Source organism: Canis aureus, chromosome 38 (assembly GCF_053574225.1).
Source record: "Canis aureus isolate CA01 chromosome 38, VMU_Caureus_v.1.0, whole genome shotgun sequence".
Classification (NCBI taxonomy): domain Eukaryota; kingdom Metazoa; phylum Chordata; class Mammalia; order Carnivora; family Canidae; genus Canis; species Canis aureus.
Window position 1 is genome coordinate 16,731,086 of NC_135648.1, and position 144,179 is coordinate 16,875,264.

General features: G+C 34.5%; 1 long non-coding RNA gene and 1 pseudogene across 1 annotated transcript; one reads left to right on the plus strand and one right to left on the minus strand.

The window, feature by feature from the left end:
• Positions 1–12,282: 12,282 nt before the first annotated feature.
• Positions 12,283–77,622, minus strand: LOC144307220 (uncharacterized). The gene is made up of 3 exons (XR_013374152.1): positions 77,521–77,622; positions 12,704–12,758; positions 12,283–12,359 (listed from the first exon to the last, which is right to left on the minus strand). It is a non-coding gene; the product is annotated as an uncharacterized LOC144307220 (long non-coding RNA).
• LOC144307114 (cytochrome b-like) lies at positions 38,563–40,638 on the plus strand (annotated as a pseudogene).
• Positions 77,623–144,179: the final 66,557 nt, after the last annotated feature.

The window sequence follows — 144,179 nt, forward strand, 5'->3', positions numbered from 1 at the left end:
TGGAATTTTCACTTTTTAGAAGTAGAATTTCAGTGAACTTGTCTCATGAAATTTTATTTAGCTATATTTCTCCCATAATATTATGATAATAGCCCAATATAATAGTATTTCAATCTGTTTGTTCTTTGATACTGCAAAATATTCTGATTTATCTGAATTTAGGAGTAACATTAATCATTATGCACTTCTGAGATGTAATGCTGGCAGAAGCTTGAGATAATGTATATTTGTTCCAATTTGCATGTAGTAGTAAATGAGACAGGTTCTAGGAACTGTAAGCGTGATGCTAAATGCCAACATTATTTGAGAAATCATTGTTAATCAGATTATTTATAGGTATTTAGGGGGGAAAAGTCATAGTCAAAAGTTATTGTTAGGAACTATTAGCTAAAGACAAATAAGAAAAATTCATTTCATGTTTTGATATGGTTGGAATAATCAGATGAATTTAGTATTTGAAAGATGATAGATGGTAGTACAGGGAATTAAATATTAGAATTATTGTATTTTTATTTAGCAAGTGTAAAATATTTCTTTTAAATATCGAGAGAAATAGGAACTCAATTACAATTATAATCATAGAGGCTATCATTTACCGAGCTCATTTCTATTCCAGAGACTGTTTTAGTTCTTTTAAAATCATCTAATCCTAACAACATTCCTAGAATATAAAGTGTTGTTACTCATTCTTATTTTAAGGACAAGAAACTGGGGTTGAATCAGAGACTATCCTGCTAAAGGTCATTTAGCTGTCAAATGAAGGAGCCTGGTTTAAAACCCAAAAGGTCTGAAAGCCAGGAGCTGTACTAACTGGTAAGCTGTTGGGCTAGAGAAAGACTGAACTGAGAAGCCACTTACATATCTTTGAGAGACCAGGGAGAAGTGGAGGAAAGATCATATTTTTTCATTCCAGAAATCACTACAAAATAAATACATAAAAAGAACAAAAAGAACAAATTTGAAGATATAAATTATTTTTTATCTGATTGTGAATAGAATAGAGATCCATCCAATAATGAAATGAGATTCCTTACAGAGTAGTGAACTCCTTTTCCTTGGATTTATTCAAAAGGATATTCTTGACCATAAGAAATATTGTGTACAAACTCTCCCTGCAAGGAGGATCACTCATTTTTCTCTTTAAGAAAAAAAAATGCACAAATTAGGACCTATTTTTTTTAATTACTGATGCTAAGATAATAATTTCATTTTGATATTTTTTCCCCAAGAGGTAATAATACTCATCAAACTTAAATGTAAAGACATGTCCACATATTAAGTAGAAAAGGCCGGGATCCCTGGGTGGCGCAGTGGTTGGGCACCTGCCTTTGGCCCAGGGCACGATCCTGGAGACCCGGGATCGAATCCCACGACGGGCTGTCGGTGCATGGAGCCTGCTTCTCCCTCTGCCTGTGTCTCTGCCTCTCTCTCTCTCTCTCTGTGACTATCATAAATAAATAAAAATTAAAAAAAAAAAAAAGGCCAAGTTTACTCTTGATTACTTGAAGAATTCTAAGCAAGAAATAGCAACATTTTTTTCTTTCCTTTACATCTTTTAACTTTAAAAATAGTTGTAGTTATTCTAAGGACATTGATTTTAAGTCATTTATCACTGAATGTTATATATATATGCCACAGTTCATCTCTAGTTTTATTATGAAATATTAGTAGGTGGATAAATGATATAACCCAGAAGAGATAAAAGGATACAGAGACGACAAATTAATGTATCACAAAAAAATTATTCTGAATCATTTTCCTTTCACTTGGCATAATTTCTGGCTCAAAGACTAATATGTAAATACATGTCTCTATGAATATAATACCATTTGATAAGCTGGAACTGTTTTATTTCTCAATCTCACTAGAGAATTCCATTGTTGATATGATTTTATCTATTGCTATACACTAATATATTATTTTATCTCACTGTTTCCCAAAGGTAGTACTTTAAAATGTATGTTTCTTCTAGGTTTGACTCCTAAATATATCCGCTTTACACACTTTCTGCTTTCCATTGACTACAGGGTGATTTTGTTAAGTGCCGTCATTATCTTTCAAGAGGGCAAATACTGATTCTTCTTTGAATTAGAGACTAGCTTTCAAGCGTGTCCTTCAAATTTCACATGCAGTGAAATTCTCTATGTAGGTCCTAATGCTATAAACAAGACAACAAACCAGTTAAATTGTTACCATGCAGAATTGTTGAAAATGTTGGAAATAATTTTACTGACCCAAAGCAAATTCTCATAACTGATAATTAAGTGCATGTAATGTTTAGCATGATTAGGTAGGCAAACATGCATATAAGTTCATCTGCTAATATTTTTAGTCTACTTTTTATTCTAGCAAAGCCAATTTTTTTTCTCATAAATATATTAAACTTAGGTGTGTGTTTCCTGGCAACAGTAAACTACAACTACAGGGAAATATAAACATAATGTTTTTTTTTAAACATCTGTTTGTTTCTATCTTTCTTAAATCTATTCCTGTAGATTTTTTATTTTTCAGTTCCATTAAAGATCTATCCCCTTTTTTTAGGTAATATATAAATCTCCTATAATTTATTAAAGCATATCTTAGACTGTTTCACAGTCACTCTGGATGTTAGCAAAAAATATAGATTTCTGGTATCAACCCACATCTGTTTAATCCCATATCTATATCCAGGGTAGGAGCCCCACAACCTACACTCTGAACAAGCATTTCAACTAATCTTCTTACATTCTAAAATTCCAAGCCCATAGGTGCAATGTTTTTAAAAACTCATTCCGGTGTTGCATACACACACTATGAAATGGAAATTCTAGCTAATTTTTCATCTCATCACATTTTACTTTTCACAAAATGAGTATCATCCAAGAAATATGTATCTTCCCCCATGAAAATGGGTATAATTTTAAGCAGTTATAATGGTCATTTGCTACTCTGGCTTCTCCCTTGAAAATTTCTGTGCCACACTCAGTTTAAAAATAATTCTTTTTTTTTAAGATTATATTTATTTATTCATGACAGACACAAAGAGAGAGAGGCAGAGACACAGGCAGAGGGAGAAGCAGGCTCCATGCAGGGAGCCCAACGTGGGACTCGATCCCAGGTCTCCAGGATCACGCCCTGGGCTAAAGACAGTGCTAAACAGCTGAGCCACCCGGGCTGCCATAAAAATAATTTCTAAAATATCTCTTTCTGCTGAAGAGGAATTAAAATCTCCTTAATAGGGTTGGCAATTTTTTTAAAATAAAGAATAAAAGAAAACATTTATTGTTTATCAATCTTTATTAATACTTGTCATTTGTTATAATAGTTGCATAAAACTTTGTTGTAATCCAAAAAAGTCCAAAAACAAATATAAAAAAAATGGCACCTGTACTTTATTTGATCTCAGTAGTATATATCTGAAACCTTCTCTTCTCTATTTACCCAGCATTAAAAATGCATACTGTTGACTTGTTAATTAACTGACAATAATTTAAAACTGTATGTTGTACAACATAAGCCAGATACAATGCATTGATTGTGTCATTTTCCTATAATTGATGAATATTGCATTTACGTGGGTATTATATACAGATATATACACACATTACATATCTACATGTGTATATAAACACATATATATCTCTATATACTATATATATACACATACACATAAAAAGAGAAAGACAAATGCAAACATAGTCATTTTAACTAATATGGAAAAACAGCATATGAAAGTTATTTTAGTAACAGAAAAAGGTTTCAAAGAATCACAACATAAATGAAAGCACCAATCTGTTTCAAACCTAAAACATGAGTCTAACTTTTTATCATTATTTTTTTTGTAAATTTTTATTACATACCTGAGTAAGGCATTTCATCTCAGTTATTTACAAACTTTCTTATCCGTATTCATCAAATGTCCAAACTGTATTTCTTTTTTTATTTTTTAAGATTTTATTTACTTATTCATGAAAGACACAGAGAGAGAGAGAAAGAAGCAGAGACGTAGGCAGAGGGAGAAGCAGGCCCCATGCAGGGAGTCCGCGGTGGGTCTCGATCCTGTGTCTCCAGGATCAGGCCTTGGGTCGAGGGCAGCGCTAAACCGCTGAGCCACCAGGGCTGCCCCCAAAGTGTATTTCATTTTTTTAAAACTTTTATTTATTTATTTATTTATGATAGGCACACAGTGAGAGAGAGAGAGAGAGAGGCAGAGACACAGGCAGAGGGAGAAGCAGGCTCCATGCTCCGGGAGCCTGACGTGGGATTCGATCCCGGGTCTCCAGGACCGCGCCCTGGGCCAAAGGCAGGCGCCAAACCGCTGCGCCACCCAGGGATCCCCCAAAGTGTATTTCAATTGGAAAGAATAGATCTTGATTAGATAGAGTGAAGTATAAAATGTGCACATAGAAATTATAGAAAACATATTGACCTTTCATTCAAGGCCCTACAAGAGTACACAGAAAAATTTGTATATGTTAGCTAATTCCATGTTACCTCAATGCCTCTCTCCCAACCTTTATTATCCTAATAACTTTAATTTGTGTTGTATCATAAAGAATTTGACCTTTGTCCTGGGTTCTTGGGAAGGAAACTAAATAGGAGGAATTTCACAATGAATAGGAATGTTTTGTTATTCAGAAGCCTTGGATCACAGTGAGTTTATGCTATTCAAATGCCCCAGGATGAGGGCTGGCCACAAAAAAAGACTAACCATGTGATTAAAAATTGGGTCCTGGGCAGCCCTGGTGGCTCAGTGGTTTAGCGTCTACCTTCACCCCAGACCTGAACCTGGAGTCCTGGGATTGAGTTCCATGTCGGGCTCCCTGCATGGAGCCTGCTTCTCCCTCTGCCTGTGTCTCTGCCTCTCTCTCTCTCTCTCTCTCTCAAGAATAAATAAATAAAATCTTAAAAAAAAAAAAAAGAATTGGGTCTTTACCAGCCCAGCCTCCATGAACAGGATTGAGCTTAACTACTTGGTCTTTGATTCACTCATACATGCCAACATAATGAAAATCCAGTAAACTCTGGACACTAAAGCTCCCTGGAGCCTCCTGGCTGGCAAATACATGAATGAACCATAAGAGTGATGTGTCTGATTCCACAGAAGGGTATAGAAGCTCTGTATGTGAAGCCCTCTCAGATCTTGCCTTATATATACCTTTCATTCGTCTGGTCCTGATCAGTATCCTTTCTAATAAAACTGTAACCATTAGTGTAATGTTCTCCTGAGTTCTGAGCCTTTCTAGTTAACTATGAAACCAGAGGAAGCTATGGAAATGCTAGTATTTATAACCAGTTGATCAGAAGTGCAGGTGGCCCAGAGACTCCAAAGTGAAGTTTTGGCATCTGTAGTGTGGCCAGTCTCATTGGAGACAGTGTCTTTGAATTTCTGGGGTCTATACTAATTCCTGGTGGATAGTCTCAGAATTGTGTTACAATGCACTACTTAGTGTCAAAATAGTATGTTTCTCTTAAATAATTCCTCACCTCTTAAAGGAAACAAATCATTGTAGGCAGGCATACCATTGGTCTCCATGTATTTCTTCTAGCTCCATACAGATACAGATGCTCACCAATGCTTACTTACAGAGAAGGGGCTGTAGAGTCTTAGATTCAGATGTGAGAACCAGTGTCCAGTCAATAAGTTTGAAACTTGTAGAGAAAAATGATTTGATCTTATGAAAAGCAAAAATTGTGCTATTGCCTAATCTAGGATTAGATAGAAAACAAATGCAAAAGGCACATAGATCACAATTGCTACTTCTCTCTCATCCATGACATAACACACAATGAGATCCGAGGATAAAGTGAAAACAAAAGGTTCCTTGAACATGTGATCTATAAAAGAATGACCCAAATATGTTCCTCATTAGCCATTTTGTTGGGGAAAAATTACACTATAAGCAAATGAAGAAAACATTCAAGTCATTTTCAATTGTATAAGTTTACACACAACCTTAGTGATAAGAAATACATATTACAATATCCCATAATCCTGTGAATTAAAGTTTATTTAATATACAGTGTAGGCTCCCTAACTTGAAGAATAACAGTTGATGTATATTATCAATTGAAGAACTGCCATCCTTGAAAGAATATTTAATTTATGGAGAGTCCAAATGTCCATTGACTGATGAATGGATAAAGGCAATGTGGTATATGTGTACAATGGAATATTACTCAACCATCCAAAAGAATGAAATCCGGCCATTTGCAATGGCATGGATAGAGTTAGGGAATATTATGCCAAGTGAAGTCAGTCAAGGAAGGACAAATACCACATGATTTCACTCATATGTGGAATTTAAGAAACAAAACAGATGAACATATGGTAAGGGGAAAAAAAGAAGGAGACAAACTATAAGAGACTCATAACTATAGAGAACAAACTGAGGGTTGCTGAAGGGGAGATAGTCAGGGGATGAGCTTAATGAGTGATGGGCATTAAGGAGGGCACTTGTGATGAGCACTGGGTATTATATGTATATATATATATATACGTATATATGTATATATGTGTATATTATGTATATATAATGTATATCCACTTTCACTTCCACTATATATATATATATATATATATATATATATATATATATATATAATCACAATTGCTACTTCTCTCTCATCCATGGCATCACACACAATGACATATATATATGTCTGTATTGATAATATGAAGCATATATATAAAATATATATAAGCACATTCATCTAAGAAGTATTATATTCCCTCTTTAAAAATCACACTATTATATCTGGTTTAAACTATCCAAAATGGGAAAATATTTGCTGCTTTGTTGTGTTTGGCTGCCTACAAAAGGCTAATTCTTCTTTACTCACTTTGCTAACTCACTAGCGTATTTCTGTGTGGAATACTAGTGTATTTACCATCTCAAGACCTGAATACTTTACACCTAAAGGAATAATAATTGTATGTGTGCCGTTGAACTACTTGAGGGCAATGAACTACTCTTCCCTCTTGGTAAGGTGAAACCTTTATCAAAATCCTGTTAATATCATCAATATTAGAAGACAAAAGGTAAAAAAAAATATTGTCGTAACACTATAAGCAACAATGGTTTCTAAAAAAGGAATCTGAATACTGAAATTGGTTGTTTTAAAAACATGCTTGCTATCCAAGATAAGTACAATATGAACTTAATACTAAATGTATAATCATAACCTAATGTATTATTTAAAATGATTGCAAGAAAATGGAGATTTTGAACTTGGATTTTCGGTCTTTATTCCTACCTGGTAATTATTACTTATCATAATGTGTAGATGTGCTCTCTCTTATTAGACTGTAAGCTCCTCTAAAATAGACATGCATCGGGATCCCTGGGTGGCGCAGTGGTTTGGCGCCTGCCTTTGGCCCAGGGCGTGATCCTGGAGACCCGGGATCGAATCCCACGTCGGGCTCCCGGTGCATGGAGCCTGCTTCTCCCTCTGCCTGCGTCTCTGCCTCTCTCTCTCTCCTCTCGCATTCTCATAAATAAATAAAATCTTTAAAAAATAAAAAAAATAAAAAATAAAAATAAAATAGACATGCATCTTACACTTTTTTTTTAAAGAGAGAGAGAATGTGTGGGGTGGGGGGAGGGCAGAAGGAGAGGGAGAGAATCTTAACAGACTCCATGCTGAGCACAGAATCTGATGTGGCCTCGATCTCATTACCTGACATTATGACCTGAGCTGAGAGAAAGAGTTGGAGGCTTAACCAACTGAACCACCCAGATAACCTTACATCTTATATGATCTTTGTAAATAACATTGTATATTGTATTTTGCCATTTAAATGTTTTAAAATTTCCCCATATTTTGAGGCGAAAACTCTCTCCCATGAACACACATCCTCTTCCACACTTAATTTCTTCCTTATTGCTAAATGCCTGGAGTTTCAAGGTATAGTTCAAAGGTCTCTGTTATCCTGTATATCATCATCCCTCAGACTATTGGCTTTAAATAATATCTACATATAATGTCTATATTCAGGTAAGTTCCAGTTCCAGCAGTGACCTCTTCAGTCAAATTCAATCTTATGAAGCCAATTGTTTACTTGATACCTTTTATAAGTTATCCATTAGGGATTCCAACTAAAACCTATCCTCCTTATACAGAGTGAGGGGGAAAAATAGAATTTCTTAAATCTATATTATTCACTCACACATTTTAATAGCTTCACTTCTTTTCCAATTAAACTTTCACATGTAATTACATATTTGTTTCAATTAATATTAAGTACAAGTTGAGATTAAAAGGAATCATACTCTATCTAGAGCCAAATCCACAATTTATGTATGCCAAATTTATCTATGAAAACACACCAAAATATAGCAGCTGGAATAACATACTTACTCTTTGTGACATAGTCACCACAGATTACAAATAGAAAAAGAATTTTGAACAGAATAATTCAAGTATAACTTCCTGGTATTTCACAAATATTTTATCCCAATTTCATTTTTAAAATTCAATATCGAATTACAAAAATAACATGTAATTTAATTATTTTAAAAACTTATAAAATAAAATAGGCATATGTTACATACCAGAGTATGGAAAATTTATATTAACTCTGCTGTTATATTAGCTAATTTTTTGTGGAAGCTAATTTTTGTGGAAATATCTATATAATGATTATATATACAAATATGATATGTGTTTTATCCATTCAACAACTGATCAAAATTAAACTTTTTTCTAACAGTACCCAACATCAAATCTCAGCTTGGCTACTTATCATGACTCTCAGTCATGAGCTACTAGACAAGTAACTTAGTCTTCCATAATTTACTCTTCTTTAAAATGAGGATGATCATGGTATTAACTTAAGGAAATTATATGAATAAAAATAGATAAAAATATAAAGCTCTCATAAGAGTGCTTGACCACAAAGTGCAATGTAGAAAAGAGAAGACAGGGTCAGGAGAATATTATAATAACCTAGTCAAGAAAAACTGGTGGCTTGCATGAGGAAGGTACAGTGTTGTTGAGAAATGTGCAGATTTTGGATGTATTATATCTGGATGTATTATAATATACATTCCATCACAGGGATGAGAAGTGTGAAAGAAGACTCAAAGATGACTTTTGGTGTGACCAACTAAAAGACTATATTTGCTATTAAATGGGATAAGAAGTGGTTTTGGAATATTAATTTCAAGATGCTAATTAAAATATCTAGGTGGAGTATGAAGAGACAATTGGACTATAAATATTTGGGATCATCAATATACTAAATGATATTTAAAGCAATGAAACTGGATGAGATCACAAAGAGAGAATAATCTACAGAATAAATTCAAAGACTAAATTTTAGCATTCTAATATTAAAATATTAGTAGATAGGGTGGCCCGGGTGGCTCAGCGGTTTAGCGCCACCTTCAGCCCAGGGCCTGATCCTGGAGACCCAGGATCGAGTCCCACGTCGGGCTCCCTGCATGGAGCCTGCTTCTCCCTCTGCCTGTGTCTCTGCCTCTAGAGAGCTCTGTCTCTCATGAATAAATAAATAAAATCTTAAAAAAATATATTAGTAGATAAAGAGATATCAACATAAAGAAAATAAGATGGAACAGCCAATGAAATAGAAAGAATGCCAGAATGTATGTCCTGTAGGCCAAGTAAAGAAAGTGTTTCCAGGAAGACAGTATATTAAGTTTGCCAAGGTGGATGAGGACTGAACACTGACTCTTTGTTCAATATACCTACTTAATAATAATGCCTTGTGTTGGGCAGCCCCAGTGGCCCAGCAGATTGGAGCTGCCTTTGGCCTGGGGTGTGATCCTGGAGACCTGGGATTGAGTCCCAGGTCAGACTCCCTGCATGGGGCCTGGTTCTCTTGCTCTCCCTCTGCCTCTCTCTCTCTCTCTGTCTGTCATGAATAAATAAATAAAATCTTAAATAATAATAATAATAATACCTTGTGTCAAAACATGAATAATGTTAGCAATTCTTGAGTGTTTTGATTCTTCATATTTCAATTTTCTCTTTCTTCCCACCCACAGTCTTGCTAGAGAAAAGAAAAAGCAATAATCATTGTTCTGACTTTGTATCAGTAATTCTTTAGGACCTAAAGATGCAGTTTGCATTGCAGAGTAAGTGTGTGTAAATGGGACTTTAATTTCATAAGAATGTATTATTTTAATTAAATAAATCAATATTTTATTATTTTATAAATTGCATCCCAGTATTCATTGTTAAAAGTTAAATTTGTCACATTCTTCAGTTCCCTTTATGACATCCCAATGTTTCCAGTGCTTTATAATTATATTTGGCTTGAAGCCTAAAGTTACTCAGCCCAATGATGCAATTTGTCATTTTTATGTGTAAGTTCCAAATGATTTCAATGTATTTCATGCATGTAAAAAATGCAGGACATGTCCCTGAAGATTGTGAGAACACAGTTTTGAATTACACGGTGAATTTTTATTCCTGAAATATTGACTTTTCTACTCAGGAAATAATATTGAATACCCTGTGGATACAATATGTAAAATGAATACCCAAGTAGAGCTAAGGATTTCTGAATTAGAGCTAACTGCTTTATTCACCAAGAGGCAATCACCAGAGTGACCTGGACTCTTTGTTCTCAGGATACATTCATCACCATGCCTGGTGCTCTTGTATAATACAGTAAGCAGCTTAAACTGTTACCTTAATCAACAAGCCTTTAATCAATTACTGATTCATTGATGAACTTTTTATGAAATATATGCTGTTTACATTGAGATATGTGCTGTAGAGGATATGAAAGAAAATTTCCTTTTATTTTTTTTATTTTTTATTTTTTTTAGAAAATTTCCTTTTATTCCTTGTTCCCAAGACCCCTACTTTCAGAAACATGGCTAAGGCATTAAAAAATTAAAAGAGAACAAAGCAATAAATATCTTTAGTTCTAAATTATGCTTACAAGCTATAGGACCCCGGCAAAGGGAAAGATGACTTCCCTTTGTGTGTGATTTAGTATGTACTTAAGCTTTCAGATTTTCTTCTTTGTGGGCATGGAAAATCCATTTTCAGAAGAATGATGATGAACACTTCATGTAACAGTGTTTAAGCTCTGTCTCTCAGTAAGTATTTGCTAGAAAATAATTCTATGACTTTGAGAGGATTGGCTAGCCAGAGAGAAGGGAAATGACCTGGTAATCAAAGCAGGCAAAAGAATTACCAAAGGAACAAAAGTGTAAATGTGCACAGCCTATTCAGAGCAAATACAATAACGATCTTGCTTAGAACAGAATGGAGATTCTATAGTAAAAATTAAAAAAAAAAAAGAGTCTCACTTGCAGATTCCTCTGATAATATATTAAACCAGAATTACTTTCAGGAGATGAAGATTTTTACATTGACAATTTCTACTATATTATTCTCCTCAAATATCTATGTAGTTTTCTTTAATTGTCAACAAATAGCTATGTAAATACAGAGATAAATAATTTGAGAAAGGATATGACATAATTGTTAAAACTACTCTGCTAATCAAGACACAGGCAATAGATAATTAACATTCTGCTAAACAAATTGTTTCAGCTGATCTGATTAGGAAAAAAATGCATTGCTCCTACTATTTAATCTCTCTCTCTCTCTCTCTTTTCTTAAGCCCTATGGCTTTCTTGCTCTGTTTTCAACTTTTTTTTTTCTTCTTGAATATTATCAGCCATAGTAAGAATAGTCCAGGGTAAAAGGTATGATGAATCTGGGCTACCTACCACAAAGCCTATAGGAGAGAAACATTAGAAATTGAGAAAGGCCATGTAAGTGAAGGGTTTGGTGGTGTCACTGAGTCAAATACAGACTGGGGCAATTTATTTAGTAGCAGTGGCTAGTTTTGTTTATTTTTTGGTGTTGAATTTTTGTTTTTAAGTAAGCTCCATGCCCAGCATGGAGCCCAATGCAGGGCTTGAACCCACCACCCTGAGATCAAGACTTGAGCTGAGATAGAGTCAGATACTTAACTGACTGAGCCACCCAGGCACCCATAGGCTGGCTTTGTAAAAGATTGTTCAAAGAAAATGGAGAACTTAGAATTGAACTAAAAATAATAATGTGGGCAACAGATGAATCTGTGCTGCGTTCTGGGAGATCTCTGATTTATGGTGGAACTCAATTCCAGTGAATGGATATCTGACAAGTAGAATTGAGTAAGGGAACTAACTAGCAAGAATGGGTCACAGCATCAGAATTCTAGTCTAAGAAGCTGAGATTGGAGAGTCTGAGATAAAAACCAAGATAGGAGAAGTAGAGAATGGGATTAGAGAAGCTTGCAAATTAAGCAGTTTAGGAATTTGTTACATTTACCTTTGATGCACAAATATGAGGCTACTTTTAAATTGAAGAATTTCAACAGTTGTGAAGCAAGGGATGACCTCTGCAATCTAAAAGCATAGAAAAAAAAAAAAAAAGCACAGAAAATTTAGGTTGTAGCTCCAAGAAAATAGGGGAACATATCCATATCGGTATAATTGTTTTCAGATATAAGTAGAATGACAACAAAAGCCATTGAGAATTTTTGAAAGCCTAAATGAAGAAGTAAAACAATGAACAAATAATGGTCCTGATCTTTGAGGCTAGGATAGTTAACATTACTCCAACTTCCACCAGATGATGGGACTGATCCTACTCTAGTTCTTAAGCCAAGCAATGAAGATGGCAGTACATTTTTCATAGACTCAGCAAAACATAAGACCCAAACAGATAGTAAACACTTGTTATTTCTTACTTTAGCAGTCTGTGGTAACTGAGACCATCTGTGTCAATGTGACTTAAAGTTTTGCCTGGAAAAGATAAGACCATAAAACAACAAATTACTGTTTGCTTTGGGAAATGCCTTAAGTGCAATTTATTGAAGACAAGAATCTTTTCACCTAAGCAACCATGCCTTTTCAGATAACAGTTTACTTGCTTCAACACCATTTCCTTATGTGTCCACCAATCCCAAATGGCAATATTATGAATTTTACTCAATCCCAAATGAGTGTCCACCTTGGAGGATCATCTTAAAAGGATCTACCTTGAAGGCTGACTTTGACAGCCTTTTTTATTTTCCCAAAGTTTAAATTCAAGTTAGTTCACATATAGTGTAATAATAGTTTTGGGGGTAGAATTCAGTGATTCATCAGTTGCATATAGCACTCAGTGCTCTTTAGATGAAGTGCCCTCCTAAATACCAATCCCAATTACATCATCTCCTCACCCACTTCCCCTTCAGCAACTCTCTGTTTGTGCCTTAGTTAATTTATGGTTTGCCTCCTTCTCTATCTTTATCTTATTTTGTTTTCCTTCCTTTGCCTGTGTTCATCTGTTTTGTTTCTTAAATCCCACAGAGCAGTGAAATCATATGGTATTTGTCTTTCTCTGACTAAATGATTTCATTTAGTATATTGCATTCTAGTTCCAACCATGTCATTGCAAATGGCAATATTTCATTTCTTTTTTATGGCTGAGTAATATTTCACTGTGTGTGTGTGTGTGTGTGTGTGTGTGTGGTATGTATCAGGTACACATCTTCTTTATGATCAGTTAGTGGACATTTGAGCTCTTTAAATGTTTCAGCTATTGTAGATAGTGCTGCCATAAACACTGGGTGCATATGCCTCTTTGAACCACTATTTTTGTATCCTTTGGATACCTACCTACTACTGCAATTGCTGGATTGTAGGGTAGTTCTATTTTTAAACTTTTGAGGAAACTCCAAACTGTTTTCCAGAGTGGCTGCACCAGTTTGCATTCCCATCAACAGTGTAAGAGGGATGCCCCTTCTCTGCATCCTTGCCAATATCTGTTGTTTCCTGAGATATTAATTTTAGCCGTTCCTACAGATGTGAAGGGATAGCTTACTGTGGTTTTAGTTTGTATTTCCCTGATGATGGGTGATATTGAGCATCGTTTCATGTGTCTGTTAGCCATTTATACGTCTTCTTTGGAAAAATATCTATTCATGTCTGACAACCTTTTCTGAACCTTTTTCCCTTTCAAATCATCCCTAAATTCACCCATTTTACAGTGAGTTTAAACTAGTTTTATCTTTGTATTTTAAAATGGGTTGTTTCATTATTGTACACCTGAAGTTAATATTGTACTATATGTTAACTGGAATTTAAATAAAAAGTATAAACAAACTAATGAATAGGTTGGCTAATGCTGGTTTGGTAAATTCATCACCTTTCTTAAATTCAGTACCTTTCAACTCTTTCTTCTTGGCTACATTGATGGTTCTGGTTCCTGGCACTAAAGTTTGTTATGTTATTTATAACAAGAGAAGACATACTGGTGTTAGCACAGAGTGAGTACCTTACACTCAGAAATATATAACACTATGTGCTGAACAAACTTCTGTAATTATATATAAAGTTAAGAGGTCTCTTAAACAAGAAAGATTATACAGTATTATAAAGGGTTGAAAGGTAAATGTGGATTTTAATGTAGGAAAGATCAAATTCAAAATGATGTACTACATTCATTATAAATAGAAGTTAAGCAACTAAACTATTATTAGTTATTATGAATAATTCACCAACTAAAGCATCATCAATACTAGCAAGAACTAAATTTGAGAATTTAATTAATGTTTAACAAACCAGAACTATTCTCCCTTATAGAACATGATAAATGACAAGGATATAAAGCACAATGTTTTTAGCATTTTTTATGTGTGAGGAGGGGTTGTTTTTTTTATCAAATAATATTATTATTAAAAGTCAGATTCTTAAGGTGACTTTTTGGAGCCTCTTATTCAATGCATTATTTGGAAAATTCAGATAAGCAAACCAAATTCTTATATTCTACTATACAAATACTGTTTCTGGAACATTATGTATATCAGAGCATCCATCTTTCATTCCCTCAAACTCTTCCAAAATATTGAAAAAGAAGAAAAAGCTCCAAACTTATTTTGAGGTCAGCATTACCAAAATCAGATAAAAACAATATAGAAAAACTAAAGGCCAGGGATGCCTGAGTGGCTTAGTGGTTGAGCATCTGCTTTTGGCTCAGGGCATGATCCCAAAGTTCCTGGATCGAGTTCTGCATCAGGCTCCTTGCATGGAGCCTGCTTCTCCTCCGTCTGCCTATGTCTCTGCCTCTCTCTCTGTCTCTCATGAATAAATAAATAAAATCTTAAAAAAAAAGAAAAAAGAAAAACTAAAGGCCAATATAGCTAATGATAACAGATGCAAAAATTCTCAACAAAATATGAGTAAACTGAATTCAACACTACATTTAAAAAAATCATACACCATGGAATATAAAGGTGATTCAATATATACAAATTAAGAAATGTGATATGCCACATTAAATAAAGATTAAAAATCATATTATCTCAGTAGGTGCAAAAAAAGCATAAGACAAAATTCAAAATCTTTCATGTTAAAAACTTTCAACAAATTCAGTATAAAAGACAAGACATAAAAAAAAAAATAAAAAAAAATAAAAGACAAGACATAATCCCTAACATAATAAAGGCCATATATTACAAGCTCACAGTAATATTATATTCAATAGTGAAAGTTGAAAATTTTTCCTTTATGATCAGGAAGACAAAGATGCCCATTCTCACCATTCCTATTCAAAGTGGAAATCCTAGCTAGAGCATCATGCAAGAAAAAGAAATAGTGGCATGGAAGAAGTAAAGCTGTCTCTGTTGCAGATGATATGATCTTATGTATAGAAAATCCTAGTATTCACCAGATACTATTAGAACTAATCAATCGAGTAATGTCACAAATACAAAACCAACATATAGAAATCAATTATGTTTCTACACGTGAACAAGAAATACCTGAAAAAGAAATAAAGAATACAGAGGCACATGGGTGCTTTAAGCATCTGCCTTTGGCTCAAGTCATGATCCCAGGGTCCTGGGATCAAGCCCAGCATCAGGCTCCCTTGCTCAGTGAGGAATCTGCTTCTCCTTTTCCCTCTACCCTTCCTCCCCTAAGTTGTGCACTCTCTCTCTCTCAAATAAATAAATAAAATCTTTTTAAAAAAGAAATAAAGAAATACCATTCATAATAGTTACAAAATGATAAAATGATAAAATTCTTAGGAATAAATTTAACTATGAAGGCAAAAAAAATGTGCCGAAAATTTTGATATTGATAAATTGAAAAAAAAAAACACAAATGGAAAGATATTCCATGTTCATGGAAGAATTAACATTGTTAAAATGTCTAAACTACCTTAAGCAATCTATAGACTTAATACACTGCCTATAAAAATTCCAGTAGCATTTTCACAGAAATAGAAAAACAATCCTAAATTCATACATACAGAACAAAAACATCTGAATAGCCAAAGCAACATCTAGAAAACAAAACAAAACAAAACAAAACAAAACTGAGGGCGTTGCATTTCCTTATTTCAATTACATTACAAAGCGATAGTCATCAAAACAATATGGTACTGGAATAAACAGATACAGACCAATAAAATAGAATCAAGAGCCTAGAAATAAGCTCTCACATTTGCAGTCAACTCATATTTGAGAAAAGATCCAAGAATAATCAATGTGGAAGAATAGTCCTTCATTGAATGGTGATGGGAACAGTGAATAATCTCTTTCAGAAGAATGAATTTGTACCTCTATATTATACAACTCACAAAATGAACTGAAAATAGATTAAAAACAGACGCATATGACTTGCAACTGTAAAACACCTAGAAACAAATAGAGGGAAAAACTCCTTGACCCTGGCCTTGGCAATGATTTTTCTTTTAGGGGGTGGGGTAGGATATGACATAAAAAGCCCAGCAATGAAAGCAAAATTTAGTAAGTGAGAGTACATCTCTGCACAGGAAAGTAAGTGATTAACAAAATGAAAAGGCAACCTTGGAATAAAAGAAATTATTTGCAAGCCAACTAACTACCTGCTAAGGAGATAATACCCAAAATATTCTAAAAAAAAAAAAAAAACTCATACAACTCAGTAAGAAAACAAAACACACTATGATTAAACATGAACAAACCATCTTGAACAGGTATTTTTTCAAAGCAGGTTTACAAATGGCCAACTATCACATGCAAATGTTCTCAACATCACTAATTGCCAGAGAAGTACAAATCAAAACCACAATAAACTATTACCTCACACATGTTAGGATGACTATTATTAAAAAGATATGTAAAATAAAAAAATAAAAATAAAAAAGATATGTAATTACAAGCATCAATGAGGATGTGAAGGAAATCCTGCTGGTGGGGATATACATTGGCACAACTATCATGGAAAGCAACATGAAGGCTCCTCAAAAATTAAATACAAAATTACCATTTGATCAATAATTATACATATATATCCAAAGAAAATGAAATCAGGATCTCAATGTACTCCCATGTCCATTTCAGCATTATTTATAATAATGAAGATATGAAAACAACCTAAGTACCCTTACAATAACAAATGAAACTTCGCATTATGCTGAAAAAAATAAGTCAGAGCAAAACAAATAGAAAAAAATAATAACAAATGGTATCACTCACATGTGGAATCTAAAAATGCTGAACTCCTAGAAACAGAATGTAGAATGGTGATTGCCAGAATCTGGGAAGTGAGAAAAATGGGAGATGTTGGCCAATGGGTACAAATTTCCAGGTATAAAATTAATAACTTCTGTAGATCTAATATACAATATGGTGAATATAGTCAATAATACTGTATTATATACCTGATAGCTTCTAAAAGTGTAGATCTTAAATGTTTTCACCAAAAAAAAAAAAAAAAGGTTATTATATGAGGGGATGTACTAGAGGTGGTAACTAACCATACTGTGGTAATACTTTTCAATATATATATGAAATCATCACATTGTACATATTAGACTTAAACAATATTGTATGTCAATTATATCTCAATAAACTTGGAAAAAAACATTTCTAAATGTAGAAAGGTTTTACATTCTCATGGGTAGGGTTATATAATACGAGTTAGGCAAGGAAATATGAGGGAAGTGACAGTTGATCCCAGGTAGAAGCTTTACGAGACAACAAATGGTTTACTACATATTGTTATTTGATTTTGATTCTTCTATCATGACAGTTTATGTCCAAGTAGAGACTCCAGAGGTATCTGGGCAGCTCATTTGGTTAGGCATCTGCCTTCAGTTTACGTTCCTGGGATTGAGCCCTGTATCAGGCTCCCCACTCACAGGGAGTCTACTTCTCCCTCTCCTTCTGCCCCTCCCCCTGCTCATGCTTGCTCTCTCCACTCATCGCTCTCAAATAAATAAATACAATCTTAAGAAAAAGAGAAAGATTCCATCACTCAGGATACTTAAGTGAATCATGAGAGCACATATTCCTTCAGAATCTACAACGGTCATCTAGCATAAGTAAAAGCTAAACATTTGTATTTCATGCTACTCTAATTTCAAGTTTGCCTTGGAATCTTATTGTTAAAGTCTAGTTACACTCCATGGTATTCTTTTATTTTAAGATTTTATTTATTTATTCATAAGAGACAGAGAGAGGCAGAAACATAGGTAGAGGGAGAAGCAGGCTCCATGCAGGGAGCCCCATGCAGGAGTCAATTGCAGTATCCTGGGATCGTCCCTGAGTCGAAGGCAGACTCAACCACTGAGCCACCCAGGCATCCTGCATGGTATTTAGTTCTTAATATAAGTTCTTAATATAATCAGTATTTTCTGCCTATTCTTATCAGCATGTCAGTTTTTGTTTTTGTTTTATTTTTTTCACTGTTATCATTTAAAACTATGCTGTCATATGGTCATCATTAGTGAACCTAAAATTTAGCAATTCACAATACCAGTTAATTGTAAAATAACACCAATAATAATTAAAATTTTCATACAGATACTTTATGTCTATACAGTAAGGGTTAACTCAGCAACACTGTTGTCCCACTTTTGTGCATTCCAGAAAAAAGACTGGCTTTTGACTATCTCTTGAAAGAAAACCTCTGAGATGTTGGTTAAATGTTTTTGTATGTCTGAGACCTTGCACTACGTTTTATCAGTGTGACCAGATTATAGTAACCGTGTGATTTATGGTAAACAACCATATTTATGCCTGAGGTCCTGGGCTATGCTATACTAATTTGACTTCTGGGGGTCTAGAGATTAAGTAGCTATCATAGTCATGCAATACATGCTCACAGAATAAACTCCCCCCCCCCCAAAAAAAAATCTCTTGACCTATGCTTGGGTAACATTCCCTGGCTAGCAGACTTTGGAACTTGTTGACACTATCATTGCTGGGAGAATTAAGTTCACCACTAAAGGATTCTACTAGGAAGGGATGTTTGGAAAATCATACATGATTTCTCCAGGACTTCACCTTATACATCTTTCCCCTTTGCTAATTTTAATCTATCCTTCCACTAAAATAAATTATAATTATAAAATATAACAGCTTTTCTGAGTTCTGTGGTTTCTTCTAGTAAATTTTGCAGCCAGAGGGTGGTCTTAGGAAACACCTGACACAGTACAAAAGTTGAGATATCTTATAAGATTATTTACTAAATTTGTTTACAAAAATTGAAAATCATGACACTAAAAGCAAAGGCAAAAACAAAAACAAACATGTGAGACATATCAAACTGAAAAGTTCTGCACAGCAAAGAAAACCCTCAACAAAATGAAAAGGCAACTTGCAGAATGAAAAACTATTTATAAATCATGTATCTGTTGAAGAACATCTAAAATATAAAAATAATTTATATAATGCAATAACCAAAAAAATCAATTAAAATGAGATCTGAATAGACATTATTCTAAACAAGCTATGCAGATATACAAAAATTATATGAAAAGATGTTCAACATCACCAAACACCACGGAAATGTAAATTAAAACTATAATGACATATCATTTCACAACTTTAGAATGGCTGTTAACAAAAAGGCAAGAGATGGGTTTTGGTGAGGATATGTACAAAAGGGAACAACTGTGCCCTGTTGGTAGGAATGTAAACCAGTATAGCCGCTGTGGAAAACAATGTCGTTTCCTCAAAAAATTAAAATGAGAACCACCATATGATCCAGCAATTGCACGTCTAGGTATCTATCAAAAGTAAACACAAATACTACCTTGAAAAGATATTGGTACCTTCATGTTCATTGCAGCATTATTTACAAATAGCCAAACACGGAAATAACCGTGTTATTTCCATCCATGGAAGACTAAATAAAGAAAAAGTGGTGTGTTTGTGTATGTGTGTGTATATATATGAATTTTATATATAATCCACATATTTATATATATAATTGATATATATATGATGAAATATTCAGCTATTAAAAAGGAAATTATGCCATTTCTGACAATATGGATGGACTTATGCTAAGTGAAATAAGTCAGAAGAAACAAAATATGATCTCACTTAAGTTGAATCTTAAAAAAAAAATTCTTAAAGATAACAAATTGCTGATTGCCAGAGGCAGGGAATAGGGGATGGAAAAATAGATGAAAGTGGTCAAAAAGGATACATTTACAGTTATAAAATAAAGAAGTCCTGGAATGCAATGTACAAGATAATGACTATAATTAATAACATTGTATTATATATTTGACTGTTGCCAAGACAGTGAATCTTAGAAGTTCTCATCACACACAAACACACAGAATGATAACTATGTATAATGACAATGTTAATTAGGTTTATTGTGATCATTATTGCTAAATACACAAATATTGAATCATTATGTTGTGCATGTGAAACTAATACAATGTTACATGGCAATTATATCTCAAAAAATCATCTAAAAACTAATAAAATACAACTCTATCCCTCCCCCCCAAAAAAAAAGACTAACCACAGCAAACAATGAAGAAAATGTAGAGCAACTAAAACTCTCATATACTGCTTTCGAGTATATAAAGTGATAAACCATATTGGGAAAATAAGAGTTTCTTGTAAAGGTAAACATATATCTACCCTCTGAACCAACGATTCTACTCCTAGGTCTTCACCCCAAATCAGTAACAACATAAGTCCACATCAATACTTGCACAAGTATGTTTCTAGCAGTTGTAGTCATGGTAATCAAAACTTGAAGAACCTAAAAGTTCATCAATAAAACAATGTTTGAACAAAGCACATTTATTCCCATATGGAAATAAATAAGTGAAAAAAATGTATACAGTCAATATGAATTGGAGAAAAAGAGGCCAGGCACAAAAGAACAGAGAATATATGATCTAAGTTTAAGAAGTTCAAGAACATGCAGAATAATCTATGATATAAATCTAAATAGGGAAGGAAGGAAGAAAGGAAGGAAGGAAGGAAGGAAGGAAGGAAGGAAGGAAGGAAGGAAGGGAGAAAGAAAGAAAAAGAAAGAAAAGAAAGAAAGAAAGAAAGAAAGAAAGAAAGAAAGAAAGAAAGAAAGAAAGAAGAAAGAAGGAAGGAAGGAAGGAAGGAAGGAAGGAAGGAAGGAAGGAAGGAAGGAAAGAAAGAAAGAAAGAAAGAAAGAAAGAAAATCTAAATAGTTATTTTATGTGTTATGGGAATGAAATGGAAAAAAAAGATGTGAGGAGCTTTCTAGAGTATGGAAATATTCTATGCCTTGGTTAGGATGTTTGTCACATGAAAGAATTTCTGTCCAAACTTATTATCTTGTATAATTTTGATCCATAACTTTCATTATATATAAATTTTACTTTGTTTAAAAATGGGTATTATCTGAATTTTCTTTGCATTAGAACTACAAGAACCCTTTTTGCTATTTCTTTAATTTTTTTCTTCCTTTCTTTTATTTTTTTTTTTAATTTTTATTTATTTATGATAGTCACAGAGAGAGAAAGAGAGAGAGGCAGAGACATAGGCAGAGGGAGAAGCAGGCTCCATGCACCGGGAGCCTGCTTCTCCCTCTGCCTATGTCTCTGCCTCTCTCTCTCTCACTGTGTGCCTATCATAAATAAATAAATAAAATTAAAAAAAAATAAAAGAAGGTTGATCTTGTTTTCTTTGCAGACTTCTTTCAGGAGCCTCACTGCAGTGACATCTGAATGAATAAGTTGACAATGTCAAACACTATGTTCGTTTTTCCTTTCCATGCAATTTGTTTCAACATCGATGGGTAATATAATTCTATCAAATAAGATGCTAAATTATTTGAACATTTCCTGGGGAAAAGTTATCTTATTCTTAATGCACATATGGTTTCATCTTCTTGTTTTAATTGTCATGTTTGTTTGAACTGGTACATGTTTTGTGACCATTGCTAATGCCAGCCTAAAAACAACCTCACAAAAAAAGACAAAGATGGGAAAATTTGGTCCTCTCTGATGGCATTGGTTCAGTGACTTTTTGGGTGTATATAAAAGCTCCATATTACTAAAGCTACTTGAACCTGTGCCCTTTTTTAACTTGTAGCTGAAAATGTTCTAGTGATATATCAATTTAGAAATTTTCCTTATCTGTTTAGAAAGCAATAGAACTGGATTGTTTTTCCAGTTCTCAATGGAAAATGGAGCACAACAGACGAGCAGATGAACAAAATTCTATCAGCAGCAATTCATTAAATAATAAATATATAGATTAATCATGTAGTCAGTGTTACTACTCAATTGCCTTGACCATCATAAACTTACTTAATAGCCTAGGACAAACATTTTTTTTTGTTCCTGTATGCCCCAGTATGACAAAAAATGATAATATGTTGCAGTATAATCATTAGTGATTTAAGACACAAGAGAAAAAAGACTCTAAGTACCACAATCATCTTTAAGATACACAGCATAACATGCAATATTAAATTAGTACATTTACTCTGAGTAAGCAAATATGTAATTCCAAGTAATGTATTATTTACTAGAACTAAATTCATTTTCAAATTTTATTTCCAACATTAATGATTAAAAAATGAATGTTATTACTTAGTATTGCCTTTAGCTTGACTTTACAGAACAACTTTCGTATTGCAAAATATGTATCGAAAGTCTAAGAATATTAAAAGAAATTTTATCACAGTTTTTCTTAATAATATACTAATTTAATCATTTGGAAGAATTTAGCTTTCTAGAAAGAACTCTCAATTGTTCTGAAACCAAAACTATTCTGTCCTTAGGAAGAGAACTGATTGGAAAGTTACAAAATATACACAGTAGATTTAAACAATGAATACAGAGTAGACAGTTTCACTTTGATTTCTTCTAGTCAATTTCACTTTTAGTTCTCATGCAAAACTTCACTTTTAGCTCTCATGAGGTGCTAACAGAATATTTAAACACTAAAGAGAACCACTTTCAATTGTTTAAGATCGTAATATGATTTACATTAATTCTGTATTCTAAAGACTCTTAAGATACATATTCAAGAACCATACTTTGTACATTGCTTCTTTAAACTTGCAAACAGTACCTTAATGGATTATAAGAAGTGTTATTTGGTAGGGATGAAGGTACTCTGTTTGAATGGAATTTTTTATTTAGGCTTACCACATATTTCCAGTGAGTAAAGACACTGAATCTTAAATCACGAACACCGGATTATTAGGGCTGAGCAAGTTAACTCAGCCAATTGGCCCTTCTGAAAATAATTCCATTACTGAAGTCCATAAATTTTCAATTAATTTCCTTTTCATTACCTTTCCTTTCAATCTCATACACCCTTGGCTTTACATGTTCAGAACAATTCTCAAAAATAAACAAACAAAAAAAGGCACAAGAAGAGTTTCCTTTGTTGTTTATGAGAGTCCATAGTTCTCTTTCTCTGAGATGTTTGTTTCCTTTAATAGGGATTCCACTGAACAATAGAGTCTATTGTTGGTATCCTGAAAATTGTACCTTCCTATATTTATTTATTACCATGATTTCTTATAAAATATTTTTCTACGTTTCCTTAAAACACTGATAATTTTTCTTTGAGGAGGGACAGAGAGAGAGAGAGAGAGAAGAAACATAAAATGATATAAATCCATTTTTCACATACTACAGTTTAACTAATGTAACCTACACTATATAGCTGGACTACTTCATATTTAACATGAGGCTTTTACAGTACATTAAATAGTCCAATGCCATGGGAGTTTCATACATCAATAGACACTCTTTTGATAGTATATAATATTCAAACACTGACACTATAATATTAGCAGTACTGCTCTACTCCACATTATGACATGAACAGTATGAATAACTGAAATAGCATATCACAGCTATACTGTTAGGATTGCACAAAGGAAGCCACCATCACCTTAAGAAAACTTCTATTTTAAATCTGGGAGTTAATCATGCATCACTTTAGTGATTTGCTTTATATGTAGAATGTATCCTAAATCCTGATGATACTCTGTGATAATTATTAGAAAATAATAAAGAATCTAGCATGCAAGAATGAATCAAAACATTCTGAAACAAAAAGTAGCTTCGAATAGGATATTGCCCATAATATTCAGTAAGAATGCTTGTATTTCAGAATAAAATTGCTTCAACTAGATAATCAACAAATCAGTTTCTTTACAACTTTGTCAGATCACAGCATGCTTCCAAATTTAAGGAGAAGGAGTATAGACACCTCTAAAGGCAGGTCAAGTTTACAAAACATCAAACATTTTGCAGTTATAGAAGATACCCTTTTGTAGTTCCACATAATTTGTGTTTAGGTCAAAGTCTTCTGTTTCATAAATGTTTCTAGCAGTTTGATGAGAAATGAATGTTGTTAAATATCTAACAATAACGCTCACATTTACCTGATATCATTTGAACTACGTTGGCCATACAACAAGAATGAGGTGTTTTAAAAGTAAATACTATATAGAATTTTTTATATTTTATTTATTTATTCATGAGCAACACATAGAGACAGGTAGAGACACAAGCAGAGGGAGAAGCAGGCTCCCTGTGGGGAGCCTGATGTGGGATTCGATCCCAAGATCGTGCCCTGAGCCAAAGGCAGACAATCAACCACTGAGCCACCCAGGTGTCCCTTCTATATAATAATTTCTAATAGTAGTTATTTTCAAAGCAATTATATTTTCAAAACATATAGATATGGTAAGAAATTCTTTTCTTAATTATTAAATTTACTGTATCTATAACCCAGGCCACCTAAATAGCAAGATTTCATCCAGAAAATAATTCATCGAAAATTAACTGGATATTATCATTTACTAAGTAGATTACAGTTCTATGACTGAAATAAATTGCCAATTGGCTTTGTAGTATAGTCATTCTAACTTGACATACAGGCAAGGCAGCCATAGCAAAACCCAACATGGTTTAGTCATCCTCCTTGATCATAACTCCAGAAATTTGGTGACCCATAAAAATAAAAAGCATGCTGACCTTATAAACACATATATATCCTAGGCCTTGCACAGTGCCTGTAACATAGTAAATGCAATAAATTACTTGTTTAAGATGGCAAAGATTCCTCTAATCTTCATTTTGGCCATGAGTGAAACAAAGAAACAGCCTTTTATCCAGGAAGATCAAGAATCTCAGTAATCTCTCACAATTAACTCTCCCGTGTCTGTTGAGGCTAGGATTTGGTTTTCAAGATTTTAGTTAAAACACATGTTTTATTTCTAAAAACTCTGGTATGAATGCATAGTGTGATGCTGACTAAAACTTTTCTTTCATTATCACCTGATAACACTACTGAGAGCGAGAGAGAGAGACTTACTCTCAGAACACACCAACCACAGGAAAAGAATGGAGAAAATTAGTATTAATTGCATGCTTACTAATCATTAGCCACTTTTAATTTTTTTTATTTTTTATTTTATTTTATTTTATTTTTAGCCACTTTTTTTTTTTTTTTTTTTTTTAGCAAAGCAACTAATTTAACAAGCACATGTGCATTGTTTACAAGGTGTCAGGCTTTAGTCGGTACAATTTTCCACATACTATTTTATCTAGGTCTCAACAATCATCTTTTGAGATGAATATTACTAGCATCCTTTTGAATAAAATAGATACTCAAGATAAATAATTTTTTAAGACTCAGATATATTAAGAAATGAGAATTTAAAACAAGTATACCTAACTTATTAGGAGTTATTGCTTGTTCTCAAAACCCAAGCTTTCCCATGTATTCTGCGGTGTCATTGAAGGAATCCATCAACTAATCGCTCAAGGCATTCTCTGTGGCAGTGGTCTCATACCAGTGTGAGCAATTGCTACCCTGTGTGACCTCACTCCATTTAGTTTTATTTCAACAGTAATCGATGATAGCAATAAAAAGGTAATAAAATATGGATCTTTGCCCTAAGGTCTAGTATTTAGACATTATATCCATATAATTGGAAACAGAATTACATTTTGTTTAAGAAACAAAATGAGAGTTTTGTGTGTCTTTTTAAAGAGGATACAAATGGCAATACCTAATATACCATATTAAAAGTGCAATAATAATAATAATAATAATAATAATAAATACTTTTTTTCTTTTTGAGATCACAATTTTCAGGAAAGATGTAAAGCCTTCATAATATTGTCCTTACTCCATAAAATAATATTCCTATCAAATACGATAACCTCCAATTTTGTAAAAGAGGGAAGTGAAAATCAGGGATGTTAACTTGCACTAAGACATAGAGTCACAAAAAAAAAAAAAAAAAAAAGACATAGAGTCACATAGCTGAGATTACAACACTATAGATTTAATAAGCATACATTTGTATCTGTTATATTGCACATGATAAAAGATACTTATAGGACGGGAAGAAGTTGATTTCTTTCACAGCAATTGAAGTCTTTAGGTTAGTGCGATCCATAGGACTACATCAGTGGAATTTGCAAAGTGGCTTTGCTATTTAAAGGTATTATGACCCAAATGCCTTTGAAATGATTGGATAACTTTTTTAAAAGCCATACAACATTGATTTTTCAGCTATGTCTGTAGTCAATGCACCAAAATCCCAAAGAAAGGAGAAAGAAAGTTTTGTCTGGACTCTATGCCTTAAGAATTGTAGATTCACTGGGTTTCTCTACACACAGTATTATGATTGGGGCAATCTCACAAACACAATTTTTCTTATTTAGAAAAATAAATAAGAATAGTGCCATAGTTCATTTTTAATAAGGCAACATAAAATAAGACAGGTATTTTCATTTAACTATAGAATACATAAAATTACTTTTTATATATGGTTCTAAATTGATTTTGAAATAATTCTCATTTGTATCAATTAAAATGTTTACTTTAAATATTTCTTTAAAGAGCAAATAGTAACTGAATCTTCTTTCAAGATCCAGGAATGATATATTTTTTTCTTCCCCAGGAATCAACACAAGCCATTTCCTCTGAATAAATCTGTGAACCTCTTATAGAAAAACATGCTGAAGAAAAAACTTGAACTTCTAATCAGGCAAGATGTCCTTGAATCAATCACATGTGTCTTGTTCAGCTTCACCAATTAGGCCACCACACAGCTTAATGCTAAGGTGATGTCATAGAAGACTGTCAGATTTCTAATACATTAGTGCTTTTTTGTATATGACTCTTAGTCTTCATTTTTGAATCTCTGGCATATGATTTTAGAATTTCCCAGCTAACAGAGTAGTGATATTGCAGGTGATGTTCTTCTTAAGAATAGGTTTTTTTTAATGCAATAATTTAAAAAGAATTATTTTAAATAATTTAAAAAGAACAACAGATATGCAGAATGTTCTTCACAATTTCATGTGAAAACCATATGAAGTCAAGGGAGCAAGATAAATGAGAAAAAAAGGTTAGTTGTGTTGATTTTAAATAGGAATGGTACCAACAGGACTGGCTAAGGGACTAGATAGAGGATGTTAGAAAGTAAGAATCAAGAATGCGTTTGATACACACTAACTCACTGTTTCTGGTTTAATAATTAAAATTGATGAGTCTGTTTTTCCAAGAATATTGATAAATTTGTGTCTGTGGGATGGTATTGAACACACATACACACAGATTATTGTATCTTTACCATATTATAGACTAGGGCTTCATTTAATTGCTTTATATGTAATGATCATTTTTAAGCTTTGGGTCATCCTATGACATAGAAAATTGTATTACCACAAATAAAATGAGGAAAATGAGGCACAGAATATTCAAGAAGAGGCTTTCACAAGGTTGCTCATATAAATATGAAGTGGCAGGTACAGAAGTGAAACCACAATACTCTGTCTCCAAATCAAGGGTTTTAAGCACTATTCCATAATGCTTCCCAAACCTGTCCTATTCATATAGGTATTCAAGGTGGGGGCGGGGAGGGGGGTATCATTATAAATTTGATCCTAAAAACAGCATATCTAAAGCAAGGTCAAAGGTGTAAATTAAACAAACTGAATTAAATAAGTATAGAATTTAAAGTTAAGGGATATTTTGTGATTTGTTGAAACAACTATTTCAGAAAGAAAAATATAAAAATTTGATATCTGAAAAAAAAATTGACATCTGTCTCTTTTTACTTCTAGCTTATATTTAGCTATTAGTGAATTTAGCTATTAGTGCATTGTTATTTGAGTGGGGTTTTTTTTTCCTCCTACGTATCACAAGTTGGATACACATTTTTCTTCTTTTACATTCATTTTTATTTTATTATTTTTTAAAAAGATTTATTTATTTATTCAGAGAGAAGCAGAGATATAGGCATAGGGAGAAGCAGGCTCCATGCAGGGAGTCCGATGTGGGACTCGATCCCGGATCCTGGGATCATGCCTTGAGCTGAAGGCAGAAGCTCAACTGCTGAACCACCCAGGTGCCCCTTTTACATTCATTTTTAAAAAGAATCTCTATTTCAGTGTGATCATCTACTCTCATCTGCCTTTCAAACTTACTCTGTTTTCTCCTTTTTTTTTTTTCCTCATGTAGAACAAAAGCTGCATGTATAATTCAGATGAATTGTGACCATAGTGGGTATGGCTTGACTTACACTCACATATAAACAAGGTAACAGACTCAATTTTACTGTTACTTAGGTTCATCTCCCTCACATGCTCACATCTTGAATACCCCCAAACTGGATTCAAACTGTGTTCAAATATATCTGGCTAATGAATATTTGTCATGTTTACCATGTTTACTGTCCTAAGTTTCAGTTTTCCCATCTGTTAGACATAGAAAAATACATTACCTTCCTCATATGGTTATGAGATTTAAATGATATAGAAATTATTCTAGAATTTTATTCATCTATACTATAGCGATTATGTTGATTCTTTTATGTTGATTTTATCTATTAAAATTCCTGCTTGTTTGTTGTTCTTAGTGTAATCTAATTACATAAGCTATTACTTCCAGACCATGATAGTATTGACAGTATATTCCTGTATTGATCTCAACTTTAATGATAATTTTTCATTATTTTGTCATGCTGTACTTATGTTAATTATACTATGTTCATTATATTATGTTGATTATGCTATACTATATTACATAATGTCATAGGACTACTTAAAATATAATTATTTATATTATATGTATTATATTCATATTACTATACTACATATTAATATATATGAATTACATATTCTATTTCTATATTTTTAATTTATAGTTAGTATGAATATATTATCCAGCTATTTGTATTTAATAAGGTTTTTAATTGAAATGAAAGTTACTTTTGGTCAAAGATTATTAATATCTAAAGAGAGTATCATGTTTTTAATCTTTGACCCTATTCATGTGGGTGAAATAAATATATTTCTGAAGTTGGGAACATCTTTCCAGGGAGATGCAGTGCTTGTGTGTGTTGTGTCCTTCTCTTAAGGGCTGTAAGATTTGATTTAGTAAAAGTAAAAGGGAGAGGGGAATAAACAGTGGTTTTAGATGAAGTTAGAGAGACAGGATAAGACTAAAATAATAACCTGATTTTAGGAATTTAAAATCAATTCATAAGGAATTTATATTCTATTTTAAGTGCATACCATTTTATACTCTCTCTTCTCTGATACATTATCCTCTTTCTTTCTCAGCTGATGAACTTGCTTATTTGACTGAGAAATAAGCAATCAGAAGAGAATTTCTTAATGATCCCATTCTAAATCTAAAACCTCTCTACATCTGTACTCTGCCTTCCTTCATCTAAAAATTAATGAAAAGTCTCTGCTACTGTCTCAGCCAACAAAGGCACTCAGACACTTTTTTTTAAACCTGTTTCTTCAGGGGATTGGCTATTACAATTAATCTCTATCTTTTACATCAATTTTTTTCACCATTATATTTTACTCTACTTAAAAATTACTATCAGGCCACAAGCATTGAAATTTCTCCCATCTGAAACTATAACGGCATCAGTGATAACAACAAAAAATACCAAAGCAAATAGAGTTGTGAAACTGTTTCTCTCCAATGCTACTTTTCTTTTTCCCTTTATAGCAAAACTCCTTTAAAAGTTGCTTATATTTACTGTTTGCAAGTCTTTGTTAAAGTTGAACATGAATTACATGTTCTGTTTTTTTCTATATTTTATTTTATTTTATTTTATTTTATTTTATTTTATTTTATTTTATTTTATTTTATTTTATTTTATATTATTTTTATTCATGGGAGACAGAGAAAGAGAGGCAGAGACATAGGCAGAGGGAGAAGTAGGACCCCAGGATCATGTCCTGAGCCAAAGGCAGATGCTCAACCACTGAGCCACCCAGATGCCCCTGCATTACATATTCTGATTCCTAAATACCCTTTAAAATTCTTTCCTTTTCTAACCTTATTCACCCTTGATCAAACTGCTAAAGCAGTAATGACCTCCTAGATTGGCCTCAACATTCTCTCACCTGAAGGCCTTTCTACTCTACTTCTTTCTGCATACAGCACTCTTCTGCATATTGTTAACATGATACTCTCTTCTTCCATTTAAATATTTTATTAAATAGCTACAAAGAGATCTTTTTTGACACTATACAATGTTGCTTTTCATTACTTTTTAAAATTCTCCATTCTCAATTCCTAGAACAATATCTGATATTTAAAGAATATATCGCTTCAAAAAGTAATTGTTGGAAGCAAGATAGAATCTACAAAGCCCACTTTTGAAGGTTATTTCAATATCTAGAGGCAAATGAACAAAGAAATAGAGACATGTTAAAAGAGTAATTTAGAAATACTCTCTTCTTTTAGAAACAAGGGCTAAACATTAAAATAAATTCTCTTTCAAGCCACAGGAAATGCAAATTGCAATGTTACATACACAACACATACACGCTGATTTCAGTTTTGCTTACAAAAAAAAGAGAAGGATAGAGAAAAACTTACTCACTGTACTGGATAAAATTACTTCCATAAGCCATGTATGTATGATGTTCTTTCTAGCTTGTGTTAGTTATTCAGAATAAGTGAGTTACACTTAAGAAAGATTTTTAAATTTGCCAAACTTTATATCGGAATTTATTTTAAGAGAAATATCTGCACATTTAAAGTTTGATTTCCTGAACCAATTAGTATATATACATTTCGGGAACATATACATAGACCTATATATATGGGCACCTACAGAATTTTCAGCATGATACAATATTAAGTGCAAAGAGCAAACAACTAAATGTCAAGAAAAACTTGATTTCAACCCTAGAGATGCTGTTTGAATTAGTAGTTTAATCTCTCTGGATCTCAATTTCCATATCTGTACAAAGTGGAAATAATAATACTTGGTCTATGCAGTATTTCTGAGATCAAATAAGTAATCTATGTGGTATACTTGAGAAGTACTTAAGCACTACATATAAATGAAATGTTTTACATAAAATCCAGTAAATCTCTTTATGAAAATGAGATTCTATTACATTTACCAAAAAGTGTAAGCAAATACATAATTGGGAATGAGTTGTTGACCAAAAATGATATACTTGTTTTCAGAAAGTGTTCCATTTTTGTTAGAAAAATTCCACATTTTCAGTCACCTAAAAAATTGGAAACTTGACTTAGAGCATTTAAAGCTTTATTTGCACCATGTTCAGCAAAAATACATTGGTCATTCTCCTTTAAAGATCTCATTTATTACTTGTCAAATGGGACAGAATTCAATACACAACTGTTTTTCCACTGGGGTAGTTTCTTGGCTGAGGTGAGTATGTCAGGTAGAGTCAGACAGTTAAAGAATTAAAATGTCCTAAATAGCACAGCAGCAAAAGTGTGATATGTGGCTCCTAGAGAATTTAAACAGTATAAAACCAATGGGTATTTTTCTTTAATATATTTACTTGGCTCAGAGCAGGGGTGGTATTGGTAGAATGAAGAGTACTGGTGGAGGAGGGAAAAAATTGGCAAATTCTGCCTTGAAGTTAAAGATCACTTAAGAAATGGAAAGCTGGGCAGCCCCGGTGGCACAGCGGTTTAGCACCGCCTTCAGCCCAAGATGTGATCCTGGAGACCCAGGATCGAGTCCCACGTCGGGCTCCCTGCATGGAGCCTGCTTCTCCCTCTGCCTGTGTCTCTGCCTCTCTTTCGCTCTCTCTGAATAAATAAATAAATAAGTCTTAAAAAAAAAAAAAGAAAGAAATGGAAAGCTCAGGAAGCTGTGCCTTATACTAGCTGCTTAAGTGCTAAGTTGGTTGGAAGAGGGACAGAGTGTTGGTAGTGAGTAGATGCACAAACATTTCTGCAATAAGCTATCTGAAAGACCTTAAAAACCAGCTATGTCAGCAAGGAGTTTTGGAAACCTAGGAGAATTCCACTTTAATTGTTTCCTTTAAAAATAAAAAACTAAAACTCAAGCAGCAAAATGTTAAGAGACCTAATGGAGAGATGAAGATATTCTTTCTATAATCGGCAAAACCCTAAGTTGTTTTTTGTTTTGATTTGTTTTGTTTTTTGGCCAGCTAAGCAGTTAGAAGAGGTTCCAGTATTATGTTGAATTATAGTCTCAACAGTGTTTGAGAAAGTGTTACATAGAACCCGACGGCTATACCAACTGACAGGAAATTCCCAATTCATTTCCTTTTTGTTCAATACTACTACTACTACTACTAAAAAAAAAAAAAAAAAAAAAAAAAAATACCCTGATGGATGAAGGATAAGATTAAGGACATCTTAATTATTTACCTCATCTTTGGGGAGAAGGAGAAAGTAAAATACTGAACCAATTGAGGTCACTGATTTTCTTTGCATGATAACACAAGGTAAATTTTTATGCTTCTTACTATATCACTTTAAGGTAACACTTTATGGGTTATTATGACACTTCTAAAAATGAGATTGCTAACGAATATTCTTGGCATGAAAATAATAAATGTGACTACCTCTCCTTGCATAGAATCTGGGATCATCCTTCTTCATTCTTTGACAAGTTCTTGGCAATTTCAATAACCGCTTGGAGAATCTTTCCAATTCTTCAACCGATTAGTTCCATTCTCCTCATTTCCAAAAATCTGTGTGTAAACTCAAGTCATCCCTTCACGTGATCATATCTTAGATCTTGTCATGGAACCAATGGCTGCACCCACTCAATAATCTCTGCCTCAGACATCCCCCTCTCTAATTACTATCTCTAATGATCTATTTCTCTTTGTCAAATTCACCTGCTTGGCCATACCATCTAATATGCTGACTCCAACAAGAATTCACACCACCATGATCTCCTACCTATTGACCCTACCATTTTTCTCTCTCAATTATCTCTCTTCATTTATCATTTGTACCTACCCTAGACAACATAGCTTATATTTATTAGTGTATTGATTTTTCTAATGTAGAAATTAAAGCTCAGAGCAATTAAATACCGTGTCCAAGCAATCATAGGATTCCAAATGAGATTTTCCAACTGCAAAATCTTGACTCTTCCTTTTAACTATTATAACAAAATTCCAGAATGATAAATAGTATCTGATAAAACTTGGATGCACATAAGAATTTAACTGGAGATCTTTAAGTAATGCCCTGATTTAATATCTTTTCCTTCTTGGAAAATCATCTAAAATCTATAAACTTCCTCAACAGACAAATGCTCACAGAACAAAAGGTTGCCTGAAACTTCAAAGGACTTTTGAACCATCTGAAATAAATGAATAATTTACTCATGAATAAAAAGTTAAGAACTCACAAATTACTCCTGGGAGGAATCATGTCTTGTGGGTGTCTGTATATTACACAACATTAGGAGCTAATCTTAAGAAAAATAATTCATTATAAACATAAATAGTGGCCAGCCCTTGAAAAAGGCCAGTATGAGAGGAAGTATAAGCTTCACTAGCTTCATTGTTATTCCATTTGTGACTATACCATGTTGCCTTCCAAAGCAACTACTTGTATACTCACCCCACCTTCCAAAAATAACACCCAGTGATCTTGGTAAATTAATGAATGGGAGTCATTTAGTCTGAAATTCATTTAGAGAAAAAAAACAAGAGTTTTTTGCAGGTGAAATTTAGGGAAAATTTCTAAGCACTTATTGTCATTGTACTTTATGTATTAATAAAATACATATAATAAAGTAACTATTTTCATATTTCTTTATGTATTAATATTTTAATTTGCCTGTTAAGTAGTTCCAAGGAAAAGTAAATATTTAATTGATAAATCCAAACAGTATTGAAAGTAACACAACTAAGTATAGTCCTAAATAGAAAACCACCCTTTAGTGTTTATCTTTCATGATTTAGAAATTATTGCAGGGATCCCTGGGTGGCGCAGCGGTTTGGTGCCTGCCTTTGGCCCAGGGCGCAATCCTGGAGACCCGGGATCGAATCCCACGTCGGGCTCCCAGTGTATGGAGCCTGCTTCTCCCTCTGCCTATGTCTCTGCTTCTCTCTCTTTCTCTGTGTGACTATCATAAATAAATAAAGAATTAAAAAAAAAAAAAGAAATTATTGCACCTAAAATGCTGCCATCCCTGGCCCCAGTGATTATGAGTCCAACATCATTTTTTAATAGATTTTATTTATGTATTCATGAGAAACACACACACACAGAGAAAGAGGCAAAGACCTAGGCAGAGGGAGAAGGAGGCTCCATGGAGGGAGCCCGAGGTGGGACTCGATCCCGGGTCTCCAGGATCAGGCCCTGGGCCGAAGGCGGCGCTAAACTGCTGAGCCACCCGGGCTGCCCCCAACATCATTTTTAAATCCTATCCATGATGTAGATAATAATGTAGTTAAATATTCTGTACCTACCTCTTAGGTACAATTTCTTTCTCTTACAATTTATTTCTCATATCTGCAGTCCTAGCTCAGGTGCTCACCTGGAAACAGTAACTTTATTGCTGGTCTACTTCCAGTATCTTCTCTCAGTATTCCATTTTGATCATCTAAATTATTTATTCAAAGCTTCTCAATTCACTTAGAGGCACAACTTTGATCTTGCCATTACTTACTTAACAACTCCTTGTGGTATTGCAAAATACTTAACTATAATATGTATTAAATGTTTACTGTAAGTTTGGCACTCATCATGCATTTTTTTCATTTATTCATAATATCAAAGTCATTAAGTAGATATTTTTATTACCCTTACTTTACAGATGATAAAACTGAGTCCTAGAAGTAGCCTGACTATAAATCTCTTTAGCAGTGCTAAATGCAAGAGTTGGGAATTAAACAAGGTCTGTCTTAATTTCAAAACCATGTGCTTAAACATTATGTTTTATGTTGAAAACTGAATATTGAATATTTGTTCATATTTAACTTTCTCAAACTTTATTTTTCCCACAGTACAACATTCCCACAGTACAACATTCCCACAGTACAACATACAACATTTTTCCCACAGTATAACATCAACATTGAACAAGTGATTCCAGGGATGCCAGATTGAACTACTTCATGTTCCCCATTTTTATCTTACCTTTTTCCATTTTTAGGACTTCGTCTATTCATTGTCCTGGACTTCCTTTTTTTTTTAGGATTTTATTAATTTATTCAAGAGAGCACAGAGAGAGAGTCAGAGACATAGGGAGAGGGAGAAGCAGGTTCCATGCAAGAAGCCCAATGTGGGCCTCGATCTCGGAACCCTGGGATCATGCCCTGAGCCAAAGGAAGATGCTCAACCGCTGAGCCACCCAGGAGTTCCAGTCTTGGACTTCCTAATAGTCATTCTCCTCATATTCAAACCCTACATATTCTTAAGAACCCACTACAAATTCCAAATGCTCTAGAAGCCATTTCCTATTTCACATCTGAATTACCCTTTCCTCTGAACTATCTTGTCCTTTTAAAAATCTCTTCTGTGTAATGTATATATATATATGTATACACATATTGCTATATATATGATATATATCAATAGTTTTCTTATACTTTATTTTTGTCTATGATGATATGTTCATTTCACTTGTCTATATCCTATGTGAGCTCCTAGAGGACAGATTGTTCATCTGATTTATCTCTATGTTCCTCAAAGCACATAGTATCTTCTCCCTACCAGACATTTAATAAATATTGTTGAAAGAATGGATGCAGCATAGACAAATGCTTCTTTTACTCTGTAAATCTTACTGTATTAACTTCTACTGGCCTAGATCCAAGATGTGTTCAATATCCTTCATGAGCTCTTGTATCCAAGTGCTATAGTCATTTAACTATAGAAGTGATCATTCATTATTCGTAGTTCCATAGAACAATAGCCATTATATCTTGTCTTTTCCAAGTATTCCAGGCTTTATTCTACTACCTACTATCATTATCATTCACTTAACACTAACTGAAGGACAATACCAGAAAGCTTATGCAGTATAACTAATACTATTTCAATTCAGATATTACCTGGAGGTTATCATCCAGCATTAGAAGGAACCTGGAGGACTTTGAAAATGTCAAGAACTGAGCTTAGGTTCTAATTGGGTTAGAGTAAAGCAATAGAATAAAAATAATATAAAAATAAAATGATAATGTGCAATGAGTTAGTGACAATAGAAGTGACTTCCTATATTCTTTGTTTAACATGGACTAACAACAGGTGTATCACAGTAGGTCTCTTCTCTTGACTTCTGGCATTTGAGCTTAAAATCATGAAATTCAACTTAGGTATATATGGGAAATGGGAAATAACAATCCTCTTATAATAATATCACTCTTGGGATCCCTGGGTGGCTCAGCGGTTTAGCGCCTGCCTTTGGCCCAGGGCGCGATCCTGGAGACCCAGGATCGAATCCCACATCAGGCTCCCGGTGCATGGAGCCTGCTTCTCCCTCTGCCTATGTCTCTGCCTCTCTCTCTCTCTGTGAGTGTGACTATCATAAATAAATAATAATTAAAAAATATCACTCTTAAAATAATATCACAGTCTCTGGAGGGTTCTAAACCATCTAGATGTTCAAAAGTTAGCAACATGTTTTGTTAGGTCTAGATCTATGAGCTTTCTATTTCTATTTCTATTTCTATTTCTATTTCTATCTTAATTTCTTACCTTGAGTGGATTTTTAAATTTGTCATGCTTAAACCAAAACTTTAGGTGAGCATTTCAAATGTTTTCGATATGTTTAAATCTTGAAATAATTATAGCCTCTGAAAAGTGCTCCCAAAACACAGAACAAATACAACGCTCTTTTTTTTTTTTTTTTTTTTTTTTTTCTCCTCAGGTGTATATGCCTCTTTTAAACCAAAATTCTAGCCAGGTCTTTGTGTCAATCCAAACAGTAAGTTCCATTTGAGATTATAAATGTAATTCAAAACTAATCTGCATTCTGAGTTTACCTATTACAGAATATTCTTTTGTCATTTTTATATTATCATAGGAATATTGTCATTTGTAATGTATTTTTCAAAACTATTATTAGTCACAAAGCAATATTACATGCTATAAGCAGTCTTAAGTATTCTTATAATGATAGATGCTATAGCAACAAATAGAATAGAAATTGGTTAATATTAATGATTTCAGTCTTTGATTATAAAAATAGAATCACATTCTACATATTATCAATTCAAAATGTCTTATTGCATTATATAAGGGATTACTTTTTCTTGGAAACCATAAATCATGAATTAAAATTAATATATTATAGGACCGTAGATAGATAATCCTTAAGCTAAAATTTGAAATGCCTCATTTATGTTGCTAAATGTTATTTTTACATTAAGATTCATTCCAGCTGTTTGACATATTTAAACTGAAATAAATATTAAGTATTTACAACTTTCAAAATAAGTTAAGCAAAGATTTTTTGTCATCTTAGGTTCTTTGACTACTGAAGTTGTTACAATAACAAAATAATAATTTTATTAAAAATCAGATAAAATGCCAACACTAGTATGTCACCTCCAGCCACTAAAGAAAGAACTATTTTGTAAGAATTTAAGAATCTCATCACTGGGACGCCTGGGTGGCTCAGCGGTTGAGCATCTGCCTTGGGCTCAGGGCGTGATCCCCGGGGTCTGGGATCGAGTTCCACATTGGGCTCCTTGCAGGGAGCCTGCTTCTCCCTCTGCCTGTGTCTCTGCCTCTCTCTGTGTCTATCATAAATATATAAGTGAAACCGAAAAAAAAAAAAAAAGAATCTCATCACTGCTGTACTATCACCTGACATGCTTATTTTTTTCTCATTTGTAAAGTGCCTGCCTACATAGAAAGGTGACATGACAATAATAGCTAGCACTTAATAATTCTATGTGTTATGAACTGTTTTAATGTTTCTCCTATGTTAATTCCTATGTTAATTATCCTACGGCCTGGCCTTGCCTTGCCTGTGAAAATAACCTTCTCTTAATCAACTCTATTAAGTGGCTTTTGATCAGAAGTATCTTCACTGGATTCTTAATTTCCAAAATAGTACTCCTATGACCATTCCACAGATAACTATGCCTTATTATCCGAAATTAACAGTCCTTGCTATGACTATTCTAGGTTTTATTCTGGTAATTGAACTCAACCTTCTATCACAAAACCTAAAATCTGGTCATCTTTCAAACCTATTCAAATGCTCAAATGATATTTTCCAGCCATTACACACCACCTTCCACTACTCATAAATTTATCAGCAAGTCAAAAATCAGTACCACTATTACTAGATTTAATCTGATTAGAACCAAAATTCACCTACTTCCAGATTAAAACTTCCACATTAATCTGATAACAAATATCTGATTCAACTACATTTTTCTTCTTTATCCCATTAATCTTAAGCTTACTCCTATTTAATTTATACATTAACCTTCATAATAACCAGAACATTGATGAGTAGAAGTCAGCCAAGTCAGAACCACCAGTCAAGTCTCACATCTACACAACAGAGCAACTCCTATAGCTTCCTCAGAAATAACTTACTTACATCCCAATCCATTAAATTCAAACATAATTTCCATTTTACCCTTTTTCAAGGTATAAAAGATCACTATAACCTCTATCAACAATTCTAAAAAAAAAAAATCCTCAGGATGGTCATATTAGAGGGTCAATTTTCAGAATAATGTTTACTAAGCCAAAGCCCTTATTTAACCAAAAATGACCAATATCTGTCATTCCTGAAATAAATTACTAAATAAATTTAAAAATATTAAACATAAAAAAGATCCACCAATATTGGTTAGAATTCCACAACCAATTCCACCACTCACAAGCAACCCTAGTCCACCATAAATAGGTGAAGTTTTCAAAGAAAAACCTGGAAAGTAATCACAAAACTAGTTCTTAAAATAAATATATGTCATCGATTTTCTCATGTGAAATTTGACCATAACCAATGACATGAAAAATCACCACTGTATTTCAACTATAAGAATTAAAATTTTTTAAAAAATTAAAGAATGATAATAACATCTGAAAATCCCACTCACTAATCAAGATTATCAACAACTCATTCATTGACCTACCAGCCCCATCAAAAGTCTCTCAGTCACTGGATCCTTTTAGGAATGTGTTTAGTCTTATAAATTTTAACAGGATTATTCCTAGCTATACAGTATACATCAGATATAATAACTGCCCTTTCATCAGTAAACTATATACACAAATTATGGATGAATTATCTGATATATACACACCAATAGAACCTCCATATTTTACATCTGACTACTCACTTATGTAGAGTGAGCCTATACTACAGATATTATAGAGAATATAGATATTATCTTCTTAGAAAGATGAAATATTAGAATTATTCTATTATTCACAGTAATAGCCACAGCAATTATAGATTATCCCAACCTGAGGCAAAAATCCTTCGGAGGATCAACAGTCATCACTGGTATTACAGGCCCTACACTGTCACTAGTCAAGTAGAAAGAATCCAAGGAGGATTATCAGCTGAAAAAGGTAGTACTTCCTGATTTTTCACTTTTACTTCATCCTCCTATTAATCATCTCAGCCAAAGTAGTCATATACTTATTATTTCTCCAATCAATGGGATCTAATAAACTATCAGGAACTTCACTCAACAAAGACAAAATTCCATTCCAGCATTATTAAACAATCGGACATCCAAGGATTTTTATTCCTAATTTTTGGGTTATCCAATTTAGTATTATTTTCACCTGATCTTCTGGGAGACCTAAACAATCTCTGGCCAGTCTTCTCAATAGTCCCACACACATCAAGCTAGAATGATATTTCTTATTCACCTACTCAATCCTATGGTCCATCCCTAATAAATTAAACAACATGTTAGCCCTTATTTTCTTCACCACAATCCTGGCAATCATCCCTGTACTTCATATATCAAAACAACAAAACATCATATTCTAGCTCCTCAGTCATTGTCCTATTCTGATTACTTGCAGCAGATCTGTCGACACTAACATGAAATGAAGGACAACCAAATGAGTATCCATTCATCATGATTAGCCAACTAGCATCAATAATGTATTTTCTCTTTATTCTCATATCAATTACAAGCATTATTGAAAAACCCTTCTAAATAAAGAGTTTTGTAGTATATTTATTACTCCGGGTAAATCAGAAAAGAAGAATAATATTTATCCTAAAGACTCAAGGAAGAAACTCCAGCTCCACCATCAGCAGCCAAGGCTAAAATTCTATTTAAACTACTGGAAACCTGTGCATGAAAAGTGAAGCATTTTTATCATGTACTATATCAGTATTAAAAATAAATCATCTACTGGGGTGCCCAGGTGGCTCAGCGATTTAGCGTCTGCCTTTGGCTCAGGGCCTGATCCTGGATTCGGGATCGAGTCCTTCATCGGGCTTCTTGCATGGAGCGGGCTTCTCCTCCCTCTGCCTGTATCTCTGCCTCTCTTTCTGTGTCTCTCATGAATAAATAAATAATCTTTAAAAAATAAATCCTATATCATTCCATAACTATGTAATTTATACATCCAGTGGTCGCATGTGTTAGTACACATATATATTGTGGTCGCATGTGTTAGTACACATATATATTCTACATAATATAAACTATGTATAATCACTCTTTAACAGCTTATCCCATGCATATAAGGGTGTGCATTATTGATTTTGCAAAATACATAAAATGGTATATCATGCATACAATTATAAATCCTATGAATATCTACAGCAAAATTAACATGATTAATATTACATAGCACATAATATTATTGGTTGGATATACCCCATTAAGTCAAATTATTACCAGACAACATGCCTATCATAACTGATAACCACATTTAATTATGAATCTTCAAGAAACCTTTCTACAAATGTGTCCCTCTTCTCTCTCTCTGGGTCCATAACATTTGGTGGTGTCTAGAAATTAACTATGTCTGACATTTCATTCTTACTTCAGGACCATGTCACCTAAAATCGCCCACTCTTCCTTTTTAAATAATATTTCTCAATGCACTAATGACTAATTGGTCCATGCCCACATATAACTGTCATGCATTGCATTTGGCAATCTTTCTTTCTTTTTTTTTTAATTTTTGGAATGCTATGCCTTAGCTAAAGCTATCAAAGGCCTTAACATAGTCAAGCAAACTGTAACTAAGCTTAAACTGAGTATTACTTACCATCATTATAAACCATAAGGTATAATTCAGTCAATGATTACCGGACATAGAAGAACCTGTGTATACACATACATACAAGCTTATCAAATAAATTATTACCTTAGCACACTCTTTAACCTGCATAAACCTTATACTGTATGTATTTATTAGCTATCTCACCAAATCACAAAAACAAGATTAATTATATATATGTAAAGCTTATCTTTCATCTCATATATATTTTAATGATAGCTAAAATATTCAAACTCCTGATCCTACAAATGAAAACTCTATTCAAGATGATCTTAAAACTTTCCCACTGATACCAACATGCTACTTTAATCCATAAAGTAACCACAGATAGACATCTTCCTGGGTTGGATTTTTTTTTTAAATCAAAATCAGAGTATATTAAACTAAAAAATAAATTAAGTATGTTCAAAATTCTTTTTTTTGAGCTTGATTTTATTTACTTATTTGTTTAATAATAAATTTATTTTTTATTGGTGTTCAATTTGCCAACATACAGAATAACACCCAGTGCTCATCCCATCAAGTGCCCCCCTCAGTGCCCGTCACCCATTCACCCCCACCCCCCACCCTCCTCCCCTTTCACCACCCCTAGTTCGTTTCCCAGAGTCAGGAGTCTTTATGTTCTGTCTCCCTTTCTGATATTTCCTACCCATTTCTTCTCCCTTCCCTTCTATTCCTTTCCACTATTATTTATATTCCCCAAATAAATGAGAACATATAATGTTTGTCCTTCTCCGACTGACTTATTTCACTCAGCATAATACCCTCCAGTTCCATCCACGTTGAAACAAATGGTGGGTAACCACAAATGTTGGAGAGGATGCAAGATTCTTGACCCTAACAGAGAAGAATATTCAACAAGTAATTCCACTATCTATAAATTTGCTATTTAAAAGTATAAATCCCAGTAGATAGGGATCCTCAGTACCTCACCCACTTTGCCATTCTTTTATCCTTACTTTTTCTACTTAATCCACTAAGCCTTCTTTCAATTAATACTACTATGAAGCTCTTGCCTTCCATTGGAACTTTGCAAATGCTACCACCTCTGTTTAGAATATGATCTCCTCTAGTTTCCTCTGTGCTTTTCACTTGTTGAACATATGTTTATCTGTTAGTTCACATGTTGACCAGCCAACTTGTTTCCTCCAAATTCACTTCAGGCAACTCTGCTTACAGCTATTATGGGATTGCATAACTGTCCCCCTAAGTATGTATATAAGGCTATACTGACACAATTAATAGTAATTTTTTAGTTCATGTTCTTTCTCACTAGAGTCCAAGTGCCATGAAAAAAAAAAAAAAAAAGAACCGTGCTAATTTTAGGGCTTCCATAGTGTCCCACGTGCTTAAGGACAAGGTTTGTGTCTACTATTGTGTAGCTGTCCCCAATTTTTATTGTAGGATGAAATAATCCGTGTACACAAAATAAGAACAAAGCTTGCTGCTCTTTCTACATTTTTAAGTTCTGTCCACGACTCATTGCTTGTTTTTTGACTTCCTCTCTATATAGGTCAATTCATCAAACAGATGAATCAAACAAAATATTCAATGAGTGTTTAATTGCTATTAATTATGTCTTGATTTTCACACTCAAAAAAATGTATAGCTTTTTTATTTTTATCATCTCTAATAATTTTCTCTCCAACCTGTATCTTGAAGGTTCCAAATAAGTCTCCCCTATTAGGATACCAGCCTTCTTTCCATAGTAAATGAGATATTAAGTTACTTTCATTTTTATCACAGAGATATTAAGTTAAATAAAGAAAATAATGCGTACCATTGGTACATTATCTTTAATAATAAATCTAAATGCCTCTGTATTTCATTGAAAGACTATATACTACAGGAAAATAGATCATGTATTAATACATTTTATAATTGTCATTGCTAACTAATTGTTCATTAACATACACCGTCAAAATTTCCAAAGGAAAGATAAAAGGCCCATGCGCCGTTATACCAAACCCACCAATATAAAAAAAGGGACTCTCTGCGATGCAAGCTAAAAATTTTTATAGCAGAAAGAAGGAAGGGCAATCATTGCATCACTACTTTCTTTTCCTGCTAAAAGCCAGATTGTTCTCCTGGTGTAGTTTTCTAGAGCTCTTTCTTTTTGGCCCAGTTTTACATGACTTAAACAGTAAGGCTGATGCAACTTCCCTAGAGAGAGAACTTCCTACAGTTTAATAGGTCTCCTTATTAGGATGCTTTTCCCTGTTGATCAGCCGTTGTACATATTCATTATGTAATTTCTTTATATTACATACGGTCATTATCTGGAAACAAAATGTTCAAAGCTCTAATTCATAATGTTTATGATAGTTATAATTTATTATTATTTATTACTAAAAGCAATAGTTTATTACTACTATTAGTAGTACCATTAGGAAATACTCTAAATGCTATGGGCTTGACTTGACATTAATTAATTAATTAAAAAAGGAATAAAATGCTAGCAAATACAAATGTGTAAATAACACATGCTAAGGAATTATCAACTTAATTAGATAGGGAGACCTGGTCCTTCATCATTTCATTTTATTAAAATAATGCTTCATTTTTCCTGACTAGTCAGTATTTTTTTTGAAAATTATTTGTTAACTTATTCTTCTGAATATAACAGAATTAGAATTATGGATTTATGACACAATAGTGAACTGCAATCAGAGGCATGACAATAAAAGAACAGTTCTCCATTCACTGAACTGCATTTAAATATAAATCCAAAAGAATGTTGCCTGAAACACAAACAGGGAACAATGTTCCCTGTTCAGCAGAACATAAAGCTGATTATGGAAAATGATTTGGTCAGTGAAAGAGTTGAATACTATTAAGAAACAAAGATGCTAGATAACAGGAGTACAATTAATTTATGATCAGTTTAATTATTTTTAATAATAGTTCAACTTCACAAGTACTTCAGAGGCACTGAAATGTGATAAAATTATATTAAGAACACATAACCAGGTTGATATAGAATTTCAAAACAAAGGATTTTTTATAGCTGCATAACTTCTAATATAAACAATATTATGACACATATTATGTAACTGTATTATGTAAATATCTAGATATTCAAAATTTTATTTTCTTAACAAAAAAATTCCATTTCATTGACCATATATTTCAGTGTTTTGATATACAATGTATAAAGTATATCACTTACTTCTATTAAGGCACATAATATCAATAATTATAATTGCAATTATTTATTCATGGTTGGAAAATAGGTTCTGACAATTTCTTCATCAACTTTGTAAGCCTCTGCCACATATTTAGTAAGAAATTATCCTTTGAACTGTTTTATCATGGGGCTGTGCTCCAGATTATAATTGCTTTGATCAAAACTGTCCTTTAACTTGTAGCTGAATAGTAATTATCATCAGGAGGTCCTACACACGGTACAATAGCAATTTGAATTTAAGTTTGTAGAAAATTCTATAAAAAGCAAATAAAAGGATAAGGTATCTAAAGTTTGAAGTAGGTAGTTGAGGTTAACAACTTTGACTTCTCATCAAAATTTGCTGAAAATTTTTGAAATAGTACAAAGTAAAGTTGCCAAGATGCTAAAACTTGAGCTAATGGCAGCTTTCTAAACATATTTTACCAAAGTCCTTGGGAAATCAACAATCTACAGTAAATATCAGGATGACAAACTCTTCCAGGTTGTAACTGACTAACTCAGTAGGTAATTTGCAGAGAAAAAATGAGAGAAGTCTTCTCTAAGTATAAGTCTCATCAATTTCTTTATAGGTTCTTCATGGGTAGATTATCAACTAAATGTTACACATATTTAGATATTAAAAATATGGCCTGAAAAGTCACTAACAAGTAAACAAAAAAATAGTTTGCTGATTCCATATCTTCACACATTCTATTTCTGATGGCACTGAATATTACCCAACTTATTATGTTTTATCCTATGAGACACAAAACCAAATCTTGTATGTTTTATCAAGTGCTTTAACAGGCATTATATTGTTTGATATACCACATTTACCATATTTGCACAATTGTGAAATTATTTTGAAAATTTAGTTTGTCAGCCAACGTATATTTATTGAACACTTTTTTCTTAGCCTGGTAATGTGCTAAGTCTGGGATATTTACTCAGTCTCTCACATCATGGAGTTTAGTGATCTAGTTGGGTGGTTTAGTCAGAGGGATATATAATACAAAAATAATTATAGATAATTAAATAATTTCAAGTTTGCAAAATGAGGCAGGAAAAGGAAAGCTTAACCTTAAAAAGGTTAAGAAAGCAAAGCTTAACCTTATTTTCTTATTTTCCCAAGGAAATATATCCAAGAAAATATTGATTCAGAACTCAAACTTACATGTACAACTTTATCCCTCTGTACTACATTGCACCTAGAATCTCTACACCAAACCCGTGTTGTGACCTCATGTGAGAGCAGAGCATCAGCTGGTGAGGGGAATAAGGGAAAATCAGCCACTTCTATCAGTCTCTCCCTAAAGCATTAAGCCACCAAAATTTTAAGACCTATTTTTAAAACAACTATATAGTACTGATATATTATGGTACTTCTTAGAAAATAGTTCCAATAGCAGTTTCTGACATATTTTGATATATTTAGGAATTTACATAAAAGAAAGACAACTTTCTTGGGCCATAGACACTGAAATTTTATACATATTTAGATATTAAAAATATGGCCTTCATTCTCATAACCTTAATTAGTTGTTTTCATGAAAACAGGAGCTATGCATTTCTGATCCCTGTAATCCCTTCCAGTGCTTCAAAGGCTGGTGAATTGCAGGCATTTCAGTTCCTTCAAATGAGTGAAAAACTAAAATAGAGTGTAAGAAAAGGAAAAACATAAAATGAAGAATTATATGCCAATTGGAGGAAAAGTAGAAAAAGATTTGAGCAAAATGATTATTCAAGACCCTGGTGACCCATTAATACAATACCTGTGTGTGTTGATGTTAAAGAGAAGGATTTTGGTGTTTTCTTCACTCCGTATCAGAATAAACTGTCATCATTTGTATGTTCTTACAATTGCTGCATGTTTAATCTATCTGCAGTAGGAATATTCCAGCTTAACAGCAAAGCACAGTAGTACATTTAAACAGTCCTTTAGAGACTGTGTTTTGTGATAAGCAGGGAGTTTTTGTTGGTTTGGTGGGTTTGGTTTTTGTTTTTGTTTTAAGATTTTATTTATTTGAGAGAGAGAGCGCATGAGCAGAGTGAGGGGCAAAGGGAGAAGCCTACTCACAGCTAAGCAGAGAGCCCAATGTGGGGCTCAATCCCAGGACTCCTGGATCATGACCTGAGCCAAAAGCAGCCACTTAACTGACTGAGCCAGGCATCCCAGGAGGGAGATTTTTACTTTACTTATGTCAAAGAAGAAAGAAAAAGGATGAGATGAGAGAAAGAAGCATAGAACCTGGGATATTTAAATAATGGAGAAGAATTTTTCAAATTATGCTTTGCTGGGATGATAATGATGATGACAATGATGATAATAATGATGACGATGGTGATTTATACTTAAAACCTATTAAGTTACACCATTTATTATAATAACTATTTTCTGCTACAAAGCATTTCCAAGAACTCAAAGAGAATTTCATACTGAAAATTTATGAGAATTACAGGGCATATTTTTCCTAGAATGATAAGATTTGCAACAATGAAATATTGTGGAAATTTCTGAAAATAGGATCTTATCTTGTTTGAAGAAAAATAAAAAGCCTGTGTTCCTAATAAAAGTTAAATTGACGAACCTTAGAGTAAATCTTAAGGTTGTTAAGCTATTCACTTTCCTTGAAGGCAGGACTTCTTTAAGTTCTCATTGACCTCTTATCATGGGAATATTTGGTAAGGCTAATATTATTTCTGTGGTAGACAGAATTCTAAGAACAGCTCCCAATGACTCTTACCTTCACCCTTGAGTGTTGGTGGATTTTTTGAATGATGATATATTATCTAAGATGCTATATTATAAAGCAAAAGGGAAATAATTTGAGTGGGTTCAATGTAATCCCATAAACACATAAAAGAAACTTTCTCTGGCTGGTGGTAGAAGGAAAAGTCAGAGAAATCTGAAGTACTGGATGAATTTGGCAGGCCCTTCTTGGCCTGAATTTGGAGAGGACCACATGTAAGGATTGGACACTAGGCAGTGATTCCAATTTGACAGCCATTGGAAAAAAAAAAAAAGTTATATATACACAGGCATGTGCAAACATGAAATTTTCCAAAATAATTCAGCACCAAATTTGAATCATGTAAATAGGAGGCTTCTCTAGACATCTAGAAAATCTTATTTTGGTATTAAATAAATGAATATGGTATAATATCTAGAAATATATTACATATAAATATGCTATAATTATAAATAACCATAATATCTAGAAAACAATTCTGAGCCAGAAACGGTTTATTTAATTTAATCTTTCTTGCTTTTTTAAAGGTTATTTCTTTTCAGACTATAATCAATAGAAGTATAACACATCCTTTTTATTAATTGAGTCCAGTTAGTAAAACCACAGAATAACTTCTTATTTTATTCCTAATAGTCTGATTTTTACTCATATCTCACTTTTTTTAATCAAATGTGAATAATGTCAGAAAACTACCACACTAAACAAAACAAAACATGAATAATTACTGATATTTGTATTCCATCTTACAGGTTCTAAAGAACTTAATCCCAAATCCATTTTGCAATTAGAAGGGATATAATTAAATTAGCAAAACACTTTTACATACAATATTTACTACTGAAATAATCTCTGTACCTTCCTCTCAGTTTTGGTAGTAGATCTAAAACTATTCTAAAATGTAAGGTCTTGGGCACCTGGGTGGCTCAGTGGTTGAGCATCTGCCTTCGGCTCAGGTGGTGACCCCGGGGTCCTGGGATCGAGTCCCACATCGGGCTCCCCACAGGGAGTCGGCTTCTCCCTCTGCCTGTGTCTCTGCCTCTCTCTCTCTGTGTCTCTCATGAATAAATAAATAAAATATTTTTAAAAATAAAATTATATTAAAAATAAGGTCTTAAAATGAACAAACAAACAAAAAACACACAAAAAGTAGGGATAAGACACTCCTTAGAGCCTTAGGAAAAAATAAATTCCCAGGGTGCCTGGGTGGCTCAGTAGGTTAAGCATTTGCATTGGCTCAGGTCATGATCCCAGGGTCCTGGGATTGGGCCCTATGTGGGGCTCCCTGCTCAGCGGGGAGTCTGCTTCTCCCTCTGTCCTTCCACCTTGTTCGTGCGTGCTCTCTCTTTCTCTCCCTCTCTCAGATAAATAAATTTTAAAAAAATTAAAATTAAGGGATGTGTGGGTGGCTCAACAGTTGAGTGTCGTCTGCCTTTGGGCGTGATTCTGGAGTCCTGGGATGGAGTTACACATGGGACTCCCTGCATGGTGCCTGCTTCTCCCTCCGCTTGTGTCTCTGCCTCTCTCTCTGTGTCTCTCATGAATAAATAAATAAAATCTTTAAAAATTAAAATTAAAAAAATGAATAGATTCTCTTTCCTAAAAATTGAAAGTGATATTTGAAACATATAGTAACTAATCACTAATTCCATGTGTCACCAAGATCAACTCATGTTTGCCTGTTTCTTTCCCTAGAATTGAGATGAAACATAAGAACATCTACTATTTTCAGAGTATGATTTTGAATTCTTTATAGTTCAGTTTTAAGTTACTAAAATGATTCTACAACTGTCAAATTCATGCATAGGCAGCAGTTTAACAAAGTTCTTTAGAATACCAACTAAATATTTTATGAGATGTATAAAATTGTAATAATGGGTATATTAAAATTTCATTTAAATAAGATAAATTCAGCCAACAATTATGCCTTATTTTTCAATTCAGATTTGGTTTTTTATTCCCAATTATTTTTTTATTATCATGGAATCTAAAATATATATCACATATGGAACACTATTAGTGTTTTATATCGGAAATAAACTATTCTTGAGACTAAGTAACTAAAAAAAATATTTTCTCCCTTTTCTTTTAATTTCTAATAGAATCCAATTTAATCTAATTCAACAGATTGGTGGAAAGCATTAAGCAGACACATTCTGAAGAATATTCAGTCCAATTCATGTTTTTTTTTACTGTGATAATTACAACTGAGTGTATCAATAGAATGGTTAGCTTGAGGCTTGAGCAAATAAACCAACTCATATTCTGCTCTCTTAGAAAATAACATTGTTATTTGATTCCTGTTCTTGCAGTAGCTTCACTAATAACAAACAATATTATTTTCCTCTTAGTGTGGTTTATCTTTAAGACTAAACTTGCCATTAGAAAACTATCCTAATTTAAAAAAAAAAAATATATATATATATATATATATATAATTGCAGGAAATAGCCAAAACTTAAAGTAGAAAGGACGAGCAGAGTTTCTGTCCATTTTTTCCCCAAAGGGAATAAACCTATTTATATTGAAGATAAAATCACCCTATTTTTTAAAAACCATGTTAAAATTGACCACTAGTAAAGTGAATGGAAGCTTTGGATTCACTTCATTAGGGATTTAATATAGGGTTGGGACAGGGCAAAATAATGAAGCAATAGTCTTAAAAGTCAAGATTAAATCATTGATTTGTTACTTGAAAACATGAGGATTAGTTGCTTCAGGATGGCCTGTGGCAAATCATCAGAGAAGAAAATCTTAAACTATTAGAAAGAATTAGTCTATTACTTTACAAATTGACAACAGTCAAACTTTATTGCTTCTTTTTTTTCTTTACTTCCAACTTCCATCATAATTAAAGCTAACCAGAACAAAAGAAACAATCATAGCAGTAAATGTTCTTGAATTTTATAAGACATGGTCCAGAGTTTCTTAGCACCATTGGATTTTATTTCTGTTACTTAACAGAATTTATTGGTATAATTTTGAAACTAAGAAGTTTCCTTTATTGCATACTTTTAGCCCTTGAAGATATTGCTTTAAATACAGCATTTAGTCTAGTGCAAACTAATATTCTACAATAAAATCAGTTTTTATAATAGTGGAAACCAAATCTACTGAATTTTATCACAACTGATGCAAAGATTTGCTTTGTGGCAATAAGGATTTGTGTAGAGTTTTCTTTAGGAAGAGTAAAGATGATTTTTATGTTTTTACCATTAAGATACTTTTTGTATTTCTAATATCCCCCTTAATATCTGCCTTTATTTAAATGTTAAGATTGTACTTACAAGAAAAAGCAGCAACTTTTGGTGAATTCAGAATGTTCTTCATATTGTTAAATTCAAATAATTAATATGAGACATTTGGTATTTATTTTTTGGCTATGACCTGGTTAAGAACAAAGGAAGAGGAAAATGACAACTTGGGTTTGGGGAAATAAAAAAACTGCTTAGTAAACTACAAAATTCTCAAAAGCAGAATTTTGATGACAAAAAGAAAAAAGAGATTTCAAAATAATATAGGATATCTTTTATATAAAACTTAAACTCAAGAAAGAGATCATATATTGCTTAATTATTTAAACAATTCTCATGAACTGGAATTATAAACATAAAAATCAAGATAGAATAAATAAAATATGAGGTTGGAATGAAATAGAGGTTTCAATATTCTTTGATGGCATATCAGATTTTTTTTATATTCTATGTATTATCTTTGTCAGATTTAGAATTTTTTTTAAATTTTTAAAAAAGATTTTATTTAGTTATTCATGAGAGACACAGAGAGAGAGAGAGAGAGAGAGAGAGAGGCAGAGACACAGGCAGAGGGAGAAGCAGGCTCCATGCAGGATGCCTGCGTGGGACTCCATCCAGGGTCTCCAGGATCACACCTTGGGCCGAAGGCAGGTGCTAAACTGCTGAGCCACCCGGGCTGCCCTAGAATATTTTTATAGTAATTTTTTCTTATTTTCTTCTTTGTACATAGCCATTTGTGAGGAATGCACAAAACTACTCTCACTTCTGATACTAAGTTCAAGTTCAGGGATTCTTAAAATACGCTTAAATATTCCACTAGAGAGGACTCAACTCACTGAGAGCTGTTATATTAAGATTGGTCAAGGGAAGAAGTGCATAATGCAGAGTCTAGGAAAAGTACTAAATTCAGAGCTTCTATTGTCCTCTCCCATGAGATAATGGACAGTCTTACTTTCAGGAGATCAGTGTGGAACAATATGCTGGAGTCTTGCCAAACAGGGAAGGTCTCCTGAGCCTTGGTATCCAAAATCTTTACCAAGACTCCATCACATAAACAACTATTTTGCCATTCAACGGGCAGATATCTGTTTCCACCTCCTCAGGAGATCTAACTGATACCACATATCCAAATTACCCTCCCAAAATCACATTGTTACTATCTAGGTGGTTGGAGCCCCACACCCACCCACGCACCCCCCACCCCCCGGCAAACAAAAACACTCCCATCAAGGGTGACATTCCAAGGATTTAGAAATTATCTTCCAGAAGTACAGGGCAAAGACTACACCTCTTTTTGATCAAAGTTAAATTGTTTACTACACAACATCCTAAAAAATGCAAGAGAACTTCCCATAATTCTGCCATTTGCCATCAGCTGAGCATTCATGGACAACTGGTCTAAGGGGTTTTGGCCTAAGGTTCCTGTTCCAGTGGTAAATAATTAAACATTTCACTTTTTAATGTCTTTATTTATAAGAAACAGCTTCAGAATTAGTAAGGACAAGAATTTTGGATTTGAGAAATTATGCATAAATAACACTTGTTAGTTGTTTTTTATTGTTGTTGTTTTGGGCTTTTTTTGGGGGGCTAAAATCACATTATTATTTCATACTTTTTAATAAGATACTTCTAAAGGACAGGAGAAGTTTTATCATCTAATTCTGATTTTTTTTTCCTCTTCCTTTTTCTAACCTCTGTCTTTCCCTTTGTCTCTAATTCACATACATTAATTAGTCTTTGTAGAATGAAAAGTCACATCTCAAGGGTTGATCTTTTGTTCTACTCTAAGTAGATTCAGTTCTTAATTAGAAAATGCTTTCACTGGTCTTCTGCATCAAAGAAGGCAACAGAAAAAAGAGTTGGAAAAATAGACTGAAAACATTTAGCCTGGAATTTAAGAGATTACATAAACTAGTATTTTCTTAGAATCAAATAAGTTCATAAAAGCTAAATATCTGGGGTCCACAGAGAAATTGAAAATACATGCTACATGTTTTTTTTCCCCTTGTTTAAGTGAATCAAGTCAAATATATTAATATATTAGAAAAAATGCTTATTGTCATCAAGTTGACATTATCAGTTAATGCTTATCAGGTATTTTTATATGTGACTAAATTGAATAATCATGTCTTCCCTTTCTCACACGCTAGAATAATTTTTAAAAAATTTCAATTGCAATCTGAAAATTTTAAACCTCAATAAGTATTTAAATATTGAACTGAGCTGTTAGAATTTCTTTCTCTTGTGTGCATAGAAACACCTGATAAATTTAAATGGTTTGACAGATTTGTTAAGTCTCTGTGGATGGAAGGACTAAAGACCTCCCAAGGTATCTTCTACAATTGCCTACCTTTGAAAAAATCTATGATGTATTAAGAAACCTGAAGTAGAAATGAAGATTGATAGAGAATAAGAAAGCTGATATTAAGCTAGTAGACTTCAACAGCCTGTGCTGATGAATTGTCAGTATTTGTAATTCATCAGGGATTTTACAAGAAAAGGGCCCTTGTATGTTCTTTGAGGGCTCCTACTACAATACAAATAAATCTGTAGGATTTTAAGGTCCAAGGTAAAAGGACACTAAATACACTGACTTTGAATCCAGACCTTCTTCCCAAAGAAAAAGACTGGCACAGAATCTATTATCTCCTAAGAGCTATTCAGTAGATATCTGTCAAATAAAATAAAAGAACAGAACTGCTGGTTATGAAGTCATTTAAATACCACTATATTTAAGAAAGAGTAAAACTGTCCCTTGTTGGCTTTTAAATATTTCTTGCAATTCCTACATATGTAGAATATTATCCTATACATATAGGCTATACAATGCTATGCCATATATATATATATATATATACTATTAAGTTTTTAAATAAGCAGTATTAAATTAAATTGTATAGAGAAAAACAAAACAGCATAAATCTAGTAATGTACTTTCAGATATATTTTTTTTATTCTGAAAATAATGTCAAAAAGTAAAACTGCAAGGCTATATACATTTGCTCTTCAGATAACTAACACAGTTCTAGGTGATTGCAGACAGCTACTACTTTATTCTTAAACTCAGCTACTCTATTTGTTAAAATTCATTTTATATCAGGAAGAGATCAAGTGCAGTAAAAGAATAATACATTTATAAATAAAATAATGATTGATATAATTATAAAGAAAATTTAAAATAGTGACTATTATGTAGTTAGTTGCAGCACTATTATTTTGTTTTATTTTTTTTTAAGATTTATTTATTTATTCGTGAGAGACATTGAGAGAGAGAAGCAGACACAGGCAGAGGGAGAAGCAGGCTCCTCCCAGGGAGCCTGACATGGGACTTGATCCCGGGTCTCCAGGATCATGCCCTGGACTGGAGGTGGCGCTAAACCGCTGAGCCACCCAGGTCGTCCAGTATTATTATTTTATAATAAAAGTCAATGTATTTCAAATTAAACAATTACATTGTACCTACTTTTGGCAATTTTTCCAGCACACTTTAGGCATTTGGGGCCTTTTGACTTTATGTGTTTAATCCTTCATTCACTCAAATAAATAAATAAGTAAATAAAATAGAGGGAGAGAGAGAGAGAGAGAGAGAGAGAGAGAGAGAGAATTAGTTCTAATGACTATAAAGGGAAAATAAAAAAGACAATGCCCACTTTATTACTTTATTATGAAGCTTATATCTGAGAACTGCAGACTTGGCACAAATGAGTGTATCCAACAAAATCCACCCCACCCCCCACACACTAAGAAACCAAAATCTAGCAGGGTTTTTTTCTATTCAAGGTTGCATCCCTTGACCAACAGTGTCCTTAATGAGAAAGTTCAATGTTGCCAAAAGTATTTACTGTTTGTTCTAGACAAAATGTGTAGGCCCCTGACCTCTCTCTTCTTAGAACACTGACTTTAGAAAACTTGCAATAGCAAATCCTTTTTCTACCCCTTTGAGAATTAAATGTTTTACAACCCAGAAATGTCTTTCTCAAGGACCTATGAACTATCCCTTTGAAATGTAATCATCAAAATGTGCTTCAGTACTCTTCCTTTAGCCCATTCTAGCATTTTTAAAGCCTTCCACCTTTTAGGAGCTTCTCTTCCCATTAGAGTAGTCCAAATAAAACCTGTCTAGGTGCCTTTGATAAATGCCCAGCACTGTTTCTCTTGGACAGTTTCTTGGAGTTGTCACTCAGATCTGGATAGGAACCATCATCGGACTATGGGACACAACTGAGCCTCTCAGCATTCTCCAAGACCTTTGTTTGCTTGCTTATTTGTGTATCCAGTGGTGAGTCTGGCTCCTGACCTAGTGTCCCAGATATATACCTGATGAATTAACATGAGGACAGATTGATTTGATTCTTAAGTTGATGAATACACTCTAGAATCTGGTTGAGAGGGCCAGGCTTACCTGTTTGTAAGGTACAGAGACTGAGTTAGAGTCCCAGGCTTCTCTGTTTGCAAAATATTCAATAAGAACACGGGAACTTCTTAGGCCTCTAGAACTTTCCCTTCTTAACTTCATTCATACTATGTGCTTTACCATGATAGCCCTAATTCTACCCACTTTCTTTCTTGCTGGCAAAACTTTAGTAAAAACCCTCTTGAGCTGAAATAGCTTCTCTCAGGCTACTGAGGTTTCTCCAAATTAGTCTATTTGAGAGGACGGAACCCCTAGAGCAAAAGGGAACAAAACTCTTAGATACTCAGTGGTCTGCTTACTTTGACAAGAATGAAGAAGCTAAAGAGAGAGAGAGAGAGAGAGAGAGAGGGAGAGAGAAACTAGAGAACTCAAACCCTCCTTCAAATTTTCAAGGCTCTTAAATGATATCATTTAAAAAATCTGACTCAACAAGTGCCCTAGAGCCCCTGCAGTAACTTCACATTCTTCTCCTAGCTTTCCCCTGCTTCTTTTCTCTCAGAGTGTTCTCCACCAGCAGTACCTCCAGCTCTTCAACCCTCTGTAAGCATCAAGTTCACCAGGGTCTCCATCATCTGCAGATGAAACCCAGGATGCAGTCCATACCTGCTCTCAAGTAAGACCAAAGTTTAGAGAACTTGAAAAATGTATCCCACAGCATGCTCCAGAATTGTGGGTTCCCACTGATTTCAACACTTGCTAAAACTGTAAGGAAGAGGGACACTGAACCCAGGACTGCCTGGTCCTCAGAGTAGAGGGAAAATTTGAAGTTCCCACCACCTTATATGAAAATTACTGGTCCCCTCCAAGGATAGAAATGCCCAATTCTTTCAACTGCCACTAAACTCACAGGGGAAATGTCTCTAGAAGTTGAAGGGCACTTCACCACATTTCTCATCAACACTGGAGCATTACATTCTCCTTTCCCACCACCGTATTTCCTGCCTCCTTTCCCTGGAGTCACAAAACTACCAGTGAGGGATTTTGATAATTCACCTCCTGATCTGCCTCTTCCTCAGCTTTTTACGATTTCTACAGAATCTGTTAAAGATCAGCACAACTTCCTTTTTAGTTAAACTACCACAATAATTCTATCAAGAGGGATGCCAGGGTGCTCAGTGGTTGAGCATCTGCCTTCAGCTCAGGGTGTGATCCTGGAGTTCTGGGATCAAGTCCCACATCAGGCTTCCTGTGGGGAGTCTGCTTCTCCCTCTGCCAGTGTCTCTGCCTCTCTATGTCTCTCATGAAAAAAAATACAAAATCTTAAAAAAAATAAATAAATAACTCTATCAAGAAAGGATCTTCTCATGAATTGGGATATCAAAATTCATTATACTCCATGAAGGAGTCCTTGTATAGATCCCCAACTCCTCCCATTTATGCTTGTGTACCTTTATCTTACCTTCCCAAGCTCCTCTTACCATTCACCCTAGTATTCATACAACTAAGGACTTAAGTCAATAATTAGACAAAATTATTTCTTTGTGGCCAAAAAAATCTCTGATTAGGTACATACTTCTAATATGTACCCACTCTAACCTGCATGTCTTCTAAATGGCTAGAAAGTTTTCCCTGCTGAAACACCTCAGCAACATCAGTTGCCAAATGTCTACTATGTCTACTGACAGAGGGTCACATTTTACTGGCAAAATTACACAGCAAGAGGCACCTGGCTCCAGTCAGTTAAATGTCTGCCTTTGGCTCAGGTCATGATCCCAGGGCCCTGGGATCGAGTCCTCTGTTGGACTCCCTGCTCAGCGGGGAGTCTGCTTCTCCCTCTCCTTCTGCCCCTCCACCCCTGCTCATGTTCTCTCTCTCATTCTTCTCTCTCTCTGAAATAAATTAATAAAGTCTTTTTAAAAAATATTATTAAATTAAAATCCTCACTCCTACCTCCTCAGTGATGGCCTTCTTTTTGAATCATTGTAGGAAGATCCATGAGAATGCTCTAGTCGTCCTCACTAACAGAGGATGCCAATCTAACTAACTTGGAGAGAGATGGGCAGAGATTAACTTAATGTACACAGTTCTATAATCAACAAGAAGTCAAGGACACCTTTCTCCTCAGACACTCTGGTCAGTCCTTACATGATTACAAAGAGATCTGGTATTCTGGAAATATCACCTCTGGAAAACTAACCTTGAATCCAAATGAAAAAGGTCCTCACACTGGGGATTCACAGTCCCCCCCTCCAGCTCTAAAATTGGTATCCCCTTAATAATTGCCCCACTTATGATTTTAGATGTGGCTCTGGCAAGTAACATAAACACCAACCAGATAGGTCTCCTCTTTCGAATGATAGTAAACTTAATGACTCTCAAGGCTCAAACCATGCATGGCCTCTTTAAATAAAAAAATGTGGTGTTTTACTAGCAATCAGTTTAATGAATATAGTTGCCCTGTGGGACTCAGTAAATTGTCCGTGTCCCTATGGCAAGGTGAAATCTATTTTCCTGAGACTGGATTTGTTGTAAGGGCCAACCTCCCTTTATAGACACCATTTTCCTTTAATGTCCCTGTGATGTCAATATTATTTATCTGATATAGGATACACCAAAAAACAAACAAACAAGCAAACGAAAAATTTGGCTAAATGGGACCAAAATACTCAATCAGGAAATAACAGCATGACCTTTTCTTTGGAGTCTACTACCAATTAGCCCTTTGAGAGTCTGTTACAACCACTAGAGGTAGCAACCGAGGCTATTGTGCTCTTAAGGGATATTATTTTATACGCAGTCATAAAGCATACTAAGTACTGTCAACCCCCTTGACTGACCCCTGTTTCGTGGCTTATACTGTCCCTCAGGTGGCTGTCTAAAACAAACTTCTCAAAGTGAACATTAGAAACACGAAATATCTTGGAAACTCTGTTCCTTAAACTCCTGAACAAACCATTACTACAGCAGCCTTAAACAGGTCTTTGAGAAAGTCATGGACTCAAGCTAAACTTTCAAGGAACTCTGTTTTCAGTATCTTACTCATCATCATTTCAGCCTTCTTCTATACTGGAAGATATACTACAAGACTACAAATGGTGTTAGAAAAGTTAGCCTAGCATTGGAACAATCTATCTCTAACTTAGGACAACCTATTTTCATTAAACTATAAAATATTTGAGCTTCACAAAATGACTTTATAAAACAAGCCTGTTTTAGTCTATATCCTGGCATCTGAAGATGTCTATGCACTGGTGGGTTCCCAAAGCTGTGCATTTGTAAACAATAGTTACAAAAAAAGTTTGTTAAGAAATAGTCATAGCAGAGATGAATGTGTCAGAAACAGTCAACAGAATTTACACCCCTCCAGAAAAGAACCAGCTTGACTCTTTTTAAGTGGTTTCCTTCACTTATTGGATGGCTTAGGGGACTCCTTCAGGGATCTGGATTCTTTACATTATTCCCAATAATCATCCTTTTGTCTCTTGAATGTATCATTGTCTCTATGAAACAGTTGTGTCACTGTGACACAATCAGTGACACAAGATTGCTTCATCTGGCAATGTGACCTCTCCTGAATTGCACCATGGTTGGAAGCGAAGGTTGGACTCTTTCAAAATCCTTGACATGATAATTAGTAATTGTTCTGAAAATAAGAGATCCACTTTCTCCCCTGAACAAAAATGAAGTGAGAACTGCAAAATTTGGCCCAAATGACTCCATCCAACACCCCATTCACATTCTCATGTGTGAGCTTGCACACACACACACACACACACACACACAGATTTGGTCAAACTTTAGCATGAATACTATCAGCACAAGGCCTTCTGCTGAGGATGAACCCAGCTTCCTTAAAATACAGATCTGAGAAAGTACAATACTTCCATAAGAATTTAATATTTGTTTCAACCAAAAACCTGACTATTGACCTCTGACTTCCCTTTCCATGGAGCATTTACTTTTGAAAATTTGCAGTTATAAATTCTTTTTCTGTTCCATCAAGATGTAAATCTTTTACAACCCCCAAAATACCTTCTTTTTCAAAGACCTAGGAGTCATCCCCTTGAAATGAAATCATCAAGAACAGAACCCCTGTCCCTGTCTCTGTGAGAGAGTAGGAGGCTAAATTCAATAAACCATGATTAGCAAACACAGATGGCCTAATCACATTGACCAATCCCTCCCTCCTATCCCACTCACTCCCCCCTCCTAAATCGTTTAGGACTTTTCCTTTAGCACATCCAGCATTTAAAAAGCCTCCTGTCTCTCTCTATCCCTCTTTGATACATCTCAGTGTGGTAAACAGACATTAACCAAATAAACAGACACATAATGCAATGAATGAAAGTAGTTTTTAATGCTGCTCCTGAAAATAATAAAGTGCTATAGGAGAGAGGAAAAACAGTACTTTTTTGGTGATGCGCTAGTTTAAACACTAAGAATGAGAAAAAAATCATATAAAGAATATTGTAGGAGCATCAAGACAAACTGAAAAATATAAGGAGTAATGAAGAAGACTGGGTGTAATAGGAATGACAGATGATGATATGCCTTGAATATAAACAGAAAAGAAGAATAGTGAAGCTGAACATGGTGAAAAGCACATCATACTCCACCTTCTTAGTCACTGAAAGAATTTCTATTTTATTACAAATATTTGAGAAATCACTGAAGGCAAGAAATGTTTTAGAAATCACTGAAGGCAAGAAATGAATAGAGAATAAATCATTTTATTTTCCTTTTTTTCACTGTAGGCCCCATGTGCAAAATAGTTTGGAAGAGAGAAAATATGTTAGTAAAAAAGAGCTATTAGGTTAGCGGGGCTGTCTAGGTGAGAAGAAAGGTGGTAGGTAAGAATAGTTGGCTGTGAAATATAGCTTTTGGCCAAGAATCATTGCTTGAGTATTGGGGATCAGATAAAGACAATATGTAAGAGATCTCTAAAGTTTCTGACTTCAATAACTGGGGAGATTGTTATTCCAGTTCTTGAGACTTGGCAAAAAAATTAGTCTTTAAAGGACAAAAAATTAAAGATTGCAATTTTGGCTTGGATAAGTTTAGAAGTCTATGAGCTATCCAAGTGGAAATATCAAAAGCTCAGTGAGAATATCTTGGCTGAAGCTATACATGTGAAAGTGGATGGTATTTAAGTGAATGGGATAACTCTCAAGTGATGACAGAGGGGAAAAAATATACAGAAGACAGTACCTATGATCTGAGAATCTGCATTATTTAGAAAAAAGAGATGTCTAAGAATGGTGGTCAGTGAGGCATGAGGGATGGCTGAAGAGGAAACTACCAGAAAAACCCTGAGTAGATTTCTAAAAGTGAGGGAATGGTCAATTCTGTCAAATGCTACTAACTACTCAAATACAACAAAAAAATTTAAAAAAACAGCAACCTTGGATTTGATCAAAGTAGAAATAATAACTTTGACAAAAGTAATTTCAGTGGAGTTGTAGAATCTCCATTTGGAGAACTGGGGAGTGGGTTGTAGCAATATGTCAGTTCAGACTATTAAAACCTAAAAACTTACAGTACAATACTGGGAATACTAGCTAATTGTCACTTTTAAAAATCATACACAAATCATGACTGCAGCAAGGAAAAAAAATACCAGAAAAAAAGAAAATGAAACTGAATACTTAAGATTAGTTCAAAAGCTAATGGTATAATGGGGAGATAAGTAAAGAGAGAAAAGTTAGCATTTTAGTAACTAAAGGGTTACTAAGTGTTATATTGAAACAAACCTGCCAGGGGCACCTGGATGGCTTAGTGGTTGAAGGGTCTGCCTTTGGCTCAGGTCCTGATCCCAGGGTCCTGGGATGGAGGCTCATCAGGCTCATCAGGCTCCCTCCAGGGAGCCTGCCTCTCCCTCTGCCTATGTCTCTGCCTCTCTCTGCACATCTCTCAAGAAAAATAAATAAATCTTAAAAAAAAAAAAAAAAAAGAAACAAACCTGCCACTTTTCTGCCTGCTTACAGAGCACTTTCTTATTCTCCAACCCCTTTTTTGTTGTGGTTTTTCTTTTTAATATTTTCATACACAGGAAAAGTTTGGGCGAATTCTGAATATTTTTTCAGAGCTCTTATTAGCTCCACTCACCTATTTATTATTTATGGCATGGAAAATGGTGATCACTTTTTAATTAACCACTCATATCTTATCTCTCCTACCAAATGGTCATAATTATGCTTTCTAAATTTCTAAAACCAAATCTGACAAGGTCTGCACTTCTTTAAAAAATCCAATAGAATACTATCATGTTCAGGTTAAAATAATAGCTTGCTAATGAGGTGGCTCCCCCCACTACCCTGCCAAGTTCAGTTCCCTTAATTACACCAGAGCATCTTATTCAGCCAAATCAATTTGCCAACATCAGAAATCACTATGTATCTCTGCTTTGGTTGCTACATTTGATATAAGGTCTTTTTAAGTTTTTCTTCACCTAGTCCCTCTGATAATCAACCTCACCTTTTCATGGTTCTTGATTAAACTCAAATTACTCCTTAAAATATTTTCTGACTGCTTTTCCCTCTTTCAGGCAGGAAATCCTTCTCTAGTCTTCCATAATGCCTTGATCTCCTTTTGTATAGTAACATTTACCACACTTTGTAATATGAAATTACCCTAGTTGACTATTATCTCCTTCAAGGTAGACCATATTCTTTTGAGCAGAGCTTAAAGTCAATAATAAATGTTAAATTAATAACTAAAAATATTCAGCATTCATTCATTATTTTCACATGTTAAACTGGTCTTAGTTGAAATCATTGTTCTGTGTTCACTTATTCTTGAGTCTATCTTTGTTTCCATTCTTAAAGTCATTTCTTATCTCTTACATGTTTTAATTCACTTCTTATAAAATATGTTACTTTGAAAACCTTTTCTTTTTTTTTTCTTTTTTTTTAATAGGGGGAGGGGTACAGGGAGAGGGAGAAGCAGACTCCCTGCTCACCAGGGAGTCGATGTGGGGCTCGATCCCAGGACCCTGAGATCATGACCTGAGCCAAAGGCAGACATCCAACCGTGCCCCAAAAACCTTTGGTTGAATTTAAAAAAAAAATCCACATTAAACAGCTTTAAACAATAATAAAAGTCACCGATAACAAAATTGCAATTCTGATAAAGAACATGCACTAGTGTTATAGTATCTAATTATTCAATATGACAAAAATTACCCTGTTTAGGGAATCTTATTGATATAAGTTGGGTCACACGTCAACTTCTGTTGGGGGCATACAATGCAACAATTGGCTTAGGTGTGGTTTCTGAACTAAGTGTTTAAGAGGGACATTGGCCTAGAATCATGAGGGGCCAATTTTCACCCTGGGCCCAGGTCACTACCAGTTCTCAGTCAATGCCTTTATTCTAAGCCAACTAAGAGAGCTTGGTGGTGTTATTGGAGAGGTAACACAATGTTCACTATACATGATTCTTCATTTAAATCTAAAATATTTAAATATATATGTTTGGATTTAAAAAAAATCGTATGGTGATGGATGGTAACTAGACATGGTGATCATTTTTGAGTTATAAAAAATATCAAATTATACATCTGACTTATACCAATTTAACTCGATAAAAAATGCATTTCTTTAAAGTGCTGCTTTTAAACAAAATTGATGCTTATCACTTCTTTTTGAGGTTATTTTTTTCCAAAAATATTTAACAGGGAAATAGAATTAAACTATACCCTTTATCATATAGATAATTAAAGATTTTATGTATTTATGTATGTATGTATGTATTTAATGTATTTATTTGAAAGAGAGTGAGCAAGAGAGGAGGAGTGGGGAGAGGGGCAAAGGGAGAGGGAGAAGCAGACTCCCCTGCTAAGCAGGGAGGCCGACTTAGGGGTTGATTCTAGGATCCTGGGATCATGACCTGAGAACAAAGGCAGATGCTTAACTGACTGAGTCACTCAGGTGCCTCCCCTCACATAGATTATTATCTTAAAATCATTTTGATATGAATGGTTAACAGTAATTAACTGACTTTAAGAAAGTATCTGCAAAATAAAGACATGCACTTGCTTTAGAATGACTGATTCTTGCAAAATGTTGATTATTTAATGCATATAAAAATACAAGTGAAACAGGTTTAATGTTTTTTTCATTTCTGATTTTTTCTCACTTAATACAATTTTTTATCCTATTTAATTTGAAGATGAAAGATTATTAAGGACTCAAAAGTCAAGCATTATAAAATAAGGATGAATTCAATAGAATATATTAAATTGGAAGATTTTTCATTCAAGATATTTTGATAATTTGTTTCTTCCAGGTAAGCTTGTTTGTATGTTAATAGCAATGGTAAGTTATTATAAAACAGTTACTTTACAAAAATAAATTTTTCCAATAAACTCACAAACAAAAAAATCAATTTGTGCTATATTTAGTGATTTATAATCTACAAAGTACATTCACAAAGTCTCTCATTTGCTTCCTATAAAAGCCCATTTAAGATAAGTTGGCAGAATTAAATATCAAATGATTTGTAGACTGCTAAGCACTGCTTCTAACAAATTCCTAGATGTCTACAATACCAGTGGAGCTTGCTGGTCAGAGTTAAGACTTACAAATGTTTTATGATAATAGCATTTTGATAAAAATCTACTTCAGGTTAAGCTCAGGAGTAATGTAAATTTACCAACTTTACTCCCTGAGTTCCTGGTTTTGTAGTAGAAACAAATTCTTATTTCACATTGATTGATGAGAAAATGGAGATTCTGAGAGATTAAATTATGTAAGATAACGATAAGAGGAAGCAGAGCTGAAACTTGAATTTAAACCATTAATTCTCCATCCAGAGTTCTTTAACATTCAGCTTTTTACCATCACATCCTTTTATGCCCCTCATTTATGTGTTTGAAGAGGATTTATTATTCTGTCACAGACAAAATCACCAGACAACTTTGGCAACACCAGGAAACATGAGTGGGCTTCTTTAATGGTAATATAGGAAAGAGCTAGAGGAAAAATAAATATCAAAGGTATGAGAAAATGAAAAGGATTATTGCAGATGGATCTAGGTAGGGGGTACAGAGCAATTAAGCCAATAGCTCCTACCTCCTCAATTATAAATTCTGCCATTAGGGAACCTCTGCTACATCAGCAGAGAACAAAACAGTGATTCCACTTCTATACAGCTTCCCTCTAAGGTAGCTTTCCACTAGCTGTGAGTTTAATGAAGGACAGGGATTTTGAGAGACTTTTACCAAGACAGTGTGAAACTACTGATTCCAGACTTGAAACAGTTAAAAGGGAACACACCCTAAGACCTATGACCAGAATAATGTTCACTATTTCTACCCCATGGGGTAGAAATTCCCATGGGGAATTCCTTGTTACCTGGAACTTCTTAATGAGAAACTGACCTTTTGTCTCAGACAAGATAAAAGATAAATGCCATTAACATGGCAGTAAGTAGAAATATGATCCTAGCTGAATATAAACATACTGGAGGAGTGAAAAGAGGTTCAAAATATAAAATTATAGATAGAAACTGGAGTAAAAAAGGTAAGGAGGGAACCCTGGGTGGCGCAGCGGGTTTAGCGCCTGCCTTTGGCCCAGGGCGCGATCCTGGAGACCCGGGATCGAATCCCACGTCGGGCTCCCGGTGCATGGAGCCTGCTTCTTCCTCTACCTATGTCTCTGCCTCTCTCTTTCTCTCTCTCTCTGTGACTATCATAAATAATAAAAAAAAAAATAAAAAAATAAATAAAAAAGGTAAGGAGAAGCAGTTATTTCCTTCTCCTGGTTGTGCATATTTGACCATAGGATTACTGGGGCAGAAGTCAAGAGGCAGCTTAGTAAGTGTCCATTGGATTTTTATGAGGGAAGATATCCCGGTATACTAAATAGGGTCATGAGTTGAGCATATATAACAATGAGAATTCCTCATCCAAATCCAATATCCAGGTCAGTTTACATACTGCCCTATGGGCCTTTAATGAAATAGATCCTGGACATTCTTTAAGAAGAAATTTGCAATTATTTTATAAGCAGCTCCCATGAATCTTTCTCCAAGCTTTCTTTAAAGAAATCTCAACTCATTCAAGATAAACTGGCAGAGGGACGCCTGGGTGGCTCAGCAGTTGAGTGCCTGCCTTCAGCCCAGGGCATGATCCTGGGATCCTGGGATCGAGTCCAATACCAGGCTTCCTGGATGGAGCCTACTTCTCCCTCTGCCTATGTCTCTACCTCTCTCTCTCCCTCTGTGTGTGTGTGTCTCTCATGAATAAATAAAATCTTTATTAAAAAAAGATAAAGTGGCAGAAATAAATACCTAATGATTTGTAGACTATTGAGCATTGTTTATAACGAATTTGTAGATCTCTATAGTATCACTGAGCTCACTGGTCACTGAGATTTACAAATGCTCATGATAATAGCATCTTAATGAACATCTACTTCATGTTAAGCTCAGGAGGGATATAAATTTACCAACTTGTTATTCCTCAAATTCCTGATTTTGTAGTAGAAACAAAATTTGTTTTGCTTCTTTGAGATCTTCACAATGGTTTCCCATCTTGTGAAGTCAATATTGTAACTGAAGAGAGAACCAATTAACACTTATGACCTTCTCCCTACCTAAATAGCAAATCAAGTAACAAATTACCATGTTCCTGGAAGATGGCACTGACTGGTGCCAGTATCCAACAAATTAGAGATGCAGGAGTGGCCAGCCTCACTTTCATTTAACTTTCTTGATTGGATTCATGGAAGATAGATAGTCCTTGGGGAAAGGGAGAGGAATTTATTAGAAGTTTAATGAGTTGGTGTCTCCAATTACATATGTTATTCCACATATAGTCTTCTTACTGGTGTAATTTAATACAGGGATTTTTTTAATCTCCTATGAAGCACAGTGACTTGGAGAATTACTTTCCTGTTCTTATAAATAAATGTTTGCTTTTACCTGACAAGAAGACCAGTATACCTTCAGAGTCATAACTCTCCAACACATCAATTCTGCAGCATTAAATCATATTCAGAATGAAGTGTCTATGAAATGTTTTTTGATCTATTGCACTGATGATTTCATGTTGGTATGTCCTAAAGTTTAAGAAGTACAAATGTCCTAAATTGCTTGCTAATATACATATGTATATAGGATATGTATTATCAGAAAATAAAAGTGTTTTTCAGTTAATTTATCAGTTGTGGTGATCTGAATAATGCTAGGATAGTTTCTCCAAGAAGAATAGTAAGTTATTGTCTCTTATATCTCTCTAAAAACATTAGCATTGATGGATCTCTAGACTTTAGAGAAAATATATATCTTATTTGGGTTTCTGCTTCAGCCTGCTGACCATGTGGACTCATAAGTTCTCTGAGTGGAGCTCATAGGAAGGGGAGTGTTACATCTCAGTTCAGGCTGAAGTATTCACAAAACTGTCATTGGCTCCTATGACCCTGCTGATGTTTGGTTTAAAGAGTGCATTGTGGTTATAAATTCTACACAAATTCTATAGAGAGCCACTGTAATTCAGAGTTTTATAGCAAAGCTATGTCTTCTGGAGCAAGTTATTGCTTTCCCTGAGAAGTAGTTTTTGACTGCTCTGTAGGCATAAACTTGATCATGAGATATCAGGAAACCAGGAAAGCCGAGTTCCCTTTCGTGAATTGAGTATAATCTGAATGATCTAATCAAATTAATTGAACATGCCTATCCACCATCTATTATTGGGTTGAGTGTTATAATCAGTTTTTGGCTGGAGGAGGTCCTGAAGGCACAAATAAGTTGCAGAAGCATGTCTGCTTCTCCACATGCCTACTTGTATCTTACTGACATTCCTCCCTCAATCTATATCTGTGGTCCTCAGGTAAGACTCCTATATTGTGTGGACTAAAGGGAGAGTGTTATACCTAGTTGACAAGTGATATTTATAGCTGCATCAACTAAGGTTGCATACACAGTGCCCCTATAAATGCAGAATATGCTACCCTTATCTTAGTTCTGAGAAATGGCAACTCTTTAACTTAGGCAGAGCATAACTTGCAATGTGTTTTTCATAATGGCTCAGACTTATCATGATATGTTAAACCAACTGGTCATGGCCTGCCCAACTATTAGATCAAGGGACTTCTGATGGTCTGTGCAGAAGAGAAATAAGGAAGTCCTGCCATTGGTTAAAATCTAAGCAATGTAAATTACTGTCCACTTTTCAGGTGAAGGCAACATTAGTAAGAACAAATATCAATCTTTATGCATTGGATCAATGGCTTGGCTAGAGATTCAGAGACTTTGAAACAGATTCAAGAAGTTAGAAAACTGTTAACAAGAAAGTTTGGTAAGATATAATGGGATAGAGTAGAGCATATAACCAGAAGTATGTGGGAATATTTACATAACATATGAAATTTCAGCCCACTTTTGCAGAAGCAAAATTAAACAAAATGATCTGTTCTCTCGATATTATACAGCCACCTCTCCCTAGTATCCCACTTGCCAAATGGGCTCATGAAAAGAAACAATAACAACAAGCACATAAGCTATGTTTGAGCTCATACAAGGACTTTACCTCAGCAAAAATGACCCAAATATCACTCTTTTGGTGCAACCTTTTAGTAGCATTGACACCAATATTTTCTTTTCTTTTTTTTTTAAGATTTTATTAATTTATTTGAGAGAGAGAGAGAAAGAGAGAGAGAGCAAGCACAAGCAGGGGGGCAGTAGAGGGAGGGAGAAAAGCAGACTCCCACAGAGCAGGGAGTCTGATGTGGGGCTTGATCTCAGGATCCTGAGATCACAACTCGAGCTGAAGGTAGATGCCCAACTGACTGAGCTCCACCCAGGTGCCCTGACCTCAATATTTCATCATACTTTATAACCTCACTGAGACTTTCAATGCAGTTTGATTACATTGGATTCTTTTCTTCATGGATGGAGGAGGAATTTATTTTGTCTTATAGAAAAACATTCTTTAAATTTATAGTTTACTTCCCTGTCATATTATCTGCCAGTATTTTTTTTTTAAGATTTATTTATTTATTTATGATAGACATAGAGAGAGAGAGAGAGGCAGAGACACAGGAGGAGGGAGAAGCAGGCTCCACGCCAGGAGTCCGACGTGGGACTGATCCCGGGTCTCCAGGATCGCGCCCTGGGCCAAAGGCAGGCGCTAAACCACTGAGCCACCCAGGGATCCCCTCTGCCAGTATTTTTATTTCTGGATTTATTGAGTGCCTTTTACAATCATGACTTCCACCAATCTGATCAAGCACCGTATCTGATCAAAAGAACTCCAGAAGTTCATGTCTGTTTCTTCTACTTTATCAGGATAAGGAGCAGCAATAATCAGATCAAAGGTAGCCCTAGACTGTGTGGTAGGGGAAAGAAAAGCAATAACTCCCTTGGACTGGAATTTTCTCAATTGCTCTTCATAGGTCTTTGGATATGAGAACATTTCTTGTTTCCTTTTCCATGAAACCTCTCATGCATCCCAGCAGATAAGAGGGGGGCAGGTGGGGGGCAGATTCTTTCCTTTCAGGAGAAGGCACTCTCCCATTGCCTCTGACCATTTATAATGAGGAAGGCCCAAAGAGTTAGAGGTAGCTGGTAAAATTATTTGAGGCTTGTTTCTAGTTTAAGCAAAAAGGAACATTTTGCTCACTTATGAATCAAACTTGCCCACCAGGGAAGAGGACCGGGAAGAGGACCAGGCAAAGTTCAAAGGTCCCTGGTTAAAATGAAGCACATTAATTTCTTGGCATGGCCCTTCCACTGGGAACTTTTGGTGATTACCAGCAGTTTGTATGGATTTAGGGATGCTCTGTCCTAACTATGTAAGTCAAACAATTTCAGTGACAGAAAATACAATTTATTGTCAAATCCACAACTCAATGTAAAGGCATACATTTTTTTTCATAAAACATTTACTAACGGTTGTTGTAAATCACAAAGATAATAAACACAACTGCAGTAGCCAAATGTATAAGCAGCCACTGGAAACGAATGAAACAAGAAAAGACAAATTAAAAGAATGTAGCATTAACCCTTCTTTTCTATCTGAACCAGATGAGATCCATTTCACCATAGAGGTCAAAACCAGTTAGGGTTTTTTGGTTGTTTATTTTTGGCTATCCTAATTCCTTAAACATTTCTCTCAAATACAACCTGAATACTATACACTTTTCAGTGTCTCCTAGCTGATTAAACAAGTACATCAAGGAATAAGAAGGTGAAAGAGAAAGAAGACAGAGCACTGATCATGAAACACTGAAAAATAAGTTTAAAAAGGAGAATGTGCTTTACAAAATGAATTTATATTGTACCAAATTGCCTGTAGGTTTTTTCAAAATAAGAACATATGTAATTTTAATTAATTTAGCACCAAGTCTATCTATCTAACCCAATTACAGAAATGCTATTAACTATTTAAATAATGAAATGTGTTTCAATCTCAAACTCCAACAGCCTATTTTATAGGTTTTCTTCTTCTGCCTTTCTTTCTCTTTTCTTCTCCCTGAAGGTGTCTTCCCCTCGCTCCTTCTGGCATGCCAGCATCGTCCCCTGTCCTTCCAAGATGCAGTTTCTTCCTGTCTGTCTATGGAGACCCATACCTTTTCTTTGCCACTGCCTTCCCTTTCTCTCTCACTCTCATACTCTTCCTCCTTCACTATTCCTCTTTCCCCCTTTCAACTACTTTTAAAAAGTTACATTATTCTCTATTTCTCAGAGGAGGAAGAGTATGAGCTATTTGGGGACAGAGTACCAAGAAAAAAACCTTTAACCTCTCCTCACCTGAAAATAATTGAAAATCTTCAGGAAATGACAGTATTTGAATTGTATTTTATATTGAGGTTTATGTTAAGGTCAGAAATCTCGGCTGAAATTTTTCTTGCTTAAGGCAGGAGAATAAAAATGCCAACCTGTCACATGTCTTTGCTTTGAATGTAATCTTAACTTACCTGCATTTGAGATATTCAAATTGCTTAATATAAGTTTCTAATTAAACTGTTCCAAGTGTGATGCATTTTTGATTGTGTAAAATCATCTCCATTTCCTGGCATTAAATGTAAAACTATTTCTGCCTGTAAGTGTCATCCCTTCTTTTTCTACAACAGAAAACATATCTGTCTATCTTCTAGGGGGCACTTTCCCTGACGTGAAACCTGGAAATGAAGGTTTTATCATTATCTACTGTGTCGTATTTAAATTCAAAAGGCTTTCCAGACAGCTATATAAAGAACATAAACTTAAAAAAAAAAAAAGGCCTAGGTCACCAACTGTATTTGAATGTTATAATTACAAGTGACAGAAAAATTTCATGTAACAGCATTCATGATGATGCCAACTTTTGTCATGTAGTGAAGGTTTAAATACCATTAAAGCATAGTATGCATACACTGCTTCATGATACTCATAGCTCCCCACAGAAAATAAAAATAAACACAAATACTAGCCTGGGCTCCATCATCAAATCCGGGTGGCAGAGGCTCCGAACTAATTCAGTGCAACATGCTTGAGCTAACCATGGTTTAAGCAAAACTAAATTTGAATAGAGACTTTTTCTACTATTACCTCTGCTACCTCTAATATAAGCTTCCACCCCCATTATCATTCCAGCACCAATAAAATACACCCAAAAATGGGAATGACCGCACAATTTCCCAAACACACAAAGAACATACCAATGCACAATATCAATATAGTTATTATCATCTTATGTGGTAAACTAACTTTACCACGTTTATTCAGTTTAATAACCTAGAGATATGGGGCAGAAAACAATGCTTTAATTATGTAAAAATATTTAATTTTTGAAATAAAGTAATTAAATGAACACAACGCATTGCCTCAGAGTATCCTTTCACAACGGTACCTAGAAGCTGTATTAATAAAGCTCAAATGTAACTTTATTCCCACATACATCAACAAAGAAAGTAAGTGTTTTCTGAAGGAACTGGAGGGAAAATATAATGCAGAATTTGGAACCAGATATTTGATTTATGATTTATCGAGTAGTTAAGTCATTTAGCTTCTGGAAGTTTTTGTTTTCTCACTTCTAAAACAGACTTAATAATTTGCAGCTTGTTGTGAGAATTAAATGTAATAGTTGTAAAGCACCAGAAAGTAACAGTACTCAAAAAATGATTCTACTTATATGATTATGAATTTATCATGATGAATACTATTGCATTAATCTGAAGAAAATTATTTGAGGTTGCTAATAAGTTGGAAAAAGGAGTTAAGTCAGTACCCAAATAAATCACGCACACAATATTCAATCAAGTTATAACTTTTATAGTATCTAGTAAAATTAATTTCAAAGCAAAGCTATAAAACTTGGAAATCATTAGATTAAGGTGAACATAACATTTTAAAGTATTAATGCATTAAAAACATGAGAAGACAAGTGTGTTGTCTTTTTGTTGTGATATGAATATTTCTTAGAAATCATTTTTTAAATCCTACTAAATGGATTGATGGAATGCTCTGGACTTACAAATGCTTTCTTTGAATCAAACTAGGATGCTGATAATATGATAAAGGCTAAAGTCTCCTGGGTCTAGCCTTGTCACAATTTGAGAATTCTGAATTAGATTCAATTTTCCTAACATAAGGAATTTAATTCATATTGCACATGTATTAAATTTGATTCTTGAACATACTCTTTTTACTCTAATTCTATAATGAGATATCCTAAGAAATACATTTCTCTATGGCTCTAATCAGTTTTTATATACAAACATATGTAATATAACTCATTAGTACCTTCTGTTTTTAACATAATTAGGCTCCTACAAAGGAAGATAAGAAAAGCTGTTAGATGTTTACTGAATTAGAAACCTATAGGACTATGGGTATAGACCAACTTTAGTGTTTCAGCTCCTGAAATGGTTCCAGCTTTCTGAGGAAAATTAGCTCTTGTAGATGCACAGGTCAAAATCAGGACAGTCTGTAGAATTTTCTTCAGGGATACAATTCTTAGTACAATAGGACTCCAGGAAATTTTTATATGATGCAATTAAGTAAAGGAATAAACAGAACATATTAAATAAATCCACTTCAACAGTTTATCTGAGCTTACCATGCATTATAAACATGGGAAATTTCAGTGAATAAAGCACTGAATAAAACATAGCTAATATTAAACAAAAAATAAAAATTAAATACAAACTTTTTTTAAGATTATTTATTTATTTATTCATGAGACACACAGAAAGAGAGAAGCATGGACATAGGCAGAGGGAGAAGCTGGTTCCATGCAGGGAACCCAATGTGGGACTCGATTCTGGGACTCCTGAGACGCTTAACTGCTGAACCACCCAGGCATCCCAAAATACAAACTTTAAAATAACATATCATGACAAGTGGTAATTAATGCTATGGAGAGGGAAAGAGAAAAAAATGACAGGAATGGGAAATAGGAAATGCTGTGTTGAAGGGTTGTAATTCTAAATATGGTGGTCATATCAAATGGAAAAAAAAGTTGTCTTTTTTCTTCCTTTCTTTCATTTATCTATTGTATAAATGCATCTCTAATAAAAGATGTTCATAAAGAATATATTAAAAATTACACCTTAATAATAAGTAGACAAAATGATATTAAAACATAGGCAGAATATTCAAACAGGGAGTATGGAAAAGATGAATTAATGGCCACTACACACACAGAAAAATACTCATCATCAGTCATTAGAAAAAGGGAAAAAATAATATCACTGCAAACACATTAGAATGGCAAACATTAAAAATATTGACAGTTTCAAGCCTTAAGAACAGTTGGAGCAACTAAAAAACCCTTATGCACTGCAAGTAGAAATGCAAAATGGTTCAATTACCTTGAAAAACATTTTGGTAGTTTCTTATAAAATTAAACACGTGCTCATCACTTGACCCAAGAGAAATGAAGACCTATTTCTATACAAAGACTTCTACACAAAATTTTGAAGTTGCTTTATATATAGTACCTCCAAACTGGAAACAATTCAAAACTAGAAACAATACAAATGTCTAATCAATGTCTTAAGCTGTTAGCTACTTGCTCCTTCGTGTGTCTTTTCCTTACCCTTCCGAAGATTGTTTCTTTCTTAAATACATCTGAAAGAAAGCATGTCTAATCCAATTAAATTTATCTTAATTTTACCAGAACATTTCAAAACAGGGTATAAGTTTTGAAAACACAATGGATTGACTGATTTGAAGTCAGTTGTGTATCCTTAGTCCATTCAGCTTGATCAGATTGGCCATATGATCCAGAATATGACAACAGTTATCTCTGAACATATTAATTCTGCTTTCATCAGCTGAGGCTGTAAAAGGTATCATTTGGTTTAGAAGTATCAGATCTAGAAATATCAGATACTGTGAATAAACTGTTTGGTACTAAATTGTGGATGGAAGGAAAAAAAAAGGATGAAAAAAAATAACTTGGATTATTACGTAGCAGATTTCCTGTCACAACTGAAATGATACGAACAACTAATGAAAAAAATAAAATTAGGTCATTCTTCCATTTGCATATACCAGAGTAAATATACTGAAATAATGAGGCTAAAATAAAGGAATAACAACATTGTGGAACTGATGCTCAGCCATCTAACACAGATATCTATTATGAAGGAATGTATGTAGGTTTGTAATTCTTAGTCATTTTATTTTATTTTATTTTATTTTATTTTATTTTATTTTTTATAATATTTTATTTATTTATTCATGAGAGACACACACACAGAGAGAGAGAGAGAGAGAGAGAGAGAGAGAGAAAGGCAGAGGGAGAAGCAGGCTCCATGCAGGGAGGCTGACGTGGGACTTGATCCCGGGACCCCAGGATCACTCCCTGGGCCGAATGCAGGTGCTAAACCACTGAACCACCCAGGGATCTCCAATTCTTAGTCATTTTAGAACATTATAATTGTTGCTGTTCATTATTACCATGATGTCATTCTAGATACTATGTCTACTGAATAATTTTAATTGATTGCATTATGATCAACATTGCTTTAAGTTTTTGAAAATCATTATGGTATATATATGACTTTTTCAAGGCATCAAAAACAAACATCAACTGAAATAATACAAAAGTATCAATATTTTATAGCAAAATTCTATGCAGCTTTTTAATGTAGATAATTATACTTCAAATAGTAGGACATTGGCATGGTAGTTAGAATAAGTTGGCATCATTACTGGGTTATAATGAAGAAGAAAGTCAATTTAAAAGGATACATACCCTGGTGCATTTATTTCTATTGTACCACCAATATTATATTTTTCTAGAATTACTCATTAGATTTTACTTATTTTTTTTCTCTATAGAGAGCCTATACAAGTGAAATGAAAGAGTCTGAGTATAGCTTATACCATGCACAAAATATCTCTGGTTATTGCCCCTATATAGCTGATGGACCATAAAGCATGATGCTTTTGAAAGGCCAAATATAAAACTGAGTTGTTAAAATGTATCACATCATTTTATAGATTAGGAAAGTGCTAAAATGATATTTCAAAGATGCCACAACAATTAAGCAAAAATGACCCCACCAATCATTTGTTAGGTTTAAAAATGCAGCCCCTCATAATTTAAATCACTCATTTGACATTTTACACAAAACTCAGGGACAGCCCTCATTTTTATGAGAAGAAGCATAACTGACTTGCACCTCCTTTCTTCCTTCAAGAAAATCTGGTGAAGGGGAATGAGTACAGTCTTAGAAGTTCAAAAAACCTAGTTTTAAATCCCTAACTGTCCAGCACTGACTAGCTATGAAACTTCGGAGGTCAATAATTTCTTTGGACATGAGCAGGAGTTGCTATAACAGTGTCAACAGGATTGACATGAGGATTTAAGATATGATGTCAGGCACATTATAAATGTTGTTCCAACACCCCCCACTCCCCTCAGGGGTCTAATAAAGGAACGGAAACATTTCAGCAGAAGCAATTGAAGACAGCAGCATGGTATACAACTCATGTGTTGGGTTTTTTGTTGCTTTTTTAAGAAACAATTATGCCAATTTTGGAATTATTGGATGTTCATTTTTAGGCACCTATAAGTAAAACTGAAGATATTCAGATATTTCTCATTAATTTGTAAAGTAAAAGAAGATGTTTAAAATGAAATAATAGTGGATATTAATAAAATTATAATTTATTTACATAAACTCTCCAATGTAATTTTTACTTGCATAGTATTTTATAATTATAAATGAATTGATAATGAGTTATATATTCCTTTTGATGCATTTTATACTATTCTCACATCTTTTCCTTTTATTTAGGTCCTGTCTTTATGCTGGGAATCATCAACTCCACATGGATGATAGATTCAATAATCTTCTATATCATATCTTTGACTTCACATCACTCCAATTTAATCTTACTTTTCACAGTCACTGTAGTAGTTCTTAGAGCTACTTTAACATACTACTACAATGTTAATGGCTTATAAATGTTTTTCTCACAGTTCTAGAGACCTTAAGTCCAAAATCAAGTTGTCAGAGCTACACTCCTCTGCAGTCTCTAGGGAAGACATCCCTTGCTCCTTCCAGCTTTTGATGCTTCCAGACATTCCCTTAATTCCAATCTCTGACTCTGTCTTCATAGAACATTATCTTTTCTCTTGTGTACCTTATAAGGATATCTGTCATTGGGTTTAGAGCCCACCTAGATAAATCAGGATGATCTCATTTGAAATCCATATATCTGAAAGGTACTTTTTCCAAATGAAGACACATTCACAGGTTCCTGGCATTAAGATATAGGTTTATATTTGGAAAGGCCACCATTCCATGCACTATAGTCATCATTTCAGTTTTCTCATCAGCCACAGTCTTTCTAATAAAAATTTAATTTTTCATGAGTTTGTTCCAGTCCTCCTCACAGGGATTCCAGTCACTTTTTCTCTGTATTCCTACAAAACTATATGATCCTTCCTTAATTTCTTTCCCAGAAAGCTAAAATCCTAAAACTTATCATATAAACTGTTTTCTTAAAGATTTCCCTATCATCATAACATTGCAAATACTTAGTAAAGCCCAAATATTGAAACAATTCAACCTCTATTTCTCTGACCTGCACACAGGATTCTCAGAAACACTGGTTTCATATGCAAACATGCAAACACACAGAGCTGCATTTTATAATCTCACGATTGTCCATGCAACTGGGCTATAGGTATGCACTGGGCACACCATTTTTATTTTTCTTGTTAGATCTCTTAATCGATACAGATTTTTAAAACTATTTTTTTCAAATATCTTATTCTAAATTTTCTTCATTCTTTTTCATCAGATGGTTATCAGCCATCTCTAAAAAAAAATCTGTTATGCTGATCCAATCACTGTTCCCCAGTTATAGTGGAATAAGCATTCTTCACCTTTTATCACAACCTGTACTTTCTATTCCATGGTATATTGGGGCCCCCAAGATCACCCCAAATTTCAGTAACTCACTAGAAGAGCTCACAAGACTCAGCATGTAGTTATATTTATGGTTATGATTTACTACAGAGGAAAGGCTACAAAGCAAACTCAGTAAAAGAAAAAGGCAAGTGGGGTACATCCAGAGGAAATCAAGAGTTCTCTCTTACTGGATTAATAAGACACCCTCAATTTCTCTGACAAGGAGTTATAACTTGTTGGAAATGCTGTCTACCAGAAAAGCTTATTAATTAGGGTCTTAGTGCCAAAGGCTTTTATTGGGGACTGGTCACATAGGCAGGCATTCTCTGCCTAGCACAAGCAAAGTCCCAGACTCCCAGAAGGGAAGTAAGTGTTCATCATAAAGCATATCATCTGTACAAATAAGTTAGGCATAATGAGCTACTCTTACCAGTTCTGGGGATGGTGGAAAATCTCCTGAAATTCACATTCCCTGATGACACCCACGGGTCTGAAGGCAGACGCTTGTCGGGATTGTAATCGCAACCTTCTCTTTGCTGTACATGTAGGCTCTGCCTAAGGCTACTAAGGAGTAGCCTTACCCTTTACATATTACTCCCTTACTTTCCTGCATTTTCCTTGTTTGTACACTTTGTTCTATTTTTGCACATTTTAATCAAACTATCTCCACACTCTCATATTTAAAAAATAAAAATAAAAATTTTCCCCACTCATGTTTCCCTTGAGCCGCCACACTATCACTATCTTCACTGTTATATATAACAATCTTGATGGAATTTTCAATCCTGTATCTTTCATTTCCCCACCTAATTCTCATTCATCTAACTACTCTCTAACTCTATCCTCAAACAGTTCACTATATGATTACTTTAACATAAATCACCAACTGAAATTCTGGGTGCTAGATAAACCCAACTTTCTTACCATTTTAATCTGTCAGCAGCAGGCAATTCTTTTGAGAATGTTTGTTTTGTGATCCCTCTGGTCACTTCTCAGGCATATTTCCTCTGCCCAACCTCTAAATGCTGCTTTGGGACAGTACTTTGCCTAAGTTTACTTTCTGCCTCATATAATTAAATGGCCATTCTTCACTGGTCATGCATAAGTTGTTCTCCCACTCATATCACATGTGGGTGAACATAATAGGTATCTGATCTAAAGTCTCTCAAGTAATAGAAATATTATTAAAAATCTATTTAAAAATTTGTGAAGGGTATGCCCTTATGTTTAAAAAAATATGTCTTAAGATCATACATTCCCCAGATTCATTAAATAACTGCCATAGGAACTGGTCTCTGTCCATTTCTGGGATCTCATCCAGTCATCTGGTTAATCAGGTTTTATGTGCCAGGCTTTGTATTAGCCACTGGCGACAGACGTTTAATTGCTTACACATATTCCTTTTCCTTTTCTCCTTACTAAAAGTTATTGTGCAATTTCTGTACCACACAATTCCAAAAGTTATCATGTGCAAAAAGGTGACCCTGGAACTGTTGTATAATCCTTTTCTTTCACCTCTCTAATTCTGCTATTGCAAATAGGATGTCTGAAAATGGAGCCATCACCTTGAAACAATCAGGCAACAAGTATAATGAATAAAGCCAACACATTAAGGATGGCAGAGCAGGGAAATGGGTGAAGCCTGTGACCATGACTGCATTGTCGAACTGAGCTCTCTACCTATAAACTTGTGGAAAAAATAACCACTCGTTTCTTTAAGCCACCATTAATTGTGAGTTGCATTATTTATACTCTTGAAGTATTATTCTTTGGTTCTTATCCCAGGTTTCCTTGTCAGGTAGGTTGAGGTGAAGAGGAGAAATCCCTTACTGACTGAGATCCATTCTCTAACAATGCCGAGCTCAGGAAAGTAACAAGCAGTTGTGATCAGAGATGCTTTGAAAATATGCACGGCATTTGATTATTCTTAGTAGAAAATGAAGCAGTCTGCTAACTGCTAATCCGCACCGCATTCAGGGACTCAAAGAATGAGTACTAATAGCCAGTATTTATTGAGCACTTACAAGTACCAGTTATATGCTAAATCCTCCACAGCCATTATTTCAATCTAATCCTGACAATCAACCATTTTGTTGTATTACCCATTATAGTTATGAAAAAACAAAGGGTTGAAATAATAGAATTAATTCATCTATTGTTTGACAGCTGTTAATTGCTGTGGTCAGAATGTGAAGTCATTTTTAAATCATAGGCTACTGGAAAATTATGTATTATCCAGTCCAAACTTTTTTTATAAATTCCAGAAAAGTACTTAGCCTTGTACTAGAGATCTCTACTGAAAATCCTGACAGACAACAAAAGAAATAAACATAACTCCAAACCTGAGCCTCCTCTTATATTAAAAATGAATTCCATACCTATACATGTATCTAAAGAAGCATTTTTTCTTTCACCCTATATTTCTGCTTACTGACTTGTCATATCCAATGAGTCATGAAGTCACATAATTTTTAAATTAATGAATAATTAATAATTAATAAAATATAAATGATTAATGAATAAAAGTATGACTGTATAAAGGGTCATGAAATCAGTTGAACAGGCCATAACCAACATTTTTAAAATAAAAGAGATTATGACAAGGTAAAAAATTAAAATCATGTAATCAGATCAATAAATGTACAAAAAGCATTTGACAGAATCTGACACCTGTTCATGATAAAAACTCTCACTAAACTAACAATAGAAGTGAACTTCCTCAACATGATAAAGATTGTCTTAAAAAATCTGAAGCTAACATCATACTTAATAGTGAGAAACTCAAATCTTCCCTACTAAGATCATGTATGAGGAAAGGCTATCTTCTCTAGAAATTCCTTTCCAACATTATACTATACTGAGAGTTTCAGCTAATTCAATAAGGCAATAAATAAATAAATAAATAAATAAATAAATAAATATATGAACCAAAGATAACATTACTTTCCATGCAGAAAATTTGAAAAAAATCTACAAAAAATTTACTATAAGAAGCAATTATATCAAGTTTGCAGAATAATATACAAAAGTTATTTGCCAACCTACATACCACCAATAAAGAAGTGGAATTTCAAGTTAAAAACACAATACCATTTATATGAACATCCTTCAAAATAAAATACTTAGGTATAAATCTGACAAAACACATATAAGATCTATAGGAGGAAAACTACAAAACTTGTCTGAATGAAATCAAAGAATTAAATGAATGAAGAGATATTTAATTTTCGCAGATAGGAAGATTCACTGTTCTTAAGACATCTGTTATTTCCAACTTGATCCATACATTCAAAGCATCTCAATCAAAATCCCAAGATGTCATTTGTGGAATCAATAAACTGATTCTAATGTTTAAATGAAAAGCAAAAAGCCCAGAATAGCCAATACAATGTTAAAGAAAAAATCAAAGTCAGAGAACTAACCCTACCCATCTTCAAGGCCTGGAACAGAGCTTTAGTAATCTAGGCAGTGGTATTAACATAAGAACAGACAAATTTGGATGCCCACATGGCTCAGTGGGTTAAGCATCTGCCTTCAGCTCAGGACATGATCCCAGAGTTTCAGGATGGATCCCCCATTGGGCTCTCTGCTCAGCAGGGGAGTCTGCTTCTCCTTCTGCCCTCACCCTGCTGTGCTCTCTCTCTCTCTCTCTCTCTCTTTCTCTCAAGTAAATACAATCTTAAAAAGAAAAGAAAAAAGAATAGATGAGTTGGTCAATGGAAAATAATAAAAAGCCAAGAAATGTATCTCCATAAATATGATTTGTGGCTTAATCTAGTTTGAAATAAAATATGTGGATGCCAATAACAAAAAGCAGAAAAAAAGTTCTACCTATAGTAAGAAATCAGGGTCCAAAATAAATGTAGATCTACTATTACTATTTTACAAAAATAGTAAAAGGATACATTTTCATCATTTATTATATTAAATTTTAAAAATCTGATTTTAATCACAAATGTTGAAAGTTTACTTATCTAAAAACCCATATTGGGGAATCTCGGTGGCTCAGTCAGTTAAGCATCTGTCTTCAGCTCAGGTCATGATCCCTTGGTCCTAATTTTGAGCCCTGCATCAGGCTCCTGCTTAGCGGGGAGCCTGCTTCTCCCTCTCCCTCTGCCACTTCCCCTACTTGTGCTCTCTATCAAATAAATAAATAAAATATTTAAAAATATATGATTTGCAATATTTGACAAAGAAACAAAGGCATGACAATGGAGTAAATATAGTCTTTTCAACAAGCAATGCTGGAACAACTAGACATCCACATACCATAAAAAAAAAAAAAGAATCTAGACATCTAGACAGAGAACCTACATACTCCCCAAAGATTAACTTAAAATAAATCACACATCTAAATGAAAACATAAAACTATAAAACTCTTAGAAGATAATATAGGACAACCATAACCTAGGATATCATGAGTATGGCAATGACTTTTAGATACAACATGAGGCACAATCCATAAAACAATTGATAAACTGGACTTAATTAAAAACTTCTAATTTACAAAATACAATATCAAGAGAATGAGAAGTCAAGCCACAGACTAGGAGAGATGTATGCAAAATATACAAAGAAATCAAAATATTCAAAGAAATCCAAAATGTACAAAGAAATCAAAACTCAGGACATCTAGGTAGCTCAGTCAATTAAGCATCGGACTCTTGATTTCAGCTCAGGTCATGATCTCAGTGTTCGGAGATCGAGCCCTGTCTGGGAATGGGCCTACTTAAGATTCTCTCTCTCCTTCTCCCTCTACTCCTTTCCCCCTTCCCCCTGCTTGCACTGTCTTTCTCTCTCTCTCTCTCTCTCTCTCTCTCTTTCAAAAGAAAGAAAGAAAGAAAGAAAGAAAGAAAGAAAGAAAGAAAGAAAGAAGTAGCAATAAATCGACCAACCTGATTAAAAAGACCTCAATAGACACTTCAAAAAAAGATATACAGATGGAAAATATAAGAAAAAAGATGCTGTATATCACAACTCATTAGGGAAATGCAAATTAAAATGAGATATCTCAACAAACCTATTAGAATGCTCAAAAATCAGGAACACTGACAATACCAAGTACTAGCAAAGAAGTGGTGGGAATGCAAATTGCACAGTCACTTTAGAAGACAGTTTGGTGGTTTCTTATAAAACTGTACATACTCTTGCCATACAATCCAGCTATTATATTCCTTGTTACCCAAAGGAGTTGAAAATTTATATCCACATAAAAACCTACACACAGATGGTTACAGTGAGCTTATTCATAATTTCTAAAACTTGGAAGCAACCACATCCTTCAGTAGGTGAATGGACAAATAAAATGTGGTACATCCCAGACAATGGCATATTATTCAGCACTTAAAAAAAAGACTATAAAGCCATGAAAAGACATGAGGAAATTTTAAACATATAACTTAAAGAGACTAATTTAAAATTATATATTTTTTAAAAAGATTTCATTTATTTATCATGAGAAACACACAGGGAGAGAAAGGCAGAGACACAGGCAGAGGGAGAGGCAGGCTCCACACAGGAAGCCTGATGTGGGATTCGATCCCAGGACTCCAGGATCACTCCCTGAGTCAAAGGCAGTTGCTCAACTGCTGAGCCACCCAGGCATCCCTAAAATTATACATTTTAATTTCTAATTATACATCATTCTGGGAAAGGCAAAACTATGAAGACAGTAAAAAGATCATGGGTTGCAGGGGTGGGGGTTTTGAGCAGATATACAAGCAGAACACGGAAGATTTTTACAGCAGTGAAAATACTTTGTATGATACCATAATGGGGGATGCAGGTCATTATGCGCTTGTTCAAACCCACAGAATATTCAACACCAAGAGTGAATCATAATGTAAATGGAAGACTTTAGCTTATTATGATGTGTCAATGTAGATTCATCTAATGTAACAAATATACCATTCTGGTGGTAGATGATGATAATGGCATAGTCTATGTATGTGTGGAACAGGGTATATGGGAAACCACTGTAATTTTCCCTCAATCTTGCTGTTAGCTACTCTAAAAAGCTAAAATTTAAATTTAAAATTCTTATGCTGACAAAAAATTGACCAGTTACAGAATACTGTTGACCTTTAAACACAGGTGTTAGGGGTCCAACCACCACAGAGTCAAAAATCCATGAATAAATTTTATCCCCCCAAACTCAACTAAGAGCCTACTGTTGACTAGAAGTCTTATTGATAACATAAACTGTATATTAACACAAATTTTGTTATATGTATTAATATGCTGTATTCTCATAATAAAATAAGCTAGAGAAAAGAAAATATTAAGAAAAACCTAGATGAGGGACATCTAGGTGACTCAGCAGTTTGGCTCCTTCCTTCGGCCCAGGGCATGATCCTGGAGACCCAGGCTCGAGTCCATATCAGGCTTCCTACATGCAGCCTGCTTCTCTCTCTCTGCCTGTGTCTCTGCCTCTCTCTCTGTATCTCTCATGAATAAATAAATAAAATCTTTAAAAAAAAGAAAAATCTAGAAGAGAAAATATATTTACAGTGCTGTTCAGTATTTACTAAAAACGTCTAAATATAAGTGAATCCATGCACTTCAAATCTGTGTTTTTTTGAGACTTCCAGTGAAGATGATACAGTGGGGATAACCTAAGGTCAGTTCATTCCATAGATACAATTAGATGTAATATCTACATCAGTATAAGTAACCCAGAAAATAAACTGAAGACTAGCAGAACAGACTCTGCACTGCTAAATGTAGAGAAGAGGACACACGGAAGAGGGTAGGAAGAGTAGAGATGCAGTCAAGAGGTAAAGGAACCCATATGACTGCCCCTGAGAGAGAGGGGCACCTTGGGATGGAGAGGGGAGAGAAATAGATTCCACACCAAGCAACCCAGGTACAGGGAACCCACATGGGAAAGATGAATCCCCATTAAATTTGACTTTGAAAAGCAGAGGGGCTTAATTTTATGAGTTCTTATCATCACCACGATTTGACACCTGGAACTTTAAAAAGCAGCAGGCACTGCTCTAAGAAAGCCTGAAGGGTGATAGGGAACTGAGTTCCTACCCTTAAAGAAACAGGGCAACAAATAGCCTCACCGAGATACAGAATAGAAAATGTAGGTTGAAAAGCTCCTGGGGTATATGGGAAGGAGATTTATTTACTAATCTCATAGCTTGTGCTGGAGGGGCAGGAATCTTTAGGAGATTTCTCCAGGAACAAATGAGCTGGCAGGTCCTATTTCCCTCCCCACTCCCCAGTTTAGACACAGAGACACCTACAGGAACCAGTGGAGCACCAACACTCTCCACCCAACATACCAACACTGCACATCCAGCTTGCACATTCTCCTAAGGACCTACCCCACCCACTACTCCCCTGGCCAGAGTCCATCCAAAGTGGTACCATAAGCCCAGCAGGGCACAAGTAGAGCCCACAGGGGAGAGCACCCCACTAAAGTGATTCCTGCCCCAGGAGAGTGGAAGATAACTATACATACCAGTCCCACTACTGCTGAGCAGTGGGCTGGAAGCCAACATCTGATCTACTGCAGGCCCCATCCACCAACAAAGGCTTCCTGAGGGACAACACAAGGAAATTGCCCTTAAGTTTGGTGCTATGGTATCTCTGGCAAATGCCTAGTCTGACTCAACTAAAGCCCAAGGCAACCCCAGACCCACTAGCAATGCAGGGACCAAACCCTGCCCACAACAGGCAAAGAAAGCCATTATAGACCACTGAACTGAAGGAAATGTGGCTCAGCTATAGCAGCAGGGCTCAGGTAACACACACAGGAGACAGTCCTGAAAACCTAGTTTCTGATGAATAGAGGACATTGCACTATTATGCTACAGGATCTTTTTCTTCATAAGTCCACCACTTTTAAGACCATTAGTGTTCCTAATATATAGAAATGGACATAGAAAGTTAAACAAAATAGACAAGGAATATGTCCCAAAATTAAAGAGCAGGACAAAAATTACAACAAGAATGCTAAGTGAAACACAGATAAGTAATATGCCCAATAGAAAAACTAGAGTAATGGTCATAAAAATGCTCACTGAACTTGAGAAAATAGTAGAGGACCTCAGTGAGACCCTAAATAAAGAGATAGAAAATATAAAAAGAACCAATCAAACAGGGGAAACTCAGTAACTGAAATAAAATATATACTAGAAGAAATAAATAATAGTCTACAGAAAAATAGAACAGATTAGTGACCTAGAGGACAGAGTAATGGAAAGTAATCAAGCTAAATAGGAGAGAGAAAAAAGACTAATTAAAAATGAAAATAGATTTAAAAAACTAAAGGATAACATCAAGTATAATAATATTTGCCTAATAGGGATCCCAGAAGGAAGACAGGAAAAAGGATAGAAAACTTGTTTGAAGCAATAATATCTGACAATTCCTAAATGTGGAGAAGCAAACAGAAATCCAGATGCAGGAGACACAGAGAGTCCACAACAAAATCAACCCAAGAAGGTCCACACCAAGATACCATGATACCAAGATATGTGGCAATTAAAATGGCATAAAGTAGTGATAAAGAGGGAATTTTGAAAGTAGCAAGGGAAAAAAAAAAAAGCAAACAGTAACATACAAGGAAAACTTCAAAAATCTATCAGCTGATTTCTCAATAGAAACTTTGTAGGCCAGAAGAGACTGGCATGATACATTCGAAATGCTGGTTGGTGTGTGTGTGTGGGGGGGAGTAGCAGGGGAGGAATCTGCAATGAATAATATCCTATTCATCAAGCCTATAATTCAGGATAGAAGGAGATATAAAGAGGTTTCCAAAAACACAAGTTAAAAAGTCTATGATCACTAAACCAAGCCGTACAGGACATGTTAAAGAAAACTTTTTGACTGGAAAAGAAAAAATGTAAGTAGATGAAAAGTAGCAAGAATGGCAGTGAAATTAAGTATATATATATAAAGTAGTCAAGGGATTCACAAGATATAAGGATGTAAAACATGACACCATATATCGGAGTGCCTGGATGGCTCTCAGGGTACCTGTGTGGCTCAGTGATTGAGTGCCTGCTTTGGCTCAGGTAGTGATCCTGGGGTCCTGGGATTGAGTCCTGCATCAGGCTCCCCACAGAGAGCCTGCCTCTCCCTCTGCCTATGTCTCTGCCTCTCTCTCCTTCTGTATCTCTCATGAATAAATAAATATTTTTTTAAAGAATTACACCATATATCAAGTATGTGAGAGGTAAAGAATGAGTTCAAATGTAAGTGATCATCAACTTAATATAGACTACTATGTACATGTGATGTTATATTCAAACCTAATGATAACCACAAATCAAAATTCAGGAACAGATATGAAAAAAAGGAAGGAAGGAAGGAAGGAAGGAAGGAAGGAAGGAAGGAAGGAAGGAAGGAAGGAAGGAAGGAAGGAGAAAGAAAGAAGAAAGAAAGAAAGAAAGAAAGAAAGAAAGAAAGAAAGAAAGAAAAAGTAATCCAAGTATATCACTAAAAAAAGCCAGCAAATCATGAGAGAAGAGAGCAAGAGAAGAAAGGAACTGAGAACTACAAACACAACCATAAAACAAGTACCAAAATGGCAATAAGCATACACCTATCAGTAATCACTTTAAATGTGAATGAACTAAATGCTCTAATAAAAAGACAAAAGGTGACAGAATGAATAAATAAGGAAGACAGACCCTATTGTATGCACCTTACAAAGAACTCATTTCAGACCTAGAAACATGCAGACTGAAAGTAAAGGAATTAAGATGCATTTGTCATGCAAATGCAACTGAAAAGAAAGCATGGTACCAAACTTACATAGGACAAAATAGACATTAAAACAAAGTCTGTAAAAAGAGACAAGAATACTATATAATAATAAAGGGAACGATTCGACAAGATATAACAATTATAAATATGTCTGCATCTGACAAAGTAACCAATAGTAATATAATAAGAGTAGATTTCAACACTCCATTCACATCAATGGATACATCATCCAAACAGAAAATCAACAAGGAAACACTGGCTTTTGAATGACACATGGGACCAGAAGGATCTAACAAATATTCAGAACATTCCATCCTAAAACAGTGGAATACACATTCTTTTGAAGTGCATATAGAACACTCTCCATAATATATCACATATTAGGCACAAAACAAGTCTCAAAAAATTAAGAAAGACTGAGCTCATGCATCTTTTTTACCACAACACTATTAAAGCAAAAAAATCAACCACAAGAAAGAATCTGGAAAGACGATGAGTACATGATGATTAAATAATGCTACTAAACAATGAATGAGCTAACCAGGGAATCAAAGAGGAAATAAAAAAATACATGGAGACAAATGAAAATAAAAATCACAGTTTCAAATTTTTGGGATGCAGCAAAAGTTGTTCTAAGAGGGAATTTTATAGCAATCCAGGTCTATTTCAAGAAGAACAATTTCAAATGAACAGCTTAACTTTACATTTAAAGGAGCTATAAAAAGTACAAACAAAGCCCCAAACCAGAAGTAAGGAGATAATAAAGGTTAGAAACTAAATTAACAAAGTAGAAAATGAAGAAACAATAAAACAGATCAATGAACCCAGGAGCTGATTTTTTTAAAAGATCAGTAAAATTCATATGATGGAATGAGCACTGGATGTAATACTATATATTAGCAAACTGAATTTAAAATTTTAAAAAATAGTAAAAATAAACAAAAAAAAAAGATCAACAACATTGATAATCCTGTCATCAGACTCATCAAAAAAGAAAAAGAGAGAGGAAGGGAGACAACTCAAACAAAATCATAAATGAAAGTGGAGAAATAACCATCAATACCACAGAATACTAAGGATTATAAGAGAATATTGTGAAAAATTATATACCAACAAATTGGACAACTGAGAAAAAATGGATAGATTTCTAGGAACATATAACCTCCCAAAACTGAATTAGGGAGAAATTGAAAATTTGAACAGACATAATACCAGCAATGAAATTGAGTCAGTAATCAAAAACCTCCCGCAAACAAAAGCCTGAGATAAATAACCTTCACAGGTGAATTCTACCAAATATTGAAATAAGAATTAATATATTTCTTTCTCAAAGTATTCCAAAAAATGAGAAGGAACATTTTGAAATTCATTCCAAATCTAGCGTTACCCTGATACCAAAATCAGATAAAGACGATATGAAAAAAAAAAAAGAGAGAGAATTATAGGTCAAAATCTCTGATAAACATAGATTCAAAAATGCTCAACAAAATCTTAGCAAACTGAATTCAACAATACGTTTTAAAAAATCATTCACAACAATCAAGTGGGATTTATTCCTGGGATCCAAGAGTGTTTTAATATTCACAGAATAATGAATGTGAATGTGACGCATCACATCAACAAAAGAAAGGATAAAAACCATATGGTCATTTCAATAGATGCAGCAAAAACATTTGCCAAAGTTCAATATCCTGTGCAAAGTAGGTCTTAGGGAGAATATGCCTCAATATAAGGTCATATATAACCCATGGCTAACATCATACTCAATGGTATATGGGCTTAGGGCTTTCCTTTAAGAAAATAAGACACAATTTTCTGTGACAATTCCTTTGTCACAATAAGACAAGTATGTCCATTCTTAACACTTTTATTCAACATAGTACTGGAAGTCCTAGCTATAGCAGTCAGACAACAAAAAGAAATAAAAGGCATCAAATTGGTAAGGAAGAATAAAACTCACACTGTTTGCAGATGACATGATACTCTATATAGAAAACCTGAAAGACTCCACCAAAAGACAAGTTGAACTGGCAAAGGAGTTCAGTAAAGAAAGTCACAGGATAAAAAATCAATATAGAAAAATCAGTTGCACTTCTATACACTAATAATTAAGTAGCAGAAAGAAAAATAAATAGAATAGTTTCATTTACAATTGCATCAAAATTAAGAAAATACCTCGGAATACATTTAGCCAAGGAGGTGCAAGCCATATAATCTGAAAGCTATAATACACTGATGAAAGAAACTGAAGATGACAAAACAAATAGCAAGACAGTCAAAACAGTATGGTACTGGCACAAAAACAGACACATAGATCATTAGAACAGAATACAGAGCCTAGGAATAAACCCACAATTATATGGTTAATTAGTCTTTGACAAAGGAGGCAAAATATGCAATAAGAATAAGAAAGTCTTTTCAACAACTGCTACAGGGAAAAACTGGATAGCAAAATGCAAAATAATGAAAATGGACCACTTTCTCATGCTACACACACACACACAAAACCTCAAAATGGATAAAGGATCTAAATGTGAAACCTGAAATCATGGGATGCCTGGGTGGCTCAGTGGTAGAGCCTTTGGCCTAGGGTGTGCCTTTGGCCTAGGATGTGATCCTGGAGTCCGGGGATTGAGTCCCACATCAGGCTTCCTGCATGGAGCCTGCTTCATGCAGTACTTCTCTCTCTGCCTATGTCTCTGCCTCTCTCTCTCTGTGTCTCTCATGAATAAATAAATAAAATCTTAAAAAAAAAAAAAGAAACCTGAAATCGTCAAAAATCCTAGAAGAGCGCACAGGCATTGCTTTAACATTGTAACAACATTTTTTCTGTATATGTCTCCTGAGACAAGGGAAGTAAAAGCAAAAATAAACCACTGGGACTTCATCAAAATAAAAAGCTTCTGCACAGCATTAAAAACAATCAACAAAATTAAAAGGCAACCTACAGAATGGGAGAAGATAAATGCAAATGACACATCCAATAAAGGATTAGCATCCAAAATATATAAAGAACTCATGCAACACCAATTAAATAATAATCCAATTTAAAAAATGGGCAGGGAACATGAACAGACATTTCTTCAAAGATGACATACAGATGGTCAACAGACATGAAAAAATGCTCAATATCGCTTATCATCAGGGAAATGCAAATCAAAACCACAATGAGACATCACCTCCCACCTGTCAGATTTTGCTAAAAGCAAAATCATCACAAAAACAACAAGTGTTGGTGAGGATGTGAAGAAAAAGGAACCCACTGTTGGTGGGAATGCAAACTGATACAGCCACCGTGGAAGACAATACAGAAGCTCCTCAAAAAATTAAAAATTACTATGTGATCCAACAACTTCACTACTGGATATTTACTGAAAAAATATGAAAATGCAAAAAAAAAAAAGAATATGAAAATGATAATTTTAAAAGATATATGCACCCCTATGCAGCATTGTTTACAGTAGGCAGATTATGGAAGCAGCCCAAACGTCTATCAATAGATGAATGGCTAAAGAAGTAGTACACATATATGATGGAATATTATTCCGCCATAAAAAATTATGGAATCTTGCCATTTATAACAACATGGATGGACCTAGATGGTATAATGCTAAGTGAAATGTCAGTTATAGAAAGACAATACCATATGATTTAAGAAACAAAACAAATGAAAAAAACAGGCAAACCAAAAAAATAGACTCAACTATAGAGAAAAAACTGATGGCTACCAGAAGGGAGGTTGGAGAGTAAGAGACTGGTTGAAATAGATTAAGGGGATTAAGAGCACTCTTATAATGATGAGCAGAGAGTAATGTATAGAATTGTTGAATCAAAAAAAAATTAAAAAAAAAAAAGAATTGTTGAATCACTAGATTGTACACCTGAAATATAACACTGTATGTTAACTATACTGGAATTATTTTTTTTTTAAAAAACACGGTTTTTATTTATTTATTTTTATTTTTTTAAACATGGTTTTTAATGACCAGCTATATAATATATTATCACATACATACATACATAAAATTTTATATATGTACATATTTGTATATACAGATAGTTTTGGTATATGTGGATATTCTATATCACACACAGACCCACAGGTAATTGATAAGCAGGATGAGAAAATGAATCAATCAGTAATTTAGAGGCCTCTGCTGAGTGACCTGTTCTGTGTTATATGCTCTGAAGGATATACAAAAAGGATCAGATGTCTTGATTGTCTTGCCCTTACAATTAGTTTTTAAACAGGAGGCTGACCAGAACTTTGGTTGAACATCTAACAGTCCTGGCCTTAGAAGTACCCTCAGCAGTGCCATTGAGAATAGAAGGTTGAACCACTGAGTCAGGGATGTTCAAGTGGACAGATAGGATGGCAAATACTATATTTGAATGGGGCCAGCTCTTGCATATGGGGAATAGCCACTGAATGATTTGAGAAGACTCCACTCCTTTACCATTTAAAATTCCTTCTATAGAGTTAACTACTTTAGTTAACATTAAAAAATCAGTATTTTACAAAAGCCCTCTAATCGACTGTTTTCAGCCTCTTAAAGCCTATTTCCTCCAGGCCAACACAAAGCATGCCCTCATTTAATGTTATTTAACATCTTAAAATAAACATTATGACCAAAACATTTTAATTAAAAAGTAAAAAGAGCATAACATATCATAAGATGTAGTGTTGTTGTCTGAAACTAATACATCTTTCATACATATGTGAGAGTGTATGTGTAGTGAGAAGTGACAATAAACATATTTTCTACTTTGATCTGTGGTCAAAATATTTTAAAGGACATTTGTCAATTATATCTCTTCATTACTGAATCCACCCATTCCCTTCATTTAAATTTCTAATTTGTTATATATCAGCATCTCCTGAACTTTTTACATTCTTCCTAATTGTTCTCTTTGCCCCAAGTCTGTCCATTTATAATCCATCTTCTATATTTCCAGACCCCTGATTAGTTTTCAAGAAAAGCAAAAATCCTATAATGCTGCACTTTTCAAATTATTTTGTTTTTTCTCATCTTAAAATTGAGTACTTAATATGACATATATTTAGCTCAAGTTCTAGCCACTTTTTACCTCTTCCTCATATATGGTCTGGTCACATTGAGCTATTTTCAATTGACCAAAATACTCTTCCAATCTCTCTACTTTTTCAAAGACAATCTTACTAAGTACTAGGAAGTAGCAAATCTTTGCTATCTTATTTTTTTTTAAGATTTTATTTATTTATTCATGAGAGAGATAGGCAGAGACACAAGAAGAGGGAGAAACACACTCCATGCAGGGAGCCCAATGTGGGACTTGATCCCAGGACTCTGGGATCACACCCTGAGCCAAAGGCAGCCGACCAACCGCTGAGCTCCCAGGCGTCCCCTATTTGCCATCTTATTATCTCACCTTCCTAGAACATTATCTTATTCATAATCTCTTCCTCCTTTGATTACTACTCATGTTTCATATTCAGAGAATTTGTTACATTTTCCTGTATGTGTTTCCTGTGAATTTTTTTATTTGCATTGCTTCTAGGGTTTAGTGGTCTTTAGAGTTACTTATAAGCTCATATGATACTTACATGGGATTTGAAAAGATGTTCCCTATGGATTCACACTTTTGTGAGCACATGACTTGGAGAGGGAACAACATTCTTAGGAATGAATACCCTTCCCCTAAACCTCTCTCTCTCTCTTTCTCTCTCTCTCTCTCTCTCTCTCTCTCTCTCAGACACACACCCCTACCTGATGGAATATGATCCTGATTTTATAACCCTTACATAATGACCAACAATTATTTGTTTATTTGTCTGCTTCACTAGATGATAAGACTCTTGAAGGGAAAAATTTTATTAGCCCTGTTCATTATTTTATCACCACTACCACAGTTCCTGCCACATAGTGTAGGGTCTCATTCCTTCATTTAGCAAGTATCAACTGAGTCAGTTCTGGGTGCTAGCCAATGTTCTAGGCGCTATAAGAGTGAAGAAAATAGTCAATATCCCTACTTCTAGTGAATTTACATTCAGTGAACTTATATTGTAGTGGAGGTTGTGAAGAAAAAAATATATAGTTTATGTTACTCAAATCAAGGTTAAAGTCTAATTGACCTGATCGTTTGTCAAGAAGCAGCTAAAGACCAGGTAAGTTCTTGAGGCAAAGTATGTTTGGAGTTTTTGTAGGGCAAAGAAGAAAGTATGTTTCATTGTTGTTTGGATCGGGTTGCAGTTCCTTCGTGTATAAATGCTGGACAAATTCAGATTACTCCAGCTTTGTCTCCCTTATTTGGGATTATTACAATCTCAGAGCAGTTCCTTTGAGACCTTTGCAAGCCTTACAGTTTGTCTCTTCAACAAGGATTCAGGGGAGACACAGGTAGAAAAAAGAGAGGGATTGGGTTGTGGGGAAAGGGAGAGGAGACATGTCTGTATCATGTCTGTTTTAATTATTTTACAAAGGATAATTAAACTATTTTCTGATTGTTTTACAAAACTTTTATTTCCTTGCTAAATGTCTTATAAAGTCTATTCATTTAATATAACTATCACATTAGGAGGGTTACAGATGAGAAGACTAAGTCATACAGAGGTTAATTAACTTGTCCAGGGTTACATATCAAGACAATTGCAGAAGCAGGTTTCTAGACAATCTGTGTTCAAATTCACTACAATTAACTACTCCTGAATAAATAATTATTGAATAAATCAACAGTGAGCATCTTTTCCTTAGAAGGTAGAAACCAATTTTTCTAAAATCCCACAATGCTAATCTGGTATTTTACTGCCAACCCAGTTTTAAGAAGCTAATCTGAGCACTGCTGCATTGATTCTACTTGGTATTCATGATTTGAGGACTGATTCCAATCTCCCTAGAATTCTTCTCTAAAAGCCTGTCTAAGGAATACTAATATAAATGAGAATTATTTTATATCTTACAGCTTAAAATGGAAAGCATAATACTATATAAATAAAATATAATAGATAGCACTTAATTAAACATAAAAGCAATTGTTCTTTTTTATTATGTCATTAATAGACATGGAAATTTCCTGCTTGAAGAAAAAAATGTTAAATGAAGTAGTGACATTTGAGTTTAACTGTAATGCAAAATATGCTTCCATATCAGTAAAATGTAAGTTAATGAGCCTAGTTCTTTCTTTTCTACTCTTAGGAGGTCTCTCTTGAGATGCTTTGAGGTCTTCTTAGGCTGATAAGGAGATTGAGAAGAAATCACATTCAATGCTCAGAGTCTGGTGGCATGATGCATCCCCTGTCCTTGTCACCCAATATAACAGAAAATGAGGAAGAATAATCTGGAAACTTAAATTCTAGTTTTTATCCTATTTGCTTGATGTTACTTAATTTAGATACTTGACTTTACTTACCTTTCTAATAATGCTTTAGTTATCTCAGAATGTTGAAAAGTCTTCTATAAAATGTAAAAGAGTCATATACTCTCATAAGCTACATAATCATACATGCACAAATATACACATACATGTAAAACTACAAAATTACACCAATCTTCACTGTTAAGGCATGACTTAAGGAATGTCTCAAAAGCTCTCAATAGCTAGTTTTTCTGAATTATAATGTAAATGTATCATCTAGTCACTACTAAGATGATATTTATTTTTAAATGTTTTATTTATTTATTCATGAAAGACAGAGAGAGAGAGAGAGAGAGAGAGAGGCAGAGACACAGGCAGAGGGAGAAACAGGCTCCATGCAGGGAGCTCGACGTGGGACTCGATCCTGGGTCTCCAGGATCAGGCCCTGGGCTGAAGGCGGCGCTAAACCGCTGAGCCACCTGTGCTGATAGAAGATCATCTTTAATTCTAACTTTTAGGTATACAAGAAACAGGATCATGTGACTTTGAGTATCAATATTAGGACAAGAGAGTGGCTTGGTTCACTGGGCTTCTATAAGCTTCTACCCACTGGGACCCGCTGTTGTCCATCAGAATCCACAATAATTAATATCTCAATAATTTCTCATTTCCATAACTCTTCTCATGAGTGTCAGTTATTCAAAAAGGCAAAACTGACATTGTCATGTAAGTTCTTATACAACTATATTTTTAACTACAGAGAAAAGTTCAAATTCTTTAATAAGACATCAAACACTCCTTGCATTTGCCTTCATCTCCAGTATCTTCTATTACAATTTTCTAACAGTGTTTGGGAGAAACTTTGTAGGCACTTACAGGCCATAATGAAACGATTAGGTAGACAGATGGAAGCAACTGGAGGGTTTTGTTTCTAAGAGTGGAGTAATTATTTAACTAAAAAATCCCTTTGTCTTATGACAATTATAGAGAAAGTAAGAAAAAAATATAGAAGCAATTTAATAATCAACTTAGAAAGACCATGGTTTGTACTAAATAGTGATAAAAGAAAGAGATGGAGGATGTGGACAGATCTGGGATATATTTTGGCAGAATACTTGATTTTACATAGAATGTAAGACAATAAATTGAGAATGTCTTGAGTATCTGGAAAGATGGCTGTGTCATTTAAAGAAAGAGGGAAATTAGGCAACTTCTAGATTGGCCATGTGGAATTTGACATGTGTGTCAGACATAAAACAGAACTTTTAAGTAGGCAGTTTAAGTTCAGTGTAAATATCAAGTGACAGGTTGGGGATGGAAAGCCATCAGCATATAAAATGTATTTAAAGACACTGAAACACTATGCAATACAGATGATACCTAGATAAAACCTCAAAACCAAGCCCTGTGGTGCCCCAAGATTTATGTCAGGGGGAGGAGAAAGAACTGGTAAAGAAGACATAAAAATACTGACCAATGTGATAAGAAAAAATAAATCAGAATATTCAGTCTCATAACTGCATTTGTTTTCAATGGTATTAAAAATTACTGCAAATTTGGTGGCTTAAACTCACACAATTTTATATTTTTACATTTCTGGAGGTCAGAAGTCTAAAATGGGTTGGCAGGGCTGCATTTTAGGGAAGATCCTTTTTCTTTGTCTTTTTAAGATTCCAGAGGCTTCCTGCAGTCATTGATTCATGTTCTTGCATTACTCTGACCTCTGTTTCAGTTGTCACATCTTCTGATACTCTCCTTCATATCTCTTATAAATATTTTTATGACAACATTGGTCTTCCTCAAATAATCTAGGATAACCTCCCCATTTTATGACCCTTATTCTAATCTAATTAGCAAAGTCATTTTTACTATTTAAGATTTAAGCATATTTATAAATCCTGAGATTAAGATGTGCATATTTTAGGTTATTATTCAGCCTGTCACAGTAGCAAAGAGATTCAGGTGTACCAGAAGAGACACTGTGGTCAACTGTGTTAAATATTGTAGAGATGTTGAATGAAATGAAGACCTCTAGAGAAGTGAATCTTGTGTTTGACAACTTACAGGTCATAGTAACTTCAACAATTACCCTTCCAGCACTCGGTTGTCATGGGTTAAAGAGTAACTGAGAAATGAGAAAGTGACAATGTATATAGAAAATTCTCTTCAGGGATCCCTGTGTGGTGCAGCGGTTTAGCGCTTGCCTTTGGCCCAGGGCGCGATCCTGGAGACCCGGGATCGAATCCCACGTCAGGCTCCCGGTGCATGGAGCCTGCTTCTCCCTTTGCCTGTGTCTCTGCCTCTCTCTCTCTCTGTGTGTGACTATCATAAATAAATAAAAATTAAAAAAAAATTCTCTTCAGATGTTCTCTTAAGAAAGGTTATAGGGAAATAATAGTTGGAAGAAAAGGTGGAGTTAAAGCAAAGCCTGTTATAAGGGTGAAAGTTACTAGATGGTCTTTGTATGCATATATACATAATTGGATAAATATGAAAAAATTGTTATGTGAAAGAATAATAAATAAATGCAAAAAATGGCATCCATAATGAAAAGAAAGAAGTATATAAGTGGATAATTGGAGTGGTTAATTTCTTCTAGATAACAGATACTTCATTTATTTATCTATAAAAACAGGAAAAACAGAAAATCTTTACAGATAAAGAATACAGAATTTGGTGATTGGAAGATGAATGCATCTCATATTAAAGGCATCTTTTTTTTTTTTTTCCAATTTATTTGCAGGCAATATATTCAGCTGGGGTTTTCAAAGTGGCTTTAATTCTGAGGAAGAAGTACATATAATAGAACATTCTTATCAGATACTGATTGGGAAAGCGTGCTCATTTAAGAACGTGATCATCACTTTAAAAAGAGTCAGCTTAGCTACAGGACTTTTCCCCTTTAGTATTTGGTTGCCTCTATACAGGTACTGATACATTTCAATTGATCAATGAATTCAAAGCGGACTTTCAAACTGGAGAGCACTGTAGGGGGAAAATGGAGAAAGTAAGTTAATTTTTGTGAATAAATTGTGTCTCTATCCATTTGTATTAAGTAAGCCTCACATCTAATTCACAGGAAAGCCCAATTACAATATCCCAAATAAATCAAACTCATCCTTTCCTATCTGCCTTCTATCTCTATAGGCTAGTGCAACGTAGCAACACCTCTTGCGTGGATTATTTCAATATCAACCTAAATTTTCTCTAGTCCATTTTCCATTGCAGACAAAAAAGAAAATAACAATTGCATCCAACTTTCTCCTATCACTACTATAAAATGTCTCATGTCTCAAATTATTCCTCATTACAATTAGGATAAAAACAAAAACATTTACATATGGCTTTAATGCACTGCATAGTTTGATCCCTTTCTTTGAATGGGTCATCCTTTTTAATCTCTTATTATCTCAGAATTCCAGGCGCTCTGAATTCCATTTAGTTTCCCAAATACTCCAAGTTTCTTCAAGGCTTTCATTAGGTTGTCCTTCCATTAAAAATAAAAACTCATTTCTGTCTTTGCCTAATCAAGTCTTAATAAGCTCTCAGATCTCAGTTGTATTTTGCCTCACAGAAGCCATTTCTATTCTTGCATATAAATTCAGACCAGTGATCATTTAATTAACAGCACATATAAAGGTTTAAGTAAATACATTTTTATGGAATTATATAATTAATGGCTATCACATGACTAGGTTGTAAATTACATAAAAAGAGGACCAGTTTTTCAAATTGCATATATATGTAAATTATAACCATATTTACATATTATATATGACTCATATTTTATATTTATACATATTGTACATAATTTTCTATATGATTTTACAGATGTAGGTTTTATATACACATTTTTCCTCCTATTTCTTGATCCCTACAGATCTTTTAAAAGACTGTATCCTGGAACTAAATAGAAAAAGTAAGGAAATATGAAAGCCTGGAAGGACAAAAAAGCTGTATATTTTTAAAAAGTCTATTTTTAAAATTTAACTGGTAATATAATATTATTTCACTTTTTTATATTTGTAATACTTCAAATATATAGGACTATCTTCTCAACCAGTATTAGAATTTTGTCACTTTTCTTTGTACAAGAACAGTTTCTAAATTTAAGTGTTCTGTTAAACAGAATACAATGATGGTTTTGAAATACAGAATATCTAAAAAAAATTTAAGAACAGATGTTGGTTAAAATTTTTAAGAAAAAAAAATGAGTTTGATTTCATACCTAAATTTAGAAGATTAACAATTTTCTTCCCATTTTAAACAGTTCCAAAACAATTTCTATTGAAAAAGGATAAACCTTAATATATTGTATATTGTTGTTATCTAATATTAATATAGATATATACACATATATACATATTTACATGCATGTATATGCACATATACATGCATGTAATCAGCAGGTATTTAGATATTCTTGGGAAGTATTATTCTTAATAATAATACTTTATTTGTTTTGAAAAAAGCCTTGGAGGTGGAAGACATTTTGTGAATATTCATTCTAATTCTGCTTCTAAGCATGTCCATTTATTCTAAGCAATATCAAACTTCTGATTTATTGAGAAAAGAAGCTTCCAGTACCTTCCAGAGTTGACACATTGTCATCCCACATCATGTTTCCAATCCTTTTTTTTTTTTTGCCTCATGGATTTCTTTTTTTTTTTTTTTTTTTTTTTTTTGCCTCATGGATTTCTATGCAACTGCACATAGTTAACTGCAATACCCTCCAGCATTCTGGAATTCCCAATCAGTTAATAAGTTCATGTTTATAAACATATAACAGACTTCATGTCATATCACCAAATGTATTGGAAGTAATTAAGCCAAAATGAAATATGACTAAATGGCTGCTCAATTAAAAAAGTACATATATATCCCTTTTAAATATTTGTTTTAAACCCACAGCTTCAACTTTAATCACAATTAATGTGAAATCAGTTATATTTGTAAGAAAACTTGTCATAGTATTTCTTTTTTTTCTTAGTTTAAGCCATTGTTCTTAATGATGTTTTGATATTTGGTTTGGTTTAGTTTAACTAAAGCCTCATTGTCTAAGAGTAAGCATGCCTCATAGCATTATAAAGTGTTGACTTTCTTCCAGAACTAAGGACTACGGATGCTACTGAGAGGCTGCATTCTATTTAATACTTGACCTAGATAGCAAAAAGGCCTGAGGGAAAAAAGGATATGAAAAGAAGGCAAGCAGGAAGGAAAGGATTAACAGGCACATGTTTCTAGATTATAACTTGCAAAGCATTAATTGTTCAGTTTTTATATTTAGTCTTTAACCCACGAGCACTTTGCCAAGAACTAACAGTCACTAAAGAAATGAATTGTTGACCTGAACAGGACAGATAGCCTTGGGGGCTAAAAGAAACCCACCCTTATCCTTCATACTATCAAGGAAGATTTTCTTTTCCCAGGAACTGTTTCTCATCTTATCATTGTCTGATTTCCCACTGTATGATTTCAATTTATGTGTAACAGATTACTCCAAAATTTAGTACCTGAGACAATAATTATTATCTTAAAGTTTCTGAGGTTCATGGCTTAGCTGGGTGATTAGGCTTAGGATCTCTCCTGGTTATAACCAAACTGTTGACCAGAACTGAGGTTATTTGATGATTCTCTGGGCTTGGAGAAACTGCTTCCAGTCTCACATCTGTTGCTATTTCCAAGAGGCTTCTGTTCTGCTGTCTGTGTGTCTTTCCATGGCCATAATTCTTCCCTCCACATAACTATTCACACACAATATTACTAAAATGAAGTCTTCATCTCATACAAAATATCCATATAGTCAACAAAAGCTGTATTGAAAAGACAATGTATTATAAATAGGTATTGGTAGGGGCACTGTCAGGGTCTCAAGGCCATGAATAAGGAACTCCTCAAAAGCTGATTTTAAAAAGGATGATTTTTCTGAGGCTTGAACCCTCATGAAACTATCCCCCCCCCCCATAATCACTTATAGGGAATAACATTGATTCTAATCTTATTACAGGGTCGTTTTATTTTCTAAAGTAGTTAATTGAAGAAAATAATGAAATCTCACAGCTTGATTCCTACTTTCTTAAATCCAGAAGAAAATAACCAGAATATTTTAGTTCCAAGCTGTGGTATTTAATAAGAAGGAGAAAAGATCTAAAACAAACAAAAATGAAAAAACTATCCAAATTCAAGATTTGGCTGTTTTTTAGAATTAAATCAAATTAGGCCCTTATTGGGACACCTGGGTGGCTCAGTGGTTGAGTGTCTGCCTTTGGCTCAGGTCCTGATCCCCGGATCTTGGGATCATGTCTCACATCAGGTTCTCCTCAGGGAGCCTGCTTCCCCCTCTACCTATGTCTCTGCCTTTCTCTGTGTATCTCTCATGAATAAATAAAATCTTAAAAAAATTAAAAAATAAAAGTATACAAATTAGGTCCTTTAACAATATATATTAGCCATTTTTTAAACATTACCTAAAGTTTCCTATTCCTTTACTCTCAAACTGGGGTTTCTAGTCTTTTATTTTTCCGTCAGCAAATATCTCTTTTTCTCCTTTAGATAGATAGATGAATAGATTTCCCCATATCCTATATGCGTATATATCACAGAAAGAGAAAATATAAATATACATCTAAATAACCCAGTTAACTATAATGCAACCATATACAATTAGAATGAACTATAATGGAATGGATTTTAAAAACTTGTGAAGTGGTTAAAGGAGGACTATAAGAGGATACAGGTGGTGGATCAATCTCAAGCTCATTAATTTTTCTCATGTTTCATATCAGGAAAGCAATAAGATACTCTAACATTAAATTTTTAAAGTGTTAAATACATTATTCAAAAATGAACCTAGCCACCAGAAGAACTGAAAACAAATTATACACTTGAAATGTAACAGAGGAAGAATAAAAATAAAGAAATAGCATGCCAATTAGAGAAAAAAAATAAGACGACAGAATCATGTCAAACATACATTTGAAAAACTCAAACAAAATCAGCAACAATCTGGCTTCAAGTTACATAAATGAAATATGTAAATCAAAGTTACACAGTAATCTTGAAAGCAAACACATGAGCACGGAACACACCAACTCAACTCATTCAAAATAAAAACAAAATTAGGATATTAACATTAGGCAAAATGAAATAAAAGCTAATAGCACTAAAATAATGAAGTTAACATATGACCAAGATATTTAAAATGATAAAAGCGGAAATTTTCAGTAAACAAGATGCCAACTTGAGATACACAGTTTCTTTTACATCAACATTTGTAAACCGCAGAAAGATTTAAGATTGATTTTCTAAAAATATAAGAAAGAATATACAATGTTTTGTAGCTTAGAATGTAAAGTACTTTTTAAAGCACGACTCCAAGACCAGAAGACCAAAGGATATGTTTAACCTAATCGCGAAAAAATATTCTAAGTGGTCACAATTTTTTTCAAAGACAGTTTGCTAGTATTTGATTTAGGAATTTCTCTTCTCAGAATTCATCATACAGCTATACTCACCTATCGCGAGTGAGTAATGATCCCCAAAATATATAATCTCTAAAGTCTGGAAACTGTGAAGTTCATTTATATGGAAAGAAGGAGCTTTGCAGATGTGATTACACTAAAGGAACTTGAGATGGGAGGTCATTCTGAAATAACTAAATGTGTCCTAAATTTAATCAGAAGTGTCCTAACAACAAGGAGACAGATTTGGCTAAAGAAGAGAAGGCAATGTGCCTGTGCAGGCAGAGACTGCAGGCCACACGTCAAAGACCAGCAACCAACAAAAGCTGGAAAAATCACAAAACAAATTCTCCCCCAGAGCCTCTGAAAGGAGCAAAGCTCGCTGGCTCCTCAGTTTCAGCTCCATAAGACTCAAACTCCCTGTCTCCAGAAACTCTAAGAGAATAAATTCCTGTTGTTTTAAGCTACTAAATGTGTGATTTTGTTACTGTAGCTGAGAAAATATTCTATCATCCCAAACCCTGAAGATATGCAATCAAAAATCCTTTTCTTAATGAAGATTTATTTTTATTTTTATTATATTTTAAAAGATTTTTATTTATGTATTTGAGAGAGAGAGAGACAGACGGCGATTGAGAGCGCAAGAATGAGAGAGGGAGAGGAAGAAGCAGACTCCCTACTGAGCACAGAGCCTAAGATGGGGCTCGATCCCAGGACCCTCGGATCATGACCTAAGCTGAAAGCAGATGCTTAACAGGCTGAGCCACCCAGAAGCCCTTAATGAAGATTTTTTTAAAATAAAAATTTCAAAACAAAATAAATATCAACTAAGAGAAAATCAAAATGAAGACCAATGGATCATTACTACCAGCTCACCAAATCTTAAAACTTTATAAAGAAGTTCTAACTGGGTTCACTCATGTATACTGTTCAGATGTTCTCAACACCACATCACCGTCATAAGGCTATGTCTTCAGAGTAGCTTCAGGAGTGGGGAAAAGCAAGTGAAGCTCACATTTCAAGGACAGGGGAGGGCGGAAGGAACTTGAGTCCTGGGTGCAGCTCATTGGTCATTCAACGGTCACTTTTTTAAATGACATTCTCCAAGAGTAAATCCAACAATTTAGGTGAAATGGGCAAATTTCTTGGAAAATAATTATCAGAGCTTTCTCAGGAAGTAACAGGGTCCCCAAATAGCAAAATATCAAAATAACTGAAATTCTAATAAACAACAAAAGTCTTCCCTAAAATAAAACTCCAAGCAAGATCACAGATGGTTTTACTGGTGAATTTTGCCAAACATTTAAGTATAATACCAATTCTGCAGAAAATCTTATAATAAAATTTTAAAAAGTAAAAATAACACTCCAAACATTGTATCTTTTCACTCTGGCTGATGCAGATGTAATCTCCTGCATTACATACACGTAGCCTCACATTACAAACCATAAATGAGCTTTGGGAATTTCCTGTCTTGCAGGTTCTTGATGATTCTTTGCTAGCCTGTGGAATTTCTCACCACAAATGTGCAGATGAGTATTTAGGCACAAATTAAAAGGATCCCTCGGCTGATCTCCAAAGATCTCTTTGCAAGCTTCCTCTTGCCCAAACCAGGCATCTGGCCTCGCTGAACTTCAATTTCTGTCTCTATCATTCATCATCAGACTTCCAGTTGAATTCTTTCTCCCTGTACAGTGACCTGAAAACTATCTCCAGCCAGGATGCTATGGCAATCACAGAGCTAAACTAGCTTATGTCCCTTTTTTCACAGATCACAGCCATATTGGAGTCCATTTTGCAATGTCTAAAAAAGTGTTTATTTTCTCTCCTTTTCTACTTGTTTACAGCACGAGTTCAATTCTCATAGTAGTTAATTCTTTCTGAGTCAAGGCAGAAATCTCATTAAGTTTTAAGAAGCGAAAACATAACAAAAGATATGAGACCCTTTAAGTAGGTGTGACCTTAAGAACATAATTGAGAGAGGACCTAGTCTCAACGTGTTAGAAAATGACTAACACTGATATGATGGAAAGTCCACAGTAAAGCTGAACCTAATGAGGAAGGCTCTGTTGACAACTCTCCAATTACCTTGACTAGCCTATATACTATCTGAATTTATTATTAACATTTACAATTAGGACCTTATTAAAGCAAGATGAATGAATCTTATACCAAAAGAATATCTATTTGTATCATAGTAACATTACCTATTCAAAAATACTAATTTTAACAATATGTGTCAAACAAAAGTTTGATTAAAAGAATCAACATAACAGCTATCTTCAGATATTATGAGGAAAGGCTCTATGCAGTTGATTGCTCCCTGAGTTATAAGTACTCGAAAACGTAAAGGAGAAATAAAAGCTCTTTAAGAATAGCTTTCTCACAGAGTCAGTTTTGTAAGCATTTTGTGTCTATTGTACTGGTTAAATGAGTTGCACTGTTTCAGTATTCTGGGTCATAAATTATATTCTATTTATCTTCCTAAGAATATCCTCTGGGCTAAAATGTTTGTTGTTGTTGTTGTTGTTTGCTTGTTTTTATATATGGAGCTAAGTTAGAAAGAGTAGTTATAAACACTAGGTCTCAAGGAACATGATGATCTTTCATTTGTACAAGAATGCCATCTTGAGGGATCCCTGGGTGGCGCAGAGGTTTGGCACCTGCCTTTGGCCCAGGGCGCGATCCTGGAGACCCGGGATCGAATCCCACATCGGGCTCCCGGTGCATGGAGCCTGCTTCTCCCTCTGCCTGTGTCTCTGCCTCTCTCTCTCTCTCTGTGACTATCATGAATAAATAAATAAATAAAAATCTTAAAAAAAAAAAAAAAAGAATGCCATCTTGGGATCACTTGCTATTAGAAAATATTTTTCTTATGCATGACATTTGGAAATACCTAGCAACGTGACCTTAATTAAATTCATTCTTTTCTATCTATGTATCTATGTATGCCTGTGTGTGTGTGTCTCCATTCACTTCCTCTGTTCCACGCAACCCTGTGCCCCTTTTAGGGCTTCAGATCAACTCATCTACATCCCTCAGCTTTAAGTACAGAAGGCCACTGCTCCTAATAAAATGACAATATGAATTATCATAATATCATCTCTGATGCTAAAAATCCCATTCATCCTCACTTGACAACCTGGCAGTCATATGGACGGTAATAATAAAATTTGTGAAATTTACGATGTTACAGAAGTTTGAGAATATCAACGGGGATTGGTAGAAATAGTTAATGACATACAATCATATATTCAAAATCAAATAGAAGTGAGAAATAAAATTCCATCGCTGTGTCTCTATCTAATTGGTATTGCATATGAGTAGGCTGATTGATAATATTGTTTCAGACTATGAATTAAGGTGCATGCTTTTTATATAATTCAATTCCCCACTCTCTGTGAGGGGCACCTGATGAACTAGAGCAATAAAGCATCACCACTAAGATGATTTTCATCCCAGGAGATTGTTGTACAGCACAGAACATTAATTATAGCTACTAAGGAGGGAAAGACAGTGTCCATCAAACTCTCAGACTGGGAATAATTACCAGGATTGGCAGGTAAGATCACATGGGGAAAGTTTCCTAGAATCTATCCCCCCCCCCCACCCCCTGAACATACTGAGGAGCCAAAGAAAACCTAATACCAGAGAAAACCTAATGATCCTGCTGTTGTTATATCTGGAATCTGTGTAACAGAAAGTTCAATTACATGTGCACTTATGCTAATACAATTTAACTTAGCATTTAGGAACCCGGAATTGGAAGGCTGATAAACCAAAGTTTGATGTGGCTCTATCACTTACTAACTTTAAACAATGGGGTGGGCCTTTTGTTTATCTATTGAACAAATACCTCCTCTTCTTCCTTGGTAAGTAAACCTGAATTCTATTGACATAATTCAGTATTGTATTAGCACCAATCCTCTGAAGGCAGACCCTGAGACAAAGATTAAAATGCAATTATTGGAAAGGTGCTAATTAGAGATGCAAATGTAAAAATGAGAGAGTAAGGCAAGTGAAAGATCAAAACAAATTCAATATTGTGGCAATGGTGATGGTTGCTTTAGAGGAAGCTAGGAAGGGACTCTGATAGGTTACTCAGAAAGTGCACTGCTTCCATGTTAGGACTTTGGTAGGGGAAAATCATCTCAGAGGAGTTCAATGAAAGCAGGAGGAAGTTCTGATTCTCTCCTACCTCCCTTCCCTCATTTCTCACTGATTAAAGTATACCTGAAAGTTAAATTCTCCATGCTTTTATATTTTACCATTGGGCTCCACAGCAGCCAGGCTCCATACTTCATCACAAACTGCAAGTGAAAGAGAGAACAGAGAGCTTACCAAGAGAAAGAAATAAAGGAGGTAGATGGAAGAATCTGAGAAGGTTGCACAAGGTGTTTGTCTAATACTGTGACATTTACCAAGCCCTAGTAAATGATTTCTGGAGGAATTGGGGTTGGTAGAAGTCATTCACAATGTTCCTTTTACATTTGTTAGTGATTGATTGAAAAGTGGGCAAAGCTTTCATGCTGGATTGTTTTAAGAGTGTCCTGGAAAACATTTTCTTTTCCAATTTATAAGGAGATAAGACCAAGGAGAATCCCACTGTGTTTGAATGCCTAGATTTGACGTAATCTAGAATGGATGAGGAGGAGAGCAGTGTCATGGTTAAGGACATGAGATTTGGAGATTTAGTTCAGATCCTGGCTTTGCACAATAGTGACAATCACAGCAATCTCAGATCATAAAGGCTCAATGAGTTAAGATATGAAAATATCTTGTAATGCAGTAAGTGGGAAACAAAATTTACCTTATTATACTGATAGGTTCTCAATAATGTGAATGTTGATAAGTACAACTTGTCTCCTTGAATACTGTGTAAATTATTCAACTTCAGACAATCTCAGGTTTCCTCAATGTAAGGCAGTAATGAGTGACATGATTTCAAATACTTGGGAAAGACTAATTTACCTGTAAAAGTAAGTACTTTATCAGCTATTATTTGAAAAGAAGGGCAGCGATACATAAAGTATTTTGAATCCCACAGAAGAGCCCTTATAAATCCAAGTTTTTACTGTTTTTTCTCATACTGCTTTTACCAAGTTATTGGTTGATTTGAAGCCTTTTGAAAAGTAATCTGCTCCTCTCTGAACTTACATTTCCTCAGTAAAATTCATATCCTAATGAAAAATATTGCTAAATATTATGTCTCTGAATCATCCCGTCATCCTTAATGTTAGTGTTCTATTTATCCACATTAGGCATTTCAGTATTTCAGTTGATTTATGTCTTGGGGAAAGTTCTTAGGAAATAAGTTCTTTTATTCATCTATTTATTCTCCTTCTATCTTTCTGCCTTTTGTTCTGTGGCCTCAATGTTATCAAGGATATAGCTTATTCGTATTTCAGCATTTTCACTTAAACTCTTTTATTCAACTTCATTCCATATTATAAAAGTGGAATTTAATAATTTCCTACTACATATTTTGTTCTTTAATAAAAAAATTTCACACATCCTCTTTTAAGGGCACAGATGAATATCAGTCTACCCACCATTGTCTCCTTTCATTATCTTTTAATCCTAGGTGACATGTACTCTGATAGCAACTATCATTGTTACCTTTTAAAAAAAATAATAATTCTCCACTTATTCTGAGAAGAATCTTTTTAAAAGAACGCTTTGACTATTGCTTTCTCCCAAGACAGTTTGAGTCACATACTTCCTAATGGCTTTGCTATTCTGATAAAATATTTTCAAGAGGCCACTTCAATCTTTTAATAAAAGAAAGACTTCATCTGTAGAGTCAAGATGTTTAAGGTAATGGTAACATGAGTAAAATAATTTCTGAAGATCATGGTGACTATATGATTGCACTTTTTACGAAGAAAGCAAAGTTTTAAATACATTTGACCTTTTGTTTTACATTAATAAAAATTATTGTTTTGATTTCAAAGGAAGATACAGAAAATTTGCTTGTCTTGTTCATAAAATGACCAAGCACTAACTTCTGGGCATTATGATTCTAGAGTTTTTGTGCCTAAGTATGAAACATGAACAACCAATGCTGAATACTGAATAGACTTCAGGAAAATAATGAGTAGACATTGAAAAGTGCATTATTATATTAAAGTAGTAAGTTCAGGGAGTGAATAGGGCTTCTTAGGACAATTTCAGTTATATCAGTGAACTTTTTTTGTTATGTAATTTTTATTTCTATAAATTTTGTACTCTACATTGAGGCTTTTTAGAGATCTTTAGGTTTCATTTTAGAGATTTTTTTCCCAGTCTCATCAACTTAGTTATTCTATTAATTTTTGACAATTTATTCCAGAACAATTAATTATCCTCCCTGATAATTAATCTTTCCAGTTGCTGTAGGTTTCCTACAAAAGCTGTATTCTTCCCCATAGACACTTGCAAATACCCTTATTCCAGCAGGCATTTCATTGTTCTTTGTTTAAAAACCTGCCCTTTCTACTGCTCAAAAGCAAAAACTCCTTATATTCATCCATCTTTATAGCAATGGCTCTTATTGTGATATTTTAAAATGTTTTTTAAAAATGGCACATCAGAGCAAAAGCATTTAAACAAAATAGAAATATATTGATTTTCATGTTTTCATAAACATTCTAAGGGTATGTCTGATTTGAGATAAACTATGATCCAAAATGTAAGATGAGGGATGCCTGGGTGGCTCAGTGGTTGAGCGTCTGCCTTTGGCTCAGGGCATGATCCTGGAGTCCCAGGATTGAGTCCTGTATCAGGCTCCCTGCATGGAGTTGCTTCTCCCTCTGCCTATGTCTCTGCCTCTCTCTCTGTCTCTCTCTCTCTCTCTGTCTCTCTCTGTCTCTCGTAAATAAATAAATAAAATCTTAAAAAATAAAACACAAAAGGTCAGATGATTTTAAATAAGGTATCTTATCCCCCACCCCCACCCCCCACCCATTTCATTCTCAAATAGACATGACCCTCAGGCTGATAATATTCCAGGTTAAATCTGATCTGTGCAAGCTAATTCAGTGGCAATGAGTGTCTTGTCTCAGCTATTCAAACAAAATTCTGAGAATTGCAAATCATTGTCTCTAATTAGGTTAAATACTTATAATGTGGCCAAGGGCATAAAAAACATTAATTTTAGCATAGGTACAACAACCTCTCTTGAAACATTTAGTTGAGTCACTTTAGATCTATTGGGTTTCCTAATTGTAGGTAAAATAGCACTCTTGTTGTAGTAAGAGAGAAGTTTTGCTGTTGTTCTAATAGCAAGAAGTTTAAAATACTTTGACCAAGCTCTACAGTGAGCTTCCAGAAATGGCCTGAAGAACTACAATCCAAAATTATATAGCAGGAGTAATGACACTATCAGCAATACTGAAATTAAGCTCCCTCTGCTTCAGTAACGAGCTGCCACCTCTCTCAACTAGAACTGCACCAGTACCACAGGTCTCACACACTCTTCCATCTACTCACTTTGCTCATTTCTGAATACCTCAAGCATGTCCATTGGACTGATGGTAATTAAGGCACATCTCTGCTCAGTAGCATGAAAAAGTAAGGATATAAATAGTTGTTTGCCTCTAAAATAGGAAAGCAGAGTGAACACTGAAGAAATCCCAAATGTTCAGAGGTGTTAAGAGATGTAGGGTAATTAGAAATTGTGCATATATATCTCCACTCAAACAGATGGACTAAAATTGAAGAATGCTTTATACCCATGGAAAGTGATATTCTTTTTCTTTCTTTTTTTTTTTTGTAACCAGTCAATAAATAATAAGAATTGTAAGCAGTAATAGTAGTAGTGATAATAATTAATAATAATAATAATAGTATATTTCATTATTTTAATGTGTCTAGAAGTTAACATTCAACACAGTATCTGTTAGTGGAATGAATCATTCTTAAAATAAAATTGAATCTAGTATATATGTGAAACAAAACCAGATGTTCTTATATCTTGTTTTAGAGCACAGAATAAGCAATGACATCAACATAATCAATATAGCATCAACAATATCAATATAGCACAAACAGAACTTTTAAAAACTATTACCAGCATATGTAAAGATAAAGGATATTACAAAGTATATGAAAATAGAAATTTGTCATGATTCCAAAATGACAAACTTAAAATGAAATTCTTCCAAGGGTCATTGAATAGAGATAATAGCATATTTTGTGGTTTGAGGGGAAATCAGTAAACTTATTTAATTTAGACAATTAAAACTATATACAATATTCATAATGCTGTACAGTCACCAATCAATGATTCACCTTAAAGTAGGGAGCCGACATTTTGGCGGCTTTCAGACTCTTTGTCCTAAGAAATTACAGCCAATTTCAAGACTCAGCCTCTCATTTTCCCCTATGATGCAGAAAAACTAGTAAGTCCAGAGACAAAAATGATATCTTCAGAGGCAAAAATATGTTGGCAGAAACTGGCATTTAGTTCTATTCATGTCATGAGAATTTTTTTTTTTTTGCATTAAGTCTGAGTAGTAACATTACAGACCTATGAGAAAGGGAATATTAATAAAAGTTAAAACAGTTATGTGGAAAGAGATTCCACATTCATGGATTGGAAGAATATTATTAAAATGTCTATACAACCAAAGATTCAGTGCAATCCCAATCAAAATCTTAATGGCAGAAACAAACTCTAAAAGTCATATGGAACTACAAAATTTCCAAATAGTCAAAGGAACATTCAGTAAGAACAACTTTGGAGGCATCATACTCCCTGATTTCAAGACATACTACAGAGCTACAGTAATCAAAAAGGAATGGTACTAGCATAAAAATAGACATGAGAACCAGTGCAACAGAACAGAGACAATGAAACAAATCCATGCATCTTCAATTAACTTAACTTCAACAAGACTACCAAAAACACAAAATGGGGAAAGAACAGTCTCTACAATAAATATTGCTAGGCAAACTGACCCTTGTCTCACACCACATACAAAAATCAAATCAAAATGGATTAAAGACTTAAATATAAAACCTGAAGCCATAAACTTCTAGGAAAAAAACAAAAAAAAAACAAAAAAAAAACAGGAGAAAAACTTCCACACATTGGCCTGGACAATATTTATTTTACATAGGACATCAAAAAAAAAAAAAAAAAGACAACAAAAGCAAAAATAGACAAATCTAATTGTATCAAAGTAAACAGCTTCTGCACAACAGACTGAAAGGCAAACTACAAAATAGAAGAAATATCTGTGAACTATATATCTGATAAAGAGTTAATACCCAAAATATCTAAGGGGGGGTCATATAATTCAATAGGAAAAAAACTCCTTAATTTTAAAATGGGGAAAGGGGGCAGCCGGGGTGGTTCAGTGGTTTAGCGCCACCTTCAGCCCAGGGCATGATCCTGGAGTCCTGGGATCAAGTCCCATGTCAGGCTCCCTGCATGGAGCCTGCTTCTTCCTTTGCCAATGTCTCTGCCTCTCTCTCTCTCTCTCTCTCCTTCTCTCTCTCTCTCTCTGAGTCTCTCATGAATAAATAAATAAAATCTTTAAAAAATAAAATGGGTAAAGGACCATTTTCCTAAGAGCTACAAAGATTCAATTATCCAAGACAATTAAGTTCCAGAGAACTGGTATACAGCAATGTGGCTATAGTTGAAAATATTACATCATGTACTTGAAATTTGCTAAGAGGATAGATCTTGAGTAATTCTCACCACAGAAGGAGAGCCATAAGGGGGAGAGGGAGAAGAAAGAAGGGGATGAAAAGAAAATGGTAAAGGTATGAAGTAATGAATGTGCTGATTAGCTTGGTTGTGGTGAATACTTTACCTGATTGGGTCATCAGGTTATAAACCTTAAATACATACAAGATTTGATTGTCAGTTATACCTCAATAAAGCTGGGGGAGGAAAAGAGACATGATGGATGATTTTGCTTAAGCATGGATCTTGGGGCTTAAGAGAAAATTGAAGTATTTGGAGGAATATCCTTCTAGATGTTCCTAACCTTAATAGGCCAAGCAATGTCAGGTAGAGACCACATTAGGTTAGGAGTACTCTGGTGGTTTTAGGGGATTTGAAATAGTTCACTTATGCCATTTTTGCTTTAGGTGATAGGAGAGAAAGCAGCTTTTCTTCCTACTTTTTTTTTTCTTAGTTTTATTATCTATGTAGCAAGACACTTGTTTTGAAACTCCAATGAACAGAACTAAGCACTTATCTTTTGAGGGGAAAAAAATATGCATAGTTGCAGTAGGTATTAGGAGAGGTATTTAGGTCCTAACCTTGGATAGAAGATTTGGGCAGAAGCCATTCAAAATACACATCAGGCAAATGTATTCCTTTTAAAAATGTTCCATTTTCTTTTAAGCAAGAAAAACAGTAGGCGATGAGCTTGAATAAGAAAAATACTTATTCATTTCATAACTAATTTAAGAATCACTTTTATTTTACTTTCACTTAATAAGTAGTGTTTAAGATTTTTTATTGTTTTTAAATAATCCCAACACCCAATATGGTGCTCAAACTTAAAACCCTGATATCGAGGGTCACATACTCTACTGACTGAGCCAGTCAGGTGTCCCGGTGGTCAGTGTTTCTTTCTTTTCTTTTTTTCTTTTCTTTTCTTTACTTTACTTTTCTTTTCTTTTCTTTTCTTTTCTTTTTTTTCTTTTTTCTTTTCTTTTCTTTTCTTTTCTTTTCTTTTCTTTTCTTTTCTTTTCTTTTCTTTTCTTTTTTTTCTTTTTTTTCTTTCTTTTTTTAAGATTTTATTTATTTACCCATGAGAGACACAGAGAGAGAGAGGTGAGACACAGGCAGAGGGAGAAACAGGCTCCATGCAGGGAGCCCGATGTGGGACTCAATCCCAGGTCTCCAGGATCACACCCTAGACTGAAGGTGGCACCAACCTCTGAGCCACCCCGGGCTGCCCTGGTCAGTGTTTCTGAAAGGGCGTTCCACATTATCATCACAGAATGGTCTACAAATAAAGTGCTCCATGCTCAATTAGGACTGTGGAAAAGGCATATAACATAATCCTCCTATATAGATACAACATAATCCATACATTAAATCCAGCATGAATTCCTGACAAAAAAAAATATTATATTTAGACAAATCATGAGGTTTTATTCCCCTCACGTAAAAGTCCAGGTAAATCTCTACTTAGCTTTACAAAATTCATTCATTCAACCTAATTTATTATGCAACCATAATGTGAAAGCTCAGTGACACAGTTAACCAAAATACCATAATTGTTCCATATATTATATACATTAAGAAAAGCCACTTATAGCTAAATATATTAAAATTTGCTCACTATTAATCATTGTTTCTATATCTTACTATGCTTATATCTTTGGATAAAGGATTACTTATATGTCTTTTATCTTTTAAAATATTTTATTAAATATTTTATTTATTTATTCATGAGAGACAAAGAGAGGCAGAGAGATAGGCAAAGAAACCATTTAAAGTATTTCCACTTGACAAAATAAATTTCAGTAGAAAGAAACCAATTAACCAAAACATTTTTTTTTTACTCTTTAAAAGTCATTAGTGATTTTTCTCCCCAACAAGAACATCTCTCTTGAAATTAATTTTTGATTAAGTGATTCAAATCAAAATATTAAACACTCTGGTGGATATAGAAGCAGTGATACTGGATAGTAGCACTTTTTGAATTTAAATATAGAATAATAAGATTTAAATTAAAGTTTCCAATGATGCATTTAATTTAGCCCTAATAAGATTTTGGTAATGTTAAATAAATGCCAATGAATTCCCAAAATCATATTTTAATATACAATGACAGCTATGTGTATTAATTAAATGTATTTAAATCTTTTAATGACTATTACAAAAATCAGAATCCTATGAGTGTTGCAATCAATATGATGTAGAACAAAGAACAGAGGAATGAGATTGAAGGTGACTAACTTCTAGCTGATTTGACTAGATCAGATGCTATGTTATTCTGAAGGATATGAAATCCTTCAAATAACTACCACATTTCTGAATTAAAAGGACAACACTATCATACTTAAAGACAAATACTGAAAACAGCTACTGATTTCTGTTGACTACAGAACTTTTGAAATCCATTCTCATTCTTCCTAAGGTTGTCTCAAAACTCCAGACCCTAGCAAAACAGAGGCACTGAAGATAGCAATCCTTGTGCATGACTGGCTGGGCATGTTTTGTAGTGTCAAATGTGCTTCTACTTTTGAAATATGCTCCTACCCTAAATTAAACAGGATCCACGGTTTAACATTCAGCAGCAAATATAATTCAGTAAGATGGTTCCATTGTAAAATACACTAAATGCTAAAAGGCATGTCTACATTTCTCTTGAAATGTAAATATAACAGTTTAATTTTCAGGAGCTCCATACGACTACAGAAAACAGCAAACTAATTGATTAGGTGTTGCTACATCCAAATAGAAAGGATAATAAAAAACCTGATCCTCATTCCTGAGGAACTCACATCTGTATAAAAATTAAGGAAACTGCACCCCTTCCTCACTACCCACCCATACATACACACAGTTTATCTAGACAGTAATGATGGAATAAGGTCATGGTGGGGCATAAGAGGGGGGGTGTTTCAGGCTTACCTAGCTTCTTTCAACTCCTCCAAGAAGAAATACTTGCCTGTATAATGCTCTTTAACTGTAATATTTCCTCTGCTGGGCACATTTTCATTAGCTCTCATTATTCTAAAATTCCCTAAATATGCCGGTTTTCACTTCAAAAGCTCCAGTTTCTCTTTAAGGCTTTAGGTTGGACATCAATGGTTCCAGAAAGTCTTTAAAATTCCCTGAGGGATCCCTGGGTGGCGCAGCGGTTTGGCGCCTGCCTTTGGCCCAGGGCGCAATCCTGGAGACCCGGGATCGAATCCCACGTCGGGCTCCCTGCATGGAGCCTGCTTCTCCCTCTGCCTGTGTCTCTGCCTCTCTCTCTCTCTGTGTGACTATCATGAATAAATAAATAAAATCTTTAAAAAAAATAAAATAAATAAAATTCCCTGAAATCTCCTCTGTGTTCACAGAGTACTATACACTCCTCCAACAGAGGAGTTACTGATTTACATTTTAACCTACTGCTTGAACACTAGCTTGTACACCCTGGAAATGATGGAGTTTTTTATTTTTTTATTTTTTTTATTTTGTATTTATTTATTTATTTTTTTTTTTTTTAAGTAAACTCTGCTTCCAACATGTGGCTCAAACTCATGTCCTTGAGATCAAGAGTGGCATGATCTACCAAATTAGCCAGCCAGGCAACCCAAAGGTTGGAGTCTTCATGTTATGTTCATGGTATATAAATGACACCTGATTTTTTGCCCAATGAATGAATGCATGAATGTTTAAATGAAAAGACTAGGAAGACTGAGACCAAAATAACAGAAGTACTATGCTGAGAGAGACCAAAGTAGATCCAATACTGTTAATTTGAGGACTAAAGTTTCTCATAAGGCTTATAAAAGTAATTTTTTTTTAAAAAATGAGTATAATTTGGGTACTTTTAAAAGGCTCATTAACAGGGAGCCTGGGTGGCTTAGGTCATGATGTCGTGGTGCTGTTATCAAGCCCCTCATCTGACTCTCTACTCAATCGTGAGTGTGCTTCTCTCTCTCCTTCTATACTTTCTTCCTCTCCTCTGTGCTCTCTCAAATAAATAAAATATTTAAAAAAATAAAAGAATCATTAACTTTTGCACACAAAGATTCTGAATTACATTGTATAAGAAAAATTCATGTTTAAAGAGTAGTCAATAACACTATACTCATTTGTGATGAAAATTTATGTGTGCTGTTTCTTCAGTGGGCCACCAGAAAGTCAAATACTTTATAGAAAGCAATTCACAATAAATTTTTTTAAAAGGTCTAGGAAGACTGCAAATCTACCTAAAACAAATGAAAATTAATAGATGTGTGTGTATACACATAAATGCATATATATTCCTTGGAAGAATTTAATTACATCAAAGTATAGGTAATATTGAAAGACTGTGTAGAAAAGCTAATATAGACAATTTTAGGTCTCTTTCAAGTATATTGACCATTGTTCTGGATATAAATTCATAGTAATATTTGCTCTGTTTGAGAAATTATTTAATTGTGGGAATCTACTGATTCTGGCTGCTGTCTACCCCCCTTCCATTTTGCAAATCAGTTTGATTTTAATTTTTATAATATAATTTACTACTAATTTTCATTTCTTCTTTTCAGTTGGTTTTCCCTTTTTCATTTTGAACATTTTTTCTAAATTCATATTATAGAATAGTTTTTACAAAGAGGGGCTAAACAGCTGTATAAATTATTTTAAAAGACCTTATTGAAACCTAAACAAGGGATCTCTGGATAGCTCAGCGGTTTAGCACCCTCCTTCAGGCCCAGGGAGTGATCCTGGAGTTCCGGGATGGAGTCCCACGTTGGGCTCCTTCCGTGGAACCTACTTCTCCTTCTGCCTGTGTCTCTGCCTCTCTCCCTCTCTCTCTGTGTCTCTCATGAATAAATAAATAAAATCTTAAAAAAAATAAAAGAAACTTAAACAATTGAGTGTTAGTTCCCCAAAGTCACATGAGATGCAGTACATATATTTATATATATTGACATTGATAAAATAAATTTTAGAAGTTACTTTAGAATATTTTAGATCTTCCCACTTTATTTATATTTTAAATTTTTATTTATATTCCAGTTAGTTAACATGTCATTCAATATTGGTTTCAGGAGCAGAATTTAGTGATTTATCACTTACATATAACACTCAGTGCTCATCACAAGTACCCTACAAGTACCCTCCTTAATCCTCATTACCCATTTAGCTCATCCCCCCTAACTACCTCCTTTCTAGCAGCCCTCAGTTTGTTCTCTATAGTTAAGAGTTTCTTTTATGTTTTGCCTCTTTTGTTTCCCCTATATTCATTTGTTTCATTTTTTTAAATTCTAGTTATAAGTGAAATCATACAGTATTTGTCTTTCTTTGACTGACATTTCACGTAGCATAATACACTCTAGCTCCATCCACACCACTGAAAATGGCAAAATTTCATTATTTTGTGTGACTGAGTAATATTCTGTTGTGTATACATATCATTCATCAGTCAATGGACACTTGGGCTTTTTCCATATTTTGGCTATTGTAGATAAAGCTGTAATAAACATCATGATGCATATTTTCCTTTGAATAAGTATTTTTGTATCCTTTGGGTAAATAACTAGTAGTACAATTGTTGGATCATAGGATAGTTCTATTTTTAACCTTTTGAGGAACCTTCATACTGTTTTCCAGTTTGCATTCCCATGAACAGTGCAAAAGGGTTCCCCTTTCTCCACATCCTTAGCAACATCTGTTGTTTCCTGTGCTGTTCATTTTAACCATTCTGGTAGGTGTGAGGTGATACCTCCTTATAGTTTTGATTTGTATTTCCCTGATGATGAGTGATGTTCAACATCTTTTCATATGTTCATTAGCCATCTGTATGTCTTCTTTGGAAAAATGTCTATTCAGGTCTTCAACCCATTCTTAACTGGATTTTTTTTGGGGGGTTGGGTTGAGGTTGTACTTTTTAAAAGATTTTAAGTGATACATCTAGCTATGGAAATATCTAGCTATGGAAATTACTCAATTTTTTAAAGAAAATCACGTGAATATGACAATAGCATGGCAATTTAAAATCCCTTCCTCAATTCTGTCTAAATCACACATAAGCACACACACTATCAGCCAATAATAAAAAAAAATAGGTTATGATTATAAGGAATTAAATTTGATTTTGAGCAGACATAAAACAAACTAAACTAAAAGCAATATTAAAATAAATATTATCAAAAATGTAAGCCAATGTAGTACCACATAACTATACTTCTTATGGTAATTACTTTTCATGCTAATACATATGATTTTTTTCATCTACAAAATAAAAACAAAGAATTTATTTTAGCATACCTTATACTGAATTAGTTTCCCTGGACATTTATAAAGAGTCTACCTAAGTTCATTTTAATTATTTAATTCATTTAATTATTATCTTAGATAAACTGACCTTCGTTCTACAATCTCAATCATAGCTAGCTAAGCTCAATTGGCTAACATTTAGTCTAACATCAAACATTAAATAAGATATTTTCAATACACTTCTGTGACACAACTGACTGTCCCTTTGTATTAACATGCTCTGATTTCAAGTTTGTTATTTTAAAATATACATAGTAAACAAGAGATGATTTCAATTAATTCGGTGGGGTCCTAAGGAGAGTTGCCTGGTGTTTATTCTAAAAAAAAGAGAGAGAGAGAGAGAATAACTGAGGAAAGTCTGAAATATCTAGAACATTTTCAGATTATAGAAGTCCTTAATTCAAATTATACACAATCTGATTTATTTATTTATTATTTATTTATTTATTCACAATCTGATTTAAAACACTTGCTGGTAGAGTAATTTAAGATAACAAGCTTTTTAATTTTTCTAGTAGGATGTCAGATTTGGATACAGATCCTTTGTTTCTTCCTTCTTCTATAGTAATATCACAAGCAACAGGCAAAATATTCCTAAACTACTCAAAAGAGATTTCTATTAAATAACATCAACTTGGAATTTTATGCAAGGTAAAATTAAATTAAATTTTACCATATTAAAAGGACTCTAAAACTATAAAGCATCATACTATGTCATGCCCAAAGGCCTTGTGAAATAAAAGTGGACATAAAGACTTCATTAAAAAGACAAATCCTTTGAACATCATATCAGAAAGTAGGGTAGTCTATTTCCCTAAGTCCTCAAGGCTTAAATTTAAACATGACTACTATTAAATGGCTCTAGCAATTATGACCAAGAATTACAAAGACACTAGACATTGCCAAAAAAGTAATAAAATTGCTCTCCCTCCCAAGATAACAAGCAGATTGTATGTAAAATTATTTTTAAGAGATCATTACTTAAGTTAATTTAGTATCTAATACATGTTAGGGATTGAGTCAAACACTGAAGAGACAGAGATGAACAAGGCAATCAAAGAATTTTAAAAGAACCAGAAAGAGAAACAAGTTAATTATATGACAGGAAGCCTTTTGGAATATATAAATACATAAATGATGGACAGCCCTCAATTGGTTTGAAAATGAGTTGTGAAGAAATAATGAATGAATGCAAAGATTCTTTTGAGAAAAAAAATGGTTCTTTTCAAGAAATGAAGTATAGTAAATGATCGAAGTAAGCAGAAAAGGGAAAAGTTATATAAAAAAAAGTTTTAGAATTATGTGGTGGTCAGATCATGTACAGCTTATGAGAGTTTGGTAGGGGGTTTTGTCTTTTATTCTAAGGGTGATGACAAATCACTGTTTCAGCAGAGCATGACAAGATTTATCTCTAATGTAGAGCTCACTGTGGTTTGGGATTGAGGTAAAAGTGGATGACCAAAAATCATCTAGAGTGTACTTATTTTATAGTAATGTAGGGAATTAATAATGGTATTATGGGAGTATCAAAAACACAAGAGGTAGAATTGTCAGGATTAATGATTTGAATTGATTGGACTTAAATGACTACAAAGAGGGAAGTTTTAAAGATGATTCACAGGTTTCTGATAAAAGTAACTGGAGGTAATTACTAATGTAGTTAAATCATGAAATGATAAAATGATAAAAGGATAAAATCTCACCTTTTGGTTTTCTTCACAACAAAGTTATTATAGATTCATCTCAACCAACAAGCATGACAGATTAGCCAAAATATATACATATTATACAAGAACTAATAAAAGGCTTTGCTTTTTCTGTAGTTAAACTGTAAGATAGTCTCATAATTTTAATGTAGAAATCTTTTGGGCAAATTGTACATTAAAAAGGAGAGGGACACCTGCGTAGCTCAGTGGTTCAATGTCTGCCTTTGGCTCAGTTCATGACCCCAGGGTCCTGGGATAGATTCCTGCATCAGGCTCCTCACAGGGAACCTGCTTCTCCCTCTGCCTATGTTTCTGCCTCTCTCTGTATGTCGCTTATGAATAAATAAATAAAATCTTTATAAATAAATAAATAAATAAAAAATAAAAATTTGAAGATTTTTATTGTAAAAGATTTAATCAGGTCAGTCCAGGTGGTTCAGCAGTTTAGCGCCTGCCTTCAGCCCAGGGTGTGATCCTGGAGACCGGGATCGAGTCCCATGTTGGGCTCCCTGCGTGGAGCCTGCTTCTCCCTCTGCCTGTATCTGTCTCTCTCTCTCTGTGTCTCTCATGATTAAATAAATAAAATCTAAAAAAATAAAAAATAATAAATAAATAAATAAATAAATAAATAAATAAATAGAATCTTAAAAAAATCAAATAAATAAAAGATTTAATCATTAACAAAAAGAATGTACCAAAGCTATTAAGAAAAATTGTTTTATAAATTTCTATTTTACACATCCTAATAGCCAAGTGAAAATGTTGAGTCTCAAGTATGATATACGTTCTAGAGCCTGCAGGATAGCTTTAATTGCATCTCCTTTCAGGTGGTTATCAAAAGCATGGATGTGGATGATAAAACCCATAAGGAGAATATAGTATGAGAACAAAGGATAAAGATGTAAATACCCTAGAACAAACAAACAAACACCACCACCACAACTGAAGAAATAAGCAAAATAAGAGGAGTCCCAAGAAGAAAAGCCCTAGAGTTTGAAAGAGAAAATAAGTTAACGATATCTTCATATACAGGGAAGAGGAATTCCAGAAAGCAGCAGAGACATGGGCACAAATTCATGTAAATATAAATTTGACTTGACTATAGACAAAAAAAAACACAAAACAGTTAACATAAAAAGATTGTGACAAATAATAATCATTGTCCTATAATTTGATTGATACAGTATACATTTTACTAAGCTTAAGTAAGATGAGAAAGAAAATTAACCATTTAAATCACAATGTTTATCATTTTGTGTAATGGTGGTATAAACAGAAGTCAGACTTTACTAGTTCAGAAAGAAATGGAGGTTGGAGAAATGAATATAGGGTAGAACTAGGGCTCCTGAACATTCTTTAGATAATGAACTTCAATCAGTGGAGACTTGGAGAGGGTTTCCCAGTAATACTAAGTGTTCTCCAAGCTATTTGCAGTGACTCCAGACTTGCCACTACTGATGAGTGGCAGATGCTCAGATGGATGTGACAAACATGGTTTTTATCTGGCTGAAGGATGAAAATGTAACCTTCAAACACAAGATGAAAAATTAGTGATTCAGAGATGGACTCAAAAGAATTTAGCTTAAATGACAGAATGGAAGTGGATGACTTGGATATCAATATAGTTAAGAAATGAAAAAATAAACAATAAATAGTGTAAGTCAGTTAGTGTAAATCAGCTAAATACTTGTGAAAATATTCTGAATCTGGAAACCACATAATTCTCTTAAATAGAGGAGGAAGGTGAGGATAAATTACATTATTATATTTCCAAAGTTTATGCAGCTAAGCCAAAAATAGGACTACATCCCACAAAGTTGTTTTCACCTATTCCCATTTCTATCTAAGAGTCATATCACTGATGTATGGTCTTATAAAACATTTCCTGAAAATCTACAAAACTGAGTTCACAAATCAATGTTTCTTCTCTGAAGTTTTTGTGTTAAGAAATATTTTTTTAAGTACATCCCCCTATTTGTAACAAGTAGGGCTGAATAGGATTAATGAAAAGTATATTGATGTTTATGTGTGTTCTTAATAGCCACAATACTCAGATCCATTGCCAACATAGTTACATTAAATTCCAACTCAATTTAAAACTACATTTGATGGACTCGTATTTCAATTCAGAAGAAACCTGTTTATTAACATTAATTTTTCTCAAAACAAACTTCACTTCTTCATCAGAAATTTCAGCTCTCATTGTCTTGACAGAACTGTACCACCGCATGAGTTTATCATCCTGAAGAGACGTGAAGTGACAATTGTGATTAGGGAAGAGATGATACTGATGATGATCCCCCTTTATTTGCATTTGACTCAGAAAACCTCAGGAGAGAGAAAAGACAACTCTGGTTTACGAAAGAGTTCAGACTGATTGAATTGTTAGAATTAGTTTGTTCAACACATCCTCCAGAGACATAAGTTATGTCATGAACCTGATTCATAGAGTAACAAAGAGTACCCACTGTGCACTTCTAATGTGCAAGTTCAATGGTTGTTTATCTTAATAATGAGTCTCTGGTTTGCTAAAAGAGGCATATGTTAGGCAACATGATGTATCATCCACTCCTCAAATGCAACTGTGTAGAGAAAAATGGGTATAGAATTTGCAAATCTTATCCTAATGTGAAAACAGAATGAAATTGGTTTTTAGTGAAAATATTTCAGGCCAAAGTACAGAATATTTCATAGCAAATACAAATATTAAATAATTAAATAAGAAAAAATATTCTAAGAGAAATTAACATGTATAGTACAAGGTCTTTTTCCAACTCTAATCATCAGATTATCTAGCATATAAATCTTATAGAATTATTATGCAACATACACATTTATGCAACATACACATTTATTCTCTTCCATATGAACATTCTCATAGCAAGTGACACTTTTTAAAGTCACTAGTATTTCCTAATTGTTGTATTATATGTTTAATGTCTGGTATTTTCCTACAATTTTCTTGTTGACATTTAGCAATATTTTGTCTCATTTAATTCCTTCAATCTCCCTGATGTATATAAATAACTAGCAATAGATTACAGGCAAATTTTTAAAAATGTTTTTGTATTTTTAGGAATTAGTAGTGAATGTTTTATGAAAAACCCAATGTACACATTAAACCTCTATCTAGGTGATATATAATACATAATAGCTCTGAGAATGATTTCATTAAAGAAATTGTTTAATTTGCTTAACGAACTTTTTTCTCAAATTATGTAGTCATGAAATACTATACCTCCATCCCCTTCTCCTTGCACAATCACAAATTAATATCTTGCTGAAGGATATTTGTCAGATTTTTGTGAGAAAACCTATTTTAAAGTATTATCACTCATAATTAATAGCTTCAAATGGGAATAATACTTCTAAATTAAGTAAATGGAAAAGGAATTTATAATTACTGAGACCCTGTTATGTTCCAGATGCTACAATGACCACATTTTTTGCTATCATCATTAACGATGATGCTTTAAAAAATTCTGTCTTGGAGATACTGTAAGCAAAAAAGGGTGCTATTCCCACACTTAAATAAGAAAAAAATAAAACTGGAAAACCTGAAAACTGAAAACTTTTATTACACTCATCAGAGAATGAAGTTGTGAGGCAAACAACTGACCCAAAACATTTTGTGAGGCTTTCACCTGTAGGTAAGGAACAGGACCAGGACATTTACTCACCTGGCATCATGGGCTAGGGTAAAAAAGTGAAGCATCTGGGACTATAGAGAGGAAAAGGGAAGTTTCACACTCTGGAAGGATTTTCCTACAAGAGCTCTACTAGATGACTAGTAAGAAAAATGAGAGAGATTTCTGAAAATAATTTGTGATACAGGCTGTATGAGAGGAATAGCAGCCACTGCCATAATCCTCTAAGAACTTTCTCTAGATTTCCTCTATAGAACAAAAGCTTTAAACTAAAAGGGTAAAGACAATGAGACTACCTTGAAAGCTCTAGTAGAAACTCCCCGTATCTAGTAGAGAAATTCAATAAATAAATAATAGACAGACAGCTGGATAGACACATAAATGTTCTGTGGGAGAGGAGGAGAATCTCCACCTCTGGGGGGAAACAGATTCAGCATTTTATCTGTAGCAGATACAGAACACTGAGAAGGCCATTCCCCACCCCACCCCCCCAGGATTCAGCCAAAGAGTAAGGCTTTTTCAGATCAACAGCGAAACTTCCACCTACGCCTCCACCACCACACTAGCAAGCTTCAAGGAAAAGAACAATGGAATTCCACTGAGGGCTGCAAAAGACACTTTCTTAGGAAACAGTACAAAGGGAAGACCAAGACCAGAAGTCAAGTAGGCAGACTCAAAGCCAACAGCAATTTGCCTTAAACAAATCCCTGAAAAACTAGCCCATACTGTAAACCCAACGTATAGCTGGGGAAATTTGAAGCTTCTTAGGCACTTACAATGACCAGAGCTATAACAAATATCAAACCCAAAAAAACTTCTAACTATATTAACACAAATCTCTACATAAAGGCCTTGCAGAACCAAAAGAATCTGTGAATGTGCAAATAGGTGCATAAAAATGTGAAAAAAAACCCTGAAATGCAAATAGAAAAAGTAAAGCAGACAAACACGCACACAGAAATACCATTATTCATGTAGTAACCTTACCAACCTGATTTCAATACTGATAAAAAGGAAATCTAGAACATGGAGTATTCTGCAAGAAAACTAATTTAGACTCTTCTAAAATGTCAAAGTCACAAAACAGGAAAAATGGTTGGGGAACCTTTCTAGATAAACAAATGAAACCAACAAAGCAATAAATAAACCTTGAGGATTAGAGTCTGCTAGAAACATGTGTGGGAGAGACTGAAAAAAAGAAAAAGGAAAAAGAAAAAGCAACAGCGCCACCACCATCACTGGTGTCAAATGATTATATGGATGTTATTACATTATTCTTTTGACTTCTTTGTAGGGTTAATTTTTTTTTTAACCTTAAGAGAAAAAAAATTGTTTTTCTTTTGCCTGGCCTTTTTATAGAATTTTGAAGACCATGTTAGTCTCATAGGAGGAGATCAAATTAAAAATTGCTGAATGAATGAATAATATAAAACAGTGTTTTTTAGCTTCCTCTGTTATAGAAAAAAGTTATATCTTATATCTTTCTCTGTTATTAAGGAAATATTTTTGAAAATCCTTTTAAATCCATGCCCAGATGTCTCAAAATTCCAAAAGAAAGTCATTTTAAATAACACAAATATATACTTGATGAGTTTTAAGTCAGGTCAGAATTATTAGTTTCTATATTGCTTTTCAAGTTTTCAGGTGGACTAATATTCAGGATATGTTTATACACACAAATTATATTGAATGTAAATCCATAGGAATTGAACAATGGTTCAATAAATCAAGATTAGACCTAAGAAAAATTATTTCCAGTAAAATTTATACAAGAAATAAAGATTTTGAGAAATAGTTATATAAATTTATTCTCTGGAAATGTAAACCAGTATTTCAGCAGAATCTGGATAGTTTTAAGTATTGGCTGGAAGCAAGCATGAACCAGAAGTCAAGAGGGAGGAAGGATAAATTTGACATTGGTGAGTAGGGGATGAAGGAGAAGGAAGGAAATCGTAAATTGAGAAGTAGAAAGTACTGTCAAAAGAGGAAAACAGTTTTGTAGTCCTCAAATATTCCTGTCCAAAGAAAACACCTTCTAACATAATTATACTAAGAATTTTAGTACTTTCTAGAAGATTACAGGAATTTTCAAAATGGGTATGTAACTTCACTGAACAAAGGAGACAATTGGAAGAAAGTTAGTTGGACTCATCACATTACATACAAATTATTGAAAGTTCAGCTTTTTACATATGTTTTTGTACATAAGAGAAACAATCCAACATTGTTACTCTTTGTTCTTTTCTTCCCTATATACAGAGCCTTTGTCATGTAACTTTTTGGGTTGGATTTGTTTTGTTTTGTTTTGTTTTGTTTTTCTTACCTGATTATGTTCACTGATGGTAGATCTTCATGTAATTAATTAGTTCTGATATCAATAAATGATTTATGCAATGATGTGTCATTCCATACTATGTGCATAACTGACTGAAATGTTAGGATGTTGCAATCAAAATTTTCAATGTACTGTAAAGAAATGGCCTGGAATATAATTTGTATTTGCATATTCATTCTGAAAAATTGTTCATTTTGAAATATTTTTATTATACCAGTATCAACACAGTAAGCATATTTATTTTACTGGTTTTTGTTTTCTTTTGACCATTTGGAAGCTACTGATTTTGAGTTATCATGTGCCAACATTCTCATAACACTTTATAAATACATGCACTCTACCTGCAGCTTTTAATGAGGAATGATTCCATTCACAGCAGCTACCTGAAAATATCAGTCCAAAGGATTGTGTTTGGCATACCATGCTGTTAAATTTTCCTATCATTTATGTGATTTTTTAAGCATTGCCTGTGGCTTTACTGATCATTATTAAAAGCAAAGTACCCTTAGAATTTCAATTGCTTTCTTCTGCCTGAATACAAATTAAAACCTGTTTAATACAATAGTGGAAACACATTCTAATTCATTACTTTGTTTGTAACAGAATATCTTGGTTCTAACAAGTCCTGTTTTCATAAATGAAAATATGTTATAGAGTATTACTCAATTCTGTAGAATTATATCTGATTAGGAAAAAAATCAAGCTATAGATATTACTTGTCTAACCATGAAAGAAGGAAGCTATCATTAAGTCCATCCTTTGTCTCAATTAGAATTGTGTGAGGAAGCAGTGAGTCATGAACTCTAGTCTGAAGACACTGGGAAAATCCATCAGCACGTGATTCTGTGTGATTCAATTAGGATGATAACAGGAAAGGCCTGATAACAGAATTCCATGAAAACACACACAAAAATGCAACAATTATCTATGAAAAGTAGTATGGAGAATCCTCAAAATATTAAAATAGAACCATCATATGATCCAGCAATAGCACTTCTGGGGATATGTTCAAAGAAAATAAACACTAAGTTGAAAAGATATCTGCATCCCTATGTTCATACTACATTATTTATAATACTCAAGATATGGAGACAACCAATTATCAAATGATGGATGAATGGATAAAAAGTTGTGGTATATATAAACAACAGAATATTATTTGACTATTAAAGAAATGAGGAAATTCAACCAGTTCCAACAACATGAATGGATCTTGAAGGCATTTTTCAAGTAAAATAAGTATGACACAGAAAGACTTTTACTGTATTATTTTACTTATATGAGGTATCTAAAAAAACAAAAAATAAATAAATAAATAAAAACAGAAAAACCTCAGAAGAAGAGATCAGACTTTCATTAATAGAGGAAGAGGGCAGGGGAAGAGGGTAAAGTTAAAGTTAGTCAAAAGATATAAACCACATCTATATCTACCTGTCTACCTATCTACATACACAGACACAAACCTTTCATATAACAATTGCAAATATTTATGCACCCACTGTGGGAACGCTCAAATATATAAAACAATAACAAACCCAGAGATGCTTCAATGGTTGTGTTGGTTGAGCATTTGCCTTTTGTTCAGGACATGATATTGGAGTCCTAGGATTGAGTCCCATGTCAGGCTCCCTAGAGGAAGCCTGCTTCTCCCTCTGCCTATGCCTCTGCCTTTCTTGCTATTTCTCTAGTGAATAAATAAATAAATAAAATCTTAAAAAAAAACCATCCCAAAGAAACTAATAGATAATACAATAATAGTGAGAAACTTTTACACCCCATTTACATCAATGGATAGATCATCTATACAGAAAATCAACAAGGAAATAATGGCTTTGAAAGACATATTGGACCACTTGGATTTAACAAATATATTCACAACATTCTGTCCTAAAACATCAGAATACACATTCTTTCCAAGTATAAATATAGAACAGTCTCTATGAATAGATTACATATTAGGTCACAAAACAGACCTCAACAAATTCAAGAAGATCAAAGTCATACCATGCACCTTTTCTGACCACAATGCTAATTAGATGTTAAACACAAGACAACATCTGGAAAAGCCACAAATACATGGACTTCAAACAACATGTTACTAAACAATGAATAGGTCAACAAGGAAATAAAGAGGAAACTTTAAAAAAAAATACATGGAAGCAAATGAAAATGAACACACAATGATCCAAAACTTTGAAGGCAATAAAATCAGACCTAAAGAGAAAATTATATAGCAATACAGGTCTACCTCAAGAAGTAAGAAAAATCTCAAATATACAACTAACCTTATTCCAAAAGGAGCTAAAAAATAAGCAAATAAAGCCTAAAGCCAGTAGAAGGAGGGAAATAATAAAGATTAGAGCAGAAACAAATGATATAGAAACTAAAAATACAATAGAACAGATAACTGAAAATAGGAGCTAGTTCTTTGAAAAAAAATGAATAAAATTGATAAACCTCTCAGACTTAACAAAGAGAAAGGATCCAAATAAATCATAAATAACAATCAACACCACAGAAATGCAAATCATAAGATAATATTATGAAAATGTACATGGCAAAATATTGAACAACCTAGAAGAAATGGATAAATTCCTGGAAACATGCAAACTACCAAAATTTAAAGAGTAAGAAATAGAAAACTTGAACAGATCTATAAATAGCAAAGAAACTGAATCAGTAATCAAAAGTCTCCCAACAAACAGAAGTCCAGGGCCATATGTCCTCATGGGTTAATTCTACCAAAAAATTAGAGCAGAATTAATACCTATTCTTCTCAAACTGCTCCAAAAAATAGAAAAGGAAAGAAAACTTCCAAATTCATTCTATGAGAACAGCATTACAGTGATACAAAAAACAGATAAAGACAATGCTAGAAAAGGCTAATATTCCTGATGAACATAGATGCAAAAATGCTCAATAAAACACTAGCAAAATGAATCCAACAATAAAGAAAACATTTACCACAATCAAGTGGGATTTATTCCTAAGTTACAGGGTTTGTTCAATATTCATAAATCAATCAACATAATACATCATATTGATAAGAGAAAGGATAGGAAACTGATAATCATTTCAACAAATACAGAAATTGGGTAAACTACAACATCCATTCATGATATAAACCCTTAACAAAGTAGGTTTAGAAGGAACACACCTCAACATAATAAAGGCCATATATGAAAAAATTCACCACTAATATCATCCTCAATGGGGAAAAACCGAGAACTTTTCCTCCACAGTCAGGAATACAACAGGGATGCCCACTCTCACCACCATTATTCAACATAGTACTGGAAGTCCTAGCGTCAGCAATCAGACAAGAAAAAGAAGAAAAAAAGGCATCCAAACCAACAAGGAAAAGTCAAACTTTCACTATTTGCAGATGACATGATTCTATATACAGAAAACAATACCACAATAAAAAAACTATTAAAACTGATAAATTCAGTAAAGTCACAGAATACAAAATCAACATACAGAAATCTGTTGTATTTCTATACACTAAAATGGAGCAGCAGAAAGAGAAATTAAGGAATCAATCTCATTTATAATTGCACCAAAAGTAAGAAGATACCTAGAAATAAACCTACCTAAAAACGTGAAAGACTTTCACTCTGAAAACTATAAAACTACCGATGAAAGAAATTAAAGAGGAAGCAAAGAAATGGAAAGATATCCCATGCCCATGGACTGAAAGAACAAATACTGTCAAAACGTCTATACTACAAAACTTTCATTATTTGCAGATGACTTGATACTCTATATAGAAAACTTGAAAGACTCTATCTAAAGAATACTAGAACTGATAAATGAGTTCAGTAAGGTCACAGGATATAAAATCAATATATAGAAATCAGTCGCATTTCTATACACTAAGATTGAAGTATCAGAAAGAGAAATAAACTGTCCCATTTACAAATGCACCAGAAGGAATAAAATACCTAGGAATAAATTTAATACGAGATGAAAGACCTATACTCCGAAAACTAAAATATTCCAATGAAAGAAACAGAAGATGACCCAACAAAAGGCAAGATATCCATGCTCATGGATTGGAAGAATATGTCAAAATTTCTATACCACCCAAAGCAATCTATACAGTTAATGCAATTCCTATCAAAATATCACCAGCATTTTTTATAGACCTAGAAAAAAACTATCCTAACATTTTATGAAACTGCAAAAGACTTCAAATAGCCAAAAGGCAACCCTAAAAAAGAAAAACAAAGCTTCAGACATCACTAGTCCAATTTCAAGTTATATTACAAAGCTGTTGTCATCAAAATAGAATGGTATTGGCACAAAAATAGACATGCAGATCAATAGAACAGAAAAGAAAATCCAGAAATGAATATGGTCAATCCATCTTCAACAAACCAGGAAAGAATATCCAATGGGAAAAAAAGATGGTCTCTTCAACAAATGGTATTGGGAAACCTGAACAGCTATATGCAAAAGAATGAAACTGGACCACTTCCTTACACAATACACAAGAATAACGTTAATTAAGGACCTGAAACCATAAAAACCTTGAAAGAGAATAAAGGCAGGAACTTCTTTGACATTGGTGGTAATAACTTCTTACTAGATAGTTCTCCTGAGGCAAGGGCAACAAAATAAAAATAAACTATTGTGACTACATCAAAATGAAAAGTTTCTGAACAGTGAAAGAAACGATCAGTAAAACTAAAAGGCAAACTCCATAATGGGAGAGGATATTTGCAAATGACATATGTGTAAAAGGGTTAGTATCCAAAATCTATAAATAACTTAAAAAACTGAACACTCAAAAACTGAATAATCCAATTCAAAAAAGGGGAGAAGACATGGATAGACATTTTTCCAAAGATGACATACAAATGGTTAACATGCACATGAAAAGATGTTCAATATCACTTATCACCAGGGAAATACAAATCAAAACTACAATGAGATATCACTTCACACCTGTCAGGGTAGCTAAAATCAACAATATAAGAAACAACAGCTATTGGAGAGGATATGGAGAAAGAGGAACCATTTTGTACTGTTGGAGGGAATGCCAACTGGAAAGTTGTATGGAGGTTCCTCATGATGAAGTTTTGGAATATAGGTGAGGTCTGGAGCCAACGACCAATAAAGAATTCTTGAGATGTCTTTGGTGCAAAATGGTGGTTTTATTAAAGCACTGGGACAGGACCATGGGCAGGAAGAACTGCTGCCCTGGGTCTGTGAGGGGTGGCTGATTATATACTTGGGAGTTGGGAGGGGTTTAGGGATATCGTACTCTCTAAGGAATTTTGGAAGCAGGGTTCAGGACCTTGAGGGGGCTGGCTATTGTTGGGAAAAGGACACTTATTACTGTCTAATAAAACCTGAATCATGAGAACCTTCAGATGTAATTTGGTGGGCCATATGCTTGGGGGATGATTGCCAACATGTATTGTGGGGGTTGAGAGATAAAGGAAAATTTCTAAAGGAATTTTATTTTTAAAAATGTTTTTAAGATTTATTTATTTATTAATGAGAGACACACAGAGAGAGGCAGAGACACAGGCAGAGGGAGAAGCAGGCTCCTCGCAGGGAGTCCAATGCAGGACTTGATCCCAGATCCTGGGATCACACCCTGAGCCGAAGGCAGATGCTCAACCACTGAGCCACCCAGGCATCCCAGGAATTTTTAGATGTTAGACTTACATGCTCTTGGGGGTCAGGCTAAGATTGCCTTCTGCCCTTAGCAAAGTATGAACATCGGGGCAGTTGAGTCTGTAGAGGAATGTCCCTCTACCTGTTTCAAGGACTTGTCAATGTGCTGCCCCAGGCTCATGCCTTGTCCTCAGCTAGCCCTCTGTTCCCCCATCACTCAAAAGTTTAAAAATAGATTCACCTTATGATCCAATAATTCACACTACTGGGTATTTATCCAAAGAATATAAAAACACTAATTCTAAAAGATACATGCATTTCTATGTTTTATAGCTGATTTATCTATAATAGCCAATTATGGAAACAGTGCAAGTGTCCAATGATTGATGAATGGATAAAGAAGGGGTTATACATATGTGTGTATGCCCATATATGCACAGACATACATACACTCAAGCACAATGGAATATTATCCATAAAAAATAATGAAATCCTGCCATTTGCAAGAACACGGGTGGAGCTAGAATATTATGCTAAGCAAAATAAGTCAGTCAGAGAAAGACAAATACCATATGATTTCATTCATGTGTGGAATTTAAAAATGAAACAAAGGAGGGGCACCTGGGTGACACAGGTCATGATCCCAGGGTCCTGGGATGGAGACCTGAACCTGCTCAGCAGGAAGCCTGCTTCTGCCTCTTCCTCCACCTACCCCCGTCCCCCGTGCTCTATTTCACACTCTCTCTCAAATAAATAAAATATTTTTTTAAAGAAATGAAACAAATGAGCAAAGGGGAAAAAGAGAGAGACAAACCAAGAAAGAGACTATTAAGTGTAGAGAACAAACTGATGGTTACCAGAAGGGAGGTGGGTGGGGGGATGGGTTAAATAGGTGAAGGGGATTGAGGAGTATACTTACTGTGAAGAGCACCAGGTGATGTTTGGAAGTGTTGTACACCTGAAAATAATATTACATTGTATGTTACCTAAATGGAATTTTAAAACAAAACAAAAAGGATATAAACTTCCAGTTATAATTACTAGCAATACAACGTACAGCCCAAGGACTATACCTAACACTGCTGTATAATACACAAGAGTAAATTCTAAGATTCTCTTCACAAGGAGAAATTATGTTTTCCTTTTTAAAAATTTTATTTATGTGATTGATAGCTGAACCTGTTGTACTCATTTCACAATATATGTTAACTAAACCATCACGCTCTATGCCTTAAATTATAGAGCGACATGCGACAATCTTTTTTAATAAAACTGGAAAATTGTGACAATTAAAAGACAAAATAATAAAAAGCAACTAAATTTCAGAAAAATAACATCATCTTTGTCTTTAAGAGATAGATCAGTATGCTTTCAGGACTATGAAAGAAAATTAACACCTGGCTTTTAATAAGATAACTCAAAAACTTTACTGAAAACCTTACATACTAGTTAACACAGTAGGAAAAATGAAAACCATATCAAAGTGTAATAAATATATCTATCAACAAGGGTGATACACCTGATATATATGGAAAAGATAAAAACAAGTTTTAAATTCTTGAATATAAAAGCTTCAAAAACTGTAATGTAAGGCACTTCTAGCTTTTCTGGATTCTTTTTAAAAACTCCTAAAATTGGTACATATAAAGGTTAAATTATCTTAAAAAAAATCTAAAAGTGATTTTGGAATTCATATGTAAATGAGCATAACTTGCTAAACAGCAAAGTCCATCCACGTACTAAGCAAAAGCATTTACTCAGCAACTATAACTCTTGGACTTTTAGAGAAAAACAGATGTTGCAGATACGTATATGAATACACAAAAGAGCTAATATATTTATAATATATAAGTATAAATATATCATGATCACTGTAGAGATATAGATAAAATTCTGAATTAACTGAGAAAAATCTTTTAAGCACTGCTATATCTGGATTTTGACTTAAGTAAATAATACTGGTTGCTGTGATCAGAAAACCTGGGAGAGAAATGGGGTTTAAGAAAGGGCTTAAGGGAAAAAAAAGGCTTGAGGGTAATGAAAATTATGTTTTAGCCATATCAAATTTGATTGCCCTTTAAACATGAAACTGGAGAGGTCCAACAGGCCACTGGATAAACAGAGGCCTGGGGAATGTTGAGCTTTGAAGATGTGTATGTGGAACTTAATAGGTAGTTGGGATTGAACGTTATGAGACCGCACAAAATCTAGGATGTAGAGAACAGGAATAGATAGAAACAAGAGATGGCAGCCAAGGAGTGAGCTCAGGGCTTTGCCATCATTTGTTAGGAAGCAGAGGAAGCATCAGGAAATGATACAGAACAAACTAGGGAGGAGTAGAGAAACAAACAAAATGAAACATAAAAAGGTTTTAAGAAAAAAAAAAGATTATATTTGTTAGATACTTACAAGACTTTTCAGTCATGACTATATATTTAGTGATTATATATTCAGTTATGACTGTATGTATAGTCATGACTAAATAATAGAACATAATAGATATGGGAACATGAAATAGTGTTGACCTGACAGAAAGAGACTGCAGTTATGGGTACTGAATCCAAACTGGAATGACGTGGAGATAGAATCATGAGAAAATGGAGACTGTGGGTATACAAAGCTTATTTGAATCACTTAAAACAAGTGATAGTAAAAAAAAAAAAAAAAAAAAAAAAAAGGCACAATAGCTGGATGGTGTAAGATAAATTGAGGATTATTAAGAGATGAAGCCCTAGAGGAGGATTTTGTGCCAACAAGAATGTCAGAAGTCCAAAGACAACAAGTGAGGACATAAAAGCAAATGGGAGAATGAATAAACACAGAAAAAATCTCATTTATTAAATATTCAGAGCCAGGTAAAAATAGTGTTATCTTTATAAAATGTCACCTAACAGATGGTTAACCCTTGCAACTAGCTTTGATACAAAACTAACCAACCTTAATTGCAATCCTATAGACAGGCTATTAGATTCAAAAGCAAATTCTGACAATTCAAGGGCATAATGATCTGTAACTAGAATGGGGAAAGAAAATTATTATCTAACATGACCAAGATAGGTGACACTCTGGCCAACAGTTTTATCAAAACTTCAGGGAGAATTTCTAATCAACTGTACTTTGTATTGTCATTTGCATTATGTATATGCTACTTAGTAGAGTATGTATATTTAATCCTGACCATATGTACAGGGAGGGCATCTCTATTATTTTCTTTTCTTCCTAAGTGAATGACGATAAAAAAAAATTCTTCAGGAATTTCTAAGAAAAGATAAATGAATTGGTAATCACTCTTTTTTTAAAAAGTCATCTGTCTCCTGTTTTTCTGGGTTTCTAGAGTCCAGAGCACATTTGTTACCTCATAAAGAGTTTATCTTAGAGTGTGTTAAAATAGGCCCACAACGCTTGCTGTGTAGCCCAGTAACTCCCTTTAGAAATATTTAAAACATGCTCCTATTACAGTCCAGAAATACAATAGAAAATGTGCCTGGATACTTGAATCTTGATACTGGAATCATTTCAGAGAATTGTCCTAATAACTTTCATTCATTAATCCTTTTGTGTTCCATAGTGTTTATCTTTTGCAACTTTAGTTCTTTTTGCCCATTCCTCCTCCATATAGCAACATGAATCCATACATCTCTCTGATGGCTAACAGGTACTTTCTTTTTTTTTTTTTTAACAGGTATTTTCTTAGGGCATTCAAAGAAGATAATTTTGAACAAACAGGAAAAAAAAAACACAAAAAGTGAAAAGATGTTATTTTTTATCTTTAATAAATCATGCTTTCCTGTTCCCTCCTTTTTAAAAATTCTTACATTTTGGGATGATATCATGACTTCTCCATTTGCCTTCAAATATTAAGAAACTTATTTTGCACTTATTAAATATTCAAGTCCAGTTTAATAAAAATCCAAGCCTTATTGACAACATCAAATGCTGGCAAAGATGGGGAGCAACAGGAACTCTCATCCATTGCTGATAGGAATGCAAAATGGTATAGCCACTTTAGAAGACACTGTTGTAGTTTCTTATAAAACTAGACATACTCTCACTACAGGAGCAATCATGCTTCCTTTTTTTTTTTTTTTTTTTTCCTTTTTTTTTTTTTTTATTGGTGTTCAATTTACTAACATACAGAATAACACCCAGTGCCCGTCACCCATTCACTCCCACCCCCCGCCCTCCTCCCCTTCTACCACCCCTAGTTCGTTTCCGAGTTAGCAGTCTTTACGTTCTGTCTCCCTTTCTGATATTTCCCACACATTTCTTCTCCCTTCCCTTATTTTCCCTTTCACTATTATTTATATTCCCCAAATGAATGAGAACATATAATGTTTGTCCTTCTCCGACTGACTTACTTCACTCAGCATAATACCCTCCAGTTCCATCCACGTTGAAGCAAATGGTGGGTATTTGTCATTTCTAATAGCTGAGTAATATTCCATTGTATACATAAACCACATCTTCTTTATCCATTCATCTTTCGTTGGACACCGAGGCTCCTTCCACAGTTTGGCTATCGTGGCCATTGCTGCTAGAAACATCGGGGTGCAGGTGTCCCAGCGTTTCATTGCATTTGTATCTTTGGGGTAAATCCCCAACAGTGCAATTGCTGGGTCGTAGGGCAGGTCTATTTTTAACTGTTTGAGGAACCTCCACACAGTTTTCCAGAGTGGCTGCACCAGTTCACATTCCCACCAACAGTGTAAGAGGGTTCCCTTTTCTCCGCATCCTCTCCAACATTTGTTGTTTCCTGCCTTGTTAATTTTCCCCATTCTCACTGGTGTGAGGTGGTATCTCATTGTAGTTTTCATTTGTATTTCCCTGATGGCAAGTGATGCAGAGCATTTTCTCATATGCATGTTGGCCATGTCTATGTCTTCCTCTGTGAGATTTCTGTTCATGTCTTTTGCCCATTTCATGATTGGATTGTTTGTTTCTTTGGTGTTGAGTTTAATAAGTTCTTTATAGATCTTGGAAACTAGCCCTTTATCTGATATGTCATTTGCAAATATCTTCTCCCATTCTGTAGGTTGTCTTTGAGTTTTGTTGACTGTATCCTTTGCTGTGCAAAAGCTTCTTATCTTGATGAAGTCCCAATAGTTCATTTTTGCTTTTGTTTCTTTTGCCTTCGTGGATGTATCTTGCAAGAAGTTACTATGGCCGAGTTCAAAAAGGGTGTTGCCTGGGTTCTTCTCTAGGATTTTGATGGAATCTTGTCTCACATTTAGATCTTTCATCCATTTTGAGTTTATCTTTGTGTATGGTGCAAGAGAGTGGTCTAGTTTCATTCTTCTGCATGTGGATGTCCAATTTTCGCAGCACCATTTATTGAAGAGACTGTCTTTCTTCCAATGGATAGTCTTTCCTCATTTATCGAATATTAGTTGCTCATAAAGTTCAGGGTCCACTTCTGGATTCTCTATTCTGTTCCACTGATCTATGTGTCTGTTTTTGTGCCAGTACCACACTGTCTTGATGACCACAGCTTTGTAGTACAACCTGAAATCTGGCATTGTGATGCCCCCAGATATGGTTTTCTTTTTTAAAATTCCCCTGGCTATTCGGGGTCTTTTCTGATTCCACACAAATCTTAAAATAATTTGTTCTAACTCTCTGAAGAAAGTCCATGGTATTTTGATAGGGATTGCATTAAACGTGTATATTGCCCTGGGTAACATTGACATTTTCACAATATTAATTCTGCCAATCCATGAGCATGGAATATTTTTCCATCTCTTTGTGTCTTCCTCAATTTCTTTCAGAAGTGTTCTATAGTTTTGAGGGTATAGATCCTTTACATCTTTGGTGAGGTTTATTCCTAGGTATCTTATGCTTTTGGGTGCAATTGTAAATGGGATTGACTCCTTAATTTCTCTTTCTTCAGTCTCATTGTTAGTGTATAGAAATGCCACTGACTTCTGGGCATTGATTTTGTATCCTGCCACGCTACCGAATTGCTGTATGAGTTCTAGCAATCTTGGGGTGGAGACTTTTGGGTTTTCTATGTAGAGTATCATGTCATCGGCGAAGAGGGAGAGTTTGACTTCTTCTTTGCCAATTTGAATGCCTTTAATGTCTTTTTGTTGTCTGATTGCTGAGGCTAGGACTTCCAGTACTATGTTGAATAGCAGTGGTGAGAGTGGACATCCCTGTCTTGTTCCTGATCTTAGGCGAAAGGCTCCCAGTGCTTCCCCATTGAGAATGATATTTGCTGTGGGCTTTTCATAGATGGCTTTTAAGATGTCGAGGAATGTTCCCTCTATCCCTACACTCTGAAGAGTTTTGATCAGGAATGGATGCTGTATTTTGTCAAATGCTTTCTCTGCATCCAATGAGAGGATCATATGGTTCTTGGTTTTTCTCTTGCTGATATGATGAATCACATTGATTGTTTTACGGGTGTTGAACCAGCCTTGTGTCCCAGGGATAAATCCTACTTGGTCATGGTGAATAATTTTCTTAATGTACTGTTGGATCCTATTGGCCAGTATCTTGTTGAGAATTTTTGCATCCATGTTCATCAGGGATATTGGTCTGTAATTCTCCTTTTTGGCGGGGTCTTTGTCTGGCTTTGGAATTAAGGTGATGCTGGCTTCATAGAACGAATTTGGAAGTACTCCATCTCTTTCTATCTTTCCAAACAGCTTTAGGAGAATAGGTATGATTTCTTCTTTAAACGTTTGATAAAATTCTCCTGGGAAGCCATCTGGCCCTGGACTCTTGTGTCTTGGGAGGTTTTTGATGACTGCTTCAATTTCTTCCCTGGTTATTGGCCTGTTCAGGTTTTCTATTTCTTCCTGTTCCAGTTTTGGTAGTTTGTGGCTTTCCAGGAATGCGTCCATTTCTTCTAGATTGCCTAATTTATTGGCGTATAGCTGTTCATAATATGTTTTTAAAATCGTTTGTATTTCCTTGGTGTTGGTAGTGATCTCTCCTTTCTCATTCATGATTTTATTAATTTGAGTCTTCTCTCTCTTCTTTTTAATAAGGCTGGCTAATGGTTTATCTATCTTATTAATTCTTTCAAAGAACCAACTCCTGGTTCTGTTGATCTGTTCCACAGTTCTTCTGGTCTCGATTTCGTTGAGTTCTGCTCGAATCTTTATTAACTCCCTTCTTCTCTTGGGTGTAGGATCTATTTGCTGTTTTTTCTCTAGCTCCTTTATGTGTAAGGTTAGCTTTTGTATTTGAGTTCTTTCCAGTTTTTGAATGGATGCTTGTATTGCGATGTATTTCCCCCTTAGGACTGCTTTTGCTGCATCCCAAAGATTTTGAACGGTTGTATCTTCATTCTCATTAGTTTCCATGAATCTTTTTAATTCTTCCTTAATTTCCTGGTTGACCCTTTTATCTTTTAGCAGGATGGTCCTTAACCTCCATGTGTTTGAGGTCCTTCCAAACTTCTTGTTGTGATTTAGTTCTAATTTCAAGGCATTATGGTCCGAGAATATGCAGGGGACAATCCCAATCTTTTGGTATCGGTTCAGACCCGATTTGTGACCCAATATGTGGTCTATTCTGGAGAAAGTTCCATGTGCGCTTGAGAAGAATGTGTATTCAGTTGAGTTTGGATGTAAAGTTCTGTAGATATCTGTGAAATCCATCTGGTCCAGTGTATCATTTAAAGCTCTCGTTTCTTTGGAGATGTTTTGCTTAGAAGACCTATCAAGTATAGAAAGAGCTAGATTGAAGTCACCAAGTATAAGTGTATTATTATCTAAGTATTTCTTCACTTTGGTTAATAATTGATTTATATATTTGGCAGCTCCCACATTCGGAGCATATATATTGAGGATTGTTAAGTTCTCTTGTTGAATAGATCCTTTAAGTATGATATAGTGTCCCTCTTCATCTCTCACTACAGTCTTTGGGGTAAATTTTAGTTTATCTGATATAAGGATGGCTACCCCTGCTTTCTTTTGAGGACCATTCGAATGGTAAACGGTTCTCCAACCTTTTATTTTCAGGCTGTAGGTGTCCTTCTGTCTAAAATGAGTCTCTTGTAGACAGCAAATAGATGGGTCCTGCTTTTTTATCCAGTCTGAAACCCTGCGCCTTTTGATGGGGTCATTAAGCCCGTTCACATTCAGAGTTACTATTGAGAGATATGAGTTTAGTGTCATCATGATATCTATTCAGTCTTTGTTTTTGTGGACTGTTCCACTGAACTTCTTCTTAAAGGGGAATTTAAAGAGTCCCCCTTAAAATTTCTTGAAGAGCTGGTTTGGAGGTCACATATTATTTTAGTTGCTGCCTGTCTTGGAAGCTCTTTATCTCTCCTTCCATTTTGAATGAGAGCCTTGCTGGATAAAGGATTCTTGGTTGCATGTTCTTCTCATTTAGGACCCTGAATATATCCTGCCAGCCCTTTCTGGCCTGCCAGGTCTCTGTGGAGAGGTCTGCTGTTACCCTAATACTCCTCCCCATAAAAGTCAGGGATTTCTTGTCTCTTGCTGCTTTAAGGATCTTCTCTTTATCTTTGGAATTTGCAAGCTTCACAATTAAATGTCGAGGTGTTGAACGGTTTTTATTGATTTTAGGGGGGGATCTCTCTATTTCCTGGATCTGAATGCCTGTTTCCCTTCCCAGATTAGGAAAGTTTTCAGCTAGAATTTGTTCAAATACATATTCTGGCCCTCTGTCCCTTTCGGCGCCCTCGGGAACCCCAATTAAACGTAGGTTTTTCTTTCTCGGGCTGTCGTTTATTTCCCTTAATCTATCCTCATGGTCTTTTAATTGTTTGTCTCTTTTTTCCTCAGTTTCCCTCTTTGCAATCAACTTGTCTTCTATGTCACTCACTCGTTCTTCCACCTCGTTAACCCTCGTCGTTAGGACTTCTAGTTTGGATTGCATCTCATTCAATGGATTTTTAATTTTTGCCTGATTAGCTCTAAATTCTGCAGTCATGAAGTCTCTTGAGTCCTTTATACTTTTTTCTAGAGCCACCAGTAGCTGTATAATAGTGCTTCTGAATTGGCTTTCTGACATTGAATTGTAATCCAGATTTTGTAACTCTGTGGGAGAGAGGACTGTTTCTGATTCTTTCTTTTGAGGTGAGGTTTTCCTTCTAGTCATTTTGCTCAGTGCAGAGTGGCCAAAAGCAAGTTGTATTGGGAAAAAGAGAAAAAGAGAGGAGAGAAAGAAGGAAAGAAAAGAGAAAGAGAAAAAAAAAGGGAAGAAAAAGAAAAAAAAAACGAAAAAAAAAAAGAAGAAGAAAAAGAGAAAGAAAAAGAAAGGAGAAAAAAAGGGGGTGGGGGAAGGAAACAAATCAAAAAGCAAAACAAAACAAAAACAAAAACAAAAACAAACAAAAAAAGGACCACCGGGGAGTATCTTCTGATTCTGTGTTCTTTAAGTCCCTTGGCTTCTCCTGGAAGTTGTCCGTCTAGCTGGTGTTCTGGGGGAGGGGCCTGCTGTGCTGATTCTCAGGTGTTAGCAGTTGGGGGAGCTGCTGTGCCCCTGCCTGGTGCAGGGCTCAGTGGGGGTCGTTTACCCCGTGAGGCCGCAGGAGGAACAGCCCCAGTGGCAGGGCAGCTCTGGAAACCTGGATTCAGCTCCGGCAGGAACCATGGAGCTCTCCGTCTGCAGGGCCTGGAGGCTCCGGGGCGGGGCCGCTGATCTGCTCAGCTGGGGCAGGAGCGTCCTCGCTGTCCTGGGCCCTCCCGGCCTCTGCCTGTCCCGGGGGAGGCGGGATCCTGGGCTGTGTCCCGGCGCCCTGTGCTCCGGAGCCTGCGCTGTTGGATTCGCGCTCCCGGGCCGCGCAACCCCCTCCGCGGAGCCGCCGCCCGAGCCCCTCCGAGCTGCTCCTGGAACCGCGCAGGCCCCTCCGCACGGAGCCTCTTCCTCTGCCCGAGCCCCTCCGAGCTGCTCCCGGGGCCGCGCAGCCCCCTCCGCGGAGCCGCCGCCCGAGCCCCCCCCCCCCCCCCCCCCCGAGCTGCTCCGGGTCCCGCCGGGTCCCGCCGTGCGCGCTGCAGCCCTTAGGGAGCTCGGCGCACTCTCCTGGGCGCAGGTGCCTGTTAGTGTCCCCGGGAGCCCGAGGCATCCCCGCCCTTCTGGGTCCTGCTCCACCTCCCTGCGAGCCCCTTTCCCCCGGGAAGGTCGGTGCAGCTCCTGCTCCTCCGGGACGGGGCTCTCCTGTCCTGGGGACACTCGCCCCGGCCTCAGCCCGGCTCCTCGCGGGGCCCCTCCCCCTTGGAGGCCTTTGTTCCTTTATTTCTTTTTCCCCGTCTTCCTACCTTGATAGATGCGCGAACTCTCCTCACTGTAGCATTCCAGCTGGTCTCTCTTTAAATCTCAGGCCGAATTCATAGATTTTCAGGATGATTGGAAGGTTTTCTAGGTAGTTTGGTGGAGACAGGTGATTTGGGGACCCTACTCTTCTGCCATCTTGCTCCTCCCCCGCAATCATGCTTCCTGATATTTACCAAATGAACTGAAATCTTATGTCCACAGAAAAACCTGTGCCCAGATGTTTATAGCAGCTTTACTCATAACCAAGGATTGAAGGCATCCAGACTGTCCTTTGGTAAGTAAATGCATAAACAAACTGTGGTGCATTCAGACAACAAATTTTATTCAGCACTTAGAAGAAAATGAGCTATACAGCCATGAAAATACATGAAGAGTCTTAAACGTATTTACAAAATTAAAGAGGACTGTCTGAAGAGTCGACATACTATGTACGTTTCCAACTCTGACATTCTAAAAAAGGCAAAACTATGGAAACTGTAAAAAGGATTAGTGGTTTCCAGCAGTCAAGAGCAATTGACAGATCACAGGATTATTAGGACCGTGAAACTTGCTGTGTGCTACTCTAATGATGAATGTATGTCATTATAATTGGTCAGTTGCCAAGAGTGAACCCTAATGTCAAATATGGACTTGGTGATAATTATGATATGTCAATGTAGTTCATCAATTATAACAAATATGCCACTCAGGTGGGGGATGTTGATGGTGGGGGAAGCAGTGCATAGTGGGGACAGGAGTATATAGGAATTCTCTGTGATTCCTGCTCAACTCATATATATATATATATATATATATATATATATATATATATATATGAGTTTTATATATATTTATATATATAAAATCAGGTAATATATATGCATATATCAGGAAAGCTCATGTTTTGATGTTTTGTAGGTATTATACACTGGTAACATGAAACATTTTTTATTGAACTTTTGAGGTAATTATAAATTCACATGCAGGTGTTAACAATGACACAAAAAGATCCCATATAGCCCCTATCCAATTTCTTCCAAAGGTAACATATTGTAAAACTACAGTTCAGTATCACAACCAGGATATTGACATTGTTACAATAAATACACACAATATTTCTATCATCAAAAAGATTCCTCACAGATTTGGAACATTTGGAACTTTGTTCTTAGATTAGGTGGAGGTTCTTTCCATACTCTTCGAGGATACCAGCTGTCCTTTTAGAGTTACATCATCTCTCTAGCTGCTTGCGACTACTAATCTAATCCCTATTTCTATAAGTTTTTCATTTCAAGAATGTTATACAGATGGAATGATACAGTATGTAGCCTTTTGAGATGATTTTTTTTTTTACTCAGCCCTTTAGAGCTATCCAAGTTGTTATGTGTAAGAATCATCTGTTTCTTTTTATTGCTGAGTAGTAGTAAGTGTAAGTGTTCCACAGTCTGTGTAGTTACTCATCTGTTGAAGGATAACTGAGTCATTTGCACTTTGGGACTATTAAGAATAAAGCTGCTATTATTTTTTAATCAAGTTTTTATTCAATTTAAAGATTTATGACTTACAGCTCGAGTCTGACCCAGGTACAGAAACCTGCAGTGCACAGAGTCCCAAGGTCATTTTTTACTCACTTTCCAGCTTCACTTCCTCTTCCATTTATTAGCCAGGATTCCTGGGTAAGAGCAATTGGAGAGGGAGTAATAGAGATTTTAGGATACATTCTACTAGTTCACATCTTCTTGCTTTGGCTTTGTATATCCTGTGCTGGGTTTCCCCAGTGTGGTGGGAACTATTGGAAGTTCTTCAGAAACCCTCTGAGAGTAGACTTGAATTTCACCAACTCTTCAAATGCTTGTCTTCAAACATCATATCCTACACAGATCATCTGTGCGAGGGCCACAGTCTCAAAGCATGTTGCCTCATAAGCAGTGTCAAAATGATTCAAGGCCAACTAAATTATCAGATATTTGCTGTGGGACATAAAAAAGAACTTTTTTTTTTTTTTCTCCAGGAAACTGAAAATACAGTTGTTTATATGGTGAACCTCTCTTCCCTCTGTTAACAAAAGCAGTTGCAACCAGTCTGGTTTTTGGTTTGTTTGGTTGGTTGGTTGGTTTTGTTTGGTTTTATGAGGAATGCCACAAAACAACATGCATCCCTAACTCCATGGACATGTGCTAGGTTCTTCAAGTGATTTTCTGGAAGTCTACTGATCATCACTCTGCACAGTTGGTCAGAAGAACTCCTGCTCTAGGAAAACAGAATTCTAACAACTCCTTCAAAGGAATCCTCAAAGATTTATTATTTTGTTCCCCTGCTTATCTCACATATAAGATGATTTCAATGATAGGCTGGTATTTGCAGGAATAGATTTGGAAAACCCAATTTAGAAATCCTGAATAGATCATCCAACATCTCAATTTTGCAGGATGCAGTGGGTAAAAACTATTATCCTCAGTTTGAGGCTTCAGGTAACGGTTTTGAGAGGTTAAAATTCCATTTAATAACCAACTCCATTAAAATGCTTTACTTTGCTTCTTTACCATATAAACTAAAAATTATAGACAAATGTCATTACTCAGAATAAAGCATCTTAAAGAGAAATTCAACATTTTCTATCTTATATATTAAATTACATACACAGCTAGTTCAGTTTTTGAAAATATGTTTCACTGATTTCCCATTTATACAATTGATTAGTAAAGTATTATTTTGTTCGTGTTTTCCCTTGAAGTCATAATCCAAAATTAGTAATTATATACATTTTGTCATACCAAAAATTCTGTGTAAAATACCTCAAACTTACAAAAGGGTGTATTAGAAAATTGACTCGATGTACACATAAAGTAGATATAACTATTTATAAATATATTTACATATTGACATGTTTACATAGCCAAAGAATATATGTGTGCACATGCAAAGCATTCCATTTTAATTTTGAATACTTACTTGGTGATACAGTTTATTTTAAAATATGAAAAATTAAGTGACCTACTACCTCCACTTGCTTCCTTAAAACTTGAACTACCTGAATTACTGGTATAGGAAATATGAAAATTTAGGAACAGGCACTATGTCAACAGATGTGTGAAAAATTATATAAGTAAAGCCATTTTTAGAGTAGAGCTAGACCAACCATGGCAAAGGAAGTGCATTGCACCAGACCTGTTTTCTAAACCGTCAAATAGGATCAAACTGTCAACATCCCAAGAAGTCAGCAACAATGAAAAAACTCTTTGAAAAGACAGAAAAGTAAAATTCTGCCTAATGACCACTTCACCTGACCAATCAATAACATACAAGTCTAGCCCTGCTTGCTAGCACCAATGAACTCTTCTGAAAAACAATTTACGCAATATTCCCCCTTTTTCATAAAAATTCTAAGTCTAATCCTATAAACAGGACACTAATAGGTTTCTATATTAATATATTTACCTCAAAGTGCATTTGTTTTGTCCCAAATAAATTCATTGTTTCTTGAACTAGTTTTTTATTTTTAGATTGACATTTCTGCTATCACAGGTGGCACCAAATTTTTCCTAATAGAGACTTTCTGAATTTAATGGAATACCAAATGC